Source organism: Schistocerca cancellata, chromosome 10, assembly GCF_023864275.1.
Source record: "Schistocerca cancellata isolate TAMUIC-IGC-003103 chromosome 10, iqSchCanc2.1, whole genome shotgun sequence".
In the NCBI taxonomy this organism is placed as follows: Eukaryota; Metazoa; Arthropoda; class Insecta; order Orthoptera; family Acrididae; genus Schistocerca; species Schistocerca cancellata.
The window spans coordinates 91,436,778-91,580,956 of record NC_064635.1 but is presented as its reverse complement, the minus strand read 5'-3'; positions in this window follow the sequence as shown (position 1 = coordinate 91,580,956).

The following is a 144,179-nucleotide window of genomic DNA, read 5'->3' as shown; positions in this document are numbered from 1 at the left end:
TGGTGACTATCTACCAATCTAGATACATCCGGTTCAATATTGGTGAGTTGCAGCCTTAAATCTCCACGTTCGTTGATTTTCAAACGGTTTCTTTGTTTCGTCAAAATGTTTGTTACCACACTGAAGCTTTTTTCAACTAGGTATGATGATGGAAAAGCGATAAGGTATTTTTCAGCAATGTTCCACAATGTAGGATACTGTGTTTCAATGTTGCGTTGCAACCAGAACTTCTGATAGCCTTGGTTGAACTTCTACTTAAGCTCTTCGTCTGTGCTGATGAACTTGTGTTAATTTAATAGGGGTCGATTTTTAGACCTCGTCGACCCCCAGAATCAGTTTTCGTTTATGTCGACCCTTAGGAAACCGATATCGACCCCAAGGGGTCGATGTCGACCACTTTGGGTATCTCTGATCTAAATTGTCTGAGAGACATAAAGAGAAGACCCCCGCCTTAAGAGACATACGACTACTGTGGAAACTCGGCCATGTGAACATTACCTTATACGAAGGAAAAACTATTACTTCAATAAGTTTTCACTTGATTTTTACTACAACTGTCAAGAAGAGTATCGAATAACAAGTAACTGTTTCTGCTCTGCTTAGACACACACTGAAATTTCAAGTGGAAAACACCTTAACAGATTTTTAATCACAGCAGGCGGACGTCTCTGTCGAAGTGCAAAGCGAGAGAGAGAGCTATACAGGATGTTACAAAAAGGTACGGCCAAACTTCCAGGAAACATTCCTCACACACAAAGAAAGAAAATATGTTATGTGGACATGTGTCCGGAAACGCTTACTTTCAATGTTAGAGCTCATTTTATTACTCCTCTTCAAATCACATTAATCATGGAATGGAAAGACACAGCAACAGAACGTACCAGCGTGACTTCAAACACTTTGTTACAGGAAATGTTCAAAATGTCCTCCGTTAGCGAGGATACATGCATCCACCCTCCGTCGCATCGAATCCCTGATGCGCTGATACAGCCCTGGAGAAAGGCGTATTGTATCACAACCGTCCACAATACGAGCACGAAGAGTCTCTACATTTGGTACCGGGGTTGCGTAGACAAGAGCTTTCAAATGCCCCCCCCCCCCCCCATAAATGAAAGTCAAGAGGGTTGAGGTCAGGAGAGCGTGGAGGCCATGGAATTAGTCCGCCTCCACCAATCCATCGGTCACCGAATCTGTTGTTGAGAAGCGTACGAACACTTCGACTGAAATGTGCAGGAGCTCCATCGTGCATGAACCACATGTTGTGTCGTACTTGTAAAGGCACATGTTCTAGCAGAACAGGTAGAGTATCCCGTATGAGATCATGGCGGTGAATCGAGGAAGTACAGTACATACTGACGAAATTAAAATGAGCTCTAACATGGAAATTAACCGTTTGCGGACACATGTCCACATAACATCTTTTCTTCCTTTGTGTGTGAGGAATGTTTCCTGAAAGTTTGGCCGTACCTTTTCGTAACACCCTGTATATACCAGAATCTTCGCAAGTTCCTTTTATCAGTCTGTCTTTTTGCCCTCTGTTGTCAAACTGGATTTTCGCATTAGCTGGATTAGGTAAGGAGTCAGGCGCGCGGACCCAGATTGTCATTTATCGAACATGCAAACTTAAAGAAAACAATAACACACTTCTTTCCGAGAGGTTGGTTATATTCCCAAACATTTAGTAAGAGGCGAAAACAATGAACAGTAATTTTATTTTTTTGGGAGGGGGGTGGGAAGGGGGGAGGGGGTATCAGTCTTCTGACTGGTTTGATGTGGCCCGCCATGAATTTCTCTCCTGTCGCACCCTCTTCGTCTCAGAGTAGCACTTGCAACCTACGTCCTCAATTATTTGCTGGATGTATTCCAATATCTGTCTTCCTTTACAGTCTTTGCTTTACAGCTCCCTCTAGCACCATGAAACTAATTCCCTAATGTCATAACATATATCCTATCATCATGTAACCTCCTCATTGCTTACCTTATCACTCCATATAATTTTCAACATTCACCTTAGCACCACATCTCAGATGCTTCGATTCACTTCTGTTCCGCTTTTTCCCACAATCTATGTTCCACTACAATACAATACTGTGCTTCAGGCGTACATTCTCAGAAACTTCTTCCTCAAATTGAGGTCTATGTTTGATACCAGTAGATTTCTCTTTGCCAGGAATGCTCTTCTTTTCAGTGCTAGTCTGATTTTGATGTCCTCCTTGTTCCGTCCGTCATTCGTTATTTTACTGCCTAGGTAGCAGAATTCCTTAACTTTATCAACTTCGTGACCATCAGTCCTGATGTTAAGTTTCTGGCTGTTCTCATTTCTGCTACTTCTCATTACTTTCGTCTTCCTTCGATTTACTGTCCCAATCCATATTTTATACTCATTAGACTGTTCATCCCGTTCAGCAGATCATGTAATTCTTCTTCACTTTCAGTCAGGATAGCAATGTCATCAGCGAATAGTATCAGTGATATCCTTTCGCCTTGAGTTTTAATTCCACTCCTGAACCTTTCTTTTACTTCCCTCACTGGTTCTTCAAGGTACAGACTGAACAATAGATGGGAAAGACTACACCCCTGTCTTACACCCTTTATAATCCGAGCGCTTTGTTCTTGATCGTCCACTCTTATTATTCCATCATTCCCTCTTGCTTTTCTACATGTTGTATATCACCCGTCTCTCGCTATACCGTATCCCTGTTTCCCGCAGAATTTCGAAGAACTTGCTCCATTTTACATTGTCGAACGCTTTTTCCGGGTCGACAAATGCTACACAAGTGTCCCGTTTTCCTTTAGTCTTGTTTCCATTACCAACCGCCAAACTGATCGTCGTCTAGCACATCCTCAATTTTATTTTCCGTTCTTCTGTATAATATTCTTGTCAGCAACTTGGATGCAGTTAAGCTTACTGTGCGGTGATATTTTTCCGAAAGTCAGACGACATGTCACCAGACTCATAAATTCTACACACCGACGTGAATAATCGATTTATTGCCACTTCCTCCAACGATTTTAGGAATTCTGATGGAATGTTATCCAACCCTGCTGCCTTGATCTCAAATCTTCCGAAGCTCCCTTAAATTATGATTCTAATACTGGGTCCCCTATCTCTTCTATATCGATTCCGGTCCCCTATCTCTTCTATATCGATTCCTTTCTCTTCTTCTACCACATCAGACAAATCTTACACCACAGAGGTGCCTTCAGTATACTCTTTCCACCTATCCGCTCTCTCCTCTGCATTTAACAGTCGAATTCCTCTTAATGTTACCACCTTTACCCAATTTAAAAAAGCAAAAAGATATGAGAGGCGTCTGACAGAGCGCTCTCAGTACATACCGGGTTATTACAAATGACTGAAGCGATTTCACAGCTCTACAATAACTTTATTATTTGAGATATTTTCACAATGTTTTGCACACACATACAAAAACTCAAAAAGTTTTTTTAGGCATTCACAAATGTTCGATATGTGCCCCTTTAGTGATTCCCCGTCAATGAGTTCGAAAGCATCGTTGATGCGAGCTCGCAGTTCTGGCACGTTTCTTGGTAGAGGAGGTTTAAACATCGAATCTTTCACATAGCCCCACAGAAAGAAATCGCATGGGGTTAAGTCGGGAGAGCGTGGAGGCCATGACATGAATTGCTGATCATGATCTCCACCACGACCGATCCATCGGTTTCCCAATCTCCTGTTTAAGAAATGCCGAACATCATGATGGAAGTGCGGTGGAGCACCATCCTCTTGAAAGATGAAGTCGGCGCTGTCGGTCTCCAGTTGTGGCATGAGCCAATTTTCCAGCATGTCCAGATACATGTGTCCTGTAACGTTTCTTTCGCAGAAGAAAAAGGGGCAGTAAACTTTAAACCGTGAGATTGCACAAAACACGTGAACTTTTGGTGAACTGCGAATTTGCTGCACGAATGCGTGAGGATTCTTTACCGCCCAGATTCGCACATTGTGTCTGTTCACTTCACCATTAAGAAAAAATGTTGCTTCATCACTGAAAACAAGTTTCGTACTGAACGCATCCTTTTCCATGAGCTGTTGCAACCGCGCCGAAAATTCAAAGCGTTTGGCTTTCTCATCGGGTGTCAGGGCTTGTAGCAATTGTAAACGGTAAGGCTTCTGCTTTAGCATTTTCGTAAGATTTTCCAAACCGTCGGCTGTGGTACGTTTAGCTCCCTGCTTGCTTTATTCGTCGACTTCCGCGGGCTACGCGTGAAACTTGCCCTCACGCGTTCAACCGTTTCTTCGCTCACTGCAGGCCGACCCGTTGATTTCCCCTTACACAGGCATCCAGAAGCTTTAAACTGCGCATACCATCGCCGAATGGAGTTAGCAGTTGGTGGATCATTGTTGAACTTCGTCCTGAAATGTCGTTGCACTGTTATGACTGACTGATGTGAGTGCATTTCAAGCACGACATACGCTTTCTCGGCTCCTGTCGCCATTTTGTCTCACTGCGCTCTCGAGCGCTCTGGCGGCAGAAACCTGAAGGGCGGCTTCAGCCGAACAAAACTTAATGAGTTTTTCTACGTATCCGCAGTGTGTCGTGACCATATGTCAATGAATGGAGCTAAAGTTAATTTATGAAATCGCTTCAATCATTTGTAATAGCCCTGTATATTGGTCACATATCAAGATACCAGCTAATAAATATCGATGTATACCAGAATAAAAGCATTTCACTTAATTAAGCAACAAAAGAGGTAATTAACCAGACAGAAACTGTGTGAAAAACAGAACTTGGGAAACGCAAAGTAACTTCAAGAAAACATCGCAATTAAAGATAAGTACCAATCATTATATTCGTTGCTACACGGACATATAGCAGTATTGGATATCACTGTACACATGTGATAACCTTTGAGAGTTCGTATGATCTCCGTACAAGATAGCAGAGTGTAGCATACAGATGATGTAATGTTGGAAGTGTTTACTGACTTTCAGACCTCTGAACATGTACTATGTGATCAAAAGTATCCGGACACCCTCAAAAACATACGTTTTTCAAATTAGGTGCATTGTAGTGGCACCTACTACCAGGTACTGCATATCAGCGACCTCAGTAGTCATTAGACATCGTGAGAGAGCAGAATGGGGCGCTCCACGGAACTCACGGACTTCGAACGTGAACAGGTGATGGGGTGTTAGTTGTGTCATACGTCTGTACGGGAGATTTCCACACGCCTAAACATCCCTAGGTTCACTGTTTCCAGTGTGATACTGAAGTGGAAACGTGAAGCGACACGTACAGCAGAAAAGCGTGCAGGCCGACCTCGTCTGTTGACTGACAGAGACCTGCGACAGTTGAATAGGGTCGTAATGTGTAATAGGCACAACATCTATCCAGACCATCACACATGAATTCCAAACTGCATCAGGATCGACTGCAAGTACTATGACAGTTAGGCGGGAGGTGAGAAAACTTGGATTTCATGGTCGAGCGGCTGCTCATAAGCCAAACATCACGGCCGGCCGGGGTGGCCGAGTGGTTCTAGGCGCTACAGTCTGGAACCGCGCGACCGCTACGGTCGCAGGTTCGAATCCTGCCTTGGGCATGGATGTGTGTGATGTCCTTAGGTTTAAGTAGTTCTAAGTTCTAGGGGACTGATGACCTCAGAAGTTAAGTCCCTTAGTGCTCAGAACCATTTGAACCATTTGAACCAAATATCACGTGAGTAAATGCCAAACGACGCTTGGTGTAAGGAGCGTAAGCATTGGACGATTGGAAAGTGGAAAAAGGTTGTGTGGAGTGACGAATCACGGTACACAATGTAGCGATCCGATAGCAGGGTATGGATATGGCGAATGCCCAGTGAACGTCATCTGCTAGCGCGTGTAGAGCCAAAGTTAAAAGTCGGAGGTGGTGGTGTTATGGTGTGATTGTATTTTTCATGGAGGGGGCTTGCACCCCTTGTTTTGTGTGGCACTATCACAGCACAGGCCTACAGTGATGTTTTAAGCACTTTATTGCTTCCCACTGTTAGAGAGCAATTCGGGGATGGCAATTGCATCTTTCAACACTATCGAGCACCTGTTCATAATGCACGGCCTGTGGCGGAGTGGTTCCACGACAATAACATCCCTGTAACGGACTGGCCTGCACAGAGTCCTTACTTGAATCCTACAGAACACCTTTGAGAGGTTTTGGAACGCCGACTTCGTGCCAGGCCTCACCGACCGACATCCATACATCTCCTCATTGCAGCACTCCGTGAAGAATGGGCTGCCATTCCCCAAGAAACCTCCCAGCACCTGATCGACCGGATGCATGCGAGAGCGGAAGGATGGGCCAACACCATACTGTATTCCAGCATTACTGGTGGAGTGCGCCACGAACTTGGAAGTCTTTTTCAGCCAGGTGTCCGGATACTTTTGATCACATAGTGTATGTTATAATTTTGTATTATAAACTTTTTATGCGTTACTGCACTAAAATATTTTTTAATTTGTTTCATGACCCACTGTCGAATTCTGCAAAGTGTTTCAGTGCTGTTCTGACGACGCGGCAGCGTGTGTACCGGTCGCTTTTGGTTCCAACAGAAGGCCTGCGGGCGGCAGACGACCTGGAAGACATTGTCCAGACTGAGTTTAATTATTAAAAATGTATTGTTAATAAACGTACTTAAAATTGTATTCACTTCTGTATCTGATGTTCGACTGTTGACATTAAATATTGCTGTGGTGTATCAGACCTTTACCTATTGGTGACTGACTGCACTAATAAGTTCTGAGAAAACATACATAGATGGTTCAGTTGCGAGAAGTAGTTGACATGGCAACTTTAATCTCGAGACTTTCGAGTCGCAAGAAGATTAACAAGCAGCTTTAAATTACTACTTTTATAACTCAGTGGACGATATTAGAAGCTTCAATTGACAGTTAGTTAACGGATAGAAAGTGTTCTTACGCTCACAACAGGATCGGAAGTATAGCAATGTTGCAAATATTTAGGCTGATTATTTTACGCTTCAGCATACAACACCTGCTGAACTCTAATTAAGCCATACGAGCTGTTAAAGTCTGTTTAACCAGGATAATGGTGATGTGATGGGTAGGGGAAATTCTACAAACGTTATTGCTACAGTTATAAATTCAGAGCATGTGTGTTGAGCCGAGTAAATCGAATAGAATTATTGAAGTCTCTAAGGCGTTGTTGTTATAGCTAATGTGAACATTGACATTTAAACTGTATTGAAGAGGTAGTGTTAATGAAGTCATTTGAAGTGTTATTTAAACACCCACGTACTCAAGAAAAGCAGGGCCGTTAAATGTTTGTCACTACAAAAGTGCATGAAAGATGACATCTACACCAGAGATTATCGTGTTGTTGCAACATCGATGTATATAGTCTTCGTTTGTTTCGCGATGTCGCAAACGTTTCCCACGAACGAAACTCGACATTCTACCTCTAAATTATCCATGCATCTACTCCTTGATAGCGAAAAGTATCTGTTATTGAAGAATAGAAATTAAGTAGAACAAGGTTTGACTTGTATGAATATTGTTGCGGGTTCAATTGAGCCCTGGCTGTACTCAGATCTGCACCTGCACCGTAGCGACACACGGTCAAACCAGCAACTACATGAGATGTACACAGACGTGACGAAAGTCACGGTAGACCTTCTGGTAAACCTTCCGGGATGTAAGGTCGTGGTCCATGAAAGTCTTCAGCTCCTAACGTTTCGTCCAGAGCTGCGCTGAACATCTTCAGAGGGGTGTTTCTCCTCCGACCACGACCTTACATCCCGGAAGGTTTACCAGAAGATATGTCATCCGGTCGTGAAAGCCTTCATACTTTGATCACGGTAGACCGCCTAATATCGTCTCGGACCTCCTATTTACCACCTTAGTGGATCAACTGGACTTGACATGGGTTCAACACGTCGTTGCAAGTCCCCACAGAAGTATTTAGCCTTGCTATCTCTATAGCCTGCCACAACAGCGCAAGTGTTGCCGGAGCAGAAGTTAGTGCATAACCTGACCTCTCGATTATGTCTGGTAAATGGTCGATGGGAGTCATGTCGGGCGATCTGGGTGGCCAGATAATTCGCTTAAACTGTCCAGAATGTTCTCCAGAGTAATCGGTGGCATGTTTCTGAACATGAAGTCCATGAAGGGCTGAAGTTGGTCTCCATGCAGCCGAACATAACCATTCCCAGTTAATGATCGGTTCAGCTGGTCCAGATGAACCAGTCCATTCCATGTGAACACCGCCCACGCCATTATGGAGCTACCACCAGCATATACAGTGCACTGTCGATAACTTGGGCCCATGGCATTGTGGGGTCTGGGCCATAGTCGAACCCTGTCGTCAGCTCTTACCAACTGAGATCGGAACTCATCAGACCAGGCCACGGTTTTCCAATTTTCTAGGGATGTTCACGAGCCCAGGAGAGGCGCTACAGGAGATGTTGTGCCGTCAGCAAAGGCACTCACGTCGGTCGTCTGTTACCATAGCCCATTTACTCCAAGTCCGCCCTCGGTAGCTGAATGATCAGCGTCACGGATTGACAATCCTCTGGGCCCGGGTTCGATTGCCGGCTGGGTCGGGGAATTTTCTCCGCCCAGGGACGGGGTGTTGTGCTGTCATCATCATCATCCTATCATCGTCATCGACTGCAAGTCACCAAGTGGCGTCAAATTGAAAGACCAGCGCCCAGCGAACAGTCTGCCAGACGGGGGGCCCTAGCCATACGATTAAATAAAAATAAATTAACTCAAAATTTCGCGGTACTGTCCCAACGCATACGTTCGTCGCGTGTCCCGCACTGACCTCTGCGGTTATTTCACGCAGTGTAGCTCGTCTGTTAGCACTGACAACTCTACGCAAATACCGAGCGAGGTGGCGCACTGGTTAGTGCACTGGAGTCGCATTCGGGAGGGCGAAGATTCAAACCCACGTCCAGCCTTCAGCCTTCCTGGTTTAGGTTTTCCGCGATTTCCCTAAATCGAAAATGCTGGGATGGTTCGTTTGAAAGGGCACGACCGATTTCCTTCCCCCTCCCCTAATCCGAAGGGACAGATGACCTCGCTGTTTGGTCCTCAAATGGCTCAAATGGCTCTAAGCACTATGGGACTTAACATCTGAGGTCGTCAGTTCCCTCGACTTAGAACTACTTAAACCTAAGTAACCTAAGGACATCACACACATGTATGCCCAGGACAGGATTCGAACCTGCGACCGTAGTAGCCGCGTGGTACCGGACTGAAGCTCCTAGAACCGCTCGACCACAGCGGCCGGCCGCTGTTGGGTCCCCTCACCGAAACAAACCAACCAACGTACGCAAACTCCGCTGCTCTTGGTCGTTAAGTGAAGGCCGTTGTCCGTGGTGAGAAGTGATGCCTGAAATTTGGTATCCTCGGCACACACTAGACGCTGCGGATATCGGGATACTGAGTTCTCTAACGATTTCCGGAATGGAATGTGCCATGCTTCTAGCTCCATTTCGCGTTCGAAGTATTTTAATTCCCGTCGTGCGACTATAATCAGGTCGGAAACCTTTGCACATGAATCACCTGAGTACGACTGATAGCCGCACCAATGGACTGCCCTTTTATGCCTTGTATGCGCGATACTATCGCCATCTGTATATATGCATATAGCTATGCCATGACCAGCCTTATTTACTGATAGATTAGTCGCAGGGAACCCGTAGTCGGCGACAGGAGAAGATGGACAGTGCACATACAATAAATCCCTACCAACATTGTGGCCAACATAGGAGCACGTCCCAGGGCATCTGTGGTGATCACACACCCTATTAAGAACCATTTTTCGCCCTTTATAAGGTCCAGGGGCCATCATGAACAGAAATGGCCTCAGTGTAATTATTGTCATTTAATGGATTTAATGGCTGCGTCATTACGGTTCGTCTTATGATGTATATTTTTTTACTTTCTTTATACATTGCCTTCTGTACTGTATTGTACTATACTGTACTTAAGAGGTTCTTCCTATGTGTGGTTACATAGCAGTGACACATAACGCAAAAGTTTCTTGTGTCCTTAAATTTCGCCAGGGCAGTGATACGGGAGGCCATCAAGAAACACGGCGTCAACCTCAGATCCGGTACTTGACGCTTTCTGGATCTCCAAAACGTACATAGCGAGCTGTATTTCACAGAACCGGTACTCGAGGGAAACCGTTTAGATTCCTAAAGTGTTATTTCGATACGGAATCACACACGCGTTCCCGGATGTGCGCCCCTGGCACTGGGGCGTTGGCTGTCTCACCACAGTGGAGCACCTGCTGCTGCGCTAGCGACCCGGCACATAACTCACCAGCTCCCTGCCCATTGTGTGGCGCCCGCTCCGACTCCAGCCTGCCAGACCGAGTGCGAACCGCGTAATTGGATTTCACGGCCACTAAAGACTACTCCGTCCCGCAACTGGTTTCGTCTTACAGCCAACATAAGCCTGGCAGCACGACCGTATTAAAACAAGAATTAATGCCGCGGGGACAACTCAATGAAAGTGAGTTGTTAGAGCGCAGTTCGTCTGTTCGTCTGTAGCTACCAGATTCGCTACGTACCAACTGGTATTCATTTCTGAGGTCATCAGTCTTATGACTGGCATCAAAAAGGGTTCAAATGGCTCTGAGCACTATGGGACTTAACTTCTGAGGTCATCAGTCCTAGAACTTAGAACTACTTAAACCTAACTAACCTAAAGAAATCACACACATCCATGCCCGAGGCAGGATTCGAACCTGCGACCGTGGCGGTCGCGCGGTTCCAGACTGTAGCGCCTAGAACCGCTCGGCCACCTCGGTCGGCTGACTGGCATCTTGTGGCTCGACATGCTTTATGCATTTGGGCCAAACTCTTCAACTACGACCTTAGTTATCTGCTTTACACATGGTGTTTCAACCTGAACCTATTATAATATACACTGAAGAGGCAAAAAAAATTACTGGTACACCTACTTAATGTCGTGTACGGCACCCGCGAGCACACAGAACTGCCGCAACACCAGGTGACATGGACTTGACTAATGTCTGAAGTAGTGCTGGAGGGAGCTAAGACCATGACTCTTCCAGAACTGTCCATTAATCCTTACGAGTACGAGGAGCTGGAGGTCTCATCTGAATACCACGTTGCAAGGCATCCCAGATATGCTCAATAATGTTCGTGTCTGTGAAGTTTGGTGGGCACCGGAAATGTTTAAACTCAGAAGAGTGTTCCTGGAGTCATTCTGTAGCAATTCTTGACGTGTGGAGTGTCGCATTGTCCTGCTGGAACTGTCCAAGTCTGACGAAATGCACAATGGAGATGAACGGACACAGGTGATCAGAGAGGATGCTTACGTACGTGTCACCTGTCAGAGCCGTATCTACACGTATCAGGGGTCGCATATCACTCCAACTGCACACGCCCCACACCATTACAGAGCCTCTACCAGCTTGAACAATCCTATGCTGACATACAGGGTCCATGCATCGATGTGGTTGTCTCCATACCCGCACACGTCCATTCACTCAGTACAATTTGTAACGAGACTCGTCCGATGAGGCAACATGTTTCCAGCCATCAACAGTCCGGTGTCGCCCAGGCGAGGCGAAAAACTTTGTGTTGTGCAGTCATCAAGGGTACACTGGTGGGCCTTCGGCTCTGAAAGCCCATATCGATTATGTTTCGTTGAATGGTTCTCACAATGACACTTGATGATGGCCCAGCACTGAAATCTGCAGCAGTTTACGGAAGGGTTGCACTTCTGTCACCTTGAACGATTCTCTTCAATCGCCGTTGGTCCCGTTCTTGCAACATCTTTTTCATACCGCAACGATGTCGGAAATTTGATGACTCCTGATATTCACGGTACTCTCTTGAAATGGACGTACGGGAAAATCCCCACTTCATCGATACCCTGGAGATACTGTCCCATCGCCCGACTATAACACCGCGTTCAGACTCACTTATGTCTTGATAACCTGTCATTTTAAATGGTTCAAATGACTCTGAGCACTATGGGACTTAACGTCTGAGGTCATCAGTCCACTAGAACGTAGAACTACTTAAACCTAACGACCTTAAGGACATCACACACATCCAGGCCCGAGGCAGGGCTCGAACCTGCGACCGTAGCGGTCACGCGGTTCCGGACTGTAGCGCCTATAACCGCTCGGCCACGCCGGCCGGCCCTGCCATTGTAGCAGCAGTAACCGATCTACAACTGCGTCAGGCAACAGGCGTTATTGACTTATTTGACTACGCATGACTATACCAGTTTCTTTGGCGCTTCAGTTCAGTTCAACTGAAGGCATAAAGTCTGTATGTGAGTCCGCGATCATTTTGTTTTGAGTTATTTCCACAAGTCCGCTTTGATCACACAGATTTCTTTATACTTTATGGCCGGTTTCGGCTTATCGCTATCTTCAGAACGTTAAAATATTCTTATACGAATCATCGTCAACTTAAACATGTGCATGAACATGTTTACGCCGTGTGTAGGGCCAACAGTAAAATACGGAGGCGGTGGTGTTATGGTGTTGTCGTGTTTTTCATGGGGGGGCTTGCACCCCTCGTTGTTTTGTGTGACACTATCACAGCACATGCCTACTATGGTATTTTAAGCACCTTCTTGCGTCACAATGTTGAAGAGCAATTCGGGGATGGCGATTGCATCTTTCAACACGATCGAGCACCTGTTCATAGTGCACCGCCTGTAGCGGAGTGGTTATACGACAATATTATCCCTGTAATGGACTGGCCTGCACAGAGTCCTGACCTCAATCCTACAGAATGCCTTTGGGGTGTTTTGGAACGTCGACTTCGTGTCAGGCCTCACCGACCGACATCAATACCTCTCCTCAGTGCAGCACTTCGTGAAGAATGGGCTGCCATTCCCAAAGAAACCTTCCAGCAACTGATTAGACGTATGCCTGCGAGAATGAAAAGAGGTTGGACCAACACCATATTGAATTCCAGCATTACCGATGGAGAGCGCCACGAACTAGGAAGTAATTTTCAGTCAGGTGTCCAGATACTTTTGATCACATAGTGTACATACAGATACAATGAAAACGAAATAGCTCAGTTGATAAATTCATTCCTCGCGAAACGGAACGTCCAAGTTCGAATCCCGGTCTAGCACCAGTTTTACAGTAACGATCTGCCAGTAAGTTTCAAAAAAGAGCACACTCTGTTGTAGAGAGGAATATTCATTTGGTGAACGGTTGTTAAGGTCACCAACTTGTTAGCAACGGCCTGTTTTACGAAGCAGACCTTCGCGACACATGGCGGCCTAAGCGTCTGTCTGTTCGACAAAAACGGCGCCGGTTCTCCGTTCTTTCAGAAACCAGTTCTAAGCGTGTCGTTCAGGATTGTCCGCTTGAGCAGAAATAGTAACAAACTGCGAATAATGGCGGGCAAGAGTAGCTAACGTTCTTACCGATCAATCGCTTACTGCTCTATATCACAATGGTGTGCAAAACTTAGGCACTAAAGAAACTTTAGCGTAATGTATCACTACGAAGTAATGTCCCTTGATGAAATTTGGGCCATACGCAGAAAGTTTGCTACAGTATAGTGCGCAAGGTAACTGAAATAAATGCGCTGTCAGACCAATAGAAGTTAGATTTTTATTAAAAGACAACGTGGTTCGTGATATTCCGCTAGGCTGGATATGGTTCTCAATAGAGTGTGTGATTACCGCGGACACATGTCCATGCTCTGATACGTGCTTCCAAGCTGACCACAAACTAGGCAAGATCTTGTGGCGGGGACTTCCATTCCTCCACCAGCTGGATGGTCGTTGGTGCATGAGGGCGTGCTGCAACACGTCTTCCCAAAGCATCCCACATGTACTCCATGGGATTTCAGTCGGAGCAAGCGCCAGGCCAGTCGATTCATCGAACATCCTATCGTTCCAAGAGCTGCTCCACCTACACTGTTCGATGCGGTCACGCATTATCATCTGTAAAAATGAAGTGATGGCTGAATCCACTCATGAACAGACGCACATGGGGAAGAGGTGGAGTGTGACACTAACGTCGACCGGTGATGGTTCAAATGGCTCTGGGCACTGTGGGACTCAACATCTGAGGTCATCAGTCCCCTATAACATAGAACTACTTAAACCTAACTAACCTAAGGACACGTATCTTAGAAGGAAGATTAAGGAAAGGCAAACCTACATTTCTAGCATTTGTAGACTTAAAGAAAGCTTTTGACAATGCTAACTGGAATACTGTCTTTCAAATTCTAAAGGTGGCAGGGGTAAAATACAGGGAGCGAATGGCTATTTACAATTTGTACAGAAAGCAGACGGCAGTTATAAAAGTCGAAGGGCATAAAAGGGAAGGAGTGGTTGGGAAGGGAGTGAGACAGGGTTGTAGCCTCTCCCCGATGTTATTCAATCTGTACATTGAGCAAGCAGTAAAGGCTCAAATGGCTCTGAGCACTATGAGACTTAACAGCTGAGGTCATCAGTCCCCTAGAACTTAGAACTACTGAAACGTAACTAACCTAAGGACATCACACACATCCATGAGCGAGGCAGGATTCGAACCTGCGACCGTAGCGGTCTCGCGGTTTCAGACTGACGTGCCTAGAACCGCATGGCCACACAGGCCAGCAGCAGTAAAGGAAACAAAAGAAAAATTCTGAGTAGGAATTAAAATCCATGGAGATGAAATAAAAACTTTGAGTTTCGCCGATCACATTGTAATTCTATCAGACACAGCAAAGGACCTGGAAGAGCAGTTGAACGGAGTGGACAGTGCCTTGAAAGGAGGTTATAAGATGAACATCAATAAAAGAAAAACGAGGATAATGGAATGTAGTCGAATTAAGTCGGGTGATGCTGAGGGAATTATAATAGGTAATGAGACACTTAAAGGAGTAAAGGAGTTTTACTATTTGGGAAGAAAATAACGAATGATAGTCGAAATAGAGACGATATAAAATGTAGACTGGCAATGGCAAGGAAAGCGCTTCTGAGGAAGAGATATTTGTTAACATCGACTGTAGATTTAAGTGTCAGGAAGTCGTTTCTGAAAGTATTTTATGGAGTGTAGCCATGTATGGAAGTGAAACATGGACGATAAATAGTTTGGACAAGAAGACAATAGAAGCTTTAGAAATGTGGTGCTACAGAAGAATGCTGAAGATTAGATGGGTAGATCACATAACTAATGCGGAGGTACTGAATATAATTGCGGAGAAGAGGAGTTGTAACACAACTTGACAAGAAGAAGGGACGGGTTGGTAGCACATGTTGTGAGACATCAAGGGATCACAAATTTAGTATTGGAGAGCAGCATGGAGGGTAAAAATTATACAGAGGGACCAAGAGGTGAATACACTAAGCAGATTCAGAAGGATGTAGGTTGCAGTAGGTACTGGGAGATGAAGAAGCTTGCACAGGATAGAGTAGCATGGAGAGCTGCATCAAACCAGTTTCAGGACTGAAGACCACAACAATAACAACAACCTAAGGACATCACACACATCCATGCCCGAGGCAGGATTCGAACCTCCGACCGTAGCAGCAGCGCCGTTCCATACTGAAGCGCCTAGAACCACTCGGCCACAGCGGCTGGCTTGACCAGTTAGTGTACCGTGTTCAAATATACTGAAGAGCAAAAGAAACTGGTCCACTTGCATACTATCGTGTAGGGCGCCCGTAAGCAGGCACAACTGCCGCAACACAACGTGGCATGGACTCGACTAATGTGTGAAGTAGTGCCGGAGGGAACTGACACCGTAACTCGTGCAGGGCTGTCCATAAGTCCGTAAGAGTACGAGTGGTGGAGATCTCTTCTGAACATCACGTTACATGACATCCCACATACGCACTATAATGTTCGTGTGCGGGGATTCTGGTGGCCAGTGGAACTGTTTAAACTCAGATTGGTGTTTCTGGAGCCACTCTGTAGCAATTCTGGACGTATGAAGTGTCGCATTGTCCTGCTGGAATTGCCCAAGTCCGTCGGAATGCACAATGGACATGAACGGACGCAGGTGATCAGACAGGATACTTACGTACCTGTCAGAATTGTGTTTAGACCTATCAGTGGTCCCATATCACTTCAACTGCACACGCCCCACACCATTATAGAGCCCCCACCATGCTGACATGCAGGCTTCACGGGTTCATGAGGTTATCTACATACCCGTACACATCCATCTGGTCGATGCAATTTGAAACGAGATTCGACTGACCAGGCAACATGTTTCCAGTCATCAACAGTCCAATGTCGGTGTTAACAGTACCAGGCGATGCGTAAAGCTTTGTGTCATGCAGTCATCAATACTACACCAGTGGGCCTTCAGCTCGGACAGTACTATCGACGATGTTTCGTTGTTCGCATGCCCACACTTGTTAATAGCCCAGCATTGAAATCTGCAGCAGTTTGCGGAAGGGTTGCACTTCTGTCACGTTGAACGATTCTCTTCAGTCGTCGTTACTCCTTTTATTGCAGAATCTTTTTCCGCCAGCAGCGATGTCAAAGATTTAATGTTTTACCGGATTGCTGATATTCACGGTACACTCTTGAAATGGTCGTACTGGAAAATCCCCACTTCATCGCTACCTCGGAGATGCAGTGTCCCATCTCTCGTGCTCCGACTACATTACCACCTTCTAACTCAAAATCTTGATAATGTGCTATTTTAGCAATAGTAGCCGATCTAACAACTGCGACCACACACGGAATGCGGAAAAATGTCATCCAATAACGTGGCACTATTCTTTCCAGTTACGGAAAAGATTAAGAAAAATACAAGACAGAAAAGAAAATGACTGCTTCACAACTATCCAGAAGAAGGCTATTTTGTGAACAATATCAGAGAATTGCTTGAAATTAAATAGCTCCTGTCTCTACTATTGCAAATATAAACATCCTACATTTAATGCAAGACAAAAACACTTTTAACTAGAATATTTTCAAGATTTGAAAATTAACCAACCCCTTGTTGATTGGTGCATTGGTATGAGGAATATTAAAGACTCTAAAAGACTATTTCATAAGACCCCTGTGTTGCACGGGCATCTGCATCCAAGTGATTAATTTATCCTGTGGTTCAAAGATGGGAATGGAACAATTTACTATGAGGAAAGGAATTCATTACTTAAAGTACTCTTTGAAAACTGTTGGAAACATCGAAAAAATATTGGTGAATCCTGTACTTAATCTTCATAAACTGTTTACTGTACTTGCATTCAGCGCATATTTATGTGTTCACCTATAAGGAAAATTTTTATACAAAATAAACGTAAGGTGTAGTTTGCACATTTAAATATTGGATACAGTACAAAAATATATCCTTTGTGAATCTAGCACCTATTTTTTTAAAATGTTAATTGTGTTTGCATTTACTGATTATTTATAATAAACATTTTATAATTAAGGTTCACATGTAATTTAAAAAAAGCTAGGTGACAACGCGGACGAAAGTTTTTGCTGAGTGGTCGTGACGGAAGGTCATTCAACAAAAGACATGAGGACGACCGCTGCAAAAGCCATTGCAGAGCTGAATGTCACAGCGCAATTCAGGGTGAACTGGAACTCCAGAACCACTGAACGGTGGTGGTAATGGTCGTAAAAGGAAAACCTGGTGCGAAAGCCGTAAAACCTGGACCAATGGAAGAAATGCATTTGGTCAAGTGTGTCTTCCTTTACGTTTTCTTGCAATTCTGGCCAAGTTTACATCCCAAGAATGAAAGAAGACATGTGTTCGGTGATAATTTGAGCAGCCATATAGTTGTTTTCCATGCTTACTTTGCAAGGTCGCATTATTGCCAAGTATTATGTGACTGTTTTAGATGATCAGGTCCACCCCATAGTACAATATTTATTCCCCAATCATGGTGCTGTGTCCCAAGGAGACAGATCCCCTGTTCACACGGTTCACATTGTCCAGGAGTGCTTTCATGATCACGAGGATGAACTATCGCACCTCGGCTGACCGCCATAGTCACCAGATCTATTATTCACCTGTGTGGTCTGCTTGGAGAGACGGGTGTGTGATCGCCATGATCCTCTGTCATCGTTAACTTGCCACTATTTTCGAGGAACAATGGTATAAGATTTCCTTGGAAACCGTACAGGACCTGTACTCATCCATTCCAAGGCGACTGCAAGCTGTTATTAATGGCAACGGTTTTTCTACATCGTATCATGTGGTTTTGGTTTTCCTATATTTTTGTCCACCCTCTCTGTAGGTTGTCTATATCTTCATTCTGGGTAACCAAATGTTCCCATTTCTTCCGTAGCTGAAAATGGTGTGGGCACTTGTGATTTCCAAGATGACAATCGCCACACTGACAGGTCCGCATGCAGACATTCCTCAGTTGATGGACACTGAGACCCCGTATTGCACGTCGATTGCCCAGAAAAGCAATAAGGTGTCAAGCAAATTCAACACCTTCCATGAAAACCCTGACATGATAAGCAAATCCGGCAGTATGTCACATAGCTCCGAATAAATCCTGACATTAAATTAACCAAAGTAATACGATCAACGAGTGAGGAAATGGAAAGACAAGAACGCCTAAATGCATGTCATACCTTCCCACCATGAAACAGACGCAGTTCCGAGGGGAGAAACGAGAACAGAAGCCGAGAGCAGAAACGTGTTAAGCTAGAAGGCCCTACAATAAGGGACGGACACCCACATCGCCGGCCAACTGCCAAGACAACCCCCCAGCCCATAATAAAAGATAGAGCCCTCCAGAAGAACAGTATAGATCTCACAATAACACTAAAAGGTCCACACCAGCTGCAAGTTTTAGCGTGACACTATATGCGTCTCTGTTACGTTGCAAACGTTAAAAACATTGCCCCATCACGAAAAGTATAACATTTCTCATTGGATAGACAGAATTTTTGTAGGTGGAGCTTAAGTTTAACATTGAGACCGTGATTGGTCAGTTGAAAACACAGCCAGATACCTTTTTCTTAAACCAGCTTCGGTAAACTGTAGTAAGGAGAGGTTAGAGGAGAGTTGCTTCCGAGACGGCGAGCTGTGTGGAGCTGCGCCGCCCGCCGCCTCCTGACGCTGCCTAAACACCGACAAAGTAATGAACGCACGCGATGCCGCATAAGAGTCATAAGGCTTCACTCAGAACTGCAGAAGTCTCATCTGTTACATCCCCTTTTTACATAATACTAGTGTCGATTGTCAATTAAACTTCGTGGTATTCACATTTGCTATTATAAGTTAAAAGTCAGAAACGCGATGATTTTTGTGTTATATAATTATTGAGAAGCCACATCAGCCACTGTAATTTACGACAAGTGAAATAAGTAATTAAAGATAATTGAGGGTCACTGTAGACCAATTTTGATAGTTTTCTCTTTTATGAAACTTAATTTAAACCTAGATTATAGCTGTTATTTGGCATAGGTCATCCTTCGATCCATTGTAGTACTTGGAAACCCGTTCAGGGAATATTCGTTCACATTTTTGTTGAACGCAGTTGGTTTTTGTCATCCTGTATTAAAATATTTCCTTTTATCAATAGTGCAATTTATAAAAAACGTTTGTGAGTAGAATAAAATTTCCAGTGGTAAACTTAACTGCTTTTTCGACGTTATTTTACCAGCTAACTAAATTTAGAAAAGCCTTGAACCCCTTCCACTAAATTTAGTTAGTATTAAGATTCTTTTACAGGGAGGGCAATGGAGCTGACGCTGAAATCATTAAGTATTTGATTATATCATCGCTAGTCTCACTGAACTCTTCTGAACTCTACATGTCATGTGTGGTCTGGCGTCTCCTTACCAGCAACAGGTCCCAGGTTCAAACTAGTCAATTCCCTAAGAAACACGCTCAGAGCGTCGTTGCGCGAAAGTGGTAGGGAGATACGACTTAGAACAAACAGAAACCACGCAGAATGTTAGAAAGCCACCTGATCGTAATTCACAGAAGATGCCCAAGATTATTTATAACAGTAGGTGAAATGTGTCAGTCAAAATCCCCACAATTGGGTAGCACTACAGGATGTCATCTTCAATGGGATTTCTCATATACACTCTAAGGGAAAAAAAACTGACTCACCACGAAGGAATTAGTCCGAATGGGACGGAAATAAGTAGATGTGATGTACGTGTAAAAAAACAAACGTTTACAATTTGAGAAAAATTGGATGAATTATTCAAGAGAAAGAACTTCACACGTTGAACAAGTCAATAATTCTGTTTAGCATTGGTCGATACAGTTGTTGGATCTCCCCGTGAACCATGTCGTCCTACATTCTGACTAGTTGGCACGTTAGATCGTCAACATCCCGAGCTGGATGGACGGCTCTTTGCCCACACTGCTTCATTCTCAGTTGGGGAAGGCAGGGTTTTACAAGGAACAAGACAAGCATTAGAAAACCTCGCCGTATGTGGGCAACCAGTATCTTGCTGAAATGTAACTCCAGGGTGGCCTGTGTTGAAGGGCAATAAAAACAAGGATGTAGATGTCGTCGTTGTACCGCTGTGCTGTAAGGGTGCCATGGATGAGAAGCTAGGGGGTTCTGCAATCAAAATAAATGGTACCACAGACCATCACTCCTGGTTCTCAGGCGATATGCCAGCTGCTGACGGTCAGGTTGTTGTCCAGGGCGTCTCCACACACGTGTTCGCTCCTCATCGGGGCTCCAGCCAATGAGATTCCTCGCCAAAGACGTGTCTCGAGACACCCCAGACAAGGGTGGGACACCAGGTTGTCTGTCACCGTCCTTACGTCCCAAAAACCAAGCGTCAAGGTCCGGGGTGCCATTTCTTTTCATAGACAGATCCTCCATGGTTGTCATCCAAGGCACCCTTACAGAACAGCTGCACATAGACGATATTCTGCATCCAGATTTGTTGTCCTTTACTGCAAGTCATCCTGAGCTTACATTCCAGCAAGACAATGTCCACCCACAAATGACGAGTAACTTTACTGATTACAGTGTTGCAAATATAGACAAAATCAGCTAAATAATCGAATGAGAGGAATGGAACTTTGTGACTGACTGTAACTTTATCCCGCTGAATTACAGGCCTATATCACTACCGTCGTTTTGCAGTAGGGTTTTAGAATATATATTGTATTCGAACATCATGGAGTACCTCGAAGAAACCAATTTATTGACACATAGTCAGCACGGATTAAGAAAATATCCTTCTTGCGAAACACAACTAGCTCTTTATACTCATGAAGTAATAAGTGCTATCGACAGGGGATGTCAAATTGATTCCATATTTTTAGATTTCCAGGAGGCTTTCGACACCGTTCCTCACAAGTGTCTTCTAACGAAACTGCATGCCTACGGATTATCGCCTCAATTGTGCTACTGAATTTGTTATTTCCAGTCAGAAAGGTCACAGTTCGTAGTAATAGACGGAAAGTCACGAGTAAAACAAAAGTAATATCCGGCGTTCCCTAAGGAAGTGTTATAGGCCCTCTATATTAACGACATAGAAGACAATCTGAGTAGCCGTCTTAGATTGTTAACAGATGATGCTGTCATTTACCGTCTTGCAAAGTCATCAGATGATCAAAACGACTTGTAAAATGATTTAGATAAGATATCTGTATGGTGCGAAAAGTGGCAGTTGACCCTGAATAAAGAAAAGTGTGAAGTTATTCACATGAGTACAAAAAAAACTCAGTTAAATTTCGATTACGCGATACGTCACACAAATCTGAAGGTTGTAAATTCAGCTAAATACTTAGGGATTACAATTACATATAACCTAAATTGGAACGATCACATAGATAATATTGTGGGTAGAGCAAACCAAAGACTGCGATTCATTGGCAGAACACTTAGAAGGTGCAACAGGTCTGCTAAAGAGACTGCTTACACCACGCTTGTCCGCCCTATTCTGGAGTATTGCTGTGCGGTGTGGGATCCGCATCAGGTGGGGCTGACGGATGACATCAAAAAAGTACGAAGAAGGGCAGCTCGTTTTGTATTATTGCGAAATAGGGGAGATAGTGTCACAGACATGATACGTGAACTGGAGTGGCAATCATTAAAACAAAGGTTTTTTCGTTGCGACGGGATCTTCTCATGAAATTTCAATCACCAGTTTTCTCCTCCGATTGCGAAAACATTCTGTTGGCACCCACCTACATAGGAAGAAATGATCATCACGATAAAATAAGAGCAATCAGGGCTTGCACAGAAAAATGTAAGTGCTCGTTTTTCCCACGTGCCTTTTGAGAGTGCAACGGTTGAGAGACAGCTCGAAGGTGGTTCATTGAACCCTCTGCCAGGCACTTTATTGTGAATAGCAGAGTAATCACGTAGATGTAGATCGCGAACGGTCGCCTCAGCATTAGGCTATCCGAGGACGACTCTCAGCGAGACTCAAATTTCCGTTTGTCGTCAACCATGTCCGTTGTCGGCAGATAAATGCGATGATTCAGTGCCTGTATTGTTGAGAAATACAATAGAAAGTCCTTTCACACTTGCAAGCATGTCGGAAGGAACAGGCACTGTGGCGACTACACCCATTATGAAACACATGAAATGTATTCACAGTCACGAACATGGGCAACCGCCAGTTGTATAATGGAATGACGACAATGAAAACTTGTGCCAGACCGGAGATGTAATATCGTATACATCCGCTGACCTTAGGAAACCGACTTTCAGTTAAAGTGTCTCGCAATAAGCCAGAAGTCCTAGTTCGAGTCCCGATCCTGCACAATTTTTTATTGTCGTCGTTCCATTATACAGGTACAGCTGATGGTTATCGATATTCGCAACTGCGAATACATTTGGAGTATTTAGTATCAGCTGCAGTCACCGCAGTGCCTGTTCATTTGGACATGCATGCACGTCCAAAAGAGCATTACATAGTATTTCTGAACAATACAGGCACTGCTGTATCGCACTTTATTGGTTGTCTTCGTGGTTCCAAAACCCTGTCTTGGCGAGCGAGGTCGCCAGATCTCTCCCCAACTGAGAACTTTTGGAGCATTTGGCATCACATATCGGGATTTTGACGGTCTAATGCACCGGTTGATCAGAACTTTGGCACGCTATCTACATCTACATCTTCATCATACTCCGCAAGCCACCTAATGGTGTGTGGAGGAGGGTACTCTTGGTATCACTATCTGATCCCTTCGATCCTGTTACATTAGCGAATAGTGCGAGGGAAGAATGATTGCCGGCCGGTGTGGCCGTGCGGTTCTAGGCGCTTCAGTCTGGAACCGCGTGACAGCTACGGTCGCAGGTTCGAATCCTGCCTCGGGCATGGATGTGTGTGATGACCTTAGGTTAGTTAGGTTTAATTAGTTCTAAGTTCTAGGCGACTGATGACCTCAGAAGTTGAGTCGCATAGTGCTCAGAGCCATTTGAACCATTTGAAGAATGATTGTTGGTGAGCCTCTGTATTGGCTCTAATTTCTTCAATTTTCTGCTCGTGGTCAATACGCGAGATCTATGTGGGGGGCAGTAATATGTTGTCTGACTCCTCCTGAAAAGTGCTGTCTCGAAACTTCAATAGTAAATCTCTCCGTTATATAGATGTCTTATAGATGTATTATATCAATGTCTTTATAAATAAATAACTTTGCTTCAAGTCTTATCCAGTCTACCGGTGTTACGTCTTCTTTAGATACGCCGTTCACCTTGTAGTTTCCTTGTTAGCCCATCTACAGCATTTTCATGCGCACAGGTCAATTAATTTTTTTATTTATAACAAATTCTTATTTTATTTTATGTATTTATTTATTGTTCCGTGAGACCAAATTAAGGAGAAGTCTCCATGGTCATGGAACGAGTCAATACATGAAATTATAACACGATATTAGAAACAGATAAAATGAAATATAAAAAAAAGAACATATTCAGGTGACAAGTCGTAAATTTAAATAAAGAAAATCAACAATGTAACACTGGAATTTGCTTAATTTTTTAGCTCTTCCAGGAGCTCCTCGACAGAATAGAAGGAGTGAGGATAGGTTTTCAGGTATGTTGCTGCAAGCTGCTCTTATGCACAGCGTTCAAGCACATTTTACTTTATTTTAATATTTTATTCATGTGAACAATCCCTGGATCGTATTAATAATTACATCCCATTCATTCCAATGAATGTTCTTTTATGAGCTTTTTCTTATGACTAAATTAATTAATTTGCCAACTTAGTCGAACTTCTTATTTGTCATGTGGCTACAGTTGGCGGCGACGCCATCTTTTACTTTGATTTTAATGTCAGAAAGCATTTCCATTTGCATGTGGCTCTTTTAACCATCTGGATATAGCTCAGAGCTCCACTCATTTCGTGAACACCACTTAAGTGAACGTCACTTACACCGGAGACGATGATTTTATGAGCAACACGTAGAAAACACGGCTTCCTTCGAAATACATCGCCCAAAAAAGGTAAGATGGAAACGTGGATGAAGAATCCACAGTCAGGCCACCTTTGTGAGCGTGAGGTGCCACCAGCGCCCAGGCACTGCAAAAACCGTGTGTTTAACACAACCCAAGAGCCAACAGCACTGGAGTGGCTAACTTAAATAAATTAGCAGTTAGAAAGAAAAACACGGCTGTGAGGTTGAAGATCCACCTCATTGGCCATAGAAAAAAGGAGAGAGAGAGAGAACAGGATGACGTTTTTCAGCACGAAATGTCAGTTAACGCTTTATAAGTTAACAGCCTGAAATAAGTGTTAGAGAGTGGTCCACCTTCTTGGAAGACATCTTTTTACTGGTAGGCGGTCGGTATATCCTTAGCTCGGCCAACTGAAATGACGTAAAGCGTGAAAACGCGAAAACTCGAGTGTTCTTTTTCGGAAGCAGACGGAACAAAACCATTTCGACTCCGTCGCGTGACCCCTTCGGCAGCCTTCGCCGAAAGCCAGGACCCCGGCAGGTGAGTGCCTCTTCGAGCAGACGTGCTGAGGTCTTGGAAGTATTTCGGGATGAGTCGCACTTAGCCGCAGATGCGGGTTGTTGGTGTGTAACCAAGGATTAATATTGTAGCCACTGCAGCATCCATCGCCCGACTAACGTGGTAACATCTACGACAGCGAGCGAACATTTGGGACAGTCAAATCATTTTCACTAAGGTTTAATAATTTTCAAGCTTCACTCTGAGCACTTACTCGCAGATTTTACGATCGATATTCTTTGAACTCCAGCCAGAGATGCAACCGCCTTCCCTTCTATAGCGCTATCAATCTTTCAGCAATCACCGTACAACTTAGCGAATATCATTGTTTTATAATGAGACACAATTATTAGAATCAAACACTCCGACCCCTCAACCTCTTGTGGCAAGGTAATAGTTTGATGTTGTAAAATTTTATCGGATGTTTTAAGGCGAACTTTAAAGTAACAAACTGAATTAATTGTAACTGTTGCATAATTTCGTAGCTAACAAATTCCCTGCTCATTGTTTTGGAGAGCCTACGGTTTCCTCATGTCAGATTACAGGGCCAATTCATATACGCTGAAGCGGCAAAGAAACTGATACAGATAGGCATGCGTATTCAAATACAAACAGACAGAAGACGGCGATGCAGTCGGCAACGCCAGTATAAAACAAGTGTCTAGCGCAGTTGTTTGATCGGTTACTGCTGCTACAATGGCAGGTTATCAAGATTTAAGTGAAACTGAACATGGTGTTACAGTCGGCGCACGAGCGATGGGACACAGCATCTCCGAGATAGCGATGAAGTGGGGATTTTCCAGTACGACCATTATACGAATGTACCGTGAATATCAGGAATCCGGTAAAACATCAAATCTCCGACATCACTGCGGCCGGAGAAAGATCCTGCAAGAACGGGACCAATGACGACTGAAGAGAATCGTTAAACGTGACAGAAGTACAATACTTCCGCAAATTGCTGCAGATTTCAATACTGATCCATCAACAAGTATCAGCGTGTGAACCATTCAACGAAACATCATCGATATGGGCTTTCGGAGCCGAAGGCCCACTCGTGTACCGTTGATGACTGCACAACAAAAAGCTTTACGCCTCGCCTCAGGCCATCATTATCGATATTGGACAGTTGGTGACTGTAAACATGATGCCTGTGTAACCTCCCCCTCACCTACCGACCTTAATGACAGTGAAAAATGAAACCGAGTGTACCTAATGGGAGTTTTGGAAAAGCAATCGTCACCGAAGTTAACCTGTCGGTAAAGAGGGAGGAAAGGGTTACATCTAAATGAAAGGAAAAATGCTAATGAAACAGGTGGAAATTAATTTTGAAATGGGGTAAAGTTAATAAAGACAGTAAATGTGCAGCCGTTACGTTAACAATTAACTAGCGGTAATTAGGTATTTGAGATTTGGGGGAAATCACAGTCGCCAGTCCTAAGGACAATTACTATAGTAACTGAAAAAGAAAGGTTATTACACATATAATTAGCACTAGAAGCGTGGCAACTGAAGGTTGACACGTGTAGTGTGAAAACTGAAAGTTTGTCAGAAGTAATAAATTTCGCTACACCCTGACTTAATTTAGCAAAAGAATTAATAAAACCGGAAAATCGAAAGTTAATTCAGCGACTGAAGTTAATAGTGAGCTTTCTTTCTGAACCACATCGAAATTCAGTAAAACACGGTTAGTCTTGGACTACCTCAACAATCATTTCAAAAGCTACTTGAATCTACGCAATTTAGAAATAAGAGATTTAACTTTGAACTTGAATTAAATGATTCTGAACAATTAACAATAGAAAAATTTAGTACGTACCAAGCTGAGCTGCAGTCACAGGTAACTAAAATAGGGTAACAAAACTCGCACTCTTAATTTGTGCTTGTGCAATCTAAATACTGTAGCCAGCTATGACTGAACTTTGAAATTAAAGCAGTGAAATAAATTGATGCTGGCGTTTGAATTTCAACGACACTCGGATTCTTCCGGAAAAGGAAGGGACCCTGCTTGGTAATGCAACTGGGACAATGAGCAACAAAGGTTCATGCTAAGTTGCTGTAATTATAGTTACTAAAATGGTACAGTTTGAAATGCTGAGGTCTGCCATACAGTTCTAGAACTTTACGTGCGTCCAGTCTTCCTTGTTGGTTGATTGAAGGTTTGAAGCCGTCGATCGAGGAGGTGGCGACAGTCACTCATTGTCGGCCGTCGCTGTTGCAGAAGCTGGATGTTGGCGCGCCTTCTTCTCGACACGGTCACCAGACGAAACGGGCTCTTGATGTGCGCTAGTTAATGTTTCCCGTCCGCGACACCATGTCAGAAACTATCATCGCAAGTCGATCGCAATTACATACTGCCAAACCCCGAAAGCGCGGCAACTCGCGGGAGCTTCACACAACACACCTGCTCCACCGCACTACTCCAGCCAGACTCCTTCTCTGCTCAGCCCGCGCTCCACGCGGCAGAGTTAACACTACCAAAGATCCTACACACTTTGATTCTTCACACGACCTATCGACGTAATCGTTCGATAGCAGTTTTCCCTAGGCAAGACCCAGCGTAAAAATACAAATAATATTTACGAAACAAACCAATTATACATCGACATAAATGTATAAAATATATATATATACAAACAGTAAAACAATTACAATGTACAAAGAGACAGAAATGTCATATCTTGAGGTAACAAAGCAAGGAAAAAAAATAGTACAATAGATGGAAATAGGAGGATATGCATTTCCGGCGTTACACGTGCCCCACATTGTCTGAGGATGTTCGTGTAACGTAAACAGACTCAGAAAATGCCCCAAAAAAGAAACAGCGGAAATGCATATGCTCAAAACATCAAAAAAATTTAGCATTCGTCTAATTAACCATAAACCAATTTTTAGACAATAATAATTGAGTGGAGACACTCCTAATCTTATTCCACTCTGTCATCTTGCACAAAATAAAACAGGTTGACAACATATCAAAATTCATAGAAAACATAGAAAATGGTTTAGCTATTCCAAAATCATTAAAATTCGTATCACTATAAGAATTAGAATACTATTTGCAAAATTAATCAGAGTACACGGTCATAAAAAACAGGTATATCAAAATACGCAAACTAATGATTAATTACATAGAATACACATTTTATGTAACCTTTACATAATTAATTTTCTCGTCATGTCCTATTAACGCTAAACAAGAAAATAATATACAGCAGATCGAAAAAAAAACATAAATATTGACAGCAGAAGTCTTTCACATCAGCTGTCCGGGAAGAAAAACAACTCCACCTTCCGTACTCGCAAGTACAAAGGATGCCGACAGCGGCACAAGAGCCGACAGCGGCACAAGAGCCGACAGCGGCTTCGCCTCGCAAGTATTGTTGCGCCCGCCTGTGCGGCACGCTTGATCTCACTCGCCCTTGTAACGGCGTTTCCAGAACGTCCGTTTCACTGAATTCTTTCGGAAAAACTCACTCCCGAGTAATCTCAAGGAGTCCATAAACACTATCACAGCGGATAACTCAACACTGTCCATCATGACACGCATGTACTAGCCTGAAACTTAAAACAGCGTCTAAGTACATCGGCAATGACTAATAAAAACACACATTCATGAAATATTACAGCAAGTTACAATATCATATTTACATTCCTTAATCTACTGTGATAGAGCTGAAAACTTAAACTAGCAGCTTGGATTTTTCAAATGATTACTAATCAGTTACTCTTAAATCATTTAGTCAAAATTAATTACTTATTAATTACAACTTCTTTAATGACCTCTAGGTCAGGCAAAAGCATCGTAACATGGCACATCCTTAAATCTTACACTCTATATTTACATACTGTACAAATTACCCATTGTGTGGTATTAATCGATCCTAGGTTGGTACAATTTCAAGTCTACAATATTCCGTATACCTAATCGTTTTCCAGAGCTTGGATACTCTAAGCAATAAGCATTTGTGTGAGGTATACCAATGACTTTATATGGTCCATTATAAACAAACTTAAATTTAGAGATTTCATTGTCTGTCTCGCTCGATTTCTCATGAGTTTTTACAAGTACTAAGTCTCCGATTGCAAACTTAGCAAAACGCGCTGTAGCGTCATGACGACGTATGCGACCATCGGTTCTTAGCTTCATTATTTCTGGCAAACGATCTTTTTTCACACCAATACTAATGTCAATCCGTGGAGGGAATTTGATTATCTCTTCCACTAAACTTTTACTTCTGTCAATGCCGAGATTCCTCACATTACAGTAGTTCAAATTCATACCCACGTCAATAGCACCCGGCCAGTTAACAATGTGTATAGGCTGGTATTGCCTATGCACACCGTCTCCTGCCTCGTCAAAACTAACTACTATTGTTTTATCTTGTGACGTACATGTCAAAGTTTTGCTTTCGCAATTAACCACTGCACGATACTTTAATAGCCAATCTAACCCAATAATTACTTCCGTAGTTAAGTCTGGCACGACGACAAACTCTTGTTCAAATCGTGCCCCACATATCTCGAAGTTGACAAAAATCTGTTTTGTGACCGGTTTACTGGCCTTCCCAGTAGCACCGATAATTTTCACTCCTGTTACTGGCATAACTACGATGCCAGGTCTGTCTTTCAGTAACTCAAATATTTTCCCAGATACAGCACTCAATTCTGCACCGGTGTCAATCAACACGTTTAGTTGTAGGTCGTGCATATTAACAGACACTACTATCTGTCTACACTTGTCCTCGACTGTATCTTTATTTTCCCACAGTAAATCCTCGTCTATATCCAGGTCATTCCAGAAAAAACCATCCGGCTTTGATCCTAAATCCGGCTTATCTGGCGGCCTTTTCAGCCTCTGTTCACATACAGTTTTAATTTCAACACGTTTGTCCTGAGGCTTAGTCTGTAGCTTCGCCTCCAATACCGAAACCTTTTCCTGTAACTCGTCAACTAGTGAGTGTTGCTTTGCTATCAATTCATTAATCGTCACCTTCGTTGATTCCACTTTGGTCAGATTAATCTCATCTGCCAATCTACCTGGAGAAATGTGCCCAGTAGTATCTGCAATTACTTCCTCAGGATCTGCGCAACCCACACTGCTACCGTCTGACCGTATAACGTCAGCTCTAACCTCGTACACGCTGTAATCTACGTGCTTTTCTACCAATCGTGTCCGGCTATCACTAAAATTTTCGTAATCCTTCTCCTTAATACTCTCGCAATATTTAAACTGGAGGTTTGCGTCGGATGGGTCGGCTACTTCTACCACTATAACTTTCGGTAAAGTCTGCCGGTTAGGGCCAGAACTTTCCGTTACTACCTCAACATCCAACTCTTGCGGGACGAAACACGATGAATCTTGCTCGTGCTCCCCATTAACATCAACTGTTTCTGGTAAAGTCTGCCGGTTAGGGCCAGAACTTTCTATCATTTCACAAACACTATCTTCCTGCGGGACGAGACGCGGAAAATCCTGCACGCGCTCCCCATAAACACTTCTCCCATACAGACCCCTATAATCTCTTAGTTCGTCGTATAAGCGACCGAACTGCCTTAACCAGACCTCATCCCTCTCTGCATCCCCTCGCTCGATGACGGACGTTTTATCCGACATCTGATCTTCTCTCAACACTTGTGAATCATTATTAAACTCAATCTCCAGTTCCGCTGTGGGTATTACAGCTGCCACTTTATAATCGATTTCCGGAACACTACTTAAATTGTTCTCACTGACAGTGAATGTACTACCTACTGCCGTGTATACAGCTGATCTACTACTTGTGGGCGCACTCCTTTCTCCTAACACTGGCACACACTCCCGCCGTTGATTATTCCACACGGAATTTTCATAATGACGATACCTGGGTTTTCTCCTGTTATTGGGCCGCCAAAATTTCTCCACGCCCGCTCGGCCCCTCACCGGCGCGGCTAATGGTTTCCCTGTCTCGTCCCAGCAGATACGCTCCCCGGATGCTGCTGAGGCGGCTGATCACACCCTCTGGCGTTATTACTATTCTGTGAAGCCCGTATCACGTTAGTATGATACTGGTTTCTGTCATTCCTGTTATTATTTGCATTGTAGCGATTGTTATTACGGTCCGAACCATTATTGTTATTGCTGCGGTATGCATTATTCCCATGGTTATCGTTGTTATGGTTGGGGTGGTACCCGTTGTTGTTACCACGGCCTCTACCACTGTCGCGATTATTGCGCCAATTGTCCTCGTCCTCAGCTCTTTCCAGGAAATCATTGATTGTCCTGTAATTGCTTCCTACGTAGCGTTTTGTATCATCTGGAAGCTTCTTGTAGAGTTCCCAGACTATTTCGGATTCCGTGCGGCGATCACGCAAATATTCCAACTTGCGGATCCAGCCCTCACAAAACTCCCTCATCGAACCGCGCGAATTCGCATCGAAAGGCCTCGATACGACAAATTCGCGCCAGACACTTTGCTGTTTTTGCTCTGCCCAGTATTCAGCCAGAAACAAATTTTTAAACTCGTCAAAAGTCAGGTTCGTAATGTTGAGGTTTAAGCCCCAACGCTTGGCATCACCAGCCAGCACATCAATAACCGCATTAATTTTTCTCTCATTAGTCCATGATCTGGGTAAAACTCTCACAATTTTTAATGAAATCCGTCGCGTGTATACCGCCTTTTTTCAAGGGGTCGAACCGCTCCTCTTTCGTCAACAATTCCGAACTAAGTGCACAGATTGGCACATAGCTCTGTTTTTCGTCAAGTTTCTTTTCTAATTCCGACACTCTCGTAATTACTTGGCTAGTGGTTGTCGCAAGCGTTTCCACTTCCCTCCTTTTCTCTTCGCAGGTATTAGCCTGCTCTCTCACTTTAGTATCTACTTCGGACACTAAAGCCTTTAAAGTTTCCACTTTCTTTTGATCCTCTTTTTTCACTAATTTAATTTGTTCCGTCACCTTATTCTCGATGATCGGAGCAACTGACTCTCCTACACTTTTCTCGATTCTGCTAATTTCGGAATAAAACGAGTATTTATGCTCGCAATTTCCGCCTGAACGCCTATCATTTCCTGTTTAAGATTACCGATTTCGGTATTAATTACAACAATTTCTTTGATTTTATCAACTTTTGTATTAACAACTCCAACATTGTTGTTAACAACATTAATAGCTTTGTTCTGATTGTCTAGCTTTCGTTCAATTTTTTCAGACTGAGCTTCTTGCTTGGCAGACAGAGCTATAATTTCTGCCGATTGACTCTTGATTTCATTAATGAAAACATTCAATAAATCAGTTAAATTTCCGGAGACTACCGGTTTTACTTCCGTAGCTGGTTCCTCTATACATGTTCCCCCGTATTCATCATCAAGGGTTTCTAAAGTTTGAAATTCCATTTCTGCTCTTTGTTGCGTTTCGGCGGTCGCGTCTTTCATGCTAGCCGCCTGCCCCTGAACAATGGGAACCGCCGTGCGCGTTTCCCACTGTTCGACCGATTGTTCCGTATCCAAGGCTACCAAATTTTGGTAATTGTTGCCTTCACTCATTTTAATAATTTTCAATATAAATGACAAATCTCAAATGTAATTAGGATTACTCCCACTACTTATTCTCGCTGACGTAACGGCCTGTACGTAACCAGTACTTTGTTACGAGATTTGCACAATGCCAAATTCGTGTCCAGAACAACCTCAAATCCGAAGATTGTCCTGTCACCAGGTCGCCACGTGTAACCTCCCCCTCACTTACCGACCTTAATGACAGTGAAAAATGAAACCGCGTGTACCTAATGGGAGTTTTGGAAAAGCAATCGTCACCGAAGTTAACCTGTCGGTAAAGAGGGAGGAAAGGGTTACATCTAAATGAAAGGAAAAATGCTAATGAAACAGGTGGAAATTAATTTTGAAATGGGGTAAAGTTAATAAAGACAGTAAATGTGCAGCCGTTACGTTAACAATTAACTAGCGGTAATTAGGTATTTGAGATTTGGGGGAAATCACGGTCGCCAGTCCTAAGGACAATTACTATAGTAACTGAAAAAGAAAGGTTATTACACATATAATTAGCACTAGAAGCGTGGCAACTGAAGGTTGACACGTGTAGTGTGAAAACTGAAAGTTTGTCAGAAGTAATAAATTTCGCTACACCCTGACTTAATTTAGCAAAAGAATTAATAAAACCGGAAAATCGAAAGTTAATTCAGCGACTGAAGTTAATAGTGAGCTTTCTTTCTGAACCACATCGAAATTCAGTAAAACACGGTTAGTCTTGGACTACCTCAACAATCATTTCAAAAGCTACTTGAATCTACGCAATTTAGAAATAAGAGATTTAACTTTGAACTTGAATTAAATGATTCTGAACAATTAACAATAGAAAAATTTAGTACGTACCAAGCTGAGCTGCAGTCACAGGTAACTAAAATAGGGTAACAAAACTCGCACTCTTAATTTGTGCTTGTGCAATCTAAATACTGTAGCCAGCTATGACTGAACTTTGAAATTAAAGCAGTGAAATAAATTGATGCTGGCGTTTGAATTTCAACGACACTCGGATTCATTCCGGAAAAGGAAGGGACCCTGCTTGGTAATGCAACTGGGACAATGAGCAACAAAGGTTCATGCTAAGTTGCTGTAATTATAGTTACTAAAATGGTACAGTTTGAAATGCTGAGGTCTGCCATACAGTTCTAGAACTTTACGTGCGTCCAGTCTTCCTTGTTGGTTGATTGAAGGTTTGAAGCCGTCGATCGAGGAGGTGGCGACAGTCACTCATTGTCGGCCGTCGCTGTTGCAGAAGCTGGATGTTGGCGCGCCTTCTTCTCGACACGGTCACCAGACGAAACGGGCTCTTGATGTGCGCTAGTTAATGTTTCCCGTCCGCGACACCATGTCAGAAACTATCATCGCAAGTCGATCGCAATTACATACTGCCAAACCCCGAAAGCGCGGCAACTCGCGGGAGCTTCACACAACACACCTGCTCCACCGCACTACTCCAGCCAGACTCCTTCTCTGCTCAGCCCGCGCTCCACGCGGCAGAGTTAACACTACCAAAGATCCTACACACTTTGATTCTTCACACGACCTATCGACGTAATCATTCGATAGCAGTTTTCCCTAGGCAAGACCCAGCGTAAAAATACATATAATATTTACGAAACAAACCAATTATACATCGACATAAATGTATAAAATATATATATACAAACAGTAAAACAATTACAATATACAAAGAGACAGAAATGTCATATCTTGAGGTAACAAAGCAAGGAAAAAAATAGTACAATAGATGGAAATAGGAGGATATGCATTTCCGGCGTTACACCTGGTCGGACGACTCTCGTTTCAACTTGTATCGCGTGGAAGGGCGTGAACGTCTAGGGAGACAACCTCATGAATCCATGGACCCTGCATGTCATCAGAGGACTGTTCAAGCTGGTGGAGGCTCTGTAATGGTGTGGGGCGTGTGCAGTTGGAGTGATATGGGACCCCTGATACGTCTAGATACGACAGATGACACTTACGTAAGCATCCTGTCTGATTACCTGCATCCATTCATATCCATTGTCATTCCTTGATGACAATGCGAAACCCCACAGGTTCAGAATTGTTACAGAGTGACTCCAGGAACACTCTTCTGAGTTTAAACACTTCCGCTGGTCATCAAACTCCCCAGTCATGATCATTGTTGATACGATGCCTGTTGAGAAGAAATCGCACCGCCTCGTACTCTTACGGATTTATGGATAGCCCTGCAATAATCATGGTGTCAGTTCCCTCCAGCACTACTACAGACATTAGTCGAGTCTATGCCACGTTGTGTTGCGGCAGTTCTACATGCTCGCTGGGTCCCTACACGATATTAGGCAGTTATACCAGCTTCCGTGGCTCTTTGGTGTAATATACTCGCCGTACACTAGCACCGAAGGAAGTAGTGCGCCTTCTTCCTCGCTGAATTACGTAGAATATCAAGTCTGACTTTTTCATCTGTCTTCTGACTAGTTTGATGCGGCCGCCTCGAATATGTCCCCTGCGCCAGACTTTTCGCCTTATCTGCCGACCTGATTTCAGCGTCCCTCCATAGGCACCACATCTCAGCCGCTTCCATTCTCCTACGTTCCGGTTTATGTTTCACTAATATACAACGCTCTGCTCCAAACTTCATTTCTCAGAAATGTCTTCCTCAAATTAAGGCCTATTATTGATACCAGTAGACGTCTTATCCCCAGAAATGCCCTTTTTGCCAGTGCTAGTCTGCTTTTGATGTCCTCCTTGGTCCGCTCATCATGGGTTATTTTGCTGGCTAGGTAGCAGAATTCCTAAACTTCATAATCTCCAACTCTGATGTTAAGTTTCTCGCTGTTCTCATCCTGAACTTCTCATTACTTTCGTCTTTCGTCTATTTACTCTCAGTGTATATTTGTACTCCTTAGACTGTTCGTCCCAGCTCCTGTAATTCTTCGTTGTCACTGACGATAGCAATGACATCAACGAATCCTATCGTTGATATCCTTTCACATGGAACTTTAATCTCGCTCTTGAATATTTCTTTTATTTCCGTCATTGCATCTTCCCTCTCTAGATTGAAAAGTAGCGGTGAAACACTACATCCGTGTCTTACCCCTTTTTAATCCGAGCGCTTCGAATTCCACTTCCACAATTCTCACTTGCTTACTGTACATAATGTATATCACACGCCTTCACTATACCTATTTTTCTCAGAATTTCGAAGAAATGCATCTTTTTACATTGTCGACAGCTTCTTCAGGGTCGACAAATCATATGAACGTGTCTTGATTTTTCTTTAGTTTTGGTTCCGGTGTGAAGCACAACGTCAGAACCGCCTCTCTGGTGGATTTACAGAGTAACAGTTATTGAACTACAGGGTTATTACAAATGATTGAAGCGATTTCACAGCTCTATAATAACTTTATTATTTGAGAGATTTTCACAATGCTTTGCACACACATACAAAAACTCAAAAAGTTTTTTTAGGCATTCACAAATGTTCGATATGTGCCCCTTTAGTGATTCGGCAGACATCAAGCCGATAATCAAGTTCCTCCCATACTCGGCGCAGCGTGCCCCCTTAATGAGTTCGAAAGCATCGTTGATGCGAGCTCGCAGTTCTGGCACGTTTCTTGATAGAGGAGGTTTAAACACTGAATCTTTCACATAACCCCACAGAAAGAAATCGCATGGGGTTAAGTCGAGAGAGCGTGGAGGCCATGACATGAATTGCTGAACATGATCTCCACCACGACCGATCCATCGGTTTTCCAATCTCCTGTTTAAGAAATGCCGAACATCATGATGGAAGTGCGGTGGAGCACCATCCTCTTGAAAGATGAAGTCGGCGCTGTCGGTCTCCAGTTGTGGCATGAGCCAATTTTCCATCGTGTCCAGATACACGTCTCCTGTAACGTTTTTTTCGCAGAACAAAAAGGGGCCGCAAACTTTAAACCGTGAGATTGCACAAAACACGTTAACTTTTGGTGAATTGCGAATTTGCTGCACGAATGCGTGAGGATTCTCTACCGCCCAGATTCGCACACTCTGTCTGTTCACTTCACCATTAAGAGAAAATGTTGCTTCATCACTGAAAACAAGTTTCGCACTGAACGCATCCTCTTCCATGAGCTGTTGCAACCGCGCCGAAAATTCAAAGCGTTTGACTTTGTCATCGGGTGTCAGGGCTTGTAGCAATTGTAAACGGTAAGGCTTCTGCTTTAGCCTTTTCCGTAAGATTTTCCAAACCGTCGGCTGTGGTACGTTTAGCTCCCAGCTTGCTTTATTCGTCGACTTCCGCGGGCTACGCGTGAAACTTGCCCACACGCGTTCAACCGTTTCTTCGCTCACTGCAGGCCGACCTGTTGATTTCCCCTTACAGAGGCAACCACAAGCTTTAAACTGCGCATACCATCGCCGAATGGAGTTAGCAGTTGGTGGATCTTTGTTGAACTTCGTCCTGAAGTGTCGTTGCACTGACTGATGTGAGTGCATTTCAAGCACGACATACGCTTTCTCGGCTCCTGTCGCCATTTTGTCTCGTTGCGCTCTCGAGCGCTCTGACGGCAGAAACCTGAACTGCGGCTTCAGCCGAACAAAACTTTATGAGTTTTTCTACGTATCTGTAGTGTGTTGTGACCATATGTCAATGAATGGAGCTACAGTGAATTAATGAAATCGCTTCAATCATTTGTAATAGCCCTGTATATTAAATAAACGTAAATTAGTTACCAACACTTTCTTCAACATGTAAACGTTACTACTGATATTCGGATCTAGGTTATGACATGTTCGATATGCCTGCAATCGTTGGCAGTGATGGGGCGCTGGTGAATATCGAAATTCTGCATGACCCGCTGAGTCGCGCGGGGTAGCCGCGCGGTCTTCGGCGCCTTGTCACGGTTCGTGTGGCTCCTCCTGTCGGAGGTTCGTGTCCTCCCTCGGGCATGGGTGTGTGTGTTGTTCTTAGCGTAAGTTAGTTTAAGTTAGATTAATTGGTGCGTAAGCCTAGGGACCGACGACCTCTGCAGTTCGGTCTCATAGGAACTTAACACCATGGTCGGCTGAGGTGTCGGAACATCGATTATGTCTATGACCTGAATGGCTGTTTTCAGCTCAGAAATGGTTTTGACGTTATTGCGGTACACCTTCTCTTTAACAAAGTCCCACAAAAAGGAATATGGCGGTCAATCGAGGCTCATGCCAGTGGCCTCTGGGTAGCCCAGATCCAGAATGCGGCCCCCAAAGTGCTCCTTCAGGACATCACTCTCCTGCTTCCACGGGGTCGAGCTCCGTCTTGAATGAACCACATCTTGTCGAAATTAGGCTCACTTTGAGTAACGGGCATGAAAGCATCTCACGAAACCTTCACGTACCATATGGTAGTCATCGTGCCATCAAGTAATATCGCACCGATTACTCCGTGATTGAACATTGCAAACCACTCAGTCACCTGTTGAGGGTGAAGAGACTTTTCGATCGCGAAATGCGGATTCTCAGTCCCCGAAATGCTCCAATTTTACTTATTGACGAACGTATCCAAATGAAAGTCGGCTTCGTCGCTAAACCGACGCATACTAACTCCCATCATGCAACGCCGCCGGCCGTGCAGCTTGAACGTCCAAAAGCAAGCCGTTCAGAAGTTATGAGGATTTTATTTCATATAATTTAATAATTGGCACCCTGTAACTTTCCTAAAGTCAAACTGTTCGTCATCCAACACAACCTCAATTTTCTTTTCCATTCTTCTGTACATTATTCTGGTCAGCAACGTGAATGCGTGAGTTGTTAAGTTTACTGTGCGATAATTCTCGTACATGCCGGCTCTTGCTTTCTTCGGAACGCTGATGGCGTATCACCAATCTCATACAGTCTACAAGCCGACGTGAATAGTCCTTTTGTTGCCAATTCTGCCAACGATTTTAGAAATTCCGTTGGATTATTACCACCCCCTGCTCCATAATTTGATCTTAAGTTTCCGCAACTCTTTTAAATTCCAGGTGTAGTATTGGATGCCTTATCCAATAAGGCATTGGATTATTATTGGATGCCTCTGTCGACTCCGGTTTCCTCATCTGTAACGTCATCAGAAAAGTCCTCCCACTCAAAGAGGTGTTTAATGTGCTCTTTCCACATATCCGCTCCCTCCTCTACATTTAAAAGTGGAATTGCCAATGCACTCTTTATGTTACTGCCCTTGCTTTTAGTTTCACCAAATGTTGTTTTTTCTATATGCCGAGTCAGTCCTATCGACCATCATTTCCTTTTAGAGTTCATCACTTTTTTATGCTACCATTTCGCCTTAGCTTCCCTGAACCTTATTTCGTTCCTAAGTGACGTGTGCTTCTGTGTTCCTGAATTTCGCTGAAAATTTATGTACTTTCTTCTTTTTAGAGTTCTTTTTTGACTTCATCATTTTTTCGTGCTACCATTTCGCCTTAGCTTCCCTGCACTTCCTACTTGTATCATTCCTAAGTGACTTGTACCGTATTCCCGAATTTCACTGAAAATTTGTGTACTTTCCTCTTTTTAGAGTTCATAAATTTTCATCCTACCATTTCGCATTACTTTCCCTGAACTTTCTACTTATATCATTCCTAAGTGAATTGTGTTTCTGTATTCCTGAATTTCGGTGAAAATTTTTGTACTTTCTTCTTTTTTCCATCAACTGCAGTATTTCTTCTGTTACCTGCAGTCCCTTTTCAGTTAACTTTCCTATACTTACGTTTTTGTTTCGAATTTCTCTGATGACCATTTTCAAGATATCCATTACCTTTCTACTGAACTGCCTCCTCAGATATCCATTATCGCAGTATCCGTAGTCTCAAATAAGTGTAAGCTTATCTCTTCAATCCTTAGTATTTCAGTATCCCCTTTCTTTGCGAATTGATTCTTCATGACTTCTCTTGAACTTCATTCTACTTTTCATCATTATCAATTTGTGATCTGAGTCTATGTCTACTATTGGATACGCCTTAAGTCCAGTATCTGATTTCGGAAACTCTGCCTGACGATGACATAATCTAACGGAAATATTCTCGTATCTACTGACGTTTTCGAAGTATACCGCCTCGTTTGGTGATTCTTGAACAGAGTATTCGCTGTTAATACGTAAAGTTTATTGCAGAACTCAGTTAGTCTTTCTCCTCTCTCATTCCTACTACAAAGCCCATAACTCCGGTACCTGTTTCTTCTATTACTTCCCCTATAGCTACATTCCAACTATTAGTCCCTTTATATGCTCAATTACCCACTCAATATCCTCATACACTATATGATCAAAAGTATCCGGACAACACCAAAAATATATGTTTTTTGTATCAGGTGCAATGTGCTGCCACCTACTGCCAGGCACCCCATATCAGCGACCTCAGTAGTTGTTAGACATCGTGAGAGACCAGAATGGGGCGCTTCGTGGAACTAACGCACTTCGAATGTGGTCAGGTGATTGGGTGTCACCTGTGTCATACACCTGTACGCAAGATTTCCACACTCCTTAACATTCCTAGGTTCACTGTTTACGATGTGATAGTGAAATGGTAACATGAACGAACACGGACAGCACTAAAGTGTACAGGCCGACCTCGTCTGTTGACTGATAGGGGCCTCCGACAGCTGAAGACGGTCTTAATGTGTAAGAGGCAGACATCTATCCAGACCATGACACACGAATTCCAAACTGCATCAGGATCCACTACAAATACTATGACAGTTAGGCGGGAGGTGAGAAAACTTGGATATCATGGTCAGGCGGCTGCTCATAAGCCATACATCACGCCGGTAAATGCCATACGACGCCTCGCTTGGTGTAAGGAGCGTAAACATTGGACGACTGAACAGTGGAAAAACACTGTGTGTAGTGACGAATCACAATATGGTGATCCGATGGCAAGGTGTGGGTATGGCGAATGCCCGGTGAGCGTCATCTGCCAACGTATGTAGTGATAACAGTAAAATTCGGAGGTGGTGGTGTTATGGTGTGGAGGGGGCTTGCACCCCTTGTTGTTTCGTGTGGCACTGTCACAGCACAGGCCTACAATGATTTTAAGCACCTTGTTGCTTCCCGCTGTTGAAGAGCGATTCGGGGATGGTGATTGCATCTTTCAACACGATCGAGCACCTGTTCATAAGGCACGGCCTGTGGTGGAGTGGTTCCACGACAATAACATCCCTGTAATGGACTGGCTTGCACGGAGTCCTGATCTGAATCCTATAAACACCTTTGGTATGTTTTGGAACGTCGAATTCGTGCCAGGCCTCACCGACCGGCATCGATATCTATCCTCAGTGCAGCACTCCGTGAAGAATGGGCTGCAATTCCCCAAGAAACCCTCCAGCACCTATTGAATGTATACCTGCGAGAGTGGAAGCTGTCATCAAGGTTAAGGTTGGGCCAACACCATACTGAATTCCAGCATTACCGATGGAGGGCGCCACGAACTTGATAGTCGTTTTCAGCCAGGTGTCCGTATACTTTTGATCACATAATGTATGCATTATCTGTGTCTTCAGCTTTTGCTTGCCGATGGCGGCCTGTTTACCTGAACTACTGTTGTTGGTGTTGCTCTGCTCTCGATTCTGATGAGAACAAACCTGTCACTGAATTGTTAACATTACCTCACTGTCTGTAATACCTTCCTACTCATAGCCAATCCCACTCCCGGTGGTCGATTATCTGCTGCTGTTGGTATTGTGCTCTGCTCATCTGACCAGAAATCTTCTCTTCCTTACTTTACTGACCCAGATATCTAGATCAAACTTTAGCATCTGCGTTTTCATATTTTTTGGATCCTCTACCACATTCAGACTTCTGACATTCCACACCCCGACTCGTAGAAAGTTACCATTTAGTTGGTAACTGGTGGCTATCAATGGTTATCAGTGCCTGTACAAATTCCCAGTCTTTATACAGTCCAGTCTCGCTGCTTTCCTGAATGATGAGGAAAGTTTGAGGACCACACAAACACCAGGTCCGCAGGTGGAGAAAATCGCCTACCTGACCGGGTTGCCGAGATCTCAATGGATGAAATGTCCGGAATCTCTTGCCAATGGACAGATCATGATGACACTTGTCCACTTAGAGTCCACTTGTCCTGTGGATACACTTGTGCGTCTGTAACGTATCGGTTTCCATTGCATTATCATGCCGTTGATCGTTGCTGACTCTTCCGCCTTTTGAGGGTATATCCCCACCCCAGCATCAAGAGAATGCCCTGAACCTCTGTCGTCTCCGCCACCTTCTTTGACAAGGCCGTTGGCAGGACGAGGGTGTCTTCTTGCTCCGGAAATCTTCGGCTGCCATTAGTGATAATTTTGCTCAAATTTTGAGCAGTGGCGAAGTTCCAACACGGGATCAAAGACGTTTTGATTACTAGCCAAAGACGCTTCCCGTAAATCACGAGTCCTTCGGGGATGTTTGTGCACGTCATTAGCGTGTTGTCCATTGAGGGGGGACCATTTCAGTTTTTGTATGACGTAATCAGTACGGCGTGAACTGTTCAGGTGGTCAGCATTACAGCTAAGTAGACGTCAGCAATGAGAGTGTGGTGGGCGACACAGTGTCTAGTCAGCCAGACAGTTTCATCGCCCTGGCTCAGTCCCATTACACTCTGCTTATCACTGCGTACGCAACGTCTTCCACGGAGATATACCTGGCAGTTATGACATTTTATGTGTCTCTCTTTGTACAACTGTGGTGGAGTCTTTTGCATAAAGTTCCCATTACTGCTCGCCACCCGAGAACAGACGGTCCTGTCGCGCCGTATCTGTACGGCCAGCCAGACACTTGTCCAGTTCGCATTTGCTGGAGGTGCAACACGTGGAGGTCGTCCGCTCGTCCCTGGAAAAGTTCAAGGTGCATTACAACACATGTCATCGCTGAACGCCGTGTGAAAATCCGTTTTCGTACCTTCGTGTTACAATTCACGTATATCAAAGCTAACGTTCTTTTATTCACAAATATCTTTGCAGGTTCTAGACTCTAATGAGCCATCATAGAAACAGACGATTATTACGAAAGCAATTTACTGTGGTCCCTTAAACTGCTGCCGCATTACTTTCGTAAAAAATATGCTTCGAACATTCTTAATTGTCAGTTTTTGATGTCGCTGAGCAACAGTCATAAAATAATCTTTAAATGAAGAGATCGCCACTTGACTATATTGTTGTTTATTTAATTACGAAATGGTTCAAATGGCTCTGAGCACTATGGGACTCAACTGCTGTGGTCATCAGTCCCCTAGAACTTAGAACTAATTAAACCTAACTAACCTAAGGACATCACACACATCCATGCCCGCGGCAGGATTCGAACCTGCGACCGTAGCAGCAGCGCGGCTCCGGACTGGAGCGCCTAGAACCGCAGGACCACCGCGGCCGGCATTTAATTACGACCCAGGTTTCGGACTTTTATGTCATTTTCAAGTGATTCAGTTTATGTCATTAACATATACTGCAGGACATTGAACTCAATCCGGCCGGAATGGCCGAGCGGTTCTAGGAGCTTCAATCTGGAACGGCGCGACCGCTACGGTCGCAGGTTCGAATCCTGCCTCGGGCATGGATATGTGTTACGTCCTTAGGTTAGTTAGGTTTAAGTAGTTCTAGGGGACTGATGACCTCAGAAGTTAAGTCCCATAGTGCTCAGAGCCATTAAACTCAAAATTGGCCATACTAAAAAGAAATTATTTGCTTCCTGCAAAATGCCAGATGTAAAATCATCATATTGTAAAAAGATCAGATGATAAATATTTTACATTTGGCATTTCGTGGGGAGCAAATATTTTTATTACTTTATGGCTAGTTTTGAGATTCATGTCCTGGAATTTATGTTAATGACATAAAGTTAATTACTTGAGAATGTCTTAAAAGACCGAAACCTGGGTTGTAATTAAATAAACAACAATACAGTGAAATGGCGATGTGAGCAAAATTCAAATGGCTCTGAGCACTATGGGACTTAATATCTGAGGTTATCAGTCCCCTAGACTTAGAACTAACCTAAGAACATCACACACATCCACGCCCAAAGCAGGATTCGAACCTGCGACCGTAGCAGCAGCGCGGTTCCGGACTGAAGTGCCTAGAACCTCTAGGGCAACAACGGCCGGCACGATGTGTTCATTAAAAAAAAGGTCTATTTTATACTTCGTAGTAAACTTCCTTAAATTCAGTCCCAGAAAATAATTTCCTTATCACGCAACCTCTCTCTGACAGCCTCGGGCTTTACAATTAGAAATAAAGTTCATTTCGTTCAGTATAGAAGTTTGGCGGGAAAAAGCTCACACTTCGATAAATGAAAGCCCCTAGACTGATATTTTCTTCAATATTTAGTGCAAAATTATTGATCTAAGTCCTAACTACGGAAAATAAAGAAATATTACGTTTCGGTCCTGGTGACGACACTAAAGTCGAAACCAGTTAACTGTAAATACGATGAAGACTACTTCTAATAGAGTTCGTGCTCCAGTTTAACAGTGTCAGATGTTAGTGAAAGCTTATTTTAATTTGTTATTCGTGTGCGAAATAAAGTCTAAGACAAAATAAATGAAGCAGCACGAAGGAATTATCCGAATGGAACGGAGTTCGTTAGACGTCATGTACGTATGCAGACAAACAAATGATTACAATTTCAGAAAAATCGGTTGTTCTCTTCAACAGAAATAGCTTCACAAATACAGCAAGTCAGTAACCCTTTGATCCACCTCTGGCCCGTATGCAAGCGGTTATTTGGCGTGCCATTGATAGAGTTTATGGATGTCCTCCTGAGGGACATCCTGGCAAATTCTACGCAACTGGCGCCTTTAGGTCGTCAAATCCTAAGCTGGTGGGAGGGCCCTGCTCATAATACTCTATGTGTGTCTGTGGTCTTCAGTGCAGAGACTGGTTTGATGCAGCTCTCCATGCTACCCTATCCTGTGCAAGCTTCTTCATCTCCCAGTACCTACTGCAACCTACATCCTTCTGAATCTGCTTAGTGTATTCATCTCTTGGTCTCCCTCTACGATTTTTACCCTCCATACAACCCTCCAATACCAAATTGGTGATCCCTTGATGCCCCAGAACATGTCCTACCAACCGATCCGCTCTACTAGTCATGTTGTGCCACAAATTTCTCTCCTCTCCAATTCTATTCAATACCTTCTCTTTAGTTATGTGATATACCCATCTAATCTTCAGCATTCTTCTGTAGCACCACATTTCGAAAGCTTCTATTCTCTTCTTGTCCAAACTATTTATCGTCCATGTTTCACTTCCATACATGGCTACACTCCATACAAATACTTTCAGAAACGACTTCCTGACACTTAAATCTATACTCGATGTTAACAAATTTCTCTTCTTCAGAAACGCTTTCCTTGCCATTGCCAGTCTACTTTTTATATCCTCTCTACTTCGACCATAATCAGTTATTTTGCCCCTCAAATAGCAAAACTCCTTTACTACTTTAAGTGTCTCATTTTTTCCTAATCGAATTTCCTCAGCATCACCCGACTTAATTCGACTACATTCTGTTATCCTCGTTTTGATTTGTTGATGTTCATCTTATATCCTGCTGTCAAGACACTGTCCATTCCGTTCAACTGCTCTTCCAAGTCCTTTGCTGTCTCTGACAGAATTACAATGTCATCGGTGAACCTCAAAGTTATTTCTTCTCCGTGGATTTTAAATCCTACTTCGAATTTTTCTTTTCTTTCCTACACTGCTTGCGCAATATACAGATTGAATAACATCTGGTATAGGCTACAACCCTGTCTCACTCCCTCCCCAACCACTGCTTCCCTTTCATGTCCCTCGACTCTTATAACTGCCATCTGGTTTCTGTACAAATTGTAAATAGCCTTTCGCTCCCTATATTTTACCCCTGCCACCTTCAGAATTTGAAAGAGAGTTTTCCAGTCAATGTTGTCAAAAGCTTTCTCTAAGTCTACAAATGCTAGAGACGTAGGTTTGCCTTTCCTTAATCTATCTTCTAAGATAAGTCGTAGGGTCAGTATTGCCTCACGAGTTCCAACATTTCTACGGAATCCAAACTGATCTTCCCCGTGGTCGGCTTCTACCAGTTTTTCCATTCGTCTGTGAAGAATTCGTGTTAGTATTTTGCAGCCCTGGCTTATTAAAGTGATAGGACTGGCTCTCCCAAGGCCGTCAGTAGTTCTAATGGAATGTTGTCTACTGCCGGGGCCTTGTTTCGACTGAGGTCTTTCAGTGCTCTGTCAAACTATTCACCCATTTCGTCTTCATCTACATTCTCTTCCATTTCCAGAATTTTGTCCTCAAGTACGTCGCCCTTGTATAGACCCTCTATATACTCGTCCCACCTTTCTGCTTTCCCTTCTTTGCTTAGAACTGGGTTTCCATCTGAGCTCTTGATATTCATCCAAGTGGTTCTCTTTTCTCCAAAGGTCTCTTTAATTTTCCTGCAGGCAGTATCTATCTTACCCCTAGTGAGATAAGCCTCTACATCCTTACATTTGTCCTCTAGCCATCCCTGAATAGCCATTTTGCACTTCCTGTCGATCTCATTTTTGAGACGTTTGTATTCCTTTTTGCCTGCTTCATTTATTGCATTTTTATATTTTATCCACAGAGGGATAGAGAAACAATTAAAATCGCTCAAAAGAGGAAAGGTCGTTGGACCTGATGGGATACCAGTTCGATTTTACTCAGAGTACGAGAAGGAACTTGCCCCCCCTTCTTGCAGCGGTGTACCGTAGGTCTCTAGAAGAGCGTAGCGTTCCAAAGTATTGGCAAAGGGCACAGGTCATCCCCGTTTTCAAGAAGGGACGTCGAACAGATGTGCAGAACTATAGACCTATGTCTCTAACGTCGATCAGTTGCAGAATTTTGGAACACGTATTATGTTCGAGTATAATGACTTTTCTGGAGACTAGAAATCTACTCTGTAGGAATCAGCATGGGTTTCGAAAAAGACGTTCGTGTGAAACCCAGCTCACGCTATTCGTCCACGAGACTCAGAGGGCCATAGACACGGGTTACCAGGTAGATGCCGTGTTTCTTGACTTCCGCAAGGCGTTCGATACAGTTCCCCACAGTCGTTTAATGAACAAAGTAAGACCATGTGGACTATCAGACCAATTGTGTGATTGGATTGAAGAGTTCCTAGATAACAGAACGCAGAATGTCATTCTCAATGGAGAGAAGTCTTCCGAAGTAAGAGTGATTTCAGGTGTGCCGCAGGGGAGTGTCATAGGACCGTTGCTATTCGCAATATACATAAATGACCTTGCGGATGACATCGGAAGTTCACTAAGGCTTTTTGCGGATGATGCTGTGGTATATCGAGAGGTTGTAACAATGGAAAATCGTACTGAAATGCAGGAGGATCTGCAGCGAATTGACGCAGGGTGCAGGGAATGGCAAATGAATCTCAATGTAGACATGTGTAATGTGCTGTGAATACATAGAAAGATAGATCCCTTATCATTTAGCTACAAAATAGCAGGTCAGCAACTGGAAGCATTTAATTCCATAAATTATCTGGGAGTACGCATTAGCAGTGATTTAAAATGGAATGATCATATAAAGTTGATCGTTGGTAAAGCAGATGCCAGACTGAGATTCATAGGAAGAATCCTAAGGAAATGCAATCCGAAAACAAAGGAAGTAAGTTACAGTACGCTTGTTCGCCCACTGCTTGAATACTGCTCAGCAGTCTGGGATCCGTACCAGATAGGGTTGATACAAGACATAGAGAAGATCCAACGGAGAGCAGCGCGCTTCGTTACAGGATCATTTAGTAATCGCGAAAGCATTACGGAGATGATAGATAAACTCCAGTGGAAGACTCTGCAGGAGAGACGCTCAGTAGCTCGGTACGGGCTTTTGTTGAAGTTTCGAGAACATACCTTCACCGAAGAGACCATGAGGATAAAATCAGAGAGATTAGAGCCCACACAGAAGCTTACCGACAATCCTTCTTTCCACGAACAATACGAGAGTGGAACAGAAGGGAGAACTGATAGAGGTACTCAAAGTACCCACCGCCACACACCGTCAGGTGGCTTGCGGAGTATGGATGTAGATGTAGATGTAGATGTATTTCGTTCAGAGTTATGCAAATGTTCTTCATTGCTAGCCTCTCCAGTACTGTAATGTTCTCGCCTATCACCATGAATTGAGCCTGCCCGTGTCTTGGAGCATCCTTCACAGAAGTTACATTGCTTTTAAACTCCCTGCACCTATCGTACTTTTTCCGCAATGATAAACACGAACCATAGCACTGTATCGTCATTCTGTAATGAATTTCGTTTGGTTTGACACCTTCACTACACAAAATACACATCACGTTGTATGTTGACAGTGGGGCAGCCATCTTGTTGTGGACGCTGCTGCCAGTAATAGGGCAAAGAGAGCGTCACCCCACTCTACATTGTTGCGAAATTTATTCAAGTTACTGGATCCAAGATGGCGGCGATAGATGTGGCAATGTCGCAATGATGTCATGGTGGGAAGTTCCAATTTTGGCGGGAAAACAGGTCAGTTGGGCTACTTCCACTAACCTAACCCCCTCCCCTTCATTCCCAAAGAAAATGGCGGGAAAAATGACGGTAAAATAGGTCATTTGGGCTACCTGCACTAACCTAAGAAAATGGTTGAAATACCTATTGTAAAACTCCCCGCGGTGATCGGTTTGGAGGTTGTCTGGCCAACAATTCATCCCTATCTGTAGCAAACGCTGAAAATTTCTGGCTGACTAAACACAGTGTGACACACCACACTCATACCTGGAACTCCAGAGAATGTGTGGGTATCTACATTTACATCTACATGTACGTGTTTAATCTGCTATTCACAATAAAGCTTCAGTTAACCACCTTCAAGCAGTCTCTCTACCATTCCATTCTTGAATGGCGCGCCGCAAAAGGGAGCAATTAAATTTTTATGTGCAAGCTCTGATTGCTCTTACTTTATCGTGATGATCATTTCTCCCTATGTAGGTGGGTGCCAAAAGAATGTTTTCGCAATCGGAGGAGAAAACTGGTGATTGAAATTTCATGAGAACTTGTCGCAACGAAAAACGACTTTGTTTTAATGATTGCCACTCCAATTCACATATCATGTCTGTGGCACTAACCCCCCTATTTCGCGTTACTACAAAAGAGCTGCCCTTCTTTGCACTTTTTCGATGTCATCCGTCAGTCCCACCTGATGCGGATCCCACACCGCACAGCAGTACTCCAGAATAGGGCTGACAAGTGGGGTGTAAGCTGTCTCTTTAATAGACCTGTTGCACCTTCTAAGTGTTCTGCCAATGAATCGCAGTCTTTGGTTTCCTCTACACACAAAATCATCTATGTCATTGTTCCAATTTAGGTTATTTGCAATTGTAATCCCTAAGTATTTAGTTGAATTTACAGCCTTCAGTTTTGTGTGACTTATCGTGTAATTGAAATTTAGCTGTTTTTTTTCGTACTCATGCGAATAACTTCACACATTTCTTTATTCAAGGTCAACTGCCACTTTTCGTACCATACAGATTTCTTACCTAAATCATTTTGCTATTCATTTTGGTCATCTGATGAGTTTACAATATGGTAAATGACAGCATCATCTGCAAACAATCTAAGACGGCTACTCAGATTTTCTCCCACGTCGTTAATATAGATCAGGAACAATAGGGAGCCTATAACACTTCCTTGGGGAACACCGGATATTACTTCTGTTTTACTCAATGACTTTTCGTCTATTACTACGAACTGTGACCTTTCTGATAGGAAATCACGAATCAGGCTCAACTGAGGCGATATTCCACAGGCAGTTTGGTTAGAAGACGCTTGTGAGGAACGATGTCGAAAGCCTTCTGGAAATCTAACCATATGGAATCAATCTGACATCCCTTGTTGATAGCACTCAATGCTTGATGAGTATAAAGAGCTAGTTGTGTTTCGCAAGACCGAAATTTTATGAATCCGTGCTGATTACGTGTCAATAAACCGTTTTCTTCGAGGTACTTCATAATGTTCGAATACATTATATGTTCCGAAATCCTACTGAGCCGTGCACGCTTGGAGTCCATGCCAGTTACTGTTTGTCATCTTCTATTACGGTACTGCCGCCTCGTTTTCGTATTCCATTTACTGGAGTCACTAACATCTTGCCTTACTTGCCTGTGAGCGTCAGCAGCAGCGCGTATCGGTAAGTATCATCTGGAGTGCCCCAGGGGAGTGTGGTACGTCCGCTGTTGTTTTCTATCTACACAAATGATCTTTTGGACAGGGTGGATAGTATGTGCGGCTGTTTGCTGATGATGCTGCGGTGTACGGGGAGGTGTCGTCATTGAGTGACTGTAGGAGGATACAAGATGACTTGGACAGAATTTGTAATTGGTGTAAAGAATGGCAACTAACTCTAAATATAGATAAATGTAAATTAGTGCAGGTGAATAGGAAAAAGAATCCTGTAATGTTTGAATACTCCATTAGTAGTGTAGCGCTCGACACAGTCACGTCGATTAAATATTTGGGCGTAACATTCCAGAGTGATATGAAGTGTGAAAGGTCTCTGTTGGATTCCTTTCATGTTTAATTTCTTAAATCTGTTGCCATTTATGGAATAAATTCCTCTTCTAAATGTACTGTGGCGTTTCTGACTATCTGGGAGGAGACTGAGCAGTGGAACGTGTTACTTTTACACATAAACAAGAACGATCTGTCACACTACTACAGTTTAAAGCACAGTTTATATGTAATTCTTATATGTAATTCATGTCACACAGTCTCATACGGAACCTACATCCGCTTTCTTTTATATACTGTATATGATAAGATACTGTCATCCCCCTTCCCTTTTGTGTGAGAGGATGAATGAGCATTTGTATTTCTAGTTGCATGCTTGAGGGTAGCAGACAAGGCTGTCTGCTAGAGAACAGTAGGACCAACGTCGGAACAGGTAGCTATGCTTCCTAAAAGCAAAGAGGTTTCTATCCTTAGTATGGTCCTGTCCGTCCGTTGTCATGTTGGTATAGGAAGCTGCCCCTCTGGCCACTTCCGTTGGTCTTTGTGAGCCACCCTCAGGAAGCACGCTCGGGAGTAGGGCAGTTGCAGTGTGGCCGTGGCGAGCGTCTGAAGTGGTAAGATCTCCGGCTAAGCGCGTGTCTGTTAAGTCCGTAGGACAATGGATTTCTTAAGTTCAGCCTAACTGAAAATTTAATCACCTTTATTTCGGGTTTAGGTCTAAAATATCCGATGTTATCTTAAATTGCAGCGCAGTGTAATTATCGTGTGAAGTTCAGATTATTTTCCGGTAGTTGCTTTGTTACTACTTTGTGAGTAAAGTGGAACCACGTGTTGATCAGTAACTCTAACCAAGTTCATCAATCTTAAATCCGAATGTGCGTGAGATTATAACGTCTCGTCTTGAGAATATTTTTTAATATAGCAACTTTTCTTTATGCTTTTCTTTATGTTCAACCCACGTGGGGTGTACTTTGCGAGACCAGTACCACTGTTTGACCCATCAGGTTAATAGTAAGACGTTAGTAACCAGTTCAAGGTTTTTCTTTTGTCAAGTGCTTTTCGATCTAATTTATTTTAATTATCAAAATTATTGTGGAGTTGTACGCTTTGTGTAAACCAAGTTGACCACGTGAAGCATGTGGTGTAATCATCAAAGTAGCCCTCAGCTATTCTTTTTGCGAAGTCTTCACAAAGAGTTAATATGAATTTAGTATACCAGTGTGTGGTAATTACATGACGGACAGGATTGTGGCATGAACGTAATTTCTTTGGGTAAAAACTGAATCTGTTGGTTGTGGTTAATTTCTTCTTGCTTATGTTTCAATGTTCTTCGTGTGTTATTTTATGAAGGCAGTGTTGTATGCTGTCTCACAATATTGGCTCCATATTTTATGTGTTCCGTAAGATTACAATCTCACATTTTTTCAATCGTAAATAAGGCACCAGCTCAGTTATAACTCACTTATAATATGCTGAAATTTCAATGAACAATCTTAAAATAAATTCCCAAATATAAACTGATTTCTTTCTTTTTATTTAAATTCTCCTTTATATATATATATATATATATATATATATATATATATATATATATATATATATATATATATATATATATATATATATATATGTATATGTATTACCGGTTTTGTATGACTATTAAAAGATTATCATTAATGTTAGTCTGCTTGGTAAACCTAGACTAAATATCTGATGAAACAGTTGCCCAGTAATCCACGGTTAACGTCCCCAGACAGATCACGCCTTTTAACCCACTTTCATTGTCAATTAGCACCGATTTCAGTATACCAAAAATAAGAGTTACAATATTACACCTCAGCATACCAAATTAAAGTTACAATATTAAACATGGCGACCCTGTTCTGTGATTCCGCTAGACTCTGGAATCTCTGAAATGTTATATTGCGAGCGTGTTGTAATCTTAATTTTTTTTTCCTACAGCGCTCAAACAACTTCTGCGTTGTTTCCGAGCAGACTTTCAAAAGATTCACGGCGTTGTTGATCGGCATTGCGTTGTTTGTCTTGTTTTGTTTTTTATATTTGTGTGTTTTATATGTCTGTGTGTTTTTTATTCTCGCTTTTAAATTCCACTGTTTCGATCAAAGATAAAAATTTGTTTTGCGTGTGAAAAAGTGCGTACTAGGTTGGGTATCTTTCGTGTGACTGTCGTAATTTTTGTGGGACACATTTATTTTGATTAGTGTGTCGCATACCGGTTATAAATTACACTAATGCAAACACGTAACCAAGCTAAAAGCAAGCGGTCCAACAACTTAAGCAACATGGGCCAAGGGGATAATTTGATTTCCAATATTAACGCGTCGGGCGGTTCCGAAAATGCAATGGGGAATACTTCAGACAAAATGCAGGACAGGACGAACGGGCTCACATCAGAGCCACAAATTAATTTGCCTCCAACTAACCAAATTGATTTAGCAGAACTCATGAAAGCCTTATTGCAACAAAATAAAGAAAACACAGAGAAATCGATCTGCGAGCTAGGGGAACAAATGACGCAGAAATCAGAAAAATCGTTCGAACAAATGACGCAGAAATCAGAAAAATCGTTCCGAGAACAAAAAGAATCATCCGAAAAATCGATCCGCGAGCTAGGCGAACAAATGACGCAGAAATCAGAAAAATCGTTCCGAGAACAAAAAGAATCATCCGAAAAATCGATCCGCGAGCTAGGCGAACAAATGACGCAGAAATCTGAAAAATCGATCCGAGAGCTAGGCGAACAAATAGACGAAAAACTAATCCAGCAGACAAATAAAGTCGAAAAGTCGATGCAGAGAGTGTCCGATGATATCTCACAAAGAATAAACAATCTGGCAAGTGAGATAAAAAGTGATATTATGAAAGAATTAGGCCGTACATTTGAACAAATCGATGATCGTCTGCAAGCCTTAGAACAGAGCAAGCGGAGGGGCGATGCCGAATCTAAAGAAAGCGAAGAACGGCTACTTAGGAATTTCCAAGAGCTGAGGGAAGAATGCCAAAGGGAGCACCAGCAGGTACTTTCGAGGATCCAAGAGGCGGAAACGCATTGTCCCACGTCCGTTAGCAACACAATAGCGGACAACAGTTTAGCGATCCACGCGTTGGAACAGCAAGTAGAACAATTGAAGCAGACTGGGGCGGAGGACAAGAGACAAATTGATGATAAGATTGCGGCATTAGCGGACACTGTAGGCACGATGAAGCTGACGGAAAGCGAGAACAATACTACACCGGTAGCGGCCGCAGAGACCGAAGAAGTGCGTTCGCTTCTTAGATTTCAGAAGGGACAGTTTGAAGTGAACAGACAACACAAAGCTGTAACAGGCGAATTACAAGAACGCGTGGCGCATCTGGAAAACCTCATGGCATGTGATTCCGAACTCGCCAATAGCACTAAAAATAGCCGTACGAACAGTGCAGAGAGGGACTCCGCCCACGAGGGAGATTTTGACGACAGGGAAGAATGTAATTTAAGGGGCAGACATGAGAGAAACAGAAACATTCAAGGGCCTCGCCAGGAGGAAATGCGGGGATTTGATTTCAAACATTTCCTTACGGTAAGAAAGTTTGAGATATTCCGAAATTCGCAAAAAGGAATACATCCACGTGCATGGCTCGAGCAATTTGAGTTCTGTCTTCCTCCCGACTGGGCAAGTTCACATAAGATAGAATATATGTGTGGCTATTTGGAAGGCGAACCGGCGATTCGCATGAGGTCGGCAGCGCGTCACTGCAACTCCACTCGGGAGTTTCGACAAGCCTTTCTGTCCGCCTATTGGTCGGAAGCGGCACAAGATAGGGTCAAACATGGCATAATTATGCTGCCAAATTTGAACCAGTCTGGTTTCGGCAGCCCTGCACGCCTATTCGACCACATGCTGCAGGCAAATCAATTCCTATACGACCCATACGGGCCTGCGGAACTAATTAGGATATGCATCACCAAATTGCCGATGCACTTGCGGCACGTCATTCTTGCGGGACGATGCAAAGAGGACGTGGAAACGTTTAAGACGCTTCTCCAAGAGTTGGAATACAATACAGGAGAATGCCCGCCTAATCAGGCACAAAGTTATTACGGGGCACAGCAGCGCGATCGCAGTCGTGGCCGTAGTACTAACCACCGGCGTGACTGGTCGTCGCGACGCGAACGGAACAATAATCGGGACAGGCCGTATAGAAACTGGGGTAACAGTCGCGAACACAGGTGGAACAACAGAAATGATCGAGGACGTAGACAGAATCGTGAACGGAACAGTTACGGCAACCAGAATCGATACTACGGTGAACACGGTGGGAATAGGACTATAGGCGGAGCACCTCATGATGTTGAAATTCGGCCAGCTAACCCTAGACATAATCCAGCAAATGGAAATGAACAAAACCGGCAATGACAAACGATCAGCGCAGAAGGCGCCCAATCGGAAACAATGAACGACGTGGCAAAGGAGTGCATACGGTATATAGAGAGGGAAGATATTAGAGAGGATTTGTTGCAAGAAACTACGAGTACTAAAATTTCGGGAGTAAATCCAGTCGTGACAGTTGCAGTAAACGAAATATGTTTTAAGTGTGTCATTGACACTGGAAGCCCTTTCTCGATAGTGAGCGAGGCAGCATTTCAAAAATGCGAAGGGACTGGGACTTGGCCCGTTTTTCAAGTGCGAGGAATTAAGGTGAAGGGCGCAATCTACGGTAAGAGCATAGAAATCCGAAGGCAAACTCGGCTTAATTTTACCTGCCAGGGACGAGAGTTTGAGTACAACTTCTTTGTGCTCCCAATGCTGAATGTGGCAATGATTTTAGGAAATGACTTCATGAATGCCCACCATGCAGTAATTGACATGGGTGGAGGAGTAATGACAGTTCAAGTTGGGGATCAGCCAATTTGTTTAGAATTTGATGAATGCATATTACGTGCCGACTCAGAAATTAGTTGCCTAAAATTTCAAGCTCAAACCGAGTCGCAACCCAGACTGGAGCTACTCGTGAACTATATAAGTGAGTCGTGCTCTCCGTCTGGTGAGCAGGGGAAAGATGTTGCGTTTGCTGATGCACTGAGAAAGAGCATTGCGGGTGTCAGAACCACGGACAGGGAAAAGGAGAAATTGTATTGTCTACTTAGGAATCATGAACGGGTATTTTCTGAGACTCCGGGGGCTATTAAGGGTTTTACGTACCAATTCAGAGTACGTGACCATCAGAAGTTTTCTGTTAGACCATACCCTATTCCCGTGGCGTATAAAGCCCAGGTGGAGAAGGAAATAAACAAGATGTTAGAACAAGGAATAATTGAGCGGGCAGTAAGCTCGTACAATTCACCCTTGCTTGTCGTGCCAAAACGCGACAACTCAGTTCGTTTGGTGCTAGACTCGAGACAGATAAACACAATTATTATGTCGGAAACGGACAGGCCTGAGAGCCTTGAAGAACTCTTACAACGTTTCCACGGAGTAAAGGTACTATCATCTGTCGACCTCCGTTCGAGTTTTTGGCAAATCGTGCTACACCCATCTTGTAGATTATATACAGCGTTCCTGTGTTACGGAAATTGTTTCCAATTCCGGCGTCTCCCGTTCGGACTAAACGTCTCATCAGCTGCTTTTATAAGGGGATTAAATAGCATTTTACCTGATGATTTGAAACAGCGAGTGACAATTTACGTGGATGATATATTAATTGCGGAAAAGTCGTGGGAGGACCATAATGACGTTCTGAACAGACTACTGGATGTTTTTGAGAAGGCAGGTGTAACAGTCAACTTAGATAAGTCACAGTTCGGACGAGAGAACATGAAATTCTTAGGCCATATTGTCTCAGCAAATGGAATACAACCTGACCCGGAGAAAATTGCGGCGATAGCGGAGTGTGCAATTCCGACAAATAAAAAACAGTTGCGAGCATTCTTAGGCCTGTGTAATTTTTATAAGCGATTTATAAATTTTAGTGTACTTGGTACACCCCGTCTATGTGGACTAACAGGGAAGAACGCTTTGTGGGTCTGGGATCAAGAGGCACAGGATGAATTTTATAAATTAAAAAAGGCATTGGTAGAGGCTCCCATCCACGTGCATCCCGACCTGACACAAGAATTCTGTTTAATGACGGACAGTTCCTTGTCAGGTTTAGGTGCGGTACTGTTTCAAACGGGAGGAAATGATGATATTACAACTTGGAAAACAATCTCGTTTGGGAGCAGGGTGCTCTCTCGATGTGAAAAAAATTATTCTGTCACGGAACTCGAAGCACTCGCGATAGTTTGGGCATTCTCAAAATTTAGGTATTTTTTTATTTGGGAGGACCACCAAGGTGTACACTGACCATCGTGCACTCCAATTTCTTATGAGCACAAAAATCACGCATGGGAGACTAGGACGCTGGGCACTATACCTACAGGAATATAACTTCACTGTAGAATACATTCCTGGACAGAAAAATGTAATTGCTGACGCTTTATCGCGCATTCCTATAGGTTTGGTTCACACAGAAGAAAGGGAACTCGGTGAAAATAATTTTAGCATCCTATACTTACAGAATGTAGCGTTCGAGAATTTTGTTACCACCTCTTTAGGGAGTATAGCGGACGAACAGGATAAGGACGCAGTATTGAAAGATATAAAGAAGAAGTGGGAGGACAAGGAGAATGTAGGAATACGCCAGTACTACTTAGTGCGCAATAGAATATTATTCAAGAAACGAGCCCCGGAGAACTCCAGATGGGTGTTGGTGATTCCGGAGGAACTCGTAAACAAAATTATATGGTACATACATTTGAGTTATGGTCACTTCGGAGCACAGAAATGTTGTGAAAAACTGAAAGAGACATGCTATTTTAATAACATGCTACGGCGTATTCGTGGTGTACTTAGAGTGTGCGGAGCTTGTCAGCGAGCAAAGGCGGCCACAGTGACTTATGCTGCATCATTGCACCCGATAATACCAAGAAAACTTTGTGACCTCGCGGCCGTGGATCTATTTGGGCCACTAATAAGATCTAAAGCAGGTTTTGCATATGTTTTCGTAGCGGTGGAGCTAACCTCCAAGTTTGTGTGTCTGACTCCGTTGAAGCGAGCCACAGGAAGGGCAGTGGCAACTGCATTTGCAAAGCAGTTTCTGCATGAAGTTGGGAGCGTGAAAAGGGTTATCTCGGATAATGGACCACAATTTAGATCACAATACTGGCAGCGGATGCTTCGAAGAAGAAGAATTAAACCTATATATATATATCTCTCTTTCACCCCAGCTCGAACCCCAGTGAGCGTATTATGCGTGAATTAGGAAAATTATGTAGGTTATACTGCAGTCGTGATCACCGATCGTGGGACATACACTTAAAAGGATTTCAGAATATAATTAATGAGTTGCCTAATACGTCAACAAAGCTTCCGCCAATCACTGTGCTAAAAAACAAGGAGCCCCCAAACAAAATCAAAGAGGTGGTGCCTTGGCCATTAGAGCCGAGACTACGCCGGAACGCAATTGTTGACTTAGCTATACGCAACATCAAGCGTGCAGCAGAAGCCAGAGTCAAGGCGTATAAGAAACACGTGAGAAAAGCAGTGTTTCATGTAGGACAAAAAGTCCTTATCAGATCACACAAGCTGTCTAACAAACGGTCAGGTGTCTGCAAGAAATTTTTTAATCTCTTTAACGGGCCGTATCGGATAAGGAAGATTCCCCATGAAAACGCCATAGAAGTGGAAACTCTTCGATCGAAGAAATCAAAAGGGCTACACCATGTGTCAAACGTAAAACCATACATTGAGTAGAAAGGGCAGTGAGGACTAGAGAGGACAGTGAAGAGAAACAATTGATTAGTTTACATTTGTGATAAATGCATTTTGAATAATATGTTGATAAAAATTAGTGATAAAGATGTTTCTATGTGATGGATTGAAGTGATGTTTTAATTTTTTTTCTCTCCTTGTGCAATTAGGATTTAGTTTGATTCAAACGTGAAGATAAAAGGTTTCTTTGTGAACGAGTAAAATGCGGTTTATGTTTTTTTTGTGTGTAAATTGAAAAGAGCCTCTCCTGAGAGAAGCAATATCTGCGTAGAATTAATGCAAAACTCAGGGGAATATCCAATCTGTGGGTATTATGGGTCTGGCAAACCCAGGTCCCCAGCTGTTAGTAGCCTTGTTTCCGATTTTCTGCTTTCAGTGCTACTATCTATCTATTACTATTCTATATCTGTCAGTGTAAATGAGGATCTCTTACTATAGTATGCGTGCTGTATGAATATTTTAAGATAGGAAAACTCAGGGGAATATCCGATCTGTGGGTATTATGGGTCTGGCAAACCCAGGTCCCCAGCTGTTAGTAGCCTTGTTTCCGATTTTCTGCTTTCAGTGCTACTATCTATCTATTACTATTCTATATCTGTCAGTATAAATGAGGATCTCTTACTATAGTATGCGTGCTGTATGAATATTTTAAGATAGGAGAACTCTGAGAAAGGAATGAGTAAGTTTGGAATCTTGAAAACAGGATGCGATAATACGATTGTTGAACCATTGGCTTCCAATATGCGATGATATGTTAATATTGATGATATATGTCTTTTTTGTTCTTTATAGCTGAGTACGTAAAGTACTGTCTGTGGATTTCGTAAGTATATTGATTCCCTTCAAGGTGAAAGAAGAATTGTGGTTTGTGTAATTTACGTGGCTCTGAAATATTATTGTGGTAGTCAAATACGAGCAGCTTTTCAGCAAATGGAGAATGGAACGGAAATATGGATCCTTTTTGTAGTCTTGATTGATGTTGAGCCAAAGCCTAAAAAATTATTCTGCGTTAATACTTGTCCTATAAAAGCGACGTTTATGTGTTTTGCTGATGCTGTGAGCATTACAGCTTACTGTTTTCGCTGGTGCGGGATGCACTGCAGCCTATATGATTTGTACTGAGGAAATTTCCCTCTTGAAGGTAGAGGATGATTGAATAATTTTGATTATGGGAACGAAGGAAAGCTTGGTTTAAGGTAATAAGGATAAAGCAAAACATTTGTCATTTAAACTACAGGAGGATTCGGATCTTTTGTGTCTGTTGTAAGTTCAATATGTTAAGATGATACTGTTTTACAGAATAGAGGTGACCACAATTTTGCCATTCATGAGAAATGAATCCAGAATAACCACCACAGGCGAAATAACTGATTTGGAAGCGAAAGGTAACGTAAAGAAGGAACGAAATCGCAGCAAAATGGGTAAGAAAATGTAATATAACCTGTATAATGCAAATATTTTTAACCTTCTCAGAGTCATCTGCGTGATTAATTGTTGTGAAAACGTAATTTTAGGTGAAATTTTCTTACTGTTTTATGTGTGAATATATGAGTATGATAAATGCATAATTGCGAGTCTCTTTTCAGGTGTGCGAACTGGTATAAATGTTTTGGCGTGTAAATAACCATTGTTCTTTTGAATGTGTATGTTTAAGGAAAGTTCTCCATATTTATCATGTGACAAGACGTATGCCACGAGCGTCAAGAAGAGGACGAATTAGAACAATGTTGTAGTGGTATATACACGGTGTTGAAATAGCATTGAAGTAGCTTATTGGCTTAACTAGTAGTGGATAGAAGTAGAATATTGAGTAATGCATGTTTATGGGTAGTTAGTTTGTAGAATAGACAACAGGTGTGCATGTATGTGTGTGTAAATAACATGTGAACCCTATGCTGTCCTGACCTATACTTGCACAAAGCATAATCCTATTCATTTTAGTGAATTAATAAATAGCATTTGATTTACTAAAACGTAAGTGAACCACATTAGTGATGTGGATTTAAATATTATATTGTCAGTTCATTTAAATTTTTATTTTTATACTGTCAAGTCATTTCACTTTTATTTTTTTTAGATTGTCAAGTCATTTAAATTTTATTTTATATTGTCGATTCATCTAATTTTTTTATTTAAAAAAAATATTAAGTCTCACTTTGTTCTTAAAAATTGTGAAAGACAATACTAAGTGGTATTATGTATTACATTGTGTAATCACATAAGGATGATGAAAAATTTCTGTGAATGCAGTTGAGAACGTGAAAGCGAACCGGCAAAACTCTTAAGAGACAGCGGGAGCAGCCGGACTAGTTGTAAACTGGCGGGTTTCCCAGCAGGACACGCTGTCAGCCAGGCCACTTTGGGAGCGCGGCCGACAACAAAAGAAGGTACGCGACAAACACTTTCCCTGGTACCTGGAGCTAATGGGCGGCCGCCCCGGGCGACCCTTCCTCGAGGCGATGACCTGAGATGGGCGAGCGGTCCACCGCGCGGAAATCCATCTGCTGGCAACGCACCACACGCACGCGACCGTGACGAGACGGCCGCGGTGAAACAACACAAGAGGCGTGGAGCCTTTTGACAGGTACTGCCCAGAGAAACTTGCAGACGTCAACGACGCCTATCGACATTTCCTGATGGATGCCTACTGTCAAGCGACAGTAAATCATGGTTAGATGTTCTCTGGTCGCTAAGGGTGGCACAAAAGAAGAGCCATTAAGTGTCATCCTTGCCCAGGAATATCAAACCGGCGAGCCAATTGAGGATAACCCAAGAATGTAACAACACAAAGGGCGTGGAGCCTTTTGACACATACTGTCCAGAGTAACTGGCAGACTTCAATGACGCCTATCAACATCTCCTGACGGATGCCCACTGTCAAGCGACAGTAAATCATGGTTCGATGTTCTCTGGTCGCTAAGGGTGGCACAAAAGAAGAGCCATTAAGTGTCATCCTTGGCCAGGAATATCAACCTGGCGTGTCAAACGAGGATACCGCACGAATTTGACAACACAAACATGGAACCAAATCGAGATGACGTGACACGGGAGAAACTTCATGAGAGGGCAGAGACGGCGGGATCGCACGCAACAGATGGACAAAAATAAAAAAAAATCCCTACTGACAGCTGCGGCGACGAACCCCCCCTCTTTCCCGTATATTGTGCCTCGGAACAGTGGAAGTACTGAGTGTGTCAGTGAACAGTGATTATACGGTTCTTAGTCCAGTGCATATACGTGTGTTTCTGTCAGAGAAACTCTGACTCGTGTGTTTTGCAGGAGTTCGATTTATTGGTGTTTATTAGACTGACTCTTGTATTTTGCAGGTGTTCTATTTGTCTTTTTTAGACTTTGACTCTTGTATTTTGCAGGTGTTTTATTTATAGGTGTTTTTATTGTTTTAGATGTTGACTATTGTACTGTTTTATTTATCAATGTTTGTTTTTGTGTGATGTATTAGATTTGTGATATTTTGTTTCGTAAATTCATTGCTGTGGCCTTGCTTCGTTTATCAGTCAGATAGCTTTTTATTCTCATTGAACTGTGATCGATTAGCCTTTGCATGGGGCATATTTACTGTGAGGAACCCCTTAAGGGTAACAATCACATAATTATTGTAGTTTCAGTATAATGACACAGTGCTCATTGTTTGCTAGCTAATTGAAATATAGTAGAGTGATTAAATGAGTGCCACATAGTTATTTTAATTCTACAAATTATTAGTTTTATACGATATAGAATCTTTTTTTGCGATAACCACTTTCTAAAACATGTTTTATCTCTTATCATTTTGTTGCTTTTGCAGATTGTGCATTGTTATGTTCTGCTTTTTAATACCGATGTTATTTGATGTTCTTTTTTTAATTGCTGTGGCACCTTTGCTATTTTCATAAATTTTGCTTGTTAATAAACAGTCATAAATTTTCCTGTGATCAGTTGGCTCTTGCAATGAGCAAATACTGATGAACTCCATAAGGGTAACAACCAGAAATTGTTTTCATATTAATGACACAGGAACCATTGTTTTTACTTGCTGACCGAATTAGGTCTACACTACCTTTTAAATAGGTGTCACAGATTGTGTTCTTTTTTTTCTGTTTGAAATTGGTAGATTCTAAAGATGTGTTGAAATTATTGTGTTTTAGCAAGTAGCTGGTGTCCTTTTGCCTTTTCTTTTACACTTTTGGTTTAAGGAGGGTGTGAGAAGCCTGCTTGGGAATGTCCTAGCATGGCCAGAAAATTCCCTGCACAGCCTTTTCCCAGAGCGTTGGGGTTATGAAAGGTCTCTGTTGGATTCCTTTCATGTTTAATTTCTTAAATCTGTTGCCATTTATGGAATAAATTCCTCTTCTAAATGTACTGTGGCGTTTCTGACTATCTGGGAGGAGACTGAGCAGTGGAACGTGTTACTTTTACACATAAACAAGAACGATCTGTCACACTACTACAGTTTAAAGCACAGTTTATATGTAATTCTTATATGTAATTCATGTCACACAGTCTCATACGGAACCTACATCCGCTTTCTTTTATATACTGTATATGATAAGATACTGTCATCCCCCTTCCCTTTTGTGTGAGAGGATGAATGAGCATTTGTATTTCTAGTTGCATGCTTGAGGGTAGCAGACAAGGCTGTCTGCTAGAGAACAGTAGGACCAACGTCGGAACAGGTAGCTACGCTTCCTAAAAGCAAAGAGGTTTCTATCCTTAGTATGGTCCTGTCCATCCGTTGTCATGTTGGTATAGGAAGCTGCCCCTCTGGCCACTTCCGTTGGTCTTTGTGAGCCACCCTCAGGAAGCACGCTCGGGAGTAGGGCAGTTGCAGTGTGGCCGTGGCGAGCGTCTGAAGTGGTAAGATCTCCGGCTAAGCGCGTGTCTGTTAAGTCCGTAGGACAATGGATTTCTTAAGTTCAGCCTAACTGAAAATTTAATCACCTTTATTTCGGGTTTAGGTCTAAAATATCCGATGTTATCTTAAATTACAGCGCAGTGTAATTATCGTGTGAAGTTCAGATTATTTTCCGGTAGTTGCTTTGTTACTACTTTGTGAGTAAAGTGGAACCACGTGTTGATCAGTAACTCTAACCAAGTTCATCAATCTTAAATCCGAATGTGCGTGAGATTATAACGTCTCGTCTTGAGAATATTTTTTTAATATAGCAACTTTTCTTTATGCTTTTCTTTATGTTCAACCCACGTGGGGTGTACTTTGCGAGACCAGTACCACTGTTTGACCCATCAGGTTAATAGTAAGACGTTAGTAACCAGTTCAAGGTTTTTCTTTTGTCAAGTGCTTTTCGATCTAATTTATTTTAATTATCAAAATTATTGTGGAGTTGTACGCTTTGTGTAAACCAAGTTGACCACGTGAAGCATGTGGTGTAATCATCAAAGTAGCCCTCAGCTATTCTTTTTGCGAAGTCTTCACAAAGAGTTAATATGAATTTAGTATACCAGTGTGTGGTAATTACATGACGGACAGGATTGTGGTATGAACGTAATTTCTTTGGGTAAAAACTGAATCTGTTGGTTGTGGTTAATTTCTTCTTGCTTATGTTTCAATGTTCTTCGTGTGTTATTTTATGAAGGCAGTGTTGTATGCTGTCTCACAATATTGGCTCCATATTTTATGTGTTCCGTAAGATTACAATCTCACATTTTTTCAATCGTAAATAAGGCACCAGCTCAGTTATAACTCACTTATAATATGCTGAAATTTCAATGAACAATCTTAAAATAAATTCCCAAATATAAACTGATTTCTTTCTTTTTATTTAAATTCTCCTTTAAATATATATATATATATATATATATATATATATATATATATATATATATATATTACCGGTTTTGTATGACTATTAAAAGATTATCATTAATGTTAGTCTGCTTGGTAAAGCTAGACTAAATATCTTATGAAACAGTTGCCCAGTAATCCACGGTTAACGTCCCCAGACAGATCACGCCTTTTAACCCACTTTCATTGTCAATTAGCACCGATTTCAGTATACCAAAAATAAGAGTTACAATATTACACCTCAGCATACCAAATTAAAGTTAAAATATTAAAAGTGGGACAAGCATGTAATGGCAGTTGTGGGGAAGGCGGATAGTCGACTTCGGTTCATTGGTAGAATTTTGGGAAGATGTGGTTCATCTGTAAAGGAGACCGCTTATAAAACACTAATACGACCTATTCTTGAGTACGGCTCGAGCGTTTGGGATCCCTATCAGGTCGGATTGAGGGAGGACATAGAAGCAATTCAGAGGCGGGCTGCTAGATTTGTTACTGGTAGGTTTGATCATCACGCGAGTGTTGCGGAAATGCTTCAGGAAGTCGGGTGGGAGTATCTAGAGGAAAGGAGGCGTTCTTTTCGTGAATCGCTACAAAGGAAATGTAGAGAACCAGCATTTGAGGCTGACTCCAGTACAATTTTACTGCCGCCAACTTACATTTCGCGGAAAGACAACAAAGATAAGATAAGAGAGATTAGGGCATATAGGCAGTCATTTTTCCCTCGTTCTGTTTGGGAGTGGAACAGGGAGAGAAGATGCTAGTTGTGGTACGAGGTACCCTCCGCCACGCACCGCATGGTGGATTGCGGTGTATGTATGTAGCTATAGATGTAGATATACACTCCTGGAAATTGAAATAAGAACACCGTGAATTCATTGTCCCAGGAAGGGGAAACTTTATTGACACATTCCTGGGGTCAGATACATCACATGATCACACTGACAGAACCACAGGCACATAGACACAGGCAACAGAGCATGCACAATGTCGGCACTAGTACAGTGTGTATCCACCTTTCGCAGCAATGCAGGCTGCTATTCTCCCATGGAGACCATCGTAGAGATGCTGGATGTAGTCCTGTGGAACGGCTTGCCATGCCATTTCCACCTGGCGCCTCAGTTGGACCAGCGTTCGTGCTGGACGTGCAGACCGCGTGAGACGACGCTTCATCCAGTCCCAAACATGCTCAATGGGGGACAGATCTGGAGATCTTGCTGGCCAGGGTAGTTGACTTACACCTTCTAGAGCACGTTGGGTGGCACGGGATACATGCGGACGTGCATTGTCCTGTTGGAACAGCAAGTTCCCTTGCCGGTCTAGGAATGGTAGAACGATGGGTTCGATGACGGTTTGGATGTACCGTGCACTATTCAGTGTCCCCTCGACGATCACCAGTGGTGTACGGCCAGTGTAGGAGATCGCTCCCCACACCATGATGCCGGGTGTTGGCCCTGTGTGCCTCGGTCGTATGCAGTCCTGATTGTGGCGCTCACCTGCACGGCGCCAAACACGCATACGACCATCATTGGCACCAAGGCAGAAGCGACTCTCATCGCTGAAGACGACACGTCTCCATTCGTCCCTCCATTCACGCCTGTCGCGACACCACTGGAGGCGGGCTGCACGATGTTGGGGCGTGAGCGGAAGACGGCCTAACGGTGTGCGGGACCGTAGCCCAGCTTCATGGAGACGGTTGCGAATGGTCCTCGCCGATACCCCAGGAGCAACAGTGTCCCTAATTTGCTGGGAAGTGGCGGTGCGGTCCCCTACGGCACTGCGTAGGATCCTACGGTCTTGGCGTGCATCCGTGCGTCGCTGCGGTCCGGTCCCAGGTCGACGGGCACGTGCACCTTCCGCCGACCACTGGCGACAACATCGATGTACTGTGGAGACCTCACGCCCCACGTGTTGAGCAATTCGGCGGTACGTCCACCCGGCCTCCCGCATGCCCACTATACGCCCTCCCTCAAAGTCCGTCAACTGCACATACGGTTCACGTCCACGCTGTCGCGGCATGCTACCAGTGTTAAAGACTGCGATGGAGCTCCGTATGCCACGGCAAACTGGCTGACACTGACGGCGGCGGTGCACAAATGCTGCGCAGCTAGCGCCATTCGACGGCCAACACAGCGGTTCCTGGTGTGTCCGCTGTGCCGTGCGTGTGATCATTGCTTGTACAGCCCTCTCGCAGTGTCCGCAGCAAGTATGGTGGGTCTGACACACCGGTGTCAATGTGTTCTTTTTTCCATTTCCAGGAGTGTAGATGTAGATGGTATTTCCAGATTGTCGTGTGTCTGTCAGTTGGAGACCAGGAGGGCAGTGCAGCCAGGGATAGAGCCCTATGGTGGTCCACAGAGCCAGTACCAGCGGGGACGACCGTTGGTTGGTCGTTTTCTCGGTCGCCTAATCTACGACGTGTATTTGGCTCGGTTCCTTCTTGTGCAGAGATGTCGGTTGCGTTCCCTCTGCATGATTGGGTCCAAGCAAGTGTCTCTGGGACGTTGTCCATTGGAAGGAAGTCAGTGAGTTGGAGACGCACCAGCAGTGCAGTCGCGACGGAGCAGCAGTCACGGACGGACCAGCAGTCCAGTCGGTCCGTTGACGTGGAGCAGCAAGCAAGGCCCCATCGCGTGGAGTCGGGCTGGAACCGCTGGTGGCGTGCACGTGCAGTTGGAGTGTGAGGTGCTGCTTGCGAGTGCTACGAAGTGCGTCACCCACCGAAATTGGACATGAAAGTTGAGTCATAGCTTAACTCACTATTGAGCCTCAACTGTTTACATGTTTTCATTTTATTCTGTGTGCCATTGTTTGAAACCTTGAGGTCGTTTTGCTGGTTGTGTCGAGCGGAATTGATTTGCTTAATTGGCTGATCGGCTGTCTGTCGGTTGGGTTGCCTTCAGATTAAGAACACACTGTACAGGTTTCCTGTCTCACCTTAACAGACATTAGTGTTACAATCCCAGGCCAACCCTTGGAAACTTCTGATTGCCATTCCTTGTGTGCTACTTAGTAATTTCCCTGTTTGAGGTTTAGTTATTTCGTTGATATGCGGCCTTCTTCTGTTTTAATAATTCTTAGATTAATGTTATTATCTTTCCCTTTGGCATGAAATGTTTTAAGATAAGGCCTTATGCCTTTTAAATTGAAATTCTTTTTCTAGGCCTTAAGCCGTTGAACATTTTTGGTTCATACGTGGCCTTCAGCCGAGTTTTAATATTGCATTAATTAATGGTCTTATCTTGGCCTTAAGGCATAAGAAACAAGCTTTGTTTTAAGATAAGGCCTTCTGCCGTTTGATTGAGACTTTTTATTGCTTAATATGGCTTGGATTTTGAGTGTGGCCTTCAGCTGATCTAAAGTTAAAATCAGGCGCTGCAGTACAGGACGTCCACAGTGTACAAACACCACAAGAAGACCAATAACTCACCATCTGCAGGTAGCCTTGCTCGGGACTTTACCGCAGCCACTGGAATAGTTGTCTCCAGACAGTCTATAGATGACTGAACAGACACGGTTTATTCGCCTGCAGACCTGCAAGGTGCATTGCACTGAACCCTGGTCACAGGAAAGCCCGTGAAGCCTGGTGTCAAGAACAAAGTACATGGTCATTGGAACAGTGGTCCCAGGTTATGTTCACGGACAAGTCCAGGCATAGTCTGAACAGTGATCTCGCAGGGTTTTCATCTGGCGTGAACCAGGAAGCAGATACCAACCTCTTAATGTCCTTGAAAGGGACCTGTATGGAGGTCGTGGTTTGATGGTGTGGGATGGGATTATGATTGGTGCACGTACACCCCTGCATGTCTTTTACAGAGGAACTGTAACAGGTCAGATGTATCTGGACGTCATTTCGCACCAGTATGTCCGCCTTTTCAGGGGTGCAGTGGGTCCCACCTTCCTCTTGATGGACGATTACGCACGGCCCCACCGAGCTACCATCGTGGAGGAGTACCTTGAAACAGAAGATATCGGGCGAATGGAGAGGCCTTCCTGTTCTCCAGACCTAAGCCCCATCGAGCACGTCTGGAGTGCTCTCGGTCGACGTAACGCTGTACGTCTTCAAACCCCTACGACACTTCAGGAGCTCCGACAGGCACTGGTGCAAGAATGGGAGGCTGTACCCTAGCAGCTGCTCGACTACCTGATCCAGAGTATGCCAAGCCGTTGTGCGGCCTGTGTACATGTGCATGATGATCATATCCCATACTGATGTCGGGGTGCATGCGCAGGAAACAGTGGCGTTTTGTAGCACATGTGTTTCGGGACGGTTTTCTCAACTTATCACCAATACCGTGGACTTACAGATCTGTGTCGTGTGTGTTCCCTGTGTGCCTATGCTATTAGCGCCAGTATCGTGTAGTGCCACGTTGTGTGGCACCACATTCTGCAATTATCCTTACTGTATGAGCATGAGCGAAGTAACTGTATTCGCAACATATTTTGCATAAAGTGCCGATATATACCACTGAATGTACGAGAAAAATTATGTCATTGTACAATGCGTTGTTGAGGAGATACGACGTGAAAAACATTGAGCCTTGTGAGAAACTAGCTTTTCTTAAAACGGAGCGGATATGACCCAGACTACATTCATCCAGTGTTTGATAACGAGAACAGTTTAAACACAATTTCAAATATATTCCAACCCCAGCTCTCAGTTACATGCCTTGACTTTTAATAAGTAACACAGTAACTTATTTGTAAAGAAATAAGCCATTTTAATATGTTTTATACACGAGAGCACAATTATTTAAGGAATTAAGAGTTGTCAACCATAATGTCACTTGCAATGTATATGCGCAGCAGCGAGAAAATGCCCCTATTGAAGCAAAAAGAGGTGAATGCGCTCCTTTATAAAGGACTCTGACTGGAAAATAGAGTAGCAGCTGTCTCATTATTCCTGCTCAGCAGTTTTAAAATTTTTGGCATTCGAACATATTCGCGCTTTTTTTTAATTTGCGTCTCACCTCAAACTCCCACAATCTTCCCTAACTGTAATTCGCCTACTAGTCCATTGCTGCAAGTCGCTCACACCCATCCACTCCGACTTGCCGAATCTCACTCACGAATTCAGCGCAACTCATTGCCGTTAACTCTTCGTGTCTCTCTGTCATTGTTTCCTGCCTCAAAGCCACTGTCTCTTTCGTTCTGTCCTACTACTACTTCCTCCTCCTACTGTCAATTTCTCCCTCTTGTTCTCTCTTTCTGCTACTATCTCATCCATTCCTTCCCTGTATTGCTGCGCACGGGGTAGCCGCGCGGTCTTGGCGCCTTGCCACGGTTAGCCGGGCTCCCCCTGTCGGAGGTTCGAGTCCTCCCTCTAGCATGGATGTGTGTGTTGTCCTTAGCGTCAGTTAGTTTAAGTTATATTAAGTAGCGTGTAGGCCTAGGGACTGATGACATCTGCAGTTTGGTCCCACTGAAACTTAATACAAATTTCCAGTTTTCCCTCTGCTGCTGTCTCTTCTCTCTGTCACTATGGCTCACACCCACTTCCACTTTCTCTGTCTCTTTATTCCTCTCCCTCTGGCACTGTCTCCTTCACTCTTTCCCTAGCACTGTTCTGTAACTGTCAACTATGTCTCACTGCCAGTGGGTCCCTCTCTTTCTCTCATACTGCCACGGACTCCTTCGCTCTTTCTACACTACAACCATTGCCTTCTGTCTTCCAGTATTTATTATTTTCTGTTTCTTTCCTACTGATAATGAATGCCTCCTTCCGTCTCAGCATAAAAGCGCTAATCTGTTCGGATGCCAGATTTTTTGGGAAAATTTTTGAAGGTGCTGAGGAAAGTAGAATGAGGCAGCTGATATCCCACTTTTCAGTCAGTGACTTTTCATCTGGAGCATATTGTGCTCTGATAGGAGTATTTTTCCACTGGTTCCCCCCTTTTCCTTGCCACGGAAGAACATATCACTTGAATGAAGAAAAAATACTTTATGGGTCGGTAAATTTTGATAGTTTACTTATGTGAAATTGAAATGGGGCAGACCAGATTTTACTTGCACACAAATTATACATGTGGTTCAGTACTACAACATGGATTTCCAAGAACACTTCTGATGCTAACGGAGACACTTTGCAGCATATTTCTCCAAGCTTCATGAACTGCGTCGTTAAATAAATTACGAGCGCTATCCACAAAGTACATTACGTTTTGGAATTAAAAATAAATAAAGCATTGGAAAAATTTTTATTATATACAGATGAAAGCCACACTTAAATATTGCTTTTCTACATAGTTGCCATTTAAATTAAGGCACTTATCGTAGCGATGGACGAGCTTGGAAATTCCTTCGTCGTAAAATTCGGCCGCCTGCGCCTTCAACCACGTGGTTACCTCTTCTTGAAGCTGTGCGTCGTCATCAAAACGCTGCATAGCCAACCACTTCTTCATTGCTGGGAATAAGTGGAAGTCGCTCGGTGCCAGGTCGGGACTGTACGGCGGATGAGGAAACTTAAAAGATTCCCACTTAAAAGATTCGAGAAATTCACGAGTGGCATTTGCCGTGTGGGCCCGGGCGTTGTCGTGAATCAGCAAGATCTTTGAGCCCAACTTTCCCCTGCGCTTGTTTTGTATTGCTCTTCTGAGGTTGTGCAGAGTTTGGCAATACCTTTGAGAGTTTATTGTAGTGCCTCTTTCCAGGAAATCCACAAAAATCACACCTTTTCTGTCCCAAAAGATATAATAAAAAAATTTCCAATACTTTATTTATTTTTAATTCCAAAACGTAATGTACTTTGTGGATAGCCCTCGTATTTACCCGAGCAGGCGAGCGGTTATTATTCAAGATGTTTATGAACTACGTTCTCTCCACACACCGTATTTTACGTGCACATTTTATGTGTATAGGTAGGATCATATGAAACCTGCATACCTCGGAAACAGGTGAAGTATCAAGAAAATTTTCAGGGTTTCTGAGATGGTGATCTTAGGAATATATCACGTAAATTACACTCATATTTTGTGCGCAGCCGTCTTGGAACCGGCGGTTCCGTTATGGTATCCACAAACTTTTGGGGTGATACTCGACAATGAACGAAGATTTTTGAAAATGGGAAGACAGCACTTATGGAGCAATGTCTAGAGAATATAACGTTAAAATTTGTGCAGTTTCATGCAGGTGCTTATTGATTAGATTTCACCTCATCCCGGATTTTACGCGCGTTTCTTACGTTTATATGTAAGGTAACTTTGAGTCTCTGTATCTCGGAAACGGATAAAGATATCAAGAAAATTTTCAAAGTTGTTCTAGATCGTCGATCTTAGAAATATATCGGAAAAATTTCAGCCATCTGCGGCTCGGTTTTAGTACCCACTTTTTCCGGGTTTGCGTCCATAAACCCCTTAAGGCCTACCATACACCACATCAGATGCAGAAAGAACAAATCGACGTGATCCATTGCCTAAACATGAGAAAATGTGTAGTATTCTTACTTTGACACTGCACTGTAGGATAGTTGGTCCCGGGACCGAAGACGTCTTTGCGTATCTGTACATCGAGGAAGCAATGATGGAAATAAAAGAAAGGTTCAAGAGTGGAATTAAAATACAAGGTGAAAGGATATCAATGATACGATTCGCTGATGACATTGCTATCCTGAGTGAAAGTGAAGAAGAATTAAATAATCTGCTGAACGGAATGAACAGTCTAATGAGTACACAGTATGGTTTGAGAGTAAATCGGAGAAAGACGAAGGTAATGAGAAGTAGTAGAAATGAGAACAGCGAGAAACTTAACATCAGGATTGATGGTCACAAAGTCAATGAAGTTCAGGAAATCTGCTACCTAGGCAGTAAAATAATCAATGACGGACGGAGCAAGGAGGACATCAAAAGCAGACTCGCTATAGCAAAAAAGACATTTCTGGCCAAGAAAAGTCTACTAATATCAAATACCGGCCTTAATTTGAGGAAGAAATTTCTGAGGATGTACGTCTGGAGTACAGCATTGTATGGTAGTGAAACATGGACTGTGGGAAAACCGGAGCAGAAGAGAATCGAAGCATTTGAGATGTGGTGCTATAGACGAATGTTGAAAATTAGGTGGACTGATAAGGTAAGGAATAAGGAGGTTCTACGCAGAATCGGAGAGGAAAGGAATATGTGGAAAACACTGATAAGGAGAAGGGACAGGATGATAGGACATCTGCTAAGACATGAGGGAATGACTTCCATGGTACTAGAGGAAGCTGTAGAGGGCAAAAACTGTAGAGGAAGACAGAGATTGGAATACGTGAAGCAAATAATTGAGGACGTAGGTTGCAAGTGCTACTCTGAGATGAAGAGGTTAGCACAGGAAAGGAATTCGTGGCGGGCCGCATCAAACCAGTCAGTAGACTGATGACAAAAAAAAAAAGCCCCTCTCTATCACCAGTAGAACCCTTGGTACGAGCTTCGGTAGAATCCTCTTTTTATCCTCGACGTTTTGGAACATATTGGTTAGCGCATGCTGTCGCGTTTGTAGCGATTTCTAGTTGACCCGGACAAAGATGGTGGAGCGCCGTGTCGTAAGATGACGGTCTAGTGTGTGCGTAGGTAGGGGGTCGGTGTTGGCGTGCGAACGCCTCCTCGTCCACTTTTATTTGCGCTGGACTGGCTTGTTTTCTTCCTCCCACGTGCTGATGTTAGCGGCCGACTGACTCGGTCTGGCTCAGGTTCGGTCACGATAGGCTGCGAGACACGAATACCGGTCGCCCTGCTAAAAGCTGAAATTTATGTGTGGTCCCGGCGTCGGCTTACGTATTCGCTGAAGGTCACGCGAGAGCTCGTATGCGCCGCTCCAGGGGGGCCACCGTAAGGAAGGAAGGATTAAGGGTTTTTTTTCTGTTCATATGATGAAGCAAGCCCCGTATGAAGCCAGAAGTCTCTCTTGCACCTCACAATTTTTTAACGATTGGTTCCGTATCTTACAATCCCAGTTCAAATTTTCCTACAACACATAAAGCATGGTCATATGTAAAGCCTGTTAAAGGCTCCAAAGTTAGTGTCCAGTCACTCATGGATGATACAGGGACTGAAACTGAGGATAGCAAAGCAAAAGCAGAAATAGTGAAGCCCGTTTTCAAATGTTCCTTCACAAAGGAGCGTCCAGGAGTATTGCACGATTTTGATTCCAAGACCACAGCAAACATGAGTGAAATACACATTAGTGTCAGTGGAGTCGATAAAAACTGAAATCATTAGTAAAAAATTTTTCGTTTTAAAATTCAGTCTTTATCGCACCACGTATGGTACAAGAACATAGGTGACCGGTTTCGGTCAAATCACATGACCATAATCAGACCCATGGCATCCGTCGAAGATGGTGTTTGCAGCACTCTTCTGATGATGATGATGATGATGTTTGGTTTGTGGGGCGCTCAACTGCGTGGTTATCAGCGCCCGTACAATTTCCCAACCTTTGCTCAGTCCAATTTCGCTACTTTCCTGAATGATGATGAAATGATGAGGACAACACAAACACCCAGTCATCTCGAGGCAGGTGAAAATCCCTGACCCCGCCGGGAATCGAACCCGGGACCCCGTGCTCGGGAAGCGAGCACTCTTCTCAGCTGCTGTGATGTCAACTGACAGCAGCTGAGAAGAGTGCTCCACCTACCATCTTCGAAGGATGCCATGAGTCTGATGATGGTCATATGATATGACCGAAACCGGTCACCTATGTTCTTGTACCATACGTGGTGCGATAAAGACTGAATTTTAAAAGGAAAAATTTTTAAAAAAATTTTTGATCGCTGTTCCAAAAATGTTTATTAAAGTTGTTGAAATCATTAGAACTGAACAAAGCTCGAGGACCCGATGTAATCCCTCCAGGATGTTCTGTCGAATCTGTCGCTCTGTTAGCCTCTCTTTTTAACGGTAAGAGACTGGTATAGCCATGCGAATTCAAATGCAGAGATATGTAAACAGGCAGAATACGGGGCTGCGGTCGGAAACGCCTATATAAAACAATACGAGTCTGCGCAGTTGTTAGATCGGCTACTGCTGCTAAAATGGCACTTGACCCAAGATGTTAGTGAGTTTTAATGTGGTGTTATAGTCGGCGCACGAGCGATGGGACACAGAACCTTCTAGCTAGCAATGAAGTGGGGATTTTCCAGTATGACCATTTCACGAGTGTACCGTGAATATCAGGAGTCCCATAAAACATCAAATCTCCGACATGGCTGCGCCAGGAAAAGATCCAGCAAGAACGAGACCAATGACGATTGGAGACAATCGATCAAGCTGACAGAAGCGCAACCCTTCCGTAAATTGCTGCAGATTTCAATGCTGGGCTATCAACAAGTGTCAAAGTGCGAACCATTCAACGAAACATAATCGATATAGGCTTTCGGGGCCGAAGGCACACTCGTGTACCTGTGATGGCTGCACGACACAATGCTTTACGCCTCGCACGGGCTCGTGAACACCGACATTGAATGTTGCCTGGTCGGACGCGTCTCGTTTCAAATTGTATCCAGCGGGTGGACGTGTACGGGTATGGAGACAACCTCATGAATCCATGAATCCTACATGTCAGCAGGGGACTGCTCAAGCTGGTGGAGGCTCTTTAATGCTGTGGGGCGTGTGTAGTTGGAGTGATATGGGACCAATGATACGTCTAGATACGACTCTGGCAGGTGACACATAGGTAAGATTCCTGTCTTATCACCTGCAAATCCATTCATGCCCATCGTGCATTCCAACACCCTTGGGCAATTCCAGTAGGACAATGCGACATCCCACACGTCCATAATTGCTACGGAGTGGCTGCATGAACTTTTGAGTTTAAACACTTCCGCTGGCAGCCAGACTCTCCAGACATGAACATTATTGAGCATATGTGGGATGCCTTGCAACATGCTGTTCAGAAGAGATTGCACACTCGTACTCCTGGGATTTATGGACAGCACTGCAGGATTCATGGCGTCATTTCCCTCCAGCACTACATCTTACATTAGTCGAGTCCATGCCACGTCGTGTTGCGGCACTTCTGCGTGCTCGCGGGGTCCCTACACGATATTAGGCAGGTGTACCAGTTTCTTTGGCTCTTCAGTCTACAACGTAGACCACTCTAACCAAATCCGGTAGCCAGTGGTTCTAAGACAGCGCAAGTCTCTCAGTTAATATATGAGAAGCAGAAGTGATCCACAAGACAATCGTCCAGTACTCTCGCCATCCATTCATTGCAGCATCTTAGAACACATTCTGAGCTCAAATTTCTTGAGATATCTCGAACAGTGAATGTTGTCAACGCTGATCATATTGAATTCCTTCAACACCCATCGTAAATCGCCCTTTCTCACGTGACATCCTCAAAACCATTGATCGAGACAGTCAGGTAGCTCCAGTGCTTTCTGACTTCGGAGAAGCAGTTCACTCAGAACCACTTCTCCGTTTATTATCGAAAGTAAGATCATATGGGACATCAGGCGAAGTTCCTGATTCAGTTAAAAATTTCGTGCTAAGGAAGACGCAGCGTGTTATCTTGGATGAAGACTGATCGACGGGTGTAGAGATAATGTCGGGCATATACCAAGCAAGTGTGTAAGAACCATTGCTGTTCATACAACAGTATAAACAGGAACGTCAGACTTCTCGCAAATGATGCTGTATCTGTAGTAAAATAATGTCTTAAAAAATTTGGAGAATTACTCAGTCAGACCCCCCCCCCCCCCCCCCATGAACCATGGACCTTGCCGTTGGTGGGGAGGCTTGCGTGCCTCAGCGATACAGATAGCCGTACCGTAGGTACAACCACAACGGAGGGGTATCTGTTGAGAGGCCAGACAAACGTGTGGTTCCTGAAGAGGGGCAGCAGCCTTTTCAGTAGCTGCAGGGGCAACAGTCTGGATGATTGACTGATCTGGCCTTGTAACAATAACCAAAACGGCCTTGCTGTGCTGGTACTGCGAACGGCTGAAAGCAAGGGGAAACTACGGCCGTAATTTTTCCCGAGGGCATGCAGCTTTACTGTATGATTAAATGATGATGGCGTCTTCTTGGGTAAAATATTCCGGAGGTAAAATAGTCCCCCATTCGGATCTCCGGGCGGGGACTACTCAAGAGAATGTCGTTATCAGGAGAAAGAAAACTGGCGTTCTACGGATCGGAGCGTGGAATGTCAGATCCCTTAATCGGGCAGGTAGGTTAGAAAATTTAAAAAGGGAAATGGATAGGTTAAAGTTAGATATAGTGGGACTTAGTGAAGTTCGGTGGCAGGAGGAACAAGACTTCTGGTCAGGTGACTACAGGGTTATAAACACAAAGTCAAATAGGGGTAATGCAGGAGTAGGTTTAATAATGAATAGGAAAATAGGAATGCGGGTAAGCTACTACAAACAGCATAGTGAACGCATTATTGTGGCCAAGATAGATACGAAGCCCACACCTACTACAGTAGTACAAGTTTATATGCCAACTAGCTCTGCAGATGATGAAGAAATTGAAGAAATGTATGATGAAATAAAAGAAATTATTCAGATAGTGAAGGGAGACGAAAATTTAATAGTCATGGGTGACTGGAATTCGAGTGTAGGAAAAGGGAGAGAACGAAACGTAGTAGGTGAATATGGATTGGGGCTAAGAAATGAAAGAGGAAGCCGCCTGGTAGAATTTTGCACAGAGCACAACTTAATCATAGCTAACACTTGGTTTAAGAATCATGATAGAAGGTTGTATACATGGAAGAACCCTGGAGATACTAAAAGGTATCAGATAGATTATATAATGGTAAGACAGAGATTTAGGAACCAGGTTTTAAATTGTAAGACATTTCCAGGGGCAGATGTGGACTCTGACCACAATCAATTGGTTATGACCTGTAGATTAAAACTGAAGAAACTGCAAAAAGGTGGGAATTTAAGGAGATGGGACCTGGATAAACTGAAAGAACCAGAGGTTGTACAGAATCTCAGGGAGAGCATAAGGGAACAATTGACAGGTATGGGGGAAAGAAATACAGTAGAAGAAGAATGGGTAGCTTTGAGGGATGAAGTAGTGAAGGCAGCAGAGGATCTAGTAGGTAAAAATACTAGGCCTAGTAGAAATCCTTTGGTAACAGAAGAAATATTGAATTTAATTGATGAAAAGAGAAAATATAAAAATACAGTAAATGAAGCAGGCAAAAAGGAATACAAACGTCTCAAAAATGAGATTGACAGGAAGTGCAGAATGGCTAAGCAGGGATGGCTAGAGGACAAATGTAAGGATGTAGAGGCTTATCTCACCAGGGGTAAGATAGATACTGCCTACAGGAAAATTAAAGAGACCTTTGGAGATAAGAGAACCACTTGTATGAACATCAAGAGCTCAGATGGAAACCCAGTTCTAAGCAAAGAAGGGAAAGCAGAAAGGTGGAAGGAGTATATAGAGGTTCTGTACAAGGGCGATGTACTTGAGGACAATATTATGGAAATGGAAGAGAATGTAGATGAAGATGAAATGGGAGATACGATACTGCGCGAAGAGTTTGACAGAGCACTGAAAGACCTGAGTCGAAACAAGGCCCCCGGAGTAGACAACATTCCAGTAGAACTACTGACGGCCTTGGGAGAGCCAGTCCTGACAAAACTCTACCATCTGGTGAGCAAGATGTATGAAACAGGTGAAATACCCTCAGACTTCAAGAAGAATGTAATAATTCCAATCCCAAAGAAAGCAAGTGTTGACAGATGTGAAAATTACCGAACAATCAGTTTAATAAGCCACAGCTGCAAAATACTAACACGAATTCTTTACAGACGAATGGAAAAACTAGTAGAAGCCGACCTCGGGGAAGATCAGTTTGGATTCCGTAGAAATACTGGAACACGTGAGGCAATACTGACCTTACGACTTATCTTAGAAGAAAGATTAAGGAAAGGCAAACCTACGTTTCTAGCATTTGTAGACTTAGAGAAAGCTTTTGACAATGTTGACTGGAATACTCTCTTTCAAATTCTAAAGGTGGCAGGGGTAAAATACAGGGAGCGAAAGGCTATTTACAATTTGTACACAAACCAGATTGCAGTAATAAGAGTCGAGGGGCATGAGAGGGAAGCAGCGGTTGGGAAGGGAGTGAGACAGGGTTGTAGCCTATCCCCAATGTTATTCAATCTGTATATTGAGCAAGCAGTAAAGGAAACAAAACAAAAATTTGGAGTAGGTATTAAAATCCATGGAGAAGAAATAAAAACTTTGAGGTTCGCCGATGACATTGTAATTCTGTCAGAGACAGCAAAGGACTTGGAAGAGCAGTTGAACGGAATGGATGGTGTCTTGAAGGGAGGATATAAGATGAACATCAACAAAAGCAAAACGAGGATAATGGAATGTAGTCGAATTAAGTCGGGTGATGCTGAGGGTATTAGATTAGGAAATGAGACACTTAAAATAGTAAAGGAGTTTTGCTATTTGGGGAGCAAAATAACTGATGATGGTCAAAGTAGAGAGGATATAAAATGTAGACTGGCAATGGCTAGGAAAGCGTCTCTGAAGAAGAGAAATTTGTTAACATCGAGTATAGATTTAAGTGTCAGGAAGAGATTTCTGAAAGTATTTGTATGGAGTGTAGCCATGTATGGAAGTGAAACATGGACGGTAAATAGTTTGGACAAGAAGAGAATAGAAGCTTTTGAAATGTGGTGCTACAGAAGAATGCTGAAGATTAGATGGGTAGATCACATAACTAATGAGGAAGTATTGAATAGGATTGGGGAGAAGAGAAGTTTGTGGCACAACTTGGCCAGAAGAAGGGATCGGTTGGTAGGACATGTTCTGAGGCATCAAGGGATCACCAATTTAGTACTGGAAGGCAGCGTGGAGGGTAAAAATCGTAGGGGGAGACCAAGAGATGAATACACTAAGCAGATTCAGAAGGATGTAGGTTGCAGTAGGTACTGGGAGATGAAGAAGCTTGCACAGGATAGAGTAGCATGGAGAGCTGCATCAAACCAGTCTCAGGACTGAAGACAACAACAACAACAACAACAACTCAGTCAGAACATGATAAGACTCCAAAGAGGTACAGAGACCGTAAACTTGCTTTAAATGTTCGGAAACGTAAAATTGTGCAGTTCACAAATCGAAGAAACATCCTAGGTCTAAATGAATCACATCTGGAAAGCCAGTTCATACAAATACGTCCGTGTAACAATTTATAGGGCTGACTTTGATTCATTAGTAGATTGTTATCGAAATATAGCCAGGCTACAAAGCAGATTTCTTACGAAACGCTCGGCCTACCTGTCTTGGAATATTGGTCAAATGTGTAGGACCCGTTCCGAATGGGACAGTAAAACTCTTTTTTTAAGTCATCGTTTCATCAGTCCTCTGACTGGTTTGATGCCGTCCGCCAACCTGTGCCGACCTTGTCATCTCGCTGGCAACCTTCGTCCCCAGTTATCTGCTGGATGTACTCCAATTTCTGTCTTCCTCTACAGTTTTAGCCCTTTACTGCTCCCTCTACTAACACTGGTATCTTATCAGATGTCCTACCATCCTTTCCCTTCTTCTTATATGTGTTTTGCTTATATTCCTTTCCTCGCTGATTCTGCGGAGAACCTCTCATCGTATCAGTCCATATTGTTTTCAGTATTCTTGTGTAGGACCACATCTTAAATGCTTCCATTCTGAAACTTCCTGGCAGATTAAAACTGTGTGCCGGACCGAGACTCGAACTCGAGACCTTTGCCTTTCGCGGGCAAGTGCTCTACTTGCCCGCGAAAGGCAAAGGTCTCGAGTTCGAGTCTCGGTCGGGCACACAGTTTTAATGTGCCAGGAAGTTTCATATCAGCGCGCACTCCGCTGCAGAGGGAAAATCTCATTCTGCTTCCATTCTCTTCTGTTCGGGTTTTCCCGCAGTCCATGTTCCATACAATGCTGTTCTCCAAACGGGCATTATCAGAAAATTCTTCCTAAAATTGAGGCCTATGTTTCATACCAGTAGACTTCTGTTGGCCAGGAATGCCCTTTTTGCCAGTGCTAGACTGCTTTTTACGTCCTCCTTGCTCCGTCTTTCGGCCCAGGTAGCGGAATTACTCAACTTCATCTACTTCGTGATCACCAGTTCTGATATTAAGTCTCTCGCTGTTCTCATTTCTTGGTTCAAATGGTTCAAGTGGCTCTGAGCACTATGGGACTTAACTTCTAAGGCCATCAGTCCCCTAGAACTTAGAACTACTTAAACCTAACTAACCTAAGGAAATCACATACATCCACGCCCGAGGCAGGATTCGAACCTGCGACCGTAGCGGTCGCGCGATTCCAGACTGTAGCGCCTAGAACCGCTCGGCCACCCCGGCCGGCGTTCTCATTTTTTCTACTTGTTATTACTTCCAGCTTTCTTCGATTTAAACGCAGTCAAATTTCTCTACTGAATAGACGGTTCATTCCATTCAACATATCCTGTAATTCTTCTTCACTTTCACAGAGTATAGCAACGTCATCAACGAATCTTATCACTGATATCCTTTCACAAAGAATTTTAATCGCACTTTCGAAATTTTCTGCTATTTCCTTCACTGCATCTGCAATGTACAGATTGAACAGTAGGGGCGAAAGGCAACACCTCGGTCTTACACTCTTTTTAATTCGAGTTCTTCATTCTTGGTCTTCCAGTCTTATTGGTCCCTGTCGGTTCATATTGTATGTATTATACACTGATGAGCCGAAACATTATGACCAACCGCTTGCAAGCTCGTTTGGCCGTCTTTGGAAGGACATATATTACTGATTCTGCGTAGGTTTGTCGAGGTATGTGGCATTAAATGTCTACGTACAGATAACGTGTCACGCGTAGTGGTCGCGCTGTTAGAGGCGCCATGTCGCGGACTGCGCAGCCCCTCCCGCTGGAGGTTCGAGTCCACCCTCGTTCATGGATGTGTGTGTTGTTCTTAGGATAAGTTAGTTTAAGTTAGTCTACCTTGTGTGTAAGTGTAGGGATCCATAATATCAGCAGTTTGGTCCCTTAGGAATTCACACACATTTGAACATTCTAACACATCACTTAATTCTCGTAAATAATGGGCAGCTGATTTGCGAACTCGGAGAAGGCGCCAGATAGCTACCCAGATGGGTTCCATAGGACGTATACCAGTCGAATTTGGCCGCAGAGACATCGGCGTGAGATCGCTGTAACACGGTACTGGCTGCGAGACACGGACAGATATACGTTTCAAGATGACGATGACGTCGAGCAAAACAGCAAGTATGAGGGGATGCAGGTGGTTCGCAGTTGTCAACGTGTCTTCGATTACTACCACAGGTACCATTCAAGCGCAGGAGATGTTCCAGATAGCATAATACTCCTCCCACCAGCCTGCGTCCGTGGCGCACTGCACGTTTCGACCTGCCATTCACGTCGATGACGACATTTGTGGAGACGACCATCGACCTAGTGTAGTACCAACGTAATTCATCCGAGAGCCGTCACGTTTCCATTCATCGAAGGTCGAATCCCGACGGTCTCGTACCGACTACAGTCATAATCGACGATGTCGTTGGGTCAACAAGTGAACACGTAGGGATGGGCTGCTGTGGAGCTCCATGTTGTTGTTGCTGTGGTCTTCAGTCCTGAGACTGGTTTGATGCAGCTCTCCATGCTGCTCTATCCTGTGCAAGCTTCTTCATCTCCCAGTATCTACTGCAGCCCACATCCTTCTGAATCTGCTTAGTGTATTCATCTCTTGGTCTCCCTCTACGATTTTTACCCTCCACGCTGCCCTCCAATACTAAATTAGTGATCCCTTGATGCCTCAGAACATGTCCTACCAACCGATCTCTTCTTCTAGTCAAGTTGTGCCACAAACTTCTCTTCTCCCCAATTCTATTCAATACCTCCTCATTAGTTATGTGATCTACCCATCTAATCTTCAGCATTCTTCTGTAGCACCACATTTCGGAAGCTTCTATTCTCTTCATGTGTAAACTATTTATCGTCCATGTTTCAGTTCCATACATGGCTACACTCCATACAAATACTTTCAGAAACGACTTCCTGACACTTAAATCTATAGTCGATGTTAACAAATTTCTCTTCTTCAGATACGCTTTCCTTGCCATTGCCAGTCTACATTTTATATCTACTTCGACCGTCATCAGTTATTTTGCTCCCCAAATAGCAAAACTCCTTAACTACTTTAAGTGTCTCATTTCCTAATCTAATTCCCTCAGCATCACCCGACTTAATTCGACTACATTCCATTATCCTCGTTTTACTTTTGTTGAGCTCCATGTACAATGAACGGTGTCGTCTGAAGTACTTGTGCGTGCACCAGCATTGTGCTCTTTGGGCAGAGATGTCACAGAGCAACTCCTATCTAACTTTCCAGAGCAGAGAAGCTTCGGAATCCCACGTGCTGTCAAGAGCCTTGGACGTTCAACCATTTAGCGCCTAGCAGTAGATTCACTGCTCTTCTACCTCTCGCCGTAGATGCTCACGATAGTAGCACGTGAACATTCGACCAGCTTCGCCATTTTCGAGATACTCGTTCTACACTCTGCGTAATAATAAACTAAAACTAAACTATACTCTTCCCTTGGCCATGAACGCCCAAAGGTACCGACCGGCCGCCGTGTCATCCTCAGCCCTCAGGCGTCACTAGATGCGGATATGGAGGGGCATGTGGTCAGCACACCGCTCTCCCGGCCATATGTCAGTTTCCGAGACCGGAGCCGCTACTTCTCAGTCAAGTACCTCCTCAGGTTGCCTCGCAAGGGCTGAGTGCACCCCGCTTGCCAACAGCGCTCGGCAGACCAGATGGTCACCCATCCAAGTGCTAGCCCAGCCCGACAGCGCTTAACTTCGGTGATTTGATGGGAACCGGTCTCAGTTCGAATACAATGAATTTCCTTGAGACAAAGAAGTCAGCACGGCTTTAGAAAGCATCGCTCCTGCGAAACGCAAATAGCCCTATTATCACATGATGTCATGCGAACCATGGATGAAGGGTATCAGACAGATGCCATATTCCTTGACTTCCGGAAAGCGTTTGACTCGTTGCCCCACGGCAGACTCCTAACTAAGGTACGAGCATATGGGATTGGTTCCTAAGTACGTGAGTGGCTCGTTCTTAAGTAATAGAACCCAGTACGTTGTCCTCGATGGTGAGTGTTCATCGGAAGTGAGGGTATCATCCGGAGTGCCCAGGGAAGTGTGGTAAGTCCGCTGTTGTTTTCTATCTACATAATTGATCTTTTGGCTAGGGTGGATAGCAATGCGTGGCTGTTTGCTGATGATGCTGTGGTGTACGGGAAGGTGTCGTCGTTGAGTGACTGTAGAAGGATACAAGATGACCTGGACAGGATTTGTGATTGGTGTAAAGAATGGCAGCTAACTCTAAATATAGATAAATGTAAATTAATGCAGATGAATAGGAAAAAGAATCCCGTAATGTTTGAATACTCCATTAGTAGTGTAGCGCTCGACACGGTCACGTCGATTAAATATTTGGGCGTAACATTGCAGAGCGATATGAAGTGGGACAAGCATGTAATGGCAGTTGTGGGGAAGGCGGATAGTCGTCTTCGGTTCGTTGGTAGAATTTTGGGATGATGTGGTTCATCTGTAAAGGAGACCGCTTATAAAACACTAATACGACCTATTCTTGAGTACTGTTCGAGCGTTTGGGATCCCTATCAGGTCGGATTGAGGGAGGACATAGAAGCAATTCAGAGGCGGGCTGTTAGATTTGTTACTGGTAGGATTGATCATCACGCGAGTGTTACGGAAATGCTTTAGGAACTCGGGTGGGAGTCTGTAGAGGAAAGGAGGCGTTGTTTTCGTGAATCGCTACTGAGGAAATTTAGAGAACCAGCATTTGAGGATGACTGCAGTACAATTTTACTGCCGCCAACTTACATTTCGCGGGAAGACCACAAAGATAAGATAAGAGAGATTAGGGCTCGTACAGAGGCATATAGACAGTCATTTGTCCCTCGTTCTGTTTGGGAGTGGAACAGGGAGAGAAGATGCTAGTTGTGGTACGAGGTACCCTCCGCCACGCACCGTATGGTGCGTATGTAGATGTATGTAGATGTACCACTGCGGCAAGGCCGTTGGCGTAATAATAAACTGCCTTTGTCAAAGTCGCTCCCCATTTGCAACCCATCCATATCTTCGCTATGGTGATCCCCCGTCCGCTCACATACTTTTGTTGGCTCGTCACGTGACTGCAACGCCACCAGACGGCGTCCGACGTCGCGATGAGCAATGGTCATAATGTTTTGGCTTATCAGTGTATGTAGCCCATCTTTCCCTATAGCAGGGCTTCCCATCCTTTTCAGCTGACGGACCCCTTCTACAGTCGAAAATCCATGGCAGACCCCTAGTCAGTCAAGAGCACAGTAACTTTAAATTTCAGAGCGAAACACATGGGAACTGAAAGCTTCTTAATGCAAGTTCCATGTTCCTAATGATCCCCCCTCCCCCCCATCACCCTCCCGAAGTATCAATAGTCTTTGGAGCTTTTTGTGATTCTTCTTCCATTGGTCGTCTTCCCTCCTCATTCATTTCAACTGGAAATTTCCCTTGTTGTGAAGGCGATGGAGAAACCGCACCCTTCTTCAATGATCCTGACTTCAGCCAAGTATCCATGTTAGAAGTAATAAACTGGTCAAAAATCGACTTGTGAAATAGGTAGTGCACTGACAAAGCAAGTTTAACATTTAACGATGCCTGGGGCCGTATACGTGCCAGCGAGCGCTGTGATTGGTCCGTGCATGCTTCTAGCGCCATGAGCCGGCGCACACACGCCCCCCGCATTGTTGCGAAACAGTCGATCAGAGAAGCCGCATTCTCCGGAACTAAACTGTGTATGCGTTCTCACTTAGGAACCGCAAAGGCTGCTTGGGAATACGACCTGAAGTAAAAGTACTCGTTTTTCACACGAAAAAAAAAAGTAGTGATGAATTTGATTTTCAAATTTTTATTCAATAATTTTACTCATTACTTTACACGATTTGGTGAAGGGTGGCCGCGGACCCCTAGAAAGAGCCGGCGGACCCCTAAGGGGTCCGCAGACCACACGTTGGGAAGCCCTGCCCTATAGCTTACTCATTTTTTCTCAGAATTTCGTACATTTTGCACCATTTTACACTGTCGAACGATTTTTTGAGGTCGACAAATCCTATGAACGTGTCTTCATTTTTGTTCAGTCTTGTTCACATTATCAACTACAATGTCCGAACTGTCTCCCTGGTGTCCTTACCGTTTCTAGAGGCAAAGTAGTCGCTATATAATAGATCCCCAATTTTCTTTTCCGTTCTTCTGTGTATTACTCTTCAAAATGGTTCAAATGGCTCTGAGCACTATGGGACCTAACTTCTAAGGTCATCAGTCCCCTATATCTTAGAACTAATTAAACCTAACTAACTTGAGGACATCACACACATCCATGCCGGAGGCAGGATTCGAACCTGCGACCGTAGCAGTCGCGCGGTTCCGGACTGAAGCGCCTAGAACCGCTCGGCCATGTCGGCCGGCGTATTACTCTTGTCAGCAACTTGGATGTATGAGCTGTTGAGCTGACTGTGCGATAATTCTCTCACTTATCGGCTCTTACTATCTTCGGAATTACGTGGATGATCTTTTCCCGAAAGTCCGATGATATATTGTCGGTCTCACACAACCTTCACACCAACGTGAATAGCTATTTTCTTGCCACTTCCTCCAATGGTTTTAGAAATTCTGATGGAGTTTTATAAAAAAAAATGGTTCAAATGACTGTATGCACTATGGGACTTAACATCTGAGGTCATCAGTCCCCTAGAACTTGGAACTAATTAAACCTAAATAACCTAAGGACATCACACACATCCATGCCCGAGGTAGGATTCGAACCTGCGACCGTAGAGGTCTTGCGGTTCCAGGCTGTAGCGCCTAGAACCGCTTGGCCACCCCGGATGCCGGACTTTTATCCATCCCTTCTTTCTTGTCTGATCTTAAGTAGTCCAAAGCTCTTCTAAATTCTGATGCTAATACTGGATCCTTATATCTTCCCTTTCGACTCCTGTTTCTTCTTACATCATGTAACCAGACAAGTCTTCCCCCTCATGGAGGCCTTCAATGCACTCTTCCCACCTATTCGGCCTCTTCTTTGCATTTAACAGTTGAGTACCCATTGTGCTCTTAATGTTACCGCTTTTGCATTTAATTTCACCGAAGGATGTCTTTGACTTTCCTATGTGCTGGGTCTGTTCTTCCGACAGTCACTTGTCTTTCGATTTCTTCACATCTATCGTGTAACCATTTCGCCTTAGCTTCTCTGCACTTCCCATTTATTTCACTGTTAAGTGACTTGTATTTCAGTACATAGGACTAATAAGGGACAGTGAGTATATACAGAGAAGGGCAGCACCAATCATCACATGTTTATTTGACCCATGTTAGGGCGTCACGGAGATGCTGAACGAACTGAATTGGCAGACGTTTGAAGACGAAAGGAAACTACCCCGTGAAATTATACTTAGTAAGCTTCAAGAACTACTTTTAGGAGATAATTTAGGAATGTACGACAACCACCTAAGTAGGTGTCGTGAGGGGAAAACTAGATTAGCTACAGCACGCACGGGGGCATTTAAAAACTATTTTAGCGCTTTGTTCATAAATGGAACGGGAGAAATCGCTAATAGCCGGTACAATGGTAAGTGCACGTCACAGTGGTTTGCAGGCTATGTATGTGGATGTAAATTGTTACTGACAGTAACGTGGTAACCGTACATGAAATATACGTAGATAATAGAACAGACGCTTACAAATATCAGCGGAGCCACTATAGACATTTTACACAGAGCCAACTAAGAGTTAATGTTATAAATTTTCATAACATAAAAATGGAGGGAATTAGCACGTCCTTGTTATGGTTTTTAATACGAAGACGGCTCTCCGTTGTAGTTTAGCCTCTTTGTCTCTGCTTAAATGCTGTAACCTACATGATTCCCTCTGAGTTTGGCTTTTCAAAGAGTGTTCAACGGCATGGGCCAGCATTTATTCCAATGTCTCGCCCAGTGCAACGTCCGAAGCGACTGGAAAAAAGCGCAGCTTACTTCTGTACATAAGAAGGGTAAAAGAACCGATTCGCAAAGTTACAGATTAATATCCCTATCATCGGTTTGCTGCAGAATTCTAGAATGTATTCTCTTTTAGAATACTGCTGCTCTGATGACCAGATAGAATTGACGGAGTACATCGAAAAAGTTCAAAGAATGGCAGCACGTTTTGTATTATCCCGAAATAGAGGAGAGAGTGTCAGTCAAATGGTACAGGATTTGGGATAGATATCATTAAAACAAAGGCGTTTTTCGTTGCGGACATATCTTCTCACGAAATTCCAATCTCAAACTTTCTCCTCCCAATGTGAAAATATTTTGTTGACGCCGACCTACATAAGGACAAACGATCACCATGACAAAATAAAGGAAATCAGAGCTCGTACGTGGTCTAGGGGTAGCGTCTTTAATTCATAATCAAAAAGTCTTCGTTCCCGGGTTCGATACCCGCCACTGCCTAAATTTTGATAAATAATCAGCATTGGCGGCCAAAGACATCCGGCATAAGAAGTCAGCCTCATTCTGCCAACGGCCTTGTCAAAGAGAGCGGAGGAGCGGATAGAGGTTCAGGGCACTCTCTTGTCCTAGGGGTGGGAAATTGCCCCTAAAGGCGGAAGAATCAGCAATTATCAACGACCTGAATATGCAGAAGGCAATGGAAACCACTGCATTAAAGACACGTAACGTGTATCCACAGGACATATGGCCTGTAATTGAAGAAGTGTCATGATGATCTCTCCATTGGCAAAAGATTCCGGAATAGTCCCACATTCGGATCTCCGGGAGGGGACTGCCAAGGGGGAAGTTACCATGAGAAAAAGATTGAATAATCAACGAAAGGATAACGTTCTACGAGTCGGGGCGTGGAATGTCAGAAGCTTGAACGTGGTAGGGAAACTAGAAAATCTGAAAAGGGAAATGCAAAGGCTCAATCTAGATATAGTAGTGGTCAGTGAAGTGGAAGGAAGACAAGGATTTCTGGTCAGATGAGTATCGGGTAATATCAACAGCAGCAGAAAATGGTATAACAGGTGTAGGATTCGTTATGAATAGGAAGATAGGGCAGAGGGTGTGTTACTGTGAACAGTTCAGTGACCGGGTTGTTCTAATCAGAATCGACAGCATACCAACACCGACAACGATAGTTCAGGTATACATGCCGACGTCGCAAGCTGAAGATGAACAGATAGAGAAAGTGTATGAGGATATTGAAAGGGTAATGCAGTATGTAAAGTGGGACGAAAATCTAATAGTCATGGGCAACTGGAATGCAGTTGTAGGGGAAGGAGTAGAAGAAAAGGTTACGGAGAATATGGGCTTGGGACAAGGAATGAAAGAGGAGAAAGACTAATTGAGTTCTGTAAGAAGTTTCAGCTAGTAATAGCGAATACCCTATTCAAGAATCACAAGAGGAGGAGGTATACTTGGAAAAGGCCGGGAGATACGGGAAGATTTCAATTAGATTACATCATGGTCAGACAGAGATTCCGAAATCAGATACTGGATTGTAAGGCATACACAGGAGCAGATATAGACTCAGATCACAATATAGTAGTGACAAAGAGTAGGCTGAAGTTCAAGACATTAGTCAGGAAGAATCAATACGCAAAGAAGTGGGATACGGAAGTACTAAGGAATGACGAGATACGTTTGAAGTTCTCTAACGCTATAGATACAGCAATAAGGAATAGCGCAGTAGGCAGTACAGTTGAAGAGGAATGGACATCTCTAAAAAGGGCCATCACAGAAGTTGGGAGGGAAAACATAGGTACAAAGAAGGTAGCTGCGAAGAAACCATGGGTAATAGGAGAAATACTTCAGTTGATTGATGAAAGGAGGAAGTACAAACATGTTCCGGGAAAATCAGGAATACAGACATACAAGTCGCTGAGGAATGAAATAAATAGGAAGTGCAGGGAAGCTAAGACGAAATGGCTGCAGGAAAAATGTGAATACATCGAAAAAGATATGATTGTCGGAAGGACAGACTCCGCATACAGGAAAGTCAAAATAACCTTTGGTGACATTAAAAGCAACGGTGGTAACATTAAGAGTGCAACGGGAATTCCATTGTTAAATGCAGAGGAGAGAGCAGATAGGTGGAAAGAATACATTGAAAGCCTCTATGAGGGTGAAGATTTGTCTGATGTGATAGAAGAAGAAACAGGATTTAGAAGAGATAGGGGATCCAGTATTAGAATCGGAATTTAAAAGAGCTTTGGAGGACTTATGGTCAAATAAGGCACAAGGGATAGATAATATTCCATCAGAATTTCTAAAATCATTGGGGGAAGTGGTAACAAAACGACTATTCACGTTGGTGTGTAGAATATATGAGTCTGGCGACATACCATCTGACTTTCGGAAAAGCATCATCCAGACAATTCCGAAGACGGCAAGAGCTGACAAGTGCGAGAATTATCGCACAATCACCTTAACAGCTCATGCATCGAAGCTGCTTACAAGAATAATATACAGAAGAATGGAAAAGAAAATTGAGGATGCGCTAGGTGACAATCGGTTTGGCTTTAGGAAAAGTAAAGGGACGAGAGAGGCAATTCTGACGTTACAGCTAATAATGGAAGCAAGGCTAAAGAAAAATCAAGACACGTTCATAGGATTTGTCGACCTGGAAAAAGCGTTCGACAATATAAAATGGTGCAAGCTGTTCGAGATTCTGAAAAAAGTAGGGGTAAGCTATAGGGAGAGACGGGTCATATACAATATGTACAACAACCAAGAAGGAATAATAAGAGTGGACGATCAAGAACGAAGTGCTCGTATTAAGAAGGGTGTAAGACAAGGCTGTAGCCTTTCGCCCCTACTCTTCAATCTGTACATCGAGGAAGCGATGATGGAAATAAAAGAAAGGTTCAGGATTGGAATTAAAATACAAGGTGAAAGGATATCAATGATACGATTCGCTGATGACATTGCTAGCCTGAGTGAAAGTGAAGAAGAATTAAATGATCTGCTGAATGGAATGAACAGTCTAATGCGTACACAGTATGGTTTGAGAGTAAATCGGAGAAAGACGAAGGTAATGAGAACAGCGAGAAACTTAACATCAGGATTGATGGTCACGAAGTCAATGAAGTTAAGGAATTCTGCTACCTAGGCAGTAAAATAACCAATGACGAACGGAGCAAGGAGGACATCAAAAGCAGACTCGCTATGGCAAAAAAGGCATTTCTGCCCAAGAGAAGTCTACTAATATCAAATACCGGCCTTAATTTGAGGAAGAAATTTCTGAGGATGTACGTCTGGAGTACAGCATTGTATGGTAGTGAAACATGGACTGTGGGAAAACCGGAACAGAAGAGAATCGAAGCATTTGAGATGTGGTGCTATAGACGAATGTTGAAAATTAGGTGGACTGATAAGGTAAGGAACGGGGAGGTTCTACCGAGAATCGGAGAAGAAAGGAATATATGGAAAACACTGATAAGGAGAAGGGACAGGATGATAGGACATCTGCTAAGCATGAGGGAATGACTTCCATGGTACTAGAGGGAGCTGTAGAGGGCAAAAACTGTAGAGGAAGACAGAGATTGGAATACGTCAAGCAAATAATTGAGGACGTAGGTTGCAAGTGCTACTCTACGCTATACAAGATTGTAATAATGGAGAAGTCTGAAGGTGGTTCGATGAATCCTCCGCCAGGCACTTAAATGTGATTTGCGGAATATCCCTGTAGATATAGACGTACAAGAAACTGGTAGCCAGAAAAAGTCATTAATTTTAACACTAATCATATATATACAAATCATGTAACCTGACCCGTTCATTTTGATAAAAGGATTGTTCGAATGATCTATGGAACATGTAACTAACTTAGTAGCTAACTGAGAAAGATGACCACATACAACAACCGGACACCCAACACAAGAATCCAAAAAGCACTCCTTAAATAACAATCACTACGGAAATAGAACTCTGAGAGGTCTCATGAAGAAATGGAAATTCGATTTTAATTTTAGACTTGAACATTTTTATTACAACGAAGGCATACCAGCATGACGATGACGATGATAATCGCACTGTGAAGCAGAACAGTTGCTATCAATTATACGCCTGATGGGCTAATGGTTGCGGATGTCGGAGCGAAAAGTTAATTGTTCTCTTGCTCAACAGTATCCTGTTCGACGTAATCAGTACAATTACTGCAATTTTTTGCGGAAAAAATGAGGCGCCGTGGAAGATTTATTGCTTAATGAAGCAGACGAACTACGAGAATTAAATCGAACGTCGAACAGGAGGTTAAGAGAACATTTCAGCCCGTCGGCAGCTAATTTTCGATCGTCTTGCTCTGTAATTATCGGGTTCACATTGTTCCTGGTGCGGCTACTGATTTTCTGACGGACTCCGTAACCTCGCATAGCTAAGAGGCAATCAATTTTCCGTAAGTGGAGATTGCACCAAATGAGTATTTTTCTTCGAATAGCTGACTTCGTCCTGCGGTGCTGAAATCCGCGAACGAGTGCACGGTCTTCTCCGCTGGGCGGAATCAAGTAACAGCGACACGACAGCTGGTCCTTCTCAGATTTCAACAAGCATTACTGTAACGTCTTCGCCGATAGAACAGCAATGACGGTGTACTTTTGTCCATCTTCGCCTCCAATTGAGCTGCCTATGTAATAGGGCCTTTGGGTACTCAACTTCTATCTGGAAACGGACAGGTTTACTGGTACGAAGAAAAAAAAGAAAAAAGAAAAAAAACCGGTACACAGCGTCAAAGCATCATGCAGGATAATCCCTGTTATTCTAACACATGTCCTCTCTTGTCACTTCTTCTTGTCAATTCTTTTCTATTTGTTCCTTTCTCCCCGATTTTGCGGGGAATCTCCTCATTCCTTACTTATCAGTCCAACTAATTTCCAACATCATATTGTAGCACCACATCTCAAATGTTTCGATCATCTTTTATTCCGATCTTCCCACAGACCGCGATCCACTACCATGCAATGCTGGGCCCCAAACGTACATCCACACAAATGTCCCCCTCAAATTAAGGCCTATGTTTGATTCTAGTAGACTTCTATTGGCCAGAATGCCCTCTTTTCCTGTACTAGTGCGCTTTTTATATCCTCGTTGCTTTGTCCGCCATGTCTTATGTTGCTTCAAAGATAACAAAATTCCTTAACTTCGTCTACTTCGTGATCATAAATTTTGATGTTAACCTCTTTCCATTCTCATTTCGTCTCTCTGTGGTTTCCTATCAATCCACATTCCGTCCTCATTAGACTGTTCATTGTGTTCAATACATCCCGTAACTATACTAGGGACAGCAATGTCATCAACGAATCTCATCATTCATATCCTTTCACCTAGAATTTTAATGCCACTCTTGAACCTTTCTTTTATTCCGTCGTTGCTTTTCAGTGTATAGGTTGAGCAGTAGGGGCGAAAAACTACATGCTTGTCTTACACCCTTTTTAGTCGGGGAACTTCGCTCTTGGTCTTCCACACTTTTTCCCTCATGATTTTTGTACATATTGTATATTATCGTTTTTACCCATAGCTAACGTCAGTTTTCTCAAAATTTCGAACATTTTGTCCATTTTACTCTGTCAAACGCTTTTTCCAACTCAAATAAAGTTTTGACGTTTACTGGCACGAATACGATTACCGAATAATGTCTTCATTACCGTTGACGCTAATCGTATGTGATGTATTCATGTACATTGCATCGTTGCTCACCTCTTCCATAAAGGAATCGTAAAAATGATATCCGGAAAATGTAACTAACTAATCATATTAACATGTCTTGATTTTTCTTACTTCCTTTATCAAGCGCAATGTCAGGACTTCGTTTCTGGTGCCTTTACCTTAGGTACAGGCAAATTGATCGTCATATAACGGATCCCGCTCTCTTCTCTACGTTTAATAGTGGTATTCCCATTGCACTCTTAATGTTGTTGCCGAGGGTTATTTTGACTTTTTCTATATTCTGAATCTGTTCTCCCAACCATCATTTATTTTTCGATTCTACACGTTTTTCCTGCAGCCGCTTTGTCTTTGCTTCCCTGCACTTCCTACTTATTTTATTTCTAATTCACTGATATTTCTGTATTTCACGACACACTGTTGTACATCGAATTTTCGTTGACCGATTGAAGTGTTTCCTCTGTTACCTACGGTTTCTTCGCATTTTTGTTTTCCTTTCCCATTTCTTTGATTTCCCACTTTAGTGATGTCCAGTACTCTTCAAATGTACTGCTTACTGAGGACCAGATTATAGCGGAGTACATATTGGGTATCGCAGAGTTCATCTTCAACGAATTTCAAACGCATCTCATCCTTCATCAGTACTTCAGATTATCGTGAAGTATATATTGGCAGTGGCTGAGTTCATCTTCAACAAACTTCATATGTGTCTCATCCTTCCTCAGTGCTCCAGATTATTCCGAAGTGTATAATGGCTGTTTCTCTGTTCATATTCAACAAACTCCAATGCGTCTCATCCTTCATCAGTACTTTACATTACCGTAGAGTACATATTGGCAATTGCTGAGTTCAGCTTCAAAGAACTCAAAATTTCAAAATTCACCAGTACTTCGAGTATCGCGGAGTACATATGGGCTATCATTGAGTTCATCTTCGACGAACTCCAAACGTGTCTCATCCTTCCTTAGTATTTCAGTATCGTACTGTATCCCAGACTGAATCATCTGCACCATTTATTTCACCATCCTTTATTTCATTTGTCCAACTCAAATGTCATTAAGAACAAAACCTTCAGCTCGACTCCAGGTCGGAATATCCAACCTCCTTGGAATGAGATGGACACCTCTACCAGAACTGAGAACGGAAGCACTCTTACGCTGAAAAAGGGGCCTGAGTAAGCAATTTTATCTCACTTCCAGCAGGGACACCACAAGCTGACGACATTTAAAAACACACCAAAACATTCTGTTGAGCATTCAATACTCGTTATACATGGTAGCCATGTGGACAATGGTTCACAAATTTGCTTTCCTAGTCAAGAAGTTACATATTCAATTGTTTTCCAAGTGACCAGCTAGTAATAAAGATTGCTATATGATAGTAGACAGAGTAGCGGCCGCCCCCCATATTACATCCACAGATGAAGCTAGAGCGCTCGCTTATTAACTTTGCTGAGCCTAACGTCACATAAAACTACGCCGGTAGAAACCCATGTAAGGAAACGTGCCGTCTCCATTTCAGGATCATTTCAATTCAGATGTTTAGCACATCCACGTCTGCTTGAGGAGTTGAATTAGGTGTGACGCAGTACAATTATTAGGTAATAATTCGAAAGGAAACATCCATTTATGGCTCGAGCAAATTTTTTTTATATTAACACTTAAACATTCCGTTGCGTACGTACAAACTGCTGGGTTCTTTTTGATTTTGGAACAATGTGAACAAGCAATGTTCAAGTGTTAATATAAACAAATGTTCTTAAGTGGTAAATGGATGTTTCGTTATGTTTCCTTTCGAAATGTTCTCTAATAACTGTACTGCGTCACGCCTAATTCACTCCCTCAAACCAAAGTGGAAGAGATAAACATCCGAACTGAAACCATCTCAGGATGGAAACGCTACGTTTCCGGACATGCGTTCCTATTCAAAATACAGGGTCTTCCACTCAAACCCTGATTTCAAGGACTCAGGAGAGAAAAACCATAGTAGATACGAGAATGAAAAATGTACCACTTTGTAGAGCATCTCAAAAAAGTTATACTCCCGCGTCAGAAGTGCCAAGTACAATCGCCAGAGAGCAGCATGGGCGCATGAAGTGAAAATGGTGACTCCACAGCAGCGAGCGCAAGCAGCAGTGTGGTTTGCAGAAACAAAATCGCCGATTACTGTGCAAAGAAATTATCATCGTGTGTGGGGATGTGATCCACTTGATGTGAAATCAATTAAGGAATGGTATAGGAAGTTTCTGGAAAACATTCTAGTGGTGCATATTACAGAGTTTCGGGAGAGACAGTGGAGAACATCAGACAAAAGTTTCTCAGAAGCCACGTCAAGCATCTAGGCAGCTTGATGTACCTCGATCAACACTGCATCATGTAGTTCACCAGCATCTTCGTATGTGTGCTTGCAAAGTGCCAATTCTGCAACATCTGACGCTGACTGACAAAGCGGACCGCTGTGGCCGAGCGGTACTAGGCGATTCAGTCGCAGGTTCGAATTCTGCCTCGGGCATGGAAGTGTGTGATGTCCTTAGGTCAGTTAGGTTTAAGTAGTTCTCAGTTCTTGGGGACTGATGTTAAGTCCCATAGTGCTCACAGGCATTTGAAACATTTGAACCGAACGACAAACCATGCCGATAACAATTTGCTTCGAATATGCTGCAGCCTATTGATATGGATGCCAGCTTCCTGGAAAGATGTTTATTCTCAGATGAGGCACTCTTTCATCTATCAGGAAGGGTTAATAGGCATAATGTTCGGATTTTAGGTTCGCAAAATCCGCATGTTGTCTTTGAACATGTTCGTGATAGTCCTAAACTAAACGTCTACAGGATTATTGGACCGTTCTTCTTTGCGGAACAAACAGTGAATGGGTCAGTGTATCTGGACATGTTGGAGCAGTTTGTGTACCCTCAGATACAAGACTTGCAACCCAACATCATATCTCAAGAAGATGGAGCTCCGCCACATTGGTCAATGGCTGTTCGCAAGTTCCTGGATAGGAAATTTCCCAGTCGTTGGATCGGACACGGAGGACTCATTGCCTGGCCACCACGTTCACTCGACATTACGCCGCTTGATTTCTTCATGTGGAGATTCGTGAAGGACCGCGTGTATGCAACCAAAGTGGACGATATTCCTAAGTTCCTACCTCGTATCACTTATGCGATTACAACAATAACAGAGGAAATGTTACAAAGAACTTGGCAAGAAATTGAATATATACTCGATATTCTTCGTGCTACAAATGGTTCACATAGAGAGGTGTATTGATGATAAATAAATATTTTGAGTGCATTTTTCACTGTCGTATATACTGTGTTTTTTTTTCTTGGGTCTTTGAAATCAGGAAGGTTTGAGTGGGACATCCTGTATTATGTATTCATTCCGCTCTACAAGTCCTAGAACGTTTGTAATGGAAATGTCCAAACACCCTGTGTACATGAATGATGTGGCAGACAGTTCGGTAAGCAGTCTGGGTTGTTTGCTGATTATGCTGTGGTGTATGCAAAAGTGTAGGCGTGGAGTACTGCAGGAGGGTACAAGATGGCCTAGACAAAGTTTGTAGTTCGTGCGATGAATGGCAGATAGCTCTAAATGTGGAAAAATGTACACTACTGGCCATTAAAATTACTACACCATGAAGATGACGCGCTACAGACGCGAAATTTAACAGACAGGAAGAAGATGCAGTGATATGCAAATTATTAGCTTTTCAGAGCATTCACACAAGGTTGGCGCCGGTGGTGACGACTACAGCGTGTTGGCATGAGGAAAGTTTCCAATCGATTTCTCATACACAAACAGCAGTTGACCGGCGTTGCCTGGTGAAGCGTTGTTGTGATGCCTCGTGTAAGGAGGAGAAATGCGTACCATCACGTTTCCGACTTTGATAAAGGTCGGATTGTAGCCTATCGCGATTGCGGTTTATCGTATCGCGACATTACTGCACGCGTTGGTAGAGATCCAATGACTGTTAGCAGAATATGGAATCGGTGGGTTCAGGAGGGCAATAAGGAACATCGTGCTGGATCCCTACGGCCTCGTATCACTAGCAGTCGAGATGACAGGCATCTTATCTGCATGGCTGTAACGGATCGTGCAGCCCCTTCTCGATCGCTGAGTCAACAGATGGGGACGTTTGCAAGACAACAACCATCTGCACGAACAGTTCGACGACGATTGCAGCAGCATGGACTATCAGATCGGAGACCATGGCTGCGGTTACCTTTGACGCTGCATCACAGACAGGAGCGCCTGCGATGCTGTACTCAACGACGAACCTGGGTGCACGAATGGCGAAACGTAATTTTTTCGGATGAATCCAGGTTTTGTTCACAGCATCATGATGGTCGCATCCGTGTTCGGCGACACCGTGGTGAACGCACATTGGAAGCGTGTATTCGTCATCGCCATACTGGCGTATCACCCGGCGTGATGGTATGGGGTGCCATTGGTTACACGTCTCGGTCACCTCTTGTTCGCACTGTCGGCACTTTGAACAGTGGACGTTACATTTCAGATGTGTTACGACCCGTGGGTCAACTCTTCATTCGACCTCTGCGAAAGCCTACATTTCAGCAGGATAATGTACGACCGCATGTTACAGGTCCTGTACGGGCCTTTCTGGATACAGAAAATGTTCAACTGCTGTCGTGGCCAGCACATTCTCCAGATCTCTCACCAATTGAAAACGTCTGGTCAATGGCTCGTGACAATACGGCAGTCACTGCTCTTGATGAACTGTGGTATCGTGTTGAAGCTGCATGGGCAGCTGTACCTGTACACGCCATCCAAGCTCTGTTTGACTCAATGCCCAGGCGTATCAAGGCCGTTATTAGGGCCAGAGGTGGTTGTTCTGGGTACTGATTTCTCAGGATCTATGCACCCAAATTGCGTGAAAATGTAATCACATGTGAGTTCTAGTATAATATATTTGTCCAATGAGTATCCGTTTATCATCTGCATTTCTTTTTGGTGTAGCAATTTTAATGGCCAGTAGTGTACGTTAATGCAGGAAAAATGACCCATAATGTTCTAATACAGCATTAGTTGTGTGCTGCCTGACGCGGTGACGTCGGTTACATATTTAGGCGTGCTGCAAAATGATATGAAATGGAACTAGCATATGAGTATTGTGGCAGGGAAGGCGAATTGTTGACTTCGGTTTAATAAGGGAATTTTAAGAAAGAGTGACTCATTTGTAAAGGAGACCTCATATAGGACGTTAATGCGACCCTTTGTTGATAACTGTTCTGGTGTTTGGGATTCCTATCATGCTGGATTGAAATGGAAATGCCTTGTGGCTAGGGTCTCCCGTCGGGTAGATCATTCGCCTGATGTAATTCTTTCGAGTTGACGCCACTTAGGCGACTAACGCGCCGATGGGTACGAAATGATGATAAGGACAACACTCAGTCCCTGAGCGGAGAAAATCTCCGACCCAGCCGGGAATCGAACCCGGGCTGTTAGGCATGACATTCCGTAGCGCTGACCACTCAGCTACCATGGTCGGACGGGTTGGATTGAAGGAAACCGTCGAAGCAATTTAGAGGCGAGGTGCTAGATTTGTTACTGGTAAGTTAGAACAGCACGCAAGTATTACAGAACTCAATTGTGAATCCTTGGAGGGTAGATGATGTTCTTTTGGAGGAGCAGTATTGAGAAACTCGGGACCTTTGCCTTTCGCGGTCAAGTGCTCTACCATCTGAGCTATCCAAGCACGACGCTCGCCCCGTTGTCACTGCTTTACTTCTGCCAGTACCTCGTCTCCTACCTTCCAAACTTTACAGAAGCTCTCCTGCAAACTTTGCAGGACTAGCACTACCGAAAAAAAAGGATACTGCGGAGACATGGCTTAGCCACGGCCTGGGGGATGTTTCCAGAATGAGATTTTCACTCTTCAGCGGAGTGTGCGCTGATATGAAACTTCCTGGTAGATTAAAACTGTGTGCCGGACCGAGACTCGAACTCGGGAGCTTCTGTAAAGGTTGGAAGCTAGAAGACGAGGTACTGGCAGAAGTAAAGCTGTGAGGACGGGGCGTGAGTCGTGCTTGGGTAGTTCAAATGGTAGAGCACTAGCCCGCGAACGGCAAAGGTCCCGAGCTCGAGTCTCGGTCCGGCACACTGTTTTAATCTGCCAGGAAGTTTCATATCAGAGCACACTCTGCTGCAGAGTGAAATTCTCATTATGGAACACTATTGTGAAAATTTGTGACTGACTGCAGAATGATTCTACTGCCACCAACTTACATTTCGCGTAAGGACCACGAAGATTAGAGGATTAGGTCTTGTGCAGAGGCATATAGACAGTGGTTTATCCCTCGCTCCATTGGCGAATGGAATAGGAAAGGAAATGTCTAGCAGTGGTATAGGGTACCTTCCGCCACGCTTGCGGATTATGTATGTAGAGGTAGATATAGATGTAAGTGCATCATTTTGGCGGTAAGCTTTCCGAATGCGAGTATACTTTATGCTTTGTGAGAATGGAGTACTGGTGGGGTGTTATAATTACGACACTGGCGTGAATTACACGAGCCGCATGTCGATTGCGGATGACAGTTTCTGACGACGCTACTCGTGGAGCGCTGGTGTAGAGAAGGTAACGGAAGAGTTTTCGCGGCATTCTGTGGGGCGCCACCGAAGAGGACAATCTTAGCTTTTGGGCGGGCATAATGAGAATTACACAGACGAAAGTGTGGTGTCACCGCGAGGCACCACACTTGCTAGGTTGTAGGCCTCAAATCGGCCGCGGTCCGCCAGTACACATCGGACCCGCGAGTCGCCACTGTCGACGCTAGCAGACCGAGCGCCGCCACTCGGCTGGCCTTACGAGACAAGCTAGCGAACTGGCCAGTTCTACAGCAGACTATAATAGGAATGATTCACTTGTTATAGCTTCAGAGATCTCATGTGCAGAGACGCTAGTTAGTACAGCCTTCAGCTAATTCAGTAGCTACGACCTAGCCAGGCATCACATACAGTTTATGCATTGACGATCGATCTATATGTATTTGTGAAGCAATCAGAATTGTAAAGAAGTATTCGAAGTTCAGTCTATAACTGCACTTGTAAATATTATTGTACAAAGTCAAGATCGACGTTCACCGCTGATGCTGAATTAAAGCTAAGTATTTAATTGTATTCCTGTTTACTAACTTTCTAACCACCTAATGGCTTCAAATAGTTCAAATGGCTCTTACAAGGGGAAGGCCTCAGACACGGCCAACCGATTCGACTCAAATTTGGCAGGTCGCTTGAGTACAACCTAAAACGAAGGAATCTAAGATATTTTGGGTCAACACCCCCGCAATTTTGAGAAAATCACCCCTAAAGGTTATGACGAGCAGTCGACTCAAAATTGGAGGGATCGATAGATAATAGAAAATAGAGCATTTTTCATCATCAGGTATGGGGTCCGCAAACGCAAAATTTTCCAGAAATCGAGGTAAGAAACTTTTACAACTGCCGCTTCTGTACCCACATAGTAGGCGCGTTTCGCAGACACCGCCCGTAGCGCAACGGCTAAGGTAACTGGCTGGGACTCGAAGAAACCGGGTTCGAATATCGTAGAAACCTTACGGGTGTTACTCTTTTCGTTTGTATTTTTCCATATCTCAAATGATAGGGATAGAAGGGTTAATAAGGTAAGTAAATCAATAAGGAACGATAAGGTAGGCAAACTAGTTTCCCAAACGCCATGAGTTAGTAAAGTATTAAACTTTTAAGTCTTGTCATATGAAAACAACTCCAAGTAAGAGTGCTACGAATTCCTCACGTGGGATCACAGATAGCCAACCGCGCGACGCTTGTTTACACCGAGGCACGGGACAGAATACACGTGGGAGAATTATGTTGTCCCTGTTGCCTCTTCATCATATCATAGTTGTGAACCTGCAAGACTGAAGGCGTCCAGCACGAGCCTTATAGAAGTCAATCTGAAAGAGTTGTTTTCCGTCATTAGGTGGCCGCGAACTTCTCGGATAGATGTAGTGATTTTTCCATCGCTAATGCGCCGAATTAAATACGTTTTTGAATGAATACAGTGTTCTTTCGTAAGTAACATATGACGAGGGTCAGCCGACGTGCACAGTAAAAGTAATACCGCCAAACAGCACACCTGTGTGCCAGCTGTGTGATGTTTATTTCTATCGCCAGGTTAAAAACTTTATTTCCAGGCTTCAGAGTTGCAGTGTGCTTCTGGAAACCCAGCGGGGATGGCACAACCTCACGGATGCAATAACTATTCACAGCATAATTCACAACCAACTTTCAGCACCGATTTTTCAGGCAATAATATCGCATGCGTGGTGCGCATCAAAATTAATTCCCGAAAAAGACATATTTTTAAATGTAAACCAAGTTTGTTTTCCGCCGACTCTTCGGAAGGAACAGTGTAGCTGTCGAAAGATTGCATTCATTATATGTTCTTGGTGCCGTGAGTATATTTGTATCGAAAGTTTATATGACAAGTACCATCCATCTAGTTGTTCTAAGAAAAGTGAGGACACGTAACAGTGACTGGAAGAGCCATTGTAAAGTGACCTGAAGTAACATTTTAGTTGTTTACTATCCCAAGAGGTTTGAGAAATTTATTTGCCTACCTTATTATTATCATTCCTTATTGATACTTACCTTATTAACCCTCCTATCCCTACCAATTGAGATATGGAAAAATACAAACGAAAAGAAGAACATCCGCTAGGTTTCTTTGAGATTCGAACCCGAGTTCTCCGATTCCCAGCCCGTTACCTTGGCCGTTGAGCTATCGGTGCTGTCGGTGAACAGCGTGTACCATGTTGGTACAGAAGCGGCAGTTGTAAAAGTTTCTTACCTCGATTTCGGGAAAAGTATGCTTTTTCGTACCCCATACCTGATAATGAAAAATGCTCTATTTACAATTATCTATCGATCTCGCCAATTTTGTGTCGGTTGCTCGTCATAACCTTTAGGGGTGATTTTCTCAAAAACGCGGGGGTGTTGGCCCAAAATATCTTAGATTCGTTTGTTTTAGGTTGTACACAAGCGACCTGCCAAATTTGAGCCGAATCGGTTGGCCGTGTCTGAGGCCTTCCCCTTGTTAGCACTATGCGACTTAACTTCTGAGGTCATCAGTCGCCTAGAACTTAGAACTAATTAAACCTAACTAACCTAAGGGCATCACACACATCCATGCCCGAGGCAGGATTCGAACCTGCGACACTAGTGGTCGCTCGGTTCCAGACCGTAGCGCCTAGAACCGCACGGCCACTCCGGCCGGCGCTAATCACCTGAGATGTTCCAGATACATCCCGTCAAGTATAGTTCATTGTCCCTCGTGTCAGCCTACGTGATCAACGCGTGCAATGGCCACACCTGGTGATCAGCCTAAGTTTTGTATCCCGCCTGGAAGGCGGCGCGTGCGTCTGCTCCTGTGTACTGAATGGGTAGGCGGAATGAAGGAAGGGAGCAGGAGCAGGTGGGGTAAGATTCTCGGTACAGCTTTTTACGTGAAAGTACATTTAATTATTAAGCAATGGACATACGTAACTTTACACTGAAGAGCCCGCAGGTGCGACTGGATAGGCATCAACGGTAACAGCCACTAGTAGTAGGACAAACTATCATTGAAGTAACAAGGTCAGTAATGGCCCCCTATGAAGTAGAAACAATGTTGCTAGGTCGTCTCCTCGGAATCAAATGGGCTGAATCCGGAGCGACCACTGTAGAGTGTCACAGCGCCGGCTAGAGGGCGCTGTCGTCGGTGTCTCGTAGTGCCAACTTATGAACTTGCACCTACGCCATGGCATCGTTGCTATCGATACCACACTAACAAGGGAACCTCCCCATCGCAGCACCCCCCCCCCTCAGATTTAGTTATAAGTTGGCACAGTGGAAAGGCCTTGAAAAACTGAACACAGGTCAATCGAGAAAACAGGAAGAAGTTGTCTGCAACTATGAAAAAATAAGCAAAATATACAAATTGAGTAGTCCACGTGCAACATAGGCAACATCAAGGTTAGTACGAGCTGAGGAGCACCGTGGTCCCCTGGTTAGCGTGAGCATCTGCGGAACGAGAGGTCCTTGGTTCAAGTCTTCCCTCGAGTGAAAAGTTTAATTTTTTATTTTCAGACAATTATCAAAGTTCAGGCACTCACACATAATCAACTTCGCTCTCCAAAATTCCAGGACATGTTCAGATTTGCTTGGACATGTGCAGGATTTGACGGTCTACACACGGAAAAATTTGAAAACGTTAAAAACATGTTTTGACAGAGCACAGGGAAATCTGCGCGGCTGTGCAACTGTTGCATTCATTTGTTGCAGTTTATGTGACAAACTCTTATGTTTTCATCACTTTTTTGGGAGTGATTATCACATCCACAAGAAAACCTAAATCGGGCAACGTAGAAGAATCTTTTTACCCATTCGCCAAGTGTACAAGTTGGGTGGATCGACAACATATTCCTGTCATGTGACGCACATGCCGTCACCAGTGTCGTATAGAATATATCAGACGTGTTTTCCTGTGGAGGAATCGGTTGACCTATGACCTTGCGATCAAATGTTTTCGGTTCCCTTTCGTTAACTAATCGCACGTTTTTGCCGTGCGGTCGCGAAACACAGACACTAAACTTATTATAGTGAACAGAGACGTCAATGAACGAACGACAGATCATACCTTTGCGAAAATAAAGAAAGTAAAATTTACACTCGAGGGATGACATGAACCAAGGACCTGTCGTTCGGCAGTTGCTCACGCTAACCAGGGGACCACGGTGCTCCTCAGCTCGTATTAACCTTGATGTTGCCTATGTTGCACGTGGACTACTCAATTTGTATATTTTGCTTATTTTTTCATAGTTCCACACAACTTCCCCCTGTTTTCTCGATTGATCTGTGTTCAGTTTTTCAAGGCCTATCCACTGTGCCAACTTATAACTAAATCTGAGGGGGGTGCGATGGGGAGGTTCCCTTGTAAGAGTCAAATTGCGTGACTCAACCGGGTCACTCTTTTTCAATGAGGCTTCCTTTGAAAGGGCACGGCCGATTTCCTTCCCAATCCTTCCCTAACCCGAGCTTGCGCTCCGTCTCTAATGACCCCGTTGTCGATGGGACGTTAAACACTACCCACCACCTACCCACCTTCGATGAGGCCCATAGTTCCGCCTCATACACAACAGAAAGAATGGTCTTTTATCTATACGCCCTATTTTTCCACGTAATCTCCATCCCGTTCTATGGCCTTCCTCCAGCGCGAAACAAGGGCGTGTATGGCCTGTCGGTACCAATCCTTGTCCCGGTGGCGGAGCCATTGCTTCACTGTGTGAATCATCTCCTCATCGTGCTCGAAATGTCTTTCACGAACGGCATCCTTTAATGGCCAAAACAAGTGGAAGTCCAGGGGCTGTAGGGTGGATGGGGTAACACTGTCCAACCCCGTTTTTCGATATGTTCAGCAGTCTGCAGACTTCTGTCTGCATCAAAACATCTCCTGGGTTGCTGTAGCGCCGAAGTCGCCAAAAGCGCATCTTGAGTTTCGTTAATGTGTTGACATATGCTTCCCAATAAATGGCATCACATCAATGAGAATCACACCTTCGCAGTCCTAGAACGCTGTGATCATGACGTTACCGGCGGAAGAAATTACTTTGAATTTTTTTTCTTCGGTGGACAGTGGGAATGGCGTCATTCCATCGACCGTCGCTATGTTTCGGGCTCAAAATGGCGAACCCAGGTTCCATCAGGTGTCACAACCTGGGACAAGAAGCTTCAGCTTTAAAACGCTGCAACAAATGAAGACAAATGTTTTTTCTGTGCGATTTGTGATCCACCGTTAAGGACCGCGGGACCCATCTTGCACACACTTTTGAATGTCCAAGAGTGCGGATAATTGCAACCACACTTACTTTGCTGATTGACAGATGCAGCGCCAACTGCCGAGTCGTAATAAGTCTGTCCTCGTGAATGACAACATCAGCTCGCAGCAACATGTCGGGTGTGACAGCCGTGGATAGTCTCGACGACCGCTGCAAATCGTGGAACTGCGCCGATCCGCCTTCTGATGACATCACCTTCCGTGCCCAGCGACTAACTGTACTTCTTCCTACAGCAGATGCTCCATAGACTTTGCACAAGCGCTTGTGAATATTTCCCACAGTTTATTTCTCTGCTGTGAGAAATTCAATGACTGCATGTTGCTTTTAACATCACCTACAGAAGACGTGTTGGAACTGTCCTGCAGCTACGCTATCTGTCGGAAGTGACAGAAACTTGCCGCGTTCACTCAGGAGACTTCAAATACGAGGTGCATTCAAGTTCTAAGGCCTCCGATTTTTTTGTCTCTGGACTGGAAAGAGATAGAAACATGCGCATTGTCAATAAGTCCCAGAGATGGCAGCACCGTACGGCAGATAGAATTTTACCGCCAGCGGCGAGAATGAGAACTGTTTTAAATACTTAAAATAGCGCCGTTTTCCTTACTACAACAGCGTGCAATCATTAGTTTTCTGAATTTGCGTGGTGTGAAACCAATTGAAATTCATCGACAGTTGAAGGGGACATTTGGTGATGGAGTTATGGATGTGTCGAAAGTGCGTTTGTGGGTTCGACAGTTTAATGAAGGCAGAACATCGTGTGACAACAAACCGAAACAACCTCGGGTTCACACAAGCCAGTCTGACGACATGATCGAGAAAGTGGAGAGAATTGTTTTGGGGGATCGCCGAATGACTGTTGAACAGATCGCCTCCAGAGTTGGCATTTCTGTGGGTTCTGTGCACACAATCCTGCATGACGACCTGAAAATGCGAAAAGTGTCATCCAGGTGGGTGCCACGAATGCTGACGGATGACCACATGGCTGCCCGTGTGGCATGTTGCCAAGCAATGTTGACGCCCAACGACAGCATGAATGGGACTTTCTTCTCGTCGGTTGTGACAATGAATGAGACGTGGATGCCATTTTTCAATCCAGAAACAAAGCGCCAGTCGGTTCAATGGAAGCACACAGATTCACCGCCACCAAAAAAATTTCGGGTAACCGCCAGTGCTGAATAAATGATGGTGTCCATGTTCTGGGACAGCGAGGTCGTAATCCTTACCTATTGCGTTACAAAGGGCACTACGGTAACAGTTGCATCCTACGAAAATGTTTTGAAGAACAAATTCCTTCCTGCACTGCAACAAAAACGTCTGGGAAGGGCTGCGCGTGTGCTGTTTCATCAAGACAACGCACCCGCACATCGAGCTAACGTTACGCAACAGTTTCTTCGTGATAACAACTTTGAAGTGATTCATGCTCCCTACTCACCTGACCTGGCTCCTAGTGACTTTTGGCTTTTCCAACAATGAAAGACACTCTCCGTGGCCGCACATTCACCAGCCGTGCTGCCATTGCCTCAGCGATATTCCAGTGGTCAAAACAGACTCCTAAAGAAGCCTTCGCCGCTGCCATGGAATCATGGCGTCAGCGTTGTGAAAAATGTGTACGTCTGCATGGCGATTACGTCGAGAAGTAACGCCAGTTTCATCGATTTCGGGTGAGTAGTTAATTAGAAAAAAAATCGGAGGCCTTAGAACTTGAATGCACCTCGTAATACGTACGTAAAGTTTCGCATTTGTAGCATTGTTTTCGTGGGAGACGTCATGTTAACTTGACCACTCCACTCTCCTTTAACAACTTTGGCAACCCAGTATCATATGTGACTGTGAATTTTTTCCGTGTTTTTCATTTTTAACAAATATCCTATATCTCTATTGACATCTTTTAGATGATAATAAACTAAGTCTTAGGAAAACAGTGTTTTATTTCAGAAGCTTTTTTCTTCCTGATCATTTATTAATCTTCTTGTGAGTTGAGAATACGTTAGGGCGGTAGGATTATTATACTAAAATAACAAATCTAAGTGCTCTGCTGGGGACCACAGTTTGATTGTTGGTGTTGTTTAGTATGTTGTACTTGTATTATCAGTGGAAAGCCTTAAGGGTAGTTATCACGTAGGCAGGATTGCGAGTTTGATATCATCCTAATGTAAACTGTATGTTACCTCTTACGATTTGCAAACCACCGTAGGTAATTTGTAAAGTATACTTGCACCACGTTTTCTAGAAAAGAATGTTTATGTTACCCAATGAACAACGAAATTCGTTACTAGTGGAAGATGGGCTTCAGCATCGAACAAGTTGCAGTTACATAACTGGCTCTTTACAGATAGTGTCACCTGTCGTTGAGTTTTTTTTTTTCTTTTTCGGAGTTGGATTTGTAAACAGTTGTAGAGTTTCCTGTTGACCATGGATAAATCGGTACATAATTATAGCACACCAGTGGTTCGAGAGGAAGTTTGCCTGGCTGTTCTTCATCAGATCAATAAATTACTTCAACGTTTCTGATTAACGCAAAAAAGACAAAATCTTTACGTTACGCAGAAATTTACTTCAAGTTCCGTTTCGTACAACTTGAGAACAACATTCCGCCATTGCGCAACATCTTTCGTCAAGAAATTAGTCCGGAAAGGTCAAGGCGTAACTGGGCTATTGTCGATAAACGCGAAATCGAAAGATAGGAATCGCGACGAAAGAACGCGGAGAATTATTAGGAGTATTTGAGGGTCTCTGATTACCGAAATGGCGGATTCTCACGGCGAGGAACGAACGTGGTTGGGGCACGCAGAAAAAAAAATTCCGACGTGGGATGGAAGCCACGGCTGAGAGGCAAAGGCCACGATCTGGCGTGGAAGGTACCCTGTGAGTCAAGGACAGAGCGCCGTTCAGAGAAAGCTGGATGAAATTGCTCTTTCTCTCGTAAATTAAGTAGATCGAAATGTATCAGCAGATAGCTGCCGTCAGTCACATATGAAGTATTATTTTATGTTTACGATTTTCGGGCCACCTCAGACTTCATTGTAAATCAATATTTCATCACACATGCTTGCGCTCACAACGATTTTATTATACACTGTAAGTCAGAAGCCTTTACTTGTGTATCCGGGTGTGTGTGTGTGTGTGTGTGTGTGTGTGTGTGTGTGTGTGTGTGTGTATGTGAGTGTGTTCTCGTAAATACAAACTTGCGAATGTGAACTGAGAACCGCCGGCCAGTGTGGCCGTGCGGTTCTAGGCGCTACAGTCTGGAACCGTGTGACCGCTACGGTCGCAGGTTCGAATCCTGCCTCATGCATGGATGTGTGTGATATCCTTAGGTTTAAGTAGTACTAAGTTCTAGGGGAATGATGACCACAGATGTTAAGTCCCATAGTGCTCAGAGCCATTTGAACCATTTGAACTGAGAACCCAAATGTACTACTGAGCTCAAAGCTGCATCAATTATATGAAATACAAAAGAATAGTACGTGTGTGAAAACGTATCTAATTCATAAGCAAATAAATAAGCAAACCAATAATTTCACGCTCACTATACTTGGTCAGTGCGAATTGTTTGAAAAAGAAAAACTTAACTGTATGAAAACAACAAACCGAACTGCAATGTCGACCAGTATAAGAATGTAACCTGAAACACACGAAAATATCTGCCCTGCATATGGCCCTGGTAAAATAAAGAAACTGACAGAACCTACATTGCGCAAACGAAACGAAACAGTCACGTACTATGAATCTCGACTGCAAACTGAAGTACTGGCGGAAACAGCAACACAGCAAGACTCCGCAACAACTAAATAAATGGTGCGAAAAACTAACTACAGTTGGTCTAGGGAAATTGGGTTCATAATATTGACACAGAATGCCAATGAAACATCTGACTCAACCTTTAGGTACTGGAATTTCAGTTAGGAAGGAACTTGCCAAAGAAAACAATTATAGACTCTAATATGAAAATTAATTTCATCTAATAACTTCCATGGTACAGTAAAGGAACTCAGAATATTAATCAATAGGATGATTATCAAAAACGCGAGTGTAACGAGGGTGAAGTGGACCAACAATCCAAGTCTACAGAAATAAAAACAAACATTTTACTTCGTGAAATAATACTTCGTTCTTCATTTCAAGACCTTTTTTATGACCATATGCTATCCAACCATTGTTTTGAGTCATCATTCCTCCGTGTAGTGCGTCAATAATTACACTGTATACTCAACGGGAAACAAAAAATCGCCTGCGGCACATCGCAGCTATCCACTACTGGCTGTCAAAGACTCGACGGCTCCACAGTGCTGTCATCGGAGACACAGATACTGTCACCTAACAACTGTTTCTCTGAGCACAGTTCTTTAAATTTGTGATTTTCCTTTACAAATATTAACGCATCCAATGACACCATAAGAAAAAATAGCCATATTACAATAGTGTACATAGCAAAAAATGTCACATATTCCTACATGAGGTCAGAAAGAGAAAAAAGTTCCTTTAACTACACTGCTCAACAGGATTAAACCGCAACTTTTTCGAATCATCATGTTGTTGTAGTTCTTGTGGTCTTCAGTCCTGAGACTGGTTTGATGCAGCTCTCCATGCTACTCTATCCTGTGCAAGCTTCTTCCAGCACTTACTGCAACCTACAGCCTTCTGTAATCTGTTTAGTGTATTCATCTCTTGGTTTCCCTCTACGATTTTTACCCTCCACGCTGCCCTCCAATTCTAAATTTGTGATCCCTTGATGCCTCAGAACATGTGCTACCAACCGGTCCCTTCTTCTAGTCAAGTTGTGCCACAAACTCCTCTTCTCCCCAATTCTATCTAATACCTCCTCATTAGTTATGTGATCTACCCATCTAATCTTCAGCATTCTTCTCTAGCACCACATTTCGAAAGCTTCTATTCTCTTTTTGTTTAAACTATTTATCGTCCATGTTTCACTTCCGTACATGGGTACACTCCATACAAATACTTTCAGAAACGACTTTATGACACATAAATCGATACTCGATGTTAACAAATTTCTCTTCTTCAGAAACGCTTTCCTTGCCGTTGCCAGTCTACATTTTACATCCTCTCTACTTCGACCATCATCAGTTATTTTGCTCCCCAAATAGCAAAACTCCTTTACTACTTTAAGTGTCTAATTTCCTAATCTAATTCCCTCAGCATCACGCGATTTAATTCCACTACATTCCATTATCCTCGTTTTGCTTTTGTTGATGTTCAACTTATACCCTCCTTTCAAGATACTGTCCATTACATGCAACTGCTCTTCCAAGTCCTTTTCTGTCTCTGACAGAATTACAATGTCATCGGCGAACCTCAAACGTTTTATACCTACTCGGAACTTTTCTTTTGTTTCCTTTACTGCGATCAATATACAGATCGAATAGCATCGGGGAGAGGCTACAACCCTGTCTCACTCGCTTCCCAACCACTGCTTCCCTTTCTTGTCCCTCGACTCTTATAACTGCCATTTGGTTTCTGTACAAATTGTAAATAGCCTTTCGGCCCCTGTATTTTACCCCTGCCACCTTCAGAATTTGAAAGAGAGTATTCCAGTCAACATTGTCACAAGGTTTCTCCAAGTCTACAAATGCTAGAAACGTAGGTTTGCCTTTCCTTAATCTTCCTTCTAAGATAAGTCGTAGAGTCAGTATTGCCTCACGTGTTCCAATAGTTCTACGGAATCCAAACTAATCTTCCCCGAGGTCGGCCTCTACCAGTTTTTCCATTCGTCTGTAAAGAATTCGCGTTAGTATTTTGCAACTGTGACTTATTAAACTAATAGTTCGGTAATTTTCACATCTGTCAACACCTGCTTTCTTTGGGTTGGAATTATTATATTCTTCTTGATGTCTGAGGGAATTTCGCCTGTCTCATACATCTTGCTCACCAGATGGTAGAGTTTTGTCAGGACTGGCTCTCCCAAGGCTGTCAGTAGTTCTAATGGAATGTTGTTTACTCCCGGGGCCTTGTTTCGACTTAGGTCTTTCAGTGTTCTGTCAAACTCTTCACGCAGTATCATATCTCCCATTTCATCTTCATCTACATCCTCTTCCATTTCCATAATATTGTCCTCAAGAACATCGCCCCTGTATAGACCCTCTATATACTCCTTCCACCTTTCTGCTTTCCCTTCTTTGCTTAGAACTGCGTTTCCATCTCTTGACATTCATGCAAGTCGTTCTCTTTTCTCGAAAGATCTCTTTAATTTTCCTGTAGGCAGTATCGTGAGGTCATAAATAGAACAAAGTTCCTTTAATTACACTGCGCAAAAGGATTAAACCGTAACTTTTTCGAATCATTATAATCGTCCCCAATTTCGACACAGAAGTTTGAAATTTAGCTCAGATGTACCGACAACCTTCCTCTGCGTTGGTGCAAAAGCATGCCACCCTGTGACGTCAGTGTCAGGCTCGACGACGCAGCAAGCAGCAAGAGTCGACACACGCGAATAAAAGACCAGATATCAGAAGTTCATGTGAGCTGTAAGGTGCGTTAATTACGTCACAGTGGCACCAAATGTCACCAAAAGTCTGCCCAGCGCCAGCGTGGACATGTCACTCGATGAGGAGATCGTCAGAGCCCTTCTTCACCCGCCTTCTGTTGTCTCTTCAATGGAGATCAGAACTGCGACACCCAGCGTTGAAATCGGGCGGTTACTTTTCCCTTTTTTTTGTGGATGGCCGAGAAAAACAATTTGGACACACCGCCGCTCAGAATCGAGACGAGAAGGCCTCAATAGGTGGCTTAAAGGGCGTCAATGAAAACACCCCTTCGTCTAGGGCTTTGATCCACGCATATTTCACGGTCGAAAACATTTGAAAAAAAATGGCTCTGAGCACTATTGGACTTAACTTCTGAGGTCATCAGTCCCCTAGACCTTAGAACTACTTAAACCTAACTAGCCTAAGGACATCACACACATCCATGCCCGAGGCAGGATTCGAACATGCGACCCTAGCGGTCGCGCGGTTCACACTGTAGTGCCTAGAGCCGCTCGGCCACTCCGGCCGCCAAAACGACATTTCGCAGTGCGATGGGCAACAAGAAGATGTTCATGACGTACTCTGACATTGGTGATGGACGTTTCAAACGTTCCCTAATTTGTAAGGAGATTGTGGGGCTCCATTCCCACTAAACATCATGGAACCCCTTTGGATTGCAGCGCGACTGCAGTCGTTTTCTCTCGTGCACATTTTGGAACCACTAGGGACCGTTCAAAACCATTCGACGAAATTTGAATGATTCGAAGCAGTAAAACGCCAGCATTGTCCTGCTGCAATTGGCCCAGTCAGTCGGAATGCACAATGGACAAGATGATATTTCGCAGTGCGATGGGCAACAAGATGTTCTTGACGTACTTTGACAATGGTGATATATCTACATCTACATCTACATCCATACTGCGCAAGCCACCTGACGGTGTGTAGCGGAGGGTACCTTGAGTACCTCTATCGGTTCTCCCTTCTATTCCAGTCTCGTATTGTTCGTGAAAAGAAGGATTGTCGGTATGCCTCTGTGTCGGCTCTAATCTCTCCGATTTTATCCTCATCGTCTAGGAGGGAGCAATATACTGCTTGACTTCGCGGTGAAGGTATGTTCTCGAAACTTCAACAAAAGCCCGTACCTAGCTACTGAGCGTCTCTCCTGCAGAGTCTTCCACTGGAGTTTATCTATCATCTCCGTAACGCTTTCGCGATTGCTAAATGATCCTGTAACGAAGCGCGCTGCTCTCCGTTGGATTTTCTCTATCTCTTCTATCATCCCTATCCGGTACGGATCCCACACTGCTGAGCAGTATTCAAGCAGTGGGAGAACAAGCGTACTGTAACCCACTTTGTTTTCGAATTGTATTTTCTTAGGATTCTTCCCATGAATCTCAGTCTGGCATCTGCTTTACCGACGATAAACTTTATATGATCATTCCATTTTAAATCACTCCTAATGCGTACTCCTAGATAATTTATGGAATTAACTGCTTCCATTTGCTGATCTGCTATGTTGTAGCTAAATGATATGGGATCTTTCTTTCTATGTATTCGCAGCACATTACACTTGTCTACATTGAGATTCAATTGCCATTCCGTGCACCATGCGTCAATTCGCTGCAGATCCTCCTGCATTTCAGTACAATTTTCCATTGTTACAACCTCTCCATATATCATAGCATCATCCGCAAAAAGCCTCAGTGAACTTCCGATGTCATCCACAACGTCATTTATGCATATTGTGAATAGCTAGGGTCCTCCGACACTCCCCTGCGGCACACCTAAAATCACTCGTACTTTGGTAGACTTCTCTCCATTGAGAATGACATGCTGCGTAATGTTATCTAGGAACTCTTCAATTCACTCACACAATTGGCCTGATAACACATATGCTCTTACTTTGTTCATTAAACGACTGTGCGGAACTGTATCGAACGCCTTGCGGAAGTCAAGAAACACGGCATCTACCTGGGAACCCGTGTCTATGGCTCTCTGAGTATCGTGGACGAATAGCGCGAGCTGGGTTTCACACGATCGTCTTCTTCGACGACGTTTCAAATGTTCCCTAATTTATAAGGAGATTGTGGGGCTCCATTCCCACTAAACGTCATCGAACCACTTTGGATTGCAGCGCGACTGCAATGTTTCGTGCACAGTTTGGTTCCACTAGGGACCGTTCAAAACCATTCGACGAAATTTAAATGTTTCGAAGCAGTAAAAGGCCAGCATTGTCCTGCTGGAATTGCCCAAGTCAGTCGGAATGCACAATGGACATGATGCGGGTGATCAGACAGGATGCTTATGTACGTGGCACTTGTCAGAGTAGTGTCTAGACGTATCAGGAGTCCCATACACTCCAACTGCACACGCTCCACACCATTATAGAACCTCCACCAGCTGCCGACATGCAGGGTCCATGGATTCATGAGGTTGTCTCCATATCCGTACACGTCCATTTGCTCGATAGAATTTGAAACGAGACCTTTCCGACCAGACAATGTGTTTCCAGTTGTAAGTAGGCTGTTTATATTTTCTTATTGGCAACGTTACGTAGCGCTCTGTATGAAAATCACTGGCTGTGCTGTGTGCAGTCTGTGGCTAGTTTGCAGCGGCAGCTGGATGTGAACAGCGCGTAGCGTTGCGCAGTTGGAGGTGAGCCGCCAGCAGTGGTGGATGTGGGGAGAGAAATGGCGGAGTTTTGAAATTTGTAAAAATGGATGTCATGAACTGCTGTATATATTATGACTTTTGATGCCTATTAAGGTAATACATTGCTTGTTCTCTATTAAAATCTTTCATTTGCTAACTATGCCTACTAGTAGTTAGTGCCTTCCGTACTTTGAATCTGTTATTTAGCTGGCAGTAGTGGCACTCGCTGTATTGCTGTAGCTTGAGTAACCAAGATTTTTGTGAGGTAAGCGATTTGTGAAACGCATAGGTTAATGTTAGTCAGGGCCATTCTTTTGTAGGGATTTCTGAAAGTCAGATTGCGTTGCGCTAAAAAATATTGTGTGTCAGTTTAAGCACAGTCATGTATAAATGTTCAAAGGGGACGTTTCACAGTCATCAATAGTCCACTGCCGGTGTTGGTGGGTCCAGGCGAGGCGTCATGCAGTCATGAAGGGTACACGAGTGGGCCTTTGGCCCCGAAAGCCCATATCGATAATGTTTCGTTTAATGGTTCGCACGCTGAAATTTGTTGATGCCCCAGCATTGAAATCTGCATCAATTTGCGAAAGGGTTACACTTCTGCCACGTTGAATGATTATCTTCAGTCGTCGTTGGTCCAGTTCTTGCAGGATCCATTTCCCGACCGCAGCGGTATAGGAGATTTGACGTTTTACCGGATTCCTGAATTCAGGGTACATTCGTGAAATGGTCTTACGGGAAAATCGCCACTTCATTGCTACCTCGGAGATGCTGTGTCCCATCGCTCGTGCGCCGACTATAACATCGCGTTCAAACTCTCTTAAATATTGATAAACTGCCACTGTAGCAGTATAACCGATGTAACAACTGCGCCAGACGCTCGTCGTCTTATACAGACATTGCCGACCGCTGCGTCTTATTCTGCATATTTAGATATCTCTGTATTTTAATATGCATACCTATATCAGTTGACTGGAATACTCTCAAATTCTCAAGGTGGCAGGGGTAAAATACAGGGAGCGAAAGGCTATTTACAATTTGTACAGAAACCAGATGGCAGTTATAAGAGTCTAGGGGCATGAAAGGGAAGTAGCGGTTGGGAAGGGAGTGAGACAGGGTTCTGGCCTCTCCTCGATGTTATTCAATCTGTATATTGAGCAAGCAGTAAAGAAAACAATCGAAAAATTCGGAGTAGGTATTAAAATCCATGGAGAAGAAATAAAAACTTTGAGGTTCGCCGATGACATTGTAACGTCAGAGACAGAAAAGGACTTGGAAGAGCAGTTGAACGGAATGGACATTGTCTTGAAAGGAGGATATAAGATGAACATCAACAAAAGAAAAACGAGGATAATGGAATGTAGTCGAATTAAGTCGGGTGATGCTGAGGGAATTAGATTAGAAAATGAGACACTTAAAGTAGTAAAGGAGTTTTGCTATTTGGGGAGCAAAATAGCTGATGATGGTCGAAGTAGAGAGGATATAAAATGTAGACTGGCAATGGCAAGGAAAGCGTTTCTGAAGAAGAGAAATTTGTTAACTTCGAGTATAGATTTAATTGTCAGGAAGTCGTTTCTGAAAGTATTTGTATGGAGTGTAGCCATGTATGGAAGTGAAACATGGACGATAAATAGTTTAGACAAGAAGAGAATAGAAGCTTTTGAAATGTGGTGCTACAGAAGAATGCTGAAGATTAGATGGGTAGATCACATAACTAATGAGGAGGGATTGAATAGAACTGGGGAGAAGAGGAGTTTGTGGCACGACTTGACAAGAAGAAGGGATCGATTGGTAGGACATGTCCTGAGGCATCAAGGGATCACAAATTTAGCATTGGAGGGCAGCGTGGAGGGTAAAAATCGTAGAGGGAGACCAAGAGATGAATACACTAAGCAGATTCAGAAGGATGTAGGCTGCAGTAGCTACTGGGAGATGAAGAAGCTTGCACAGGATAGAGTGGCATGGAGAGCTGCATCAAACCAGTCTCAAGACTGAAGACCACAACAACAACAACCTATATCAGTTTCTTTGGCGCTTCAGTGTACTTTGGAGCCACATTTTAAGAACTGGCAAACCATTCCTGTTGTATGCAGTAGTTACCGACACAATGATTGCAGGACTTGGATAACTGCGGGCCTCGGCAATTGAAATTTCCTCCTACTCACATCAGGCTCTCTGCTGTCACATTTACGTCGAATCGACCGAAACGGACAGAATTGAGACTCATCGGTGAACACAAAAGAATTCCTCCAGCGGCCTGGTTCACTCTGGCTCTACACGTGCAAGTTCGTGTTATATGTGGCCTGATGTCGGTGGTAAGCGATGGATCGTAGCTCGAGATTTCAACTCAACTTCCTAACGGTCCATGGTGTATGGTGACACTCTGCTCATAACCTCTCTCCAGATTTCTGCTGTTGTCATCCATCTGTTCGTCAAATGCCGTCGAACACTCATACGATATCCCCGTGGTTTAGTCGCCCTGGAAGATCCCATGCGCACACTTCTTGTCACATTGTTGTCCTGATTGTATCTCGTCACCTCTCGCTCTCCAGTCATCGCACGACAGCTGCCTGTCTGCGAACTGTATCGCTATGATGTTCCCGTGTCTGTCACGCCATTGAATCGACCTTTGTTAGACTCTGAAAAACGGCAATCACTTGCTCGTGCGTGTTCTCCTGGATTTTTATGTTGCGGTCTCCATCTGAAGTGTTACAACAACGACAGACACACCCATCAGCAATCATGTAGTCTCCCCAATCATTATCTGCAGAGATGGATCTTTTCTGCACTGAAAAAGAAGTGCTCGTAGTGATAAATTGTTCATGATATAAAAGTAAGACTGTACAAATTGTATACCGGTTAGATTCGTTTCATAGCATACCGATGCTATAGCCCCATACTTAACAATTATATAGTATTACTCACTCGACGAAAGATCCGCATCCAAAGACTGGAAAGTCACATGAATATCCAAGAAAGGCAATAGGAGTAATCCACTAAATTACGGGCCCATATCATCAATGTCGATATGCAGCAGGATTTTCGAACATATGTTGTGTACGAACATTATGAATTACCTCGAAGAGGACGGTCTATTGACACCCAGCCAAGTCGTAATTAGAAAACATCGCTCTTGTGAAACACAGCTAGACTCACACAAAGTGTTTAGTGCTGTCGACAAGGAATTTCAGATTGATTCCGTATTTCGAGATTTCCAGAAAAGTTTTATGGCTGTATCTCAGAAGTGGCCCTTAAACAAATTGCGGGCTTATGGGATTACGTCTCAGTTATGCGACTGGATTCGTGATTTTCTTTCAGAGCGGTCACAGTTCGTCGCAATTGATGGAAAGTCTTGGAGTAAAACAGAAGTGACTTCTGGCGTTCTCCAAGGTACTGTTATAGACTCTCTGCTGTTCCTTATCTATATAAATGATTTAGCAGACAATTTGAGCAGCCGTCTTAGGTTATTTGCAGATCATGCTGTCGTTTATCGGTCTAGTAAAGTCATCAGAAGATCAAAACAAATTGCAAAACGATTTAGATAAGGTATCTGTATGCTGCGATAATTGGCAGCTGACCTTAAATAAAGTAAAGTGTGAGGTCATCCACGTGAGCGCTGAAAGGAATCCGTTAAACGATAACAGTAAGACGATAAGCGAATCAAATATAAAGGCTATAAATTCAACTAAATACCTAGGAATTACAATTACGAACAACTTAAATAGGGAATAACAAATAGAAAATTTTGTGGGGAAGGCGAACCAAAGATTGCGATTTATTGGCGGAACGCTTAGAAGACGCAACAGATCTACTAAAGAGATTACCTACACTACACCTGTCCGTCCTCTTTTGGAGTACAGTTGTGCGGGCTGAGATCAAATAGAATTAACGGAGCACATCGAGAAAGTTTGCAGAACAGTAGCACGTTTTGTATTGCCAAGAAATAGGGGAGAGAGTGTCACCGACATAATACAGGTTTTTGCGGTGGGCATAATTAAAACAAAGACGAAATTTCAATGACGAACTTTCTCATCTGAATGCGAAAATATATTTTTGACAACGACCTACATAGGGAGAAACGATCATCATAATAATATAAGGGAAATCTGATTTCGCACTAAAGAAATAGGTGTTCGTTTATACCGCGCGCTTTTCGAGAGTGGAATAATAGAAAATATTGTGACGATGGCTCGATGAACCCTCTGCAGGCACCTAAGTGTGACTTGCAGAGTATCCATGCAGATGTAGATGAAGAAGTAGAGCGCATCCTGTAGACACGAAAATAATGGTGTAAGTTTCGTAGTATATGTTCAAGGTCTTCGTGGTGCAACGCACCCCTTTCCTGTCATCCTATTATAATTTTCTTTTTTCATGAACTTTTGCAGTCTGTGATATCGTCCAAAAAACGCAGCGATACACCAAAGTCGGCAACGCACGTGGAGCCCACAGGTGCCGGTGACGTCTTGCTAAAATATGCAACGACGAATGGGAGACAATCCTGAGGACCACCGCCCCCCCCCTCTCTCTCTCTCTCTTTCAGCACAGCAGCAGCCAAGCACATAAGTCAATATAGAACCGAGCACGGAAACGGCCAGTCCCAGTTCGGGCCCTCGGCTGAAGCACTCAGAGTAGGACTAAAGTGTTGTTGTAGTCTCAGATGAAAACGCACTTTTGTAAATGTTGAACATCGTGCTTCAGGACAAGAGTTCGTTAAACAGTGCATCAATTGATGAATTTAATAGTCAATGACAACTGCAAATTGTCAAGGACTCCTTGGCGAGAGGATTGTATCAAGAGTTGAGTAAATTTTGTCCAAACTGTCGATCGCTGTGCCTCGGCTCGGCTATTTGAGAAACGAATATACAGTCTAGTTTATATTAATAGCTGCTAGATGACGGTTCTGTTTTACTTGGTAACCGTCATATATTTAAAATGGCTGCTCCGCAGCATGAATAATTTTGCGTTCTCGAGTTTGCGAAGTGCAATTCCGTGATAACAGTGCAAACACGTTTCAGATTGAGGTACCAAATTTATCCTCCGAGTGGTTGGAACATTGGTAGATGGTATCGACAGTTTCTAGATACAAAATGTGTATGGAAAGGAAAGAGTCCTGGCCGCCCTCGTGTTCCTGAAGAAAATGCCGCACAAATTCAAACTGCTTTCCAACGTAGTCCTTCCAAATCAACTATCGTGCCAGTCTGGAGTTACAACTGCCAATTTGACGTGTTTTGAGACGTCGGTTTGTTATGAAGCCGTACATGTTGATGCTGTTACAAGCTCTGCGTCCTGATGAGAAACCCAAACGTGTGGCATTTTGTAACGAGATTCTTGATGCAATTGACAATGATAACACTTTCACACAACGCATAGTGTTCAGTGATGAAGTGACTTTCCATGTTAGTGAAGTAAACAAACACAATGTTGGAATTTGGGGCCTACAGAACCCTATGCAGCCATTGAACATGTACAAGATTCGCCCAAAGGTCAATGTGTTTCGTGCGATATCCCGATCATTTGTTTACAGCCCATTCTTCTTTTATGGAAATACGGTTGGTTCAAAGGGTGCACGAAGACAACATCATTTTTCAACAAGATGGGGAACCCCGTCAGTGGAGTCGCCAAGTGCGTGAAAATTTGAATGAAACTCTACCGAACCGTCGGATTGGTCGTCGAGGAGCTGGCGACTTAGCATGCCTCAGCTGGGCTCCACGGTCACCGGATTTGATACCGTCTAACTTGTTCCTGTGGGGTTTCGTTGAAGACAACGTTTATGTACTGCCACTCCCACAGAACCTGGAAGAGTTTAAGAACCGGATCCGTACTGCCATAACATCAGTGATGCAGCACATGCTTGCCCGAATATGGGAGGAATTTGAGTATCGATGTGATATTGTTCGTGTCGCTGATGGAGGGTATATTGAACATCGATAATGTGAACTTGAGAGGTTCGTATATATGTGTGTAAAGTTTCATATACTACAGGCTATTAAAATTGCTACACCACGACGATGACGTGCTACAGACGCGAAATTTAACCGACAGGAAGAAGATGCTGTGATATGCAAATGATTAGTTTTTCAGAGCATTTACACAAGGTTGGCGCCGGTGGCGACACCTATAACGTGCTGGCATGAGGAAATTTTCCGACCGATTTCTCATACACAAACAGCAGTTGACCGGCGTTGCCTGGTGAAACGTTGTTGTGATGCCTCGTGTAAGGAGGAGAAATGCGTACCGTCACGTTTCGGACTTTGATAAAGGTCGGATTGTAGCCTCTCGCGCTTGCGGTTTATCGTATCGCGACACTGCTAGTCGCGTTGGTCGAGATCCAATGACTGTTAGCAGAATACGGAATCGGTGGGTTCAGGGGGGTAATACGGAAGGCCACGCTGGATCCCAACGGCCTCGTATCACTAGCAGTCCAGATGACAGGCATCTTATCCGCATGGCTGTGACGGATCGCGCAGCCACGTCTCGATCCTTGAGTCAACAGATGGGGACGTTTGCAACACAACAACCATCTGCACGAACAGTTCGACGACGTTTGCAGCAGAATGGACTATCAGCTTGGAGACCATGGCTGCGCTTTCCATTCACGCTGCATCACAGACAGGAGCGCCTGCGACGGTGTGCTCAACGACGAACCTGGGTGCACGAATGGCAAAACGTCATTTTTTCGGATGAATACAGGTTGTGTTTAGAGCATCATGATGGACGCATCCGTGTTTGGCGACATCGCGGTGAACGCACATTGGAAGCGTGTATTCGTCATCGCAGTACTTGCGTATCACCCGGCGTGATGGTATGGGTTGGCATTGGTTACACGTCTCGGTCACCTCTTGTTCGCACTGACGGCACTTTGAACAGTGGACGTTACATTTCAGATGTGTTACGACCCGTGGCTCTACCCTTCATTCGATCCCTGCGAAACCCTACATTTCAGCAGGATAATGCACGACCGTATGTTGCAGGTCCTGTACGGGCCTTTCTGGATACAGAAAATGTTCGAATGCTGCCCTGGCCAGCACATTCTCCAGATCTCTCACCAATTGAAAACATCTCGTCAATGGTGGCCGAGCAACTAGCTCGTCACAATGCGCCAGTCACTACTGTTCATGAACTTTGGTGTCATGTTGAAGCGGCATGGGCAGCTGTACCTGTGCACGCCATGCAAGCTCTGTTTGAGTCAGTCCCCAGGCGTACAGGCGTATCAAGGCCGTTGTTACGGCCAGAGGTGGTTGTTCCGGGTACTGATTTCTCAGGATCTATGCACCCAAATTGCTTGAAAATGTAATCACATGTCAGTTCTAGTATAATATATTGTCCAATGAATACCCGTTTATCATCTGCATTTCTTCGTGGTGTAGCAATTAGAATGGCCAGTTGTGTATTTGTGTGTGTTAAAGTTTAATAAATATATGCATTCGAAACACGTATATTCTTTTTGAAACACCCTGTATTTCATATGTCGTAGTTCCAATGTTCTTCCCGAGAAATCCCAGAATCCACAATTATAGCCGGACACTTTCGTTTGGTCATAACACAAGCCATGTCCCAGAGAACAATTACTGTTATGTTCCTTCCTAAAGGCGCAAATGCCTGTGGTTTGGGGTCAGTGAAATGCTGGCTCGGAGCTGCCCTTGAAGTAATTGATTCGTAGCAGCTCATTGTGTCACTGTGGTGACAAATACTGCTCAGATTGCTGTTGCTAACACAGTACGTTGCTCCAGAGCCATACGCCGAACACGATGATCTTCCCTCTCGGCAGTGCCGCGTGGCCGTCCGGAGCCCGGCCTTCTGGAGACGGTACTTTCTCGTGACCACCGCTGCCAGCAGTCAAGTACAGTGGCTACATTCCTGCCATGTTTTCCTCAAATTCTGAAGGTGGCAGGGGTAAAATACAGGGAGCGAAAGGCTATTTACAATTTGTACAGTAACCAGGTGGCAGTTATAAGAGTCGAGGGACATGAAAGGGAAGCAGTGCTTGGGAAGGGAGTCAGGGTAGTAACCTCTCCCCGATGTTATTCAATCTCTATATTGAGCAAGCAGTGAAGGAAACAAAAGAACGGAGTAGAAATTAAAATCCATGGAGAAGAAATAAAAACTTTGAGGTTCGCCGATGACATTCTGATTCTGTCAGACACACAAAGGACTTGGAAGAGCAGTTGAACGGAACGGACACTGTCTTGAAAGGAGGATATAAGATGAACATCAACAACAGCGAAACGAGGATAATGGAATGTAGTCGAATTAAGTCGGGTGATGCTGAGGGAATTAGATTAGGAAATGATACACTTAAAGTAGTAAAGGAGTTTTGCTATTTGGGGAGCAAAATAGCTGATGATGGTCGAAGTAGAGAGGATATAAAATGTAGACTGGCAATGGCAAGGAAAGCGTTTCTGAAGAAGAGAAACTTGTTAACATCGAATATAGATTTAAGTATTTGTATGGAGTGTAGCCATGTATGGAAGTAAAACATAGACAATAAATAGTTTATAGTAGAAGAGAATAGAAACTTTCGAAATGTGGTGCTACAGAAGAATGCTGAAGATTAGATGGGCAGGTCACATAACTAATGAGGAAGTACTGAATAGGATTGGGGAGAAGAGAAGTTTGTGGCACAACTTGACTAAAGGGATCGGTTGGTAGGACATGTTCTGAGGCATCAAGGGATCACCAATTTAGTATTGGAGGGCAGCGTGGAGGGTAAAATTCGCAGAGGGAGACCAAGAGATGAATACACCAAGCAGATTCAGAAGGATGTATGTTTCAGTAGGTACTGGGAGATGAAGAAGCTTGCACAGGATAGAGTAGCATGGAGAGCTGCATCAAACCAGTGTCAGGACTGAAGACCACAACAACAATAACAACAACATCGCTGAGGGAAAAACCAGCCCTATTACACGAGATTTTTCAAACTCAGTGAGGTTTTTTATAACGGTGTCTTTGTCGCCATATAGGCATTCTCGACTTGCGTCAGCTCAGTCCGCCCAGACTCAGAGGTAACTAACGCTCATGACCGTTAGAGAGTATATTCCAAGCAGTCTTGATTTGTGCCCTCATAGTGGCGCTGCTAGCGCCAATCTTTTGCGACTGGCGCGAAATCTGAATACACATTCATTTTTGATGCAGAAACACGTCTACCAGCTTTCATTTATAACGCACAACTCCTTCTTGGTGTGCGATTTTTTTTTGCGTCAGTTAGCACATTTATCCCACTGCCAGACAAGATGACACGGAAAAATGTATGCAGTTGCCTACAGAAGTATGGTCCTATCCAAGTTTGCACCTCTTCGAGCAACACAGAAATCGACGACCGTGAATGTCTTTCTTCTGGCCTGTAAAAATATGAATGTGCCGTAGTGTCCGGTGACCTCAGAAGTTTAAAAATGTTTCCCCTTGTTTTCCCGGTAAGATTTTGACAGTTTTTCCACTGTTTTTCATATATTTCCGCACTCGACCCACTAAATATGAAACTAACATCTAACTTTCTCATAACACGGAAATGCATGTCACCTCATTCAAGAGCAAATGTAAGTTATGTACTATATGATTTGCACCTGAAGATGGACTCACATGAGTCTGAAATCCATCGTATAACTTAATAAATCACGAAGAAAGTGTGACTGAAGGGGTTTTTATTTAAACTTCCTGTGTATGGATTTTATGATTTTAGCTGTGGTTCATTCACATATATTGTGATTGCTAAGTTCTTTTATATGAATGAATTCCTAATATGTGTAACTGATGTACTGATCACTTAGACTCAAGCGTGCCTACTTGAGTATTATGCTGGTATTTGGTGCCTTTGTGACTGGGGGTAACATGTACTAGACACACATTCAGTTTTTCTGTTGTATATAAATAAAAATTTTCTGGTGTAGTAGTTAGTTAGTTGGTTGCGTGTTTCATTGATCAATCGCATGGTATGGTAGCAGTTATGATGTGGAACGTGTCAAGTGCACAAGAAATGGACATATAAAACAAGATTTTTTAATATATATATATATATATATATATATATATATATATATATATATATACATATATATATTTCAATTCAGAGTTAAAGATTAATATTTCAGTTACTTACCCCATTCCCTTAAATGGCACAGAAAGCATATACTATATTTATAGATTTATTTATTTCTATTCAAGAATTCATCTATGATGTAGAAGGAGCTGTCAAGGAGATATGATTTCAATTTATTTTTGAAGATATTACTGCTGTCTGTCAGACATTTTATTTCATCTGGTAATTTGTCGAAAATTTTCATAGCAACATATTTTACCCCTTTCTCTGCCAAAGATAGGTTGAGTAAAGGATAGTGAAAGTCTTTTCTTCTGGTATTATAACCATGAATGTCACTGTTGTTCTTAAACTGGTCCATATTGTTGAGAACGAATTTCATTAGTGAGTCAATGTACTGTGCGGCTGTTGTAAGAATTTCCAATCTTTTAAAAAGATGCCTATAACATGTGCGACTATGAACCCCACACATTATTCTAACCACTTTCTTTTGAGCAGTGAATACTTTTTGTCTAAATGTTGAGTTACCCAAAAATATTATTCTATATGACACCAGAGAGTGAAAGTACACGAAGTATGTTAGCTTACTAATTTCTATATCCTCAAAATTGGCAATTATCCTGATTCCAACAGTTGCTGAACCTAGTCGCTTTAGAAGATCCAAGATATGGATTTTCAAATTAAGATTCTCAACACAGTATACTCTACCCTGTCTACTGACTACTGTGGATGTCTTATATTTAATGAAGGAAATGTATTTTTTCTAGCAGAAAATTGGATGTATGGTGTTTATTCAAAGTTTAGAACAAGCCCATTTGCAGAAAACCAATTATCGACCTTTCCAAAGGCCTTATTTGCATCATTTTCAATTGGAGTTTCTTTCACTGGATTAATAATGACGCTTGTATCATCAGCAAACAGTGTCAGTTCAGCTTCCTGCTTCAGATAGTAAGGGAGGTCTTTCACATATATGAAGAACAGAATGGGACCCATGATTGAACCCTGTGGAACACTTAATGTAATTTCACTCCAGTTAGATGAAGTGCCAGACTTATTTAAATCACTTGACACATATAAGGAAACTTTTTGCTTCCTGTTTTGTAGGTATTCCGTAAACCACTAATATGCTATTCCATTTGTACCACAGAATTGTAATTTCTGTAACATAATGTCATGGTTCACACAATCAAATGCTTTTGGCAAGCCACAGAAAATTCCTATTGGTGGCATTTTACTATTTAAAGACTCTATTATGTGGACAGTGAAATTGTATATTGGTGTCTCAGTGGAACAGCATTTCTGAAACCTGAACTGTGGTTTAGGCAGTACCCCATTACTGTTGAGATGGCTAACCACTCTTGAGTACATTATTTTCTCGAAGCTTTTCGAAAACGCTGTAAGCAAGGATACTGGCCGATAATTATTGACGTATGTGGTGTCGCCCATTTTGTAGAGAGGACTGACAATGGCATATTTGAACCTGTCTGGGAAATACCTTGACTTAGTGATGCATTATATATGTGACTCAGAACATCAGCTGTAATTGCTCCACTGTTAGTTCATTAGTTGGCTTGCTCCTGTGTGGCCAGATTGAAAAGCTAAGTATTAATTATTGTTATCATTTCCAGATGATATTTCCTATTACTCTAGCCCTGTTCAACTTTATTCCAACATGAAGGATTCTCTTCTTATAATAATGTCTTCTATCTTATTAAATACTGTTCTTTGCGTGTTAAATGTGTGGTAAGAAAATACTGAACCCCATGCCCGCACAAATTCCAGCCCAAACCCCACTCCAACGAAATCCTACGCTATAATGTGTTCGATGGCAAACGATTTGGTTTTAGGGAAAAGGCACCACCTATGCAGTTTTGGCAGTTTGCTTCAAGATCATGAATTTTCGTAGGAAAATAGAAATACAATAAGGGCAAGAAACAAGTGCAGACAATAAGAATGGGAGATCAAGAACAATGTTCTGGGATTGAAAACATCGTCAGATGCCGAAGCAAGCTCCGTTGCTCAAACTACATTTTGAGACAAAAACACTATGGACCTCGAAGGAATTACCCAAATGGGACGAAAATCGTTAGGTGTATGTACAGCTACAGACAAACAAATTATTACAGTTTTATGAAAAATGGATGATTTACTCAAGAGAAAGAGCTTCACAGATTAAAAAGTCAATAACACATTGGTCCACTTCTTGCTCTTATGCAAATAGTTATTCACCATAGGATTGATTGCTTGAGTTCTTTCCAATTGGCGTCTTAAATTGTGAAAATACCGACCTGAGTGGAGGCTCTGCCTATAATGCTCCACACATTCTCAACTGGGAAGAGGTCTGGCAACCTAGCTGGCTGAGAGAAGGTTTTCCAAGAACAAAGACAAGCAGCGGAAACTCTCGTCGTTTGTGGGCGGGCACCATCTTGCTGAAGTGCAAGCCCAGAATGGCTTGTAATGAGGTGCAACAAAATGAGGCCTAGGATTTCGTCGACGTACCGCTCCGCTTTAGGAGGGCCGCGTATGACTACCCAAAAAGTCCAGCTGTGAAAAGAAATGGCACCCAGACCATCACTCCTGATTATTGGGTCGTATGGCGGGCGAGAGTCAGGTTGGTATCCCACTAAGGTCTGGGGAGTCCCCGAATCTCATTGGCTGGAGGAGAATTGTCTTCAGTGTTGACTCCTCTTTCTGTTTGAGCCCTGATGACCAGTGAAGACGTTTCCGGTGACGCCCCGGATAGTGGTGGGATGCCAACCAGGAGTGATGGTCTGTATGTCCTCTCTTTTTATTGCAGAACCACTTTGGTTGCCATCCGTTCACCTCTACAGCATAGCGGTACATCAGCAGTATTCTAGGCCCCGTACTGTTGCCCTTCATGGCAAGACATCCTGGGCTTACACTTCAGCAAGATAATGCCCGCCCACACATGGCTTGAGTTTCTACTACTTGTCTTTGTGCTCTCCAAACCTTACCTTGGCAAGCTGGGCGCCGAACGCTTCCAAATTGAGAACGTTTGGAGCATTACGGTCAGAGTTCTCCACCTAGCTTGGGATTTTCACGATCTAAGTCGCCAATTAGACAGAATATGGCACGACTATTCAGCAGCACATCCAGCATCTCTGACAATCAAAGCCAGGCCGAATAATTGCTTGCATAAGGGCCAGAGGTATACCAACGCGTATTGGCTTGCTCAGGTAGTGGAGCCCTTTCTCTTGCATACATAATCGAATTTTTCTGAAATTATAATCATTTGTCTGTCTGACATCCACAGATTTCCGCCAGATTCGGATAATTCCGTAGTGGTGTGTCATTTTCTTTATCTTAGAGCGTATATTGAAAAAAGGTGACACTCTTAATCTCCATGAAAGAGGTAACGAATTACCCTACCTCCAGTCCACTGAACAGTAAATATGCACTGAGAGTAAACCAAAGAGATATTACAGTGTCGAGAAGCAGTAGTACTGAAATTAATGATAAGGTACCATTTGAAATCAACGTGTCCTACTTCCTTGGGAATAAAGATATCGGACGAATAGAAAGCAGTTTAGCAGAGGTAAAGAGGGCATTCCCCACCATAAAAGTGTCTTCTAGTATCAAATAGCCGGCCGGAATGGTATAGGAAGTTTCTGGCAACAGGAAGTGTTCTGAAACATTCTGGCGGTGCACGTTACAGAGTTTCAGGAGAAACGGTGGAGGACATCAGACAAAAGTTTCTCAGAAGCCCACGTAAGTCAATTCATCAAGCATCTACGCAACTTGATGTACCTCGACCAACATTGCATCATGTAGTTCACCAGCGTCTTCGTATGTGTGCTTGCAAAGTGCCTATTCTGCAACATCTGACGCCGAACGACAAAGCCGATCGATGTGGCCGAGCGGTTCTAGGCGCTTCAGTCTGTAACCGCGCGACCGCTACGGTCCCAGGTTCGAATCCTCCCTCGGGCATGGATGTGTGTAATGTCCTTAGGTTAGTTAGGTTTAAGTAGTTCTAAGTTCTAGGGGACTGACGACTTCAGATGTTAAGTCCCATAGTGCTCAGAGCCATTTGAACCAGTATCAAATATTTGCCTCAATTTGAGGAAGAACTTTCTGAGAATGTACGCTTGGAGTGGAACACTGTATGGGAGCAAATAATGATCTGTTGGAAAATCGGAATAAAAAGGGGATCGAATCACTGGAGACGTGGCGTTACAGAAGTATGTTGAGAATCAAGTGTACCGGTGAGAAATGAAGAAGTTATCCGCAGAATTGAATAAGTACTTCTTTTAAACGTAATGTAACTTACCGTCGAGCCACCACTAAATGGGCGAAAGCACAGATGGCACGCGTCTACAAGAAGGGTAACATACAGTGCGAGAATTATGGAATTATATTAAATAAAATTGTCATAATTTGTGAACGGTTTGTATTAGGCCGTTCAAACCGCACGGTTGGCCGCGGGGCCTGATGGAATTACTATGCGCGTTGTTGTTTTTTTAACATCGTAGCCCTCCTTTATTTGAATGGGTTTGTCAATAATCAAAACTGGCGCATTTGGGCGACTGAGAATCCGTATTTCGCAATCGAGATATCTCTTCACCCTCAACGGGTGACTCTATGGTGTGTAGTGTCGAGTCACTGAATAATCGGTACGATATTTCTCGATGGCACCGTGACTACCGAACTGTACGTTAAGGTTTTGGAAGATAATCTCAAAAACATGGTTCAAATGGCTTTAAGCACTATGGGACTTAACATTTGAGGTCATCAGTCCCCTAGACTTAGTACTTAAACCTAACTAACCTAAGGACATCAACACATCCATGCCTGAAGCAGGATTCGAACCTGCGACCGTAGCAGCAGCGCGGTTCCGGACTGAAGCGCCTAGAACCGCTCGGCTACGGCAGCCGGCAACATGATTTCATCCACATTACCTAAAGTCACCCTGATTTCGACAAGATGTGGATCATGCAAAACGGAGCTCGATCCCATGGGAGCAGGACAGTGGTCGATGTCCTGGAGGAGCACTTTGGGGACCGCATTGTGGCTCTGGAGTACCCAGAGGCCACTGGCATGGGTCTCGATTGGTCGCCATATTCTCCGGATCTGAACACATGCGACTCCTTTTTGTGGGTCTATATTAAAAACAAGGTTTACAGCAATAACCCCAAAACCATTGCAGAGATGTAAACAGCCATTCAGGTGGTCAGTATCGATGTTCCGACACTTCAGCAGATCATGCAGACTTTCGCTATTCGTCTGCACAACATCATCACAAATGATGTCCATATCGAAAATGTCATAACCTAAATCCGAATATCTGTAGTGACATTTACATGTTGAATAAAGTGTTTGCACGCTGTAGTTTGTGCATAATTTAAGGTTTTTTCATGTAGTTCAATAATTGTTACCGTGTAAGCGACAGACACGACCACCTTCAAATATTATTGTCATCACTTGTTATAGAATCCTAAATTATACTTTGACATCAAACGTAATCAGGTATCTCGACTGGAATGACCTCCCGCATGCCAGCCAGCACGGATTCCGGAAAACTCGTACTTTTCTCATACGTCATCCTGGCAGGGTTGGTCACGACAGACAGACAGATGCAATATATCTTCCGAAAAGCATGTGACTCAGAGCCATACCTACGGTTATTACCGAAAGTACGGTAGTATAGGGTATCAAGCGAAACTTGTGAATGCATTGTGGATTTATTTGTAGGAAGGATACAGCAGTTTATCTTGGATGAAAAGTCATCGTCAGATGTAGACATAATTTCAGACGTGCCCCAGAGAAGTGTGTTGCGACCGTTACTGTTCATGTGAGACATTAATAGTAAACTGTGGCTTTTCGTAGATGAGGCGGTTGTCGGTAATAAAGCACTGTATGAAAAAAGCTTCCCAAATATTATTCAGCCATATATTGGTAAGATTTCCATGTGGAACTAAGATTGGAAGCCTGCTTTAAATGTCCCGAAATGTAAAACTGTGCAGTTTACACAATTAAAAAAATGTAGCATCCTGTGACTACAATATCAACGAGTGACAATTAGAAACGGTCATCTCATACAAAAATATGGATCCAGAAGTTTGTAGAGATGTGAAATACAACGCTCACATAGGGGTAGTCGTGGGTAAAGCAAGTGGCAGAATTCGCGTCGTTGGTAGAACACTAGGGAAACTGAATCAGTCTACAAAGCAGAATACTTACAAATCATTCATTCGACCTAGCCTAACATATTTCTCAAGTACGTGGGAACTGTGCGGAATACGGTTAACACGGGATATTGAACGTATGCAAATAAGGCCGCACGATTGTTTGTTTGACCAATGGGAGGACGTGATAGAGAGGCTGAAACAACTGAACTCATAGGACACTTGAATATAGACGCAAACAATTCCAAGAAAACTTAATTACAAAGTTTCGAGATAGAGATTTAACGGCCGAGCCCTCGTTATAGGAATGAAAAATTGGCGATCTTCATCATTTCATTTCAAGCAAAATAAAAAGTGGCGCTAAATCTGATGGTGTAGTTTTATTCCTTACGCTTTCGTCTTTATGAAATCAGTTTTGTGTCCATATCTGATGATTTCAAGCAAAATAAAAAGTGGCGCTAAATCTGATGGTGTAGTTTTATTCCTTACACTTTCGTCTTTATGAAATCAGTTTTGTGTCCATATCTGATGTCTCCTGTAACCTCTGCATCAGGTGGAAGAACCCTTTGCAGTCGGAACATGAGTTATCGCTGGGAATTCCAGAAGTGCTCCTATTGGACCTATAACCAAACAAACGTGTATGAGTCATTTTCAATGCATTTTCTATCAGCATACACAGGATAAATAAAAATATTGAGTTACAACAAAATAGTTATCGTGCTGAAACAAACGTAATTTTCTTCCCCCAACAAAACCGCGACGAAGGCGAGGACCTTTGAAGATATCGCAAAATGACTACGTAAGTTGACAGAGCATTCAGTTTAGAATTCCGGCATCAAATTCCTGTCAGAACAGCACTCACCTTTCTCAAGTTATGCGTGTTAGAAAACAATGTTTCAAACAACGACACAGGGTCACAGGGAGCGCCTCTTGCGAATTACAGTATAGTGTGTGAGATGCGGTCATCATCCTACAGTACGGGTGACGAAACCTTAAATTGTCCTCTGCAATGGATCAAAAGCTGTGTATATTTGAAAAATATGGTTTCGAGAAAAACGCGTTTCTGTTACATTTTTGTACTTAAACGTATCTCTAGTCAGCGAACCCTGGACCATAGAGTAATCCTTTCAGATTCCAAAGGCTGTCCTCCTATATTGCCGGCCGCGGTGGTCTAGCGGTTCTGGCGCTGCAGTCCGGAACCGCGGGACTGCTACGGTCGCAGGTTCGAATCCTGCCTCGGGCATGGGTGTGTGTGATGTCTTTAGTTAGGTTTAAGTACACTCCTGGAAATTGAAATAAGAACACCGTGAATTCATTGTCCCAGGAAGGGGAAACTTTATTGACACATTCCTGGGGTCAGATACATCACATGATCACACTGACAGAACCACAGGCACATAGACACAGGCAAAAGAGCATGCACAATGTCGGCACTAGTACAGTGTATATCCACCTTTCGCAGCAATGCAGGCTGCTATTCTCCCATGGAGACGATCGTAGAGATGCTGGATGTAGTCCTGTGGAACGGCTTGCCATGCCATTTCCACCTGGCGCCTCAGTTGGACCAGCGTTCGTGCTGGACGTGCAGACCGCGTGAGACGACGCTTCATCCAGTCCCAAACATGCTCAATGGGGGACAGATCCGGAGATCTTGCTGGCCAGGGTAGTTGACTTACACCTTCTAGAGCACGTTGGGTGGCACTGGATACATGCGGACGTGCATTGTCCTGTTGGAACAACAAGTTCCCTTGCCGGTCTAGGAATGGTAGAACGATGGGTTCGATGACGGTTTCGATGTACCGTGCACTATTCAGTGTCCCCTCGACGATCACCAGTGGTGTACGGCCAGTGTAGGAGATCGCTCCCCACACCATGATGCCGGGTGTTGGCCCTGTGTGCCTCGGTCGTATGCAGTCCTGATTGTGGCGCTCACCTGCACGGCGCCAAACACGCATACGACCATCATTGGCACCAAGGCAGAAGCGACTCTCATCGCTGAAGACGACACGTCTCCATTCGTCCCTCCATTCACGCCTGTCGCGACACCACTGGAGGCGGGCTGCACGATGTTGGGGCGTGAGCGGAAGACGGCCTAACGGTGTGCGGGACCGTAGCCCAGCTTCATGGAGACGGTTGCGAATGGTCCTCGCCGATACCCCAGGAGCAACAGTGTCCCTAATTTGCTGGGAAGTGGCGGTGCGGTCCCCTACGGCACTGCGTAGGATCCTACGGTCTTGGCGTGCATCCGTGCGTCGCTGCGGTCCGGTCCCAGGTCGACGGGCACGTGCACCTTCCGCCGACCACTGGCGACAACATCGATGTACTGTGGAGACCTCACGCCCCACGTGTTGAGCAATTCGGCGGTACGTCCACCCGGCCTCCCACATGCCCACTATACGCCCTCGCTCAAAGTCCGTCAACTGCACATACGGTTCACGTCCACGCTGTCGCGGCATTCTACCAGTGTTAAAGACTGCGATGGAGCTCCGTATGCCACGGCAAACTGGCTGACACTGACGGCGGCGGTGCACAAATGCTGCGCAGCTAGCGCCATTCGACGGCCAACACCGCGGTTCCTGGTGTGTCCGCTGTGCCGTGCGTGTGATCATTGCTTGTACAGCCCTCTCGCAGTGTCCGGAGCAAGTATGGTGGGTCTGACACACCGGTGTCAATGTGTTCTTTTTTCCATTTCCAGGAGTGTAGTTCTAAGTTCTAGGGGACTTATGACCTAAGATGTTGAGTCCCATAGTGCTCAGAGCCATTTGAACCATTTTTTTTTCTCCTCTATCCTCTTGGCGTCCTTGGTGGTCCTGCTGTCCTCTTTGCCAGCTTCCGCCATCCGCCGCTCTGCGCGCTCGATACGCTTTTCGTCCGCTTTTGTGCAGAAGTTGTAAAAAAGTTGGAGCACATTCATAATTTCCGTAATTGTTGTTAGGCCGTCGTTCAAGTTACGTACTGCCACATTGGCCACGGTGTCGAGTCTTTCCCGTTTTGGGTGGCTTTTGGAGACACTTTTTCACAATTCGAACTCGATAATGGAGTTTCTGGAGAACTTTGGATGAATACTACAACGAAGCAGACACCCTAGAGAACATACGCGATTGCAGTCTTTCTCGGCGTATTCCAATGATGAATTCTTCTCGGGTTATCAGCCGAGTGGTGGCGTCGTCTTGTCGCGGTAAGACCACGCTACTACTCGGCTGATAACCCGAGAAGAATTCATCATCCTAGAGAACATTGTAAGTAAGAAAAAGAAACTATTTATGTAAGTTTCTGAAGAGGACTATCCCCTTAAGTGATGAACCTACGAATATACTACAGGTACAAACATATCGCTCCCGTAGGAGTCTCGAAGAAAAGATTAAGGGTAACAACAGCGCGAACGGAGACGTATCAATAGCACTCCTCCCGCCCTGCATGTAGGAACGGGATGGGCACAAAAAGGACCACTCACCTTGTGCTGAATCTCTTCTCAAACATACGCCTCCTTGAAGTTACTGAAATTCAGTTCTCAGCCGGAAAAGCAACAGAAAAAACAGCTGTACACCTAGTAACCACAAGTTGCACCAAACATTTTTGTCGGTAGAAGGTTCATAACAGTTAAATGAAAGTATTTATGTGCGTAAAATTTCACTCTAGTACGGTAAGCTTGCATACACCAGTTACTACCAAGCCTTACTCTAGGCTGTACAAAGTCTGAAAAGCCCACACGCACATATACACTACTGGCCATTAAAATTGCTACTCCACGAAGATGACGTGCTACAGACGCGAAATTTAACCGACAGCTAGAAGATGCTGTGATATGCAAATGATTAGCTTTTCAGAGCATTCACGCAAGGTTGGAGCCGATGGCGACACCTACAACGTGCTGACATCAGGAAAGTTTCCACCCGATTTCTCATACACAAACAGCAGTTGACCGGCGTTGTCTGGTGGAACGTTGTTGTGATGCCTCTTGTAAGGAGGAAAAATGCGTACCATCACGCTTCCGATTTTGATAAAGGTCGGAGCCTATCGCGATTGCGGTTTATCGTATCGCGACATTGCTGCTCGCGTTGGTCGAGATCCAATGACTGTTAGCAGAATATGGAATCGGTGGGTTCAGGAGGGTAATACGGAAGGCCACGCTGGATCCCAACGGCCTCGTATCACTAGCAGTCAAGATGACAGGCATGTTATCCGCATGCCTACGTCTCGATCCCTGAGGCAACAGATGGGGACGTTTGCAAGACAACAACCATCTGCACGAACAGTTCGACGACGTTTGCAGCAGCATGAACTATCAGCTCGGAGACCATGACTGCGGTTACCCTAAACGCTGCATCACAGGCAGGAGCGCCTTGCGATGGTATACTCGTGGGTGCACGAATGGCAAAACGTCATTTTTTCGAATGAATTCAGGCTCTGTTTACAGCATCATGTTGGTCGCATCCGTGTTCGGCGACATCGCGGTGAATGCACATTGGAAGCGTGTATTCGTCATCCCCATACTGGCGAATCACCAGACGTGATGGTATGGGGTGCCATTGGTTACACGTCTCGGTCACCTTTTGTTCGCATTGACGGCACTTTGAACAGTGGGTGTTACATATCCGATGTGTTACGACCCGTGGCTCTACCCTTCATTCGATCCCTGCGAAACCCTACATTTCAGCAGGATAATGCACGACCGCATGTTGCAGGTCCTGTACAGACCTTTCTGGATACAGAAAATGTTCGACTGCTGCTCTGGTCAGCACTTTCTCCAGATCTCTCACCAATTTAAAATGTCTGGTCAATGGTGGCCGAGCAAATGGCTCGTCACAATCCGTAAGTCACTACTCCTGATGAACTGTGGTGTCGTGTTGAAGCTGCATGGGCAGCTGTACCTGTACACGCCATCCAAGCTCTGTTTGACTCAATGCCCAGGCGTATCGAGGTCGTTATTATGGACAGAGGTACTGGTTCTGAGTACTGGTTTCTCAGGATCTATGCACACAAATTGCGTGAAAATGTATTAACATGTCAGTTCTAGTATAATATATTTGTCCAACGAATACCCGTTTATCATCTGCATTTCTTCTTGGTGTAGTAATTTTAATGGCCAGTAGTTTATTTCATAGCCGTAGCCAGTTTCTGGTAGTTATTAGTTATGATTGATAGGAATTTTAGAAACGGTTTGTCTCTTTCTGAACAACTCGCTCGAATGCTATAATCAGTGTCACGTAACAGAATATTCACGTTCGCGAGTAAGCAACACGCCACGCAAAAATTAGTTATTAAAATGTCACCAAAAGTTCTGAATTTTACTCTCTTCCACACTTTACGGCACTTCTCAAACATTTTGGTATGAAATATCACAGCACTAATAATTTCCATATAGCGTCTGATCACTATGATATCCAAGCCGCGACTCCATTCATCTCTCTACAGAAAGAAAGTTTTTATCTCCCAAATTCCAGCGCTAATATCCTGATTTCTAATAGGCAGAGAAACATCACGGGCCATCGAAAAGCAGCATCAAACCCTCTCAATCCCACGCATATACAAAGAACCAACAAAATTTGTCTTTTAATCAGAACAGTAAACTAGTATAAATAAATTTTGGAACCCCACAAATGTAAAACTATAAAATAAATTCCCTCTTAACATAACTACTTTACTGAAATCATAATCTCGTTTCTACAGTAACATAAACTGACGGAATAGTTATATATAAAATTCCTCGGTATGAATGACTAATACACAAGTCGTTCTCGAACATTCCTCACGAGACCAGTCACTTCAATGCATAATATAAAAACTTTACATGAAACATTATTTCGCATTCACACCTTCATTCACTCTCATAACTAAGCACAATTACACTGCTGCGCCAAAGAAACTGGCATAGGCATGCGTATTCAAATACGGCGCTGCGGTCGGCAATGCCTATATGAGACAACAAGTGTCTGGCGCAGTTCTTAGATCGGTTACTCCTGCTGCAATGGCAGGTTCTCAAGATTTAAGTGAATTTGAACGCGGTGTTATAGTCGGCGCACGAGCGATGGGACACAGTATCTCCGAGGTAGCGATGAAATGAGGATTTTCCGTATGACCATTTTACGAGTGTACCGTGAATATCAGGAAACCAGTAAAACATCAAGTCTCCGACATCGCTGTGGCCGGAAAAGGAATCTGCAACAACGGGACCAATGGTTCAAATGGCTCTAAGCACTATGGCACTTAACATCTGAGTCTCCCACACGTAGAACTACTTAAACCTAACTAACCTAAGGACACCACACAAATCCATGCCGCAGGCAGGATTCGAATCTGCGACCGTAGCAGCCGCGTGGTTCCGGACTAAAGCACCTAGAACCGCTCGGCCACAACGGTAAGCAACAACGGGACCAATGACGACAAGAGACCCGTTCAACGTGATAGAACAGGACCCCTTCCGCAAATTGCTGCACATTTCAATGCTGGGACATGAACAAGTGTCAGCGTGCGAACCATTCAACGAAATATCATCGATATGGGCTTCAGAGCCGAAGGGCCACTGGTGTACCCTTGATGACTGCACGACACAGAGCTTTACGCCTCGCCTGGGAATGACAACACCGACATTGGACTGCTGATGACTGGAAACATGTTGCCTAGTCGGCATCGAGCAAATAACGTGTACGTACGGAGAAAATCTCATGAATCCATGGACCGCGAATGTCAGCAGGGAACTATTAAAGATGCTGGAGGCTTTGTAATGGTTTGGGTGTGTGCAGTTGGAGTGATATGAGGCCCCTGATACGTCTAGTTACGACTATGACAGGTGACACGTACGTAAGCATCCTGTTCTCGCGAGAAAGACGCGAACATCCACCAAGAAGTGCCGTTTTTTTTCAAAATGTCATCTTACGAGCTGTTTTGTTAAGAAAGTGATGGACAGCTTCTAGGTATTTAAAAAACTTCATCGCTGATCATACAGCTGTAATTATTCCTTATTTCAACAACCAGTTAGTCCAAGTTGTTCTTAAGTGTGTATCTATCTATCTACATGTATATTTATACTCCGCAAGCCACCCAACGATATGTGGTGGAGGGCACTTTACGTGCCACTGTCATTACCTCCCTTTCCTGTTCCAGTCGCGTATGGTTCGCGTGAAGAACGACTGCCGGAAAGCCTCCGTGCGCGCTCGAATCTCTCTAATTTTACATTCGTGATCTCATCGGGAGGTATAAGTAGGGGGAAGCAATATGTTCGATACGTCATCATAAAACGCACCCTCTCGAAACCTGGACAGCAAGCTACACCGCGAGGCAGAGGGCCTCTCTTGCAGATTCTGCCACTTGAGTTTGCTAAACATCTCCGTAACGCTATCACGCTTATCAAATAACCCTGTGACGAAACGCGTCGCTCTTCTTTGGATCTTCTCTATCTCCTCCGTCAACCCGATCTGGTACGGATCCCACACTGATGAGCAATACTCAAGTATAGGTTGAACGAGTGTTTTGTAAGCCACCTCCTTTGTTGATGGACTACATTTTCTAAGGACTCTCCCAATGAATCTCAACCTGGTACCCGCCTTACCAACAATTCCAATCATTCCACTTCAAATCGTTCCACACGTATTCTCCCAGATATTTTACAGAAGTAACTGCTACCAGTGTTTGTTCCGCTATCATATAATCATACAATAAAGGATCCTTCTTTCTATGCATTCGCAATACATTACACTTGTCTGTGGTAAGGGTCAGTTGCCACTCCAAGCACCAAGTGCAGATCTTCCTGCAGTTCGCTACAATTTTCTAATGCTGCAACTTCTCTGTATACTGTAGCATCATCCGCGAAAAGCCGCATGGAACTTCCGACACTATCTAGTAGGTCATTTATATTTATTGTGAAAAGCAGTGGTCCCATAACACTCCCCTGTGGCACGCCAGAGGTTACTTAAATGTCTGTAGACGTCTCTCCGTTGATAACAACATGCTGTGTTCTGTTTGCTAAAAACTCTTCAATCTAGCCACACAACTGGTCTGATATTCCGTAGGCTCTTAATTTGTTTATCAGGCGACAGTGCGGAACTGTATCGAACGCCTTCCAGAAGTCAAGAAAAATAGCATCTACCTGGGGGCCTGTATCTAATATTTTCTGGGTCTCATGAACAAATAAAGCGAGTTGGGTCTCACACGATCGCTGTTTCCGGAATCCATGTTGATTCCTACAGAGTAGAATCTGGGTTTCCAGAAACGACATGATACGCGAGCAAAAAACATGTTCTAAAATTCTACAACAGATCTACGTCAGAGATATAGGTCTATAGTTTTGCGCATGTGCTTGACGACCCTTCTTGAAGACTGGGACTACCTGTGCTCTTTTCCAATCATTTGGAACCTTCCGTTCCTCTAGAGACTTGCGATACACGGCAAGTAGAGTAGAGTAATGAAATTTTGGGAACACATTTGTCTATGTAATGTATTTCTGAGATTTGTATTCCAACAACACAGGTTAAAGTAAGCGCAAGATAAGCCATATCAAATGTGGAAAGCTGGTACATTAATAACTGACGTAGCGGCCAGAATGTTGAATGCAAGCATGCAAACATGTATGAATTATTTTGAACAAGTGTCGGATGTCAATTCGTGGGACACAGTTCTATGGCCGTTGCACTTGGTCAGTGAATACCGGCTTATGCTGTTTGTGGGTGATGCTCGAGTTGTCGTCCGATGATGTCCCATATGTGCTCGATTGGAGACGGATCTGGCGATGGAGGAGGGCAAGACAACATATCGACAGGCTGTAGAGCATTGGAAAACAGAGGAGTACTGATCAGCAGCGCGTCGTAGCCGAGCGGTCTGTGGCCCCTTGTCACGGTCCGCGCATCTGTCCCCCCCCCCCCCCCCTCTCCGCGTCGGAGGTTCGAGTCCTTTCTCGGCCATGGGCGTGTGTGTTGTCCTTAGCGTAAGTTAGTTTAAATTAGAATATGTAGTGTGTAAGCTTAGGGACCCATCACCTCAGCAGTTTGGTTCCATAAGGCCTTACCAGAAATTTCTAAAAAATACTGTTCCTGAGCGGCAGCACAACAGGTCGAGACACGAGGTATACGTACCAATTTGCAGTAAGGGTGCGTGGAATAACCACGTCAGCGCTCCCGCTGTCATACGAAATCGCACCGGTGACCATAACTCAAGGTGCAGGTCCAGTGTATCAAGCAAACTCACTGATTGGGTGCAGGCTTTCCACTGGCCCACTTCTAACCAACACTGGCAGCGGATCAGAACCACATTTCATCAGAAAACGCAACAGTCCTCCACTGCGCCCTCCATATGGGAGTCAAATCGGGAAAGCGAGCAGATCACGCCATGGGTGCAATATCTTCCGTTTCCAAAGAAACATCAACCACCCATGCGGTCGAGGATTATCGTCCATCAATATGACGTCTGGGCTCACAGCACATCGCAACATCTGCACATGGGGTCCCAAGATTTCATCACCATACTGGCAGCAGTTGAACCTTACCTAACCGACTCACCTGTACAATTTCAGGAAGAGGTTTTTGAGTAGGCAACATAATCCTTGCCCACACCATTACAGAGTCTTTTCGATATTGATCTCTTTCCACAATGTTCGGATCCCAAAATGGTGTTCCACATTCTCTTCGGATGAGAGTACATAGAGAATCGATCTCCAGACCAAATCGGTACTCATCTGTGAAAAGAACATTGGCCCGATGTAATGCCACTTCCTCGGACGAGAAATAAAAATCAAAAATTAGCTCCCAGTACCCCAAAGATTTCACCCCAAGTCCCAAATTCCCAGAAAAGTGAATAAGCTAACGAAGTTCCATTTATCACTATTATTAGGACAATAACAAGTAATTAAATGAGGAATCTAAGACTTGAGAATTTAGCAATATACGAAAGAAGGATTAAATTTCAGTAAAATTAAAATCAAAATCATAATAAATCGCAAAATTAGCATAAATTAACATTCGCAAAGTAGAACCAACGATCCCAAAGAATACTCCTTGTGAGTACTCTTTGGAAATCGTGAGTAATGACTAAGTATAATTCAGTGCATTGTCACTACGTTACGAGAGTTAGCCGAAGCAGGTCATATATTTGAATGCTCGTACATGTAGGTGCGCTTAGATTGTTTTTGAGATTGAATAATTGCCGTTATAGCACTCAACCGTCCTCTCTGTGAAGACGAGTCAGAGCTCCACACACAGCAGGTCTCTGACAATAAAGGCCACTCTCCTGAAGCCTTCTGTACAACGTTTCTTTCGATATAACACGTCCAGAGGATGCTGCAGGATCCGATGCCAGTTGACTTGCAGTTCTAAGGCGATACTGTCGTGCCCTTAAAGCCAAAAGAAATGTCACACATGATCGGCCCTGGATACAGTCTCGTTTTTTATAAACTGTCGCCATATCAGAGAAACGATAGAACGACTCACGTTAGGCCAGTAGGTCACATCAGTTTGTGACTGTCCTGCTTCCGTACTTCCAATGTTTCTCCACTGCAGAGAGTCTGGCAGGTATCTTCTCTGTGCCATACTGCACTGTCTTTGACTGTGCACACAGCGATTATGGGTGTGGGACTACCCGGTAAACACTACCCCATTTGAAACTTCCTGGCAGATTAAAACTGTGTGCTGGACCGAGACTCGAACTCGGGACCTTTGCCTTTCGCGGGCAAGTGCTCTACCGACTGACCTACCCAACCACGACTCACGCCCCGTCCTCACAGCTTTAATTCCGCCAGTACCTCGTCTCCTACCTTCTAAACTTCATAGAAGCTCTCCTGCGAACCTTGCAGAACTAGCACTCCTGGAAGAAAGGATATTGCGGAGACATGGCTTAGCCACAGGCTGGGGGATGTTTCTAGAATGAAATTTTCACTCTATAGCGGAGTGTGCGCTGATATGAAACTTCCTGGCAGATTAAAACTGTGTGCCGGACCGAGACTCGCACTCGGGACCTTTGCCTTTCGCAGGGAAGTGGCTAAGCAATGTCTGCGCAATATCCTTTCTTCCAGGAGTGCTAGTCCTGCAAGGTTCGCAGGAGAGCTTCTGTGAAGTTTGGAAGGTAGGAGACGAGGTACTGGCGGAATTAAAGCTATGAGGACGGGGCGTGAGTCGTGCTTGGGTATCTCAGATGGTAGAGCACTTGGCCTTGAAAGGAAAAGATCCCGAGTTCGAGTTTCGGTCCGGCACACAGTTTTGATCTGCCAGGAAGTTTGATATCAGCGCACACTCCGCTGTAGAGTGAAAATTTCATTCTACTACCCCATTTGATAGGTGCCCTGACGTCATCGTTGGCGTGGCTGTCCGTTGACCAGAATGCCATCTTCCGTGCAAAACACGATCGTACGGACTCAGAACGGCGAAATAGTGGTTTGTTACTTTAATTTTAGACACTAGTGTATATAAACAGCTGAATATGAGGCAGTGCCTGGATATGTATTTATCTGGTTCTTCTACTAGTCCATCTCCTGCTTTCCCCTCTCTCTTTCCCTCATCTCTTTTTCTCCACCATCCCTCTAGTCGATTTCCTCAACCTCCCTGTCCACCTGCTCCTGCCACTCTCTCTGTCCATCTCCTTCTTCTCCTCCCACTCTCCATCTGCTTCTCCCCCCACCACCTCCCTCTGTCCATGGACTCCCTCCCACTCTCGCCATTTCCTCCTCCCTTCACTCTTTGTCAATCTCCTCTCCCCCCTCCGTCTATCCTTCCGCTCCCACCTGTCTATCCATGTCCTTCTCCTCTCACCCTCCATCTCCTCCTCCCCCTCCTGCTGTTCATCCCATCCTCCCCATTTCCTATCCTCATTCCTTTCTCTGTCCATCTTCTCCTCTGTCCCCTGTCTGTTGTTAGCGAGAAAAGCTGCGTAAAGTTTTGAAGTTATGTGTCAAGTGTGTTGCAAGGCTTTAAGACCTCTCATTCTCCAATATTGGATGAATATAGAGTGGCTATTTGCGCGTCCTAATGTACAGTACTTTTTCACCCCCAGCCCTTTGATAGGTAGGTGGTTCAACTCCACAGCGATTCCGTCCAGGTAGTAAGAGATATGTTTACCAAATCTGCTTTAATTTGGTGCGTGTTTTAGGTGATGCGTAACACACAAACAAGTACTTCCACTTTTATATTATCTATGGGATATGGATACCATCGATGGATCACATACTGTAAAAGAAGTTTTATATCCATTGTGCTCAGCTCGTAATAATAACTTTTTATGGAATGAGAACATAATTAGAAACACAGTCGAAATCGGTTGTTAAAATAGAGATTAAGTACAAATATATGGACCTAAGCTGAAGTGTCTTAAGAGCAGCGGAAAAGGGCAACTTTATTCAAATACGACCTAAGTTGAGCAGCAAAGAGGAGTGATGTCAGGACTGACCCTTCTGGGACGGCTGACATCACTTCTGCCTTCCCATAGGGCGCTCCACACCTTTGAAGCTGTGTACTCACTGCAGCTCTCTCTTAACTGTCTCAGGAACATTAAATAAATCTGTGATGCGCCTTTATTTAGACATGCCTTATACTCAGTAGCAAAGAAGAGCTGTACCAGATCTGGTGCTTGCGGAGAACCTGACGTAATTCATGCTTTCTGACGCGGAATCTTGGATATGTTTATACAAAAGAATTCCAATTGCCTGAGAATCATATCCACAAAATTTCATTTCCAAAATTCAAACCACTCCCTATATATTTGTGCTGTGTCCGTAATACGATCGAATGGATCGCGTTCCGTAAAGGAATTTTTTTACGTTTGACGATGACCTAGCACTGACTTTCTATTAAATCCGAATTTAGTCTCAGATCCGACCAAAATCAGTTGCTGAAATAGAGATTACGTGTAAGTTTGCGGCTGGTACTGAGGTTTCTTAAATTTCTTAAGAGAATTAGTCAAATACACTACTGGCCACTAAAACTGCTACACCAAGAAGAAATGCATAGATCCTGAGAAATCAGTACCCAGAACAACCACCTCTGGCCGCAATAACGGCCTTGATACGCCTGGGCAGTTAGTCAAACAGAGCTTGGATGGCGTGTGCGGGTACAGCTGCCCATGCAGCTTCAACATGATACCACAGTTAATCAAGAGTAGTGACTGGCGTATTGTGGCGAGCCAGTTACTCGGCCACCACTGACCAGACGTTTTCAATTGGTGAGAGATCTGGAGAAGGTGCTGGCCAGGGCAGAAAGGACCGTACAGGACCTGCAACATGCGGTCGTGCATTATCCTGCTGAAATGTAGGGTTTCGCAGGGATCGAATGAAGGGTAGAGCCACGGGTCGTAACACATCTGAAATGTAACGTCCACTGTTCAAAGTGCCGTCAGTGCGAACAAGAGGTGACCGAGACGTGTAACCAATGCCAACCCATACCATCACGCCGGGTGATACGCAAGTACTGCGATGACGAATACACGCTTCCAATGTGCGTTCACCGCGATGTCGCCAAACACGGATGCGACCATCATGATGCTCTAAACACAGCCTGTATTCATCCGAAAAAATGACGTTTTGCTATTCGTGGACCCAGGTTCGTCGTTGAGTACACCGTCGCAGGCGCTCCTGTCTGTGATGCAGCGTGAATGGAAACCGCAGCCATGGTCTCCAAGCTGATAGTCCATTCTGCTGCAAACGTCGTCGAACTGTTCGTGCAGATGGTTGTTGTCTTGCAAACGTCCCCATCTGTTGCCTCAGGGATCGAGACGTTACTGTACGATCCGTTACAGCCATGCGGATAAGATGCCTCTCATCTCGACTGCTAGTGATACGAGGTCGTTGGAATCCAGCACGGCGTTCCGTATTACCCTCCTGAACCCACCGATTCAATATTCTGCTAACAATCATTGGATCTCGACCAAAGCGAGCAGCAATGTCGCGATACGGTAAACCACAATCGCGATAGGCTACAATCCGACCTTTATCAAAGTGGGAAACGTGATGGTACGCATTTTTCCTCCTTACACGAGGCATGACAACTACGCTTCGCCAGGCAACGCCGGTCAACTGCTGTTTTTGTATAAGAAATCGATCTTCATCCTGTCGGTTAAATTTCGCGTCTGTAGCACGTCATCTTCGTGGTGTAGCAATTTTAATGGCCAGTAGTGTAATTCAGAGATGCGCCGTTATTCAGCTACGACCTGTATTCTATATCATCTACAACTGCATTGCTACTCTGCAAATCACATTTAAGTGCCTGACAGAGGGTTCATCGAACCTTCACAATAATTCTCTATTATTTAATTCTCGTACAGCACACGGAAAAACGAACACTTACATCTTTCCGTGTGAGCTCCGATTTCCCTCATTTTATCATTATGATTGTTTCTCCGTATGTAGGTCGCCGCCAACAAAATATTTTCGCATTCGGTGGAGAAAATTGGTGATTGAAATATCGTAAGAAGATTCTGCCGCAGCGAAAAACGCCTTTGTTTTCATGATGTCCACCCCAAAACTTGTATCATTTCAGTGATTCTCTCTCCCCTATATCGCGATAATTCAAAACGTGCTGTCTTTCTTTGAGCTTTATCGATGTAGTGCGTCCGTCCTATCTGGTAAGGATCCCACACCGCACAGCAGTATTCTGAAAGAGGACGGACATTAGTAGTGTAGGCAGTCTCTTTAGAAGATCTTTTACATTTTCTAAGTGTCCTTCCAATAAAACGCAGTCTTTGGTTAGCCTTCCCCACAACATTTTCTGTGTGTTCCTTCCAATTTAAGTTTTACGTAATTGTAATTCCTAGGTATTTTGTTGAATTTACGGCCTCTAGATTTGACTGATTTATTGTGTAGTGGAAGTTTGACAGACTCCTTTTGGCACTCATGCGGATGACCTCACATTTTTCGTTGCTTAAGGTCAATTGGCAATTTTTGCACCATGCAGATTTCTTTTCTAAGTCGTTTTGCAGTATGTTTTGATCTTCTGATCACTCTAC